General features: G+C 36.9%; 21 protein-coding genes across 25 annotated transcripts in view; 12 read left to right on the forward strand and 9 right to left on the reverse strand.

Moving 5' to 3' along the window:
- The first annotated feature begins 6,421 nt into the window (after nt 1–6,421).
- Nucleotides 6,422–6,925, forward strand: LOC117620811 (lachrymatory-factor synthase-like). The gene has a single exon (XM_034351051.1). The coding sequence runs from the start codon at nt 6,422–6,424 to the stop codon at nt 6,923–6,925; it is 504 nt and encodes a 167-aa protein (XP_034206942.1).
- Nucleotides 6,926–9,529: 2,604 nt separating this feature from the next.
- LOC117615173 (lachrymatory-factor synthase-like) lies at nt 9,530–10,150 on the forward strand. The gene has a single exon (XM_034344200.1). It carries the CDS (start codon nt 9,585–9,587, stop codon nt 10,089–10,091), a length of 507 nt encoding a protein of 168 aa, XP_034200091.1. The 5' UTR covers nt 9,530–9,584; the 3' UTR covers nt 10,092–10,150.
- Nucleotides 10,151–21,002: 10,852 nt separating this feature from the next.
- Nucleotides 21,003–21,726, forward strand: LOC117631526 (lachrymatory-factor synthase-like). Its single transcript, XM_034364747.1, has one exon. The coding sequence runs from the start codon at nt 21,110–21,112 to the stop codon at nt 21,614–21,616; it is 507 nt and encodes a 168-aa protein (XP_034220638.1). The 5' UTR covers nt 21,003–21,109; the 3' UTR covers nt 21,617–21,726.
- Nucleotides 21,727–21,822: 96 nt separating this feature from the next.
- Nucleotides 21,823–24,605, reverse strand: LOC117631520 (monoglyceride lipase). The gene is made up of 7 exons (XM_034364732.1): nt 24,108–24,605; nt 23,711–23,749; nt 23,533–23,603; nt 23,196–23,260; nt 22,866–22,955; nt 22,693–22,785; nt 21,823–22,471 (listed from the first exon to the last, which is right to left on the reverse strand). The coding sequence occupies exons 1-7, from the start codon at nt 24,470–24,472 to the stop codon at nt 22,040–22,042; spliced, it is 1,155 nt and encodes a 384-aa protein (XP_034220623.1). The 5' UTR covers nt 24,473–24,605; the 3' UTR covers nt 21,823–22,039.
- Nucleotides 24,606–30,787: 6,182 nt separating this feature from the next.
- LOC117618900 lies at nt 30,788–31,324 on the forward strand. The gene has a single exon (XM_034348667.1). The coding sequence runs from the start codon at nt 30,788–30,790 to the stop codon at nt 31,322–31,324; it is 537 nt and encodes a 178-aa protein (XP_034204558.1).
- A 6,245-nt stretch (nt 31,325–37,569) lies between these two features.
- On the forward strand, nt 37,570–41,160 carry LOC117621109 (probably inactive leucine-rich repeat receptor-like protein kinase At2g25790). Its single transcript, XM_034351410.1, has 4 exons — nt 37,570–37,627; nt 37,748–37,792; nt 37,884–40,510; nt 40,728–41,160. Exons 2-4 carry the CDS (start codon nt 37,788–37,790, stop codon nt 41,087–41,089), a joined length of 2,994 nt encoding a protein of 997 aa, XP_034207301.1. The 5' UTR covers nt 37,570–37,627; nt 37,748–37,787; the 3' UTR covers nt 41,090–41,160.
- Nucleotides 41,161–44,428: 3,268 nt separating this feature from the next.
- LOC117614898 (homeobox-leucine zipper protein ATHB-8) lies at nt 44,429–50,289 on the reverse strand. The gene is made up of 19 exons (XM_034343827.1): nt 49,850–50,289; nt 49,480–49,723; nt 49,156–49,315; nt 48,848–48,948; nt 48,587–48,677; nt 48,043–48,138; nt 47,832–47,945; nt 47,675–47,758; nt 47,423–47,578; nt 47,250–47,324; nt 47,019–47,125; nt 46,743–46,932; nt 46,373–46,558; nt 46,190–46,273; nt 45,883–46,017; nt 45,450–45,775; nt 45,247–45,346; nt 44,931–45,080; nt 44,429–44,781 (listed from the first exon to the last, which is right to left on the reverse strand). Exons 2-19 carry the CDS (start codon nt 49,698–49,700, stop codon nt 44,635–44,637), a joined length of 2,523 nt encoding a protein of 840 aa, XP_034199718.1. The 5' UTR covers nt 49,701–49,723; nt 49,850–50,289; the 3' UTR covers nt 44,429–44,634.
- A 5,596-nt stretch (nt 50,290–55,885) lies between these two features.
- On the reverse strand, nt 55,886–58,737 carry LOC117614493 (thioredoxin-related transmembrane protein 2). The gene is made up of 10 exons (XM_034343320.1): nt 58,500–58,737; nt 58,361–58,405; nt 58,178–58,234; nt 57,947–58,016; nt 57,785–57,826; nt 57,572–57,645; nt 57,354–57,424; nt 57,085–57,170; nt 56,819–56,928; nt 55,886–56,226 (listed from the first exon to the last, which is right to left on the reverse strand). The coding sequence occupies exons 1-10, from the start codon at nt 58,656–58,658 to the stop codon at nt 56,164–56,166; spliced, it is 777 nt and encodes a 258-aa protein (XP_034199211.1). The 5' UTR covers nt 58,659–58,737; the 3' UTR covers nt 55,886–56,163.
- A 3,585-nt stretch (nt 58,738–62,322) lies between these two features.
- LOC117614806 (GATA transcription factor 12-like) lies at nt 62,323–64,045 on the forward strand. Its single transcript, XM_034343712.1, has 2 exons — nt 62,323–62,856; nt 63,118–64,045. Exons 1-2 carry the CDS (start codon nt 62,512–62,514, stop codon nt 63,937–63,939), a joined length of 1,167 nt encoding a protein of 388 aa, XP_034199603.1. The 5' UTR covers nt 62,323–62,511; the 3' UTR covers nt 63,940–64,045.
- A 3,024-nt stretch (nt 64,046–67,069) lies between these two features.
- LOC117614980 (GATA transcription factor 12-like) lies at nt 67,070–68,826 on the forward strand. The gene is made up of 2 exons (XM_034343939.1): nt 67,070–67,634; nt 67,895–68,826. The coding sequence occupies exons 1-2, from the start codon at nt 67,290–67,292 to the stop codon at nt 68,687–68,689; spliced, it is 1,140 nt and encodes a 379-aa protein (XP_034199830.1). The 5' UTR covers nt 67,070–67,289; the 3' UTR covers nt 68,690–68,826.
- Nucleotides 68,827–72,134: 3,308 nt separating this feature from the next.
- On the reverse strand, nt 72,135–74,653 carry LOC117614228. 2 transcript variants are annotated; one of them, XM_034342963.1, is made up of 3 exons: nt 74,278–74,653; nt 74,016–74,134; nt 72,135–72,496 (listed from the first exon to the last, which is right to left on the reverse strand). In XM_034342963.1, the coding sequence occupies exons 1-3, from the start codon at nt 74,406–74,408 to the stop codon at nt 72,471–72,473; spliced, it is 276 nt and encodes a 91-aa protein (XP_034198854.1). In that variant the 5' UTR covers nt 74,409–74,653; the 3' UTR covers nt 72,135–72,470. The 2 variants fall into 2 exon arrangements, with proteins under 2 accessions (XP_034198854.1, XP_034198853.1); XM_034342962.1 differs by having other exon boundaries at nt 73,959–74,134; nt 74,278–74,541.
- Nucleotides 74,654–74,827: 174 nt separating this feature from the next.
- On the reverse strand, nt 74,828–77,507 carry LOC117613807 (peptidyl-tRNA hydrolase 2, mitochondrial). 3 transcript variants are annotated; one of them, XM_034342387.1, is made up of 8 exons: nt 77,324–77,507; nt 76,757–76,960; nt 76,354–76,414; nt 76,194–76,230; nt 76,013–76,090; nt 75,823–75,895; nt 75,468–75,507; nt 74,828–75,230 (listed from the first exon to the last, which is right to left on the reverse strand). In XM_034342387.1, exons 1-8 carry the CDS (start codon nt 77,363–77,365, stop codon nt 75,181–75,183), a joined length of 585 nt encoding a protein of 194 aa, XP_034198278.1. In that variant the 5' UTR covers nt 77,366–77,507; the 3' UTR covers nt 74,828–75,180. The 3 variants fall into 3 exon arrangements, with proteins under 3 accessions (XP_034198278.1, XP_034198277.1, XP_034198279.1); XM_034342386.1 differs by having other exon boundaries at nt 76,757–76,963; XM_034342388.1 differs by lacking the exon at nt 75,468–75,507 and having other exon boundaries at nt 76,757–76,963.
- A 762-nt stretch (nt 77,508–78,269) lies between these two features.
- Nucleotides 78,270–79,302, forward strand: LOC117614940. The gene has a single exon (XM_034343881.1). The coding sequence runs from the start codon at nt 78,441–78,443 to the stop codon at nt 79,182–79,184; it is 744 nt and encodes a 247-aa protein (XP_034199772.1). The 5' UTR covers nt 78,270–78,440; the 3' UTR covers nt 79,185–79,302.
- A 391-nt stretch (nt 79,303–79,693) lies between these two features.
- Nucleotides 79,694–83,089, forward strand: LOC117614823 (ultraviolet-B receptor UVR8). The gene is made up of 5 exons (XM_034343734.1): nt 79,694–80,010; nt 80,088–80,264; nt 81,019–81,054; nt 81,182–81,282; nt 81,384–83,089. The coding sequence occupies exons 1-5, from the start codon at nt 79,914–79,916 to the stop codon at nt 82,707–82,709; spliced, it is 1,737 nt and encodes a 578-aa protein (XP_034199625.1). The 5' UTR covers nt 79,694–79,913; the 3' UTR covers nt 82,710–83,089.
- Nucleotides 83,090–83,414: 325 nt separating this feature from the next.
- LOC117622944 (nuclear pore complex protein NUP85) lies at nt 83,415–90,326 on the forward strand. Of its 2 annotated transcripts, XM_034353766.1 has the most exons (18): nt 83,415–83,934; nt 84,048–84,150; nt 84,252–84,362; nt 84,477–84,560; nt 85,063–85,134; nt 85,237–85,293; nt 85,549–85,668; nt 85,760–85,960; nt 86,115–86,225; nt 86,325–86,362; nt 86,565–86,721; nt 87,061–87,162; nt 87,304–87,360; nt 88,838–88,984; nt 89,092–89,162; nt 89,268–89,355; nt 89,653–89,709; nt 89,937–90,326. In XM_034353766.1, the coding sequence occupies exons 1-18, from the start codon at nt 83,531–83,533 to the stop codon at nt 90,129–90,131; spliced, it is 2,175 nt and encodes a 724-aa protein (XP_034209657.1). In that variant the 5' UTR covers nt 83,415–83,530; the 3' UTR covers nt 90,132–90,326. The 2 variants fall into 2 exon arrangements, with proteins under 2 accessions (XP_034209657.1, XP_034209665.1); XM_034353774.1 differs by lacking the exon at nt 87,061–87,162 and having other exon boundaries at nt 83,419–83,934.
- Nucleotides 90,327–90,786: 460 nt separating this feature from the next.
- On the reverse strand, nt 90,787–95,381 carry LOC117622961 (protein unc-13 homolog). The gene is made up of 5 exons (XM_034353784.1): nt 94,763–95,381; nt 93,577–94,443; nt 92,815–93,270; nt 92,518–92,707; nt 90,787–92,429 (listed from the first exon to the last, which is right to left on the reverse strand). Exons 1-5 carry the CDS (start codon nt 95,309–95,311, stop codon nt 91,495–91,497), a joined length of 2,997 nt encoding a protein of 998 aa, XP_034209675.1. The 5' UTR covers nt 95,312–95,381; the 3' UTR covers nt 90,787–91,494.
- A 2,748-nt stretch (nt 95,382–98,129) lies between these two features.
- LOC117615211 (F-box/LRR-repeat protein 4-like) lies at nt 98,130–99,726 on the forward strand. The gene has a single exon (XM_034344253.1). The coding sequence runs from the start codon at nt 98,242–98,244 to the stop codon at nt 99,331–99,333; it is 1,092 nt and encodes a 363-aa protein (XP_034200144.1). The 5' UTR covers nt 98,130–98,241; the 3' UTR covers nt 99,334–99,726.
- Nucleotides 99,727–99,917: 191 nt separating this feature from the next.
- On the forward strand, nt 99,918–102,849 carry LOC117615213 (probable transcriptional regulatory protein At2g25830). The gene is made up of 7 exons (XM_034344254.1): nt 99,918–100,161; nt 100,261–100,424; nt 100,582–100,643; nt 100,922–101,078; nt 101,192–101,469; nt 102,154–102,274; nt 102,448–102,849. The coding sequence occupies exons 1-7, from the start codon at nt 100,068–100,070 to the stop codon at nt 102,538–102,540; spliced, it is 969 nt and encodes a 322-aa protein (XP_034200145.1). The 5' UTR covers nt 99,918–100,067; the 3' UTR covers nt 102,541–102,849.
- Nucleotides 102,850–103,834: 985 nt separating this feature from the next.
- Nucleotides 103,835–106,838, reverse strand: LOC117615262 (carotenoid cleavage dioxygenase 8 homolog B, chloroplastic). Its single transcript, XM_034344315.1, has 6 exons — nt 106,518–106,838; nt 104,933–105,676; nt 104,616–104,809; nt 104,282–104,471; nt 104,092–104,194; nt 103,835–103,980 (listed from the first exon to the last, which is right to left on the reverse strand). The coding sequence occupies exons 1-6, from the start codon at nt 106,836–106,838 to the stop codon at nt 103,835–103,837; spliced, it is 1,698 nt and encodes a 565-aa protein (XP_034200206.1).
- A 24,508-nt stretch (nt 106,839–131,346) lies between these two features.
- LOC117614586 (dehydration-responsive element-binding protein 3-like) lies at nt 131,347–132,701 on the reverse strand. Its single transcript, XM_034343448.1, has one exon. It carries the CDS (start codon nt 132,485–132,487, stop codon nt 131,717–131,719), a length of 771 nt encoding a protein of 256 aa, XP_034199339.1. The 5' UTR covers nt 132,488–132,701; the 3' UTR covers nt 131,347–131,716.
- Nucleotides 132,702–137,801: 5,100 nt separating this feature from the next.
- LOC117616349 (neurofilament medium polypeptide) overlaps nt 137,802–138,379 on the reverse strand; it is a 4,170-nt gene continuing 3,592 nt past the window's right edge. The window contains exon 4 of the mRNA XM_034345642.1: nt 137,802–138,379. This exon is cut by the window's right edge and continues 120 nt beyond it. Coding sequence (XP_034201533.1) covers nt 138,196–138,379 — 184 coding nt within the window. The 3' untranslated portion in view covers nt 137,802–138,195.

Here is a 138,379-nt window from a genome sequence, read left to right on the forward strand (position 1 = left end):
TACTAGGCATATATCGTTAGGCATAAAATTAAGAGATAAAAGAAATTGTAAAATAATAAAAGGATTTTCCGCTACCGGGAGTCGAACCCGGATGATAAACTCAATTCATTTTATTGGGCTACAACGGATTGGATGTTATTGATTGGGAATAAAATTTATATAAAATAAGGTTTTTAGGCTGCCGGGAGTCGAACCCAGATGATAAATTCAATCCATTTTACTGGGCTACCGTGGATTGGATGTTATTGATCGGGAATAAAATTTATATAAATGAAAATTACTTGGCCTATATCGTTAGGCATAAAATTAAGAGACAAAAGAAATTGAAAATAATAAAAATATTTTTCCGCTGCCAGGAGTCGAACCCGGATGATAAACTCAATCCATTTTATTGGGCTACTACGGATTGGTGTTCTTGATTGGGAATAAAAGTTCTGTAAATGAAAATTACTAGGCATATATCATTTAGGAATAAAATTAAGAGATAAAAGAAATTGTAACAAATAAAAGATTTTCCGCTGTTGGGAGTCGAACCCAGATGATAAACTCAGTCCATTTCATTGGGCTACAATGGATTGGATGTTATTCATTGGGAATAAAAGTTATATAAATGAAAATTACTAGGCACATACCATTATGCACAAAATTAAGAGATAAAAAAAATTCAAAATAATGAAAAGGTTTTTCCGCTGCCAGGAGTCAAACCCGGATAATAAACTCAATCCATTTTATTGTGCTACAGCGGATTGGATGTTATTGATTGGGCATAAAAGTTATATAAATGAAAATTAATAGGCATATGCCATTACACACAAAATTAAGAGATAAAAGAAATTCAAAATAACGAAAAGGTATTTCCGCTGCCGGGAGTTGAACCCGGATGAAAAACTCAATCCATTTTATTGGGCTACAACGGTTTAGATGTTATTGATTGGGAATAAAAGTTATATAAATGAAAATTACTATGCATATATCATTAGGCATAAATTAAGAGATAAAAGAAATTGAAAATAATAAAAAGTTTTTCCACTGCCAGGAGTCTAACCCTGATGCTAAACTCAATCCATTTTATTTGGCTACAGCGGATTGGATGTTATTGATTGGGAATAAAAGTTATATAATGAAAATTACTAGGCATATATCATTAGGCAGAAAATTAAGAGATAAAAGAAATTGAAAATAATAAAAAGTTTTTCCACTGTCGAGAGACGAACCCGGATGATAAACTCAATCCATTTTATTAGGCTACAGCGGATTGGATGTTATTGATTGGGAAGAAAAGTTATACAAATGAAAATTACTAGGCATATATCATTCGGCACAAAATTAAGAGATAAAAGAAATCGAAAAATAATAAAAGGTTTTTCCGCTGCCGAGAGTCGAACCCGGATGATAAACTCAGTCCATTTTATTTGGCTACAGCGGATTGGATGCTATTGATTGGGAATAAAAATTATATAAATGAAAATTACTAGGCATAAAATTAAGAGATAAAATAAATTGAAAATAATAAAAAGTTTTTCCTCTGCCGGGAGTCGAACCCGGATGATAAACTCAATCCATTTTATTGGGCTACAGCGGATTAGATTTTATTGATTGGGAATAAAAGTTATATAACTGAAAATTACTGGGCATATATCATTAGGCATAAAATTAAGAGATAAAAGAAATTGAAAATAATAAAAGGTTCTTCCACAGCCGGGAGTCGAACCAAGATGATAAACTCAATCCATTTTATTGGGTTACAACGGATTGGATGTTATTGATTGGGAATAAAAGTTATATAAATTCAAATTACTAGGCATATTTCATTAGGCATAAAATTAAGCGATAAAAGAAATTGAAAATAATAAAAAGGTTTTTCCGCTACCGGGAGTCAAACCCGGATGATAAACTCAGTCCATTTTATTGGGCTACAACAGATTGGATGCTATGGATTGGGAATAAAAGTTATATAAATGAAAATTACTAGGCATATATCATTAGGCAGAAAATTAAGAGATGAAAGAAATTGAAAATAATAAAAAGTTTTTCCATTGCCAGGAGTCGAACCCGGATGATAAACTCAATCCATTTTATTGGGCTACAGCAGATTGGATGTTATTGATTGGGAATAAGAGTTATATAAATGAAAATTACCAAGCATACATCATTAGGCATAAAATTTAGAGATAAAATAATTTGAAAATAATTGAAGATATTTCCGCCACCGGGAGTCGAACTCGGATGATAAACTCAATCCATTTTATTGGGCTACGGCATATTAGATGTTATTGATTGGGAATAAAAGTTATATAAATTCAAATTACTAGGCATATATCATTTGGCATAAAATTAAGATATAAAAGAAATTAAAAATAATAAAAAGTTTTTCCACTGTTGGGGGTCGAACCCAGATGATAAACTCAATGCTTTTTATTTGGCTACAGCGGATTGGATGTTATTGATTGGGAATTAAAGTTATATAAATGAAAATTACAAGGCATATATCATTAGGCATAAAATTAAGAGATAAAATAAGTTGAAAATAATAAAATATTTTTCGGATGCCGGGAGTTAAACCCGGATGATAAACTCAATCCATTTTATTGGGCTACAACGAATTGGATGTTATTGATTGGGAATAAAAGTTATATAAATTCAAATTACTAGGCATAAAATTAAGAGATAAAAGAAATTGAAAATAATAAAAGGTTTTTCCTATGCCAGGAGCCAGAAGTCAAACCCGGAAGATAAACTCAATCAATTTTATTGGGCTACAGCTGATTTGATGTTATTGATTGGGAATAAAAGTTATATAAATCAAAATTACATGGCATATATCATTAGGCATAAAATTACTAGATAAAATAAATTGAAAATAATAAAATATTTTTCCGCTGCAGTTAGTCGAATCCGGATGATAAACTCAATCCATTTTATTGGGTTACAGCAGATTGGATGTTATTGATTGGGAATAAAAATTATATAAATGAAAATTACTAGGCATATATCATTAGGCATAAAATTAAGAGATAAAAGAAATTGAAAATAATAAAAGGTTCTTCCACTGTCGGAAGTCGAACCCGGATGATAAACGCAATCCTTTTTATTTGGCTACAGAGGATTAGATGTTATTGATTGGGAATAAAAGTTATATAAATGAAAATTACTAGGCATATATAATTAGGCATAAAATTAAGAGATAAAAGAAATTGAAAATAATAAAAAGTTTTTCCACTACCAGGAGTCGATCCCGGATGATAAAGTCAATCCATTTTATTTGGCTACATCGGATTGGATGTTATTGAGTGGGAATAAAAGTTATATAAATGAAAATTACAAGGCATATATCATTAGGCATAAAATTAAGTGATAAAATAAATTGAAAATAATAAAAGATTTTTCCGCTGGCTGGAGTCGAACCCGGATGATAAACACAATCCATTTTATTGGGCTACAGTGGATTGGATGTTATTGACTGGTAATAAAGCTTATATAAATTAAAATTACTAGGCATATATCATTTGGCATAAAATTAAGGGATAAAAGAAATTGAAAAGAATAAAAGGTTCTTCCACTGCCGGGAGTCGAATCCGAATAATAAACTCAATCCATTTTGTTGGGCTACAACGGATTGGATGTTATTGATTGGGAATAAAAGTTATATAAATTCAAATTACTAGGCATATATCATTAGGCATAAAATTAAGTGATAAAATAAGTTTAAAATAAATAAAGATTTTTTCGCTGCCGGGAGTCGAACCTGGATGATAAACTCAATCCATTTTGTTAGGCTACAGCGGATTGGATGTTATTGATTGGTTATAAAAGTTATATAAATTCAAATTACTAGGCATATATCATTAGGCATAAAATTAAGAGATAAAAGAAATTGAAAATAATAAAGGTTCTTCCGCTGCCACGAGTCGAATCCGGATAATAAACTCAATCCATTTTATTGGGCTACAGCAGATTAAATGTTATTGATTGGAAATAAAAATTATATAAATGAAGGAGCAATCATGGCCCCACTTAACCCGTAAAGGCAATGTAATAATATTTATAAAATTATATATTGAACAACAGAAAAACTCATGCCTATTATTTGAAAAAAAATATATGCGTTAGCCTAGTTTAATCTTGATAATGAACTCGCCCACTTAAATTCAAGTTTAAATATCTGAGTGGATTATCACTTGTATAAAAATAAAAAATAAAAATAAAAAACATATATATTGCGAAAACTAATTTGAAAACCCCAACGCGGCCACCAATCGTCAAAAGTCCGCTGTAATTAATTGATATCTAGCAAAGCGAACTTTGATGTGGCCCAACATAACAATGAAGAATCTTTTGTCGTTGAACATGAAAAACCTTATAAAAACATATCACTAATAATTCATCTTCCTCGTAATTAATTGATCTTTCTTTTCTAATTTTCTCTTTCATGGCAGAATTAGATCAAACACAACCAAAATGGGACGCAAAACCTCTGGCGAGATAAAAGGCCAAACAGCAGAGCAGGTTTGGCCTCCCGTGGCTGATTTCTGCAACTTACACCAGTGGTTGCGGCCAACCCTAGACACGTGTTACCTAGTGGAGGGAGTGCCAGGGCAACCAGGAGTGATCCGGTAAAGCGCCGGTCCTCCTACTCTACTGATCATGCTGACAGAGAAGCTACTCATGATCGATCCGATCAAGCACCATTTGAGCTACAAGATCGGTGACAACGATCTCGGGTTCAAGTCTTATATGATGCTGTAATGCAGTTGGTCCCGATCAACGGCCAGGATGGTGGCAGCATTGGGTGCACCTTGGCAATTGGCTTTCATGGCATAAAAGTTATATAATCATCTGTACCTTTGCAAGTGGTTGCTAAATGTGTTTTCTGTGCCTTTTGAACAAGAAATACGGATAACAGTGGTGAGATGGCTTTCTGTTCAATAGTCACATATAATTTCTAGTTTATTTAAATATATATATATTCTAGTTTATATATCACTAGTAGTCAACTTGCACTTAAGTTAATAGACATTCTAAAACAAATTAAACATGATTGAATTAAAAATATTGAGCTATAATATGTAATTCTTGAATATTTATATTTTCTATTTCGACCCTCTCACAACTTTACAATTCTAACTTTGCCCCTGTTAATCATGATAATGAACTCGCCCACTTAAACTCAAGTTTACATATCCGTCTAGAGTAGATTATCACATATATAAAATAAATAAAAACAAAAGCATATATATTTCCTAGCTAATTGGCTACACTTTTTAAATATATATATATGAATATTTAAAGAGTATAGCCGCACGGCTATATATTATTTAAAATTTAATTTTTATTTTTTTATCTACAAAAAAAAATCAAAAAAATCAAAAGTGTACCATTTCCTAGCTAATTATCTTTGTTTTAAAAAGTATAGCCGCTATATTTTTTTATTTAAACAGTCTAGCCGCGCGGCTATACGTTTTAATTTTAATTATTTAAAGAGTATAGCCACGCGGCTATACTATTAAAAATTATTTTTAATTTCTTTTTGCCCAAATTAAACATGATTGAGTTAAAAATATTTAGCTATAACATGCAACTCTTGAATACATATATTTTCTGTTTCGGCCCCCTTAACCTTATGATTCTAGCTCTGCTCTTGTTAATCATTATAATGACCTAGCCCGCTTAAACTCAAGTTTACATATCCGTCTAGAGAGATTATCACTTATATATATATTTCTTAGTTAATTATCTTTGTTTTAAAAAGTATAGCCGCGTTTATACTTTTTAAATATATTATAATATTTTAATCGTATAGCTGCGCGACTACCCTCTTTAAAAAAATACTTATTGATCCAATTACCTGATGTTTGAATATCCACCATCAATGTGACTTCACATTCTAGAAGGAAAAAGCTCAATATAAGAAATTAAAATTGCCAGCAGATGAGAGTTGACTCAGTTATTTATGTATAGGCTTGTCATTCAAGGCATCGCTGGACACTGATAGTCCCTACAATAAGCACAAGGTCCCCCAAGAAGTCAGTCCAATTATTTAATCAACATTTGTATGTTTAAGGCTGGTTTTACATAAAATAATTGCTCAAGTCAAAGAAGAAGAAGAAGAGGAAGAGAGAGAGAGAGAGAGTAAATAATTGGTGACACTTGAGGATCAGAGACTCGATCATACTATAATAATTTTCCCACTTGCCATCAATCACTCAATCAAAGCATTTGAATATAAATGGCGAGATTGTTTTTGGTAAACCTAATCACCTTGTTCTTTAGTCAAGTCAACTTTCCATTTCATCACCTCACTCAGCTGTATAAATATATAATCTTTTGTGGTTGAATTAGAGAAACCTTGTTATAAATACATGCATGTTCTCTAGCTTATAATTATCAAAATCAATTGATGTGATCTTTTTTTCCCTCTCACATGCAAGAACAAACACAGCCAAAATGGGAAGGCAGAACCTCTGCTGACCTAAAAGGTCCAGCAGCTGAGCAAGTTTGGCCTCTCTTGGCTGATTTCTGCAACCTACACAAGTGGTTCCCCAAACTTGAGACATCTTACCAAGTTGGGGGAATTCTTGGCCAGCCGGGTCTGATCCGGTACTGCGCAACTCCCCCTGCTGATCCTGACGATCAGACGACCATCAAGTGGGTCAAGGAGAAGCTACTGATGATAGATCCAATCAAACGGTGTTTAAGCTATGAGATCCTTGAGAACAACATGGGATTTCACTCATATGTTGGCACAATGCAAGTAGTGCCCATACACGACATTCATCATGATGTCGTTCTTGGGTGCAAGATCGAGTGGTGGGTTGTTTGTGATCCGGTTGATGGATGGAGGTTGGAAAACCTTCTTGATTTTCTTGAATCTTCTCTCCCGTTGGTAGCAAAAACAATGGAGCATGCTCTTCTTTCTACTAGCTGATCAACGTTAATTCACTCGGCTTAATTAGTCTTTATTTGTTGGTATATTACTTTTATGTGTATTATTATTGACTTGTAGTATGTCTATGAATTTATTGATCAATAAATTATAGTATTAATAAATGTGGGTTAAGTCAATTGACTATAATAGTGTATTCATTTCTTTGGTAATTCTATATCAATTTGTTCTTTGGACAATCGATTTTCATTTGGCCCAACGGATATATATATATATAATAAAGAATAATCTTTTGGGATTGAATGAGAAAAACCTTATAAAGAAGTAGGGCCATTAATTCATGTACTTCATAATGAATTGATCTTCTTTTCTTTTTTTTTCTATTTTTCTTTTTTCATGGAGGAATTGGATAAAAAACAATCAAAATGGGAAGGCAAAGCGTCTTCTGAGCTCAAAGGCCTAACAGCAGAACAAGTTTGGCCACCCTGATTTCGGCGACTCCACAAGTGGCACACAAACCTTGACACCTGTTACCAAGTGGACAGCGTCCTTGGGCAGACGGGGTTGATCCGGTACTGCGCCGGTCCTCCTACTGATCCTGCTGATGAGACCAGCTTCAGGTGGTGGGTCAAATCAAAGAGAAGCTGCTCGTGTGATTGATCCAATCCAACGGTGTTTGAGCTATGAGATGCTGGGGAACAACATGTCGGCGTGACTTGTGGATATTGACTTACTTTCCTTACACACCAAGAATTTCTATTATAATTGTAATTGATTTACTTTAATTCCTGATTTCATACTGCAAATATATTTAGGAATTTATTATTTACTTGCCCATTCAGGTTTCGTTGTATTATAAATATGACCTCCTACAAGGAGAAGAATACACAGAAAATTCCCACAAACAAATATTCTCTCATAGTTTTCATATTTTAGCATGGTATCAGAGCCTAGTTCGATCTAGGGACCTGTGCTTGTGTTCTTCTTGAAATTTAAGTGCTCTTCTCCCCCCTTGAGAGGGGGGAGGGGGAGTGAAAGGGATATGTTTATTGCCCTATCCCAATTACCTTGACATATTTCCATGAAGATGTTGCTTATTTCTTGACTCCGACGACCCCTTCTCTTCAAATGGAGAGGAGGATTGAAGAGAAGTTGTGTCTGAGTGAATTAGCTAAAGTTTATATGGAAGAATTTATTGTTGCCATTGTCTCTGCTGCCGTGCTCATGGGGTTTCGGTGTTCTGCCTTACCTATTGCCGTGCTCACAGGGTTTTTGTGTTCTGCCTTACCTACTGCCGTGCTCACAGGGTTTCTGTGTTCTGCCTTATCTACAGCCGTGCTCACAGGGTTTCTGTGTTTTGCTATGTGCCCTATTTTTTAGGGTTTGCTCTTGTGTTTCCGCTGTGAACTTTGTTTTAGTTTGTCTCTTGTTTCACTCGTGGTTGACTAAAAGATCTTCTCTACAATTGGTGCTTCTCAAGTATGGTGTCCTGTGACTCGCTTGTCAAGTTGGGCCTGCGAAATATCTTTGCCCAACTTAAGGGGAAGTGTTGGCGAGTCTTTATTTCATTAGAATTTTGGTTACTTACCAATTATATTTTGTCCTATTGTAATAGAGATTATTTTATTTAGTGTTATGGGGGTTGATGATTTTTTCAACCCTCATGGAGGTAGCACCATCGACTCATTCTCTCATTTTCCACCAACCATCGTTGAGTTGAGTGCCTAGATGGCTCCGCTCCTACAGATGCAGACTTTGACCCCGAACCCGATCCAGAATCAGGATCCTCTTTTGACGACCCCGACCCCGACCTCGACTATGACGACGACGACCCCGACCCCGACTCCGAAGACGACCCCGACCCCCACTCCGATGATGACCCCAACCCTGAATTTGTCTCTGATTCAGACCCTGATCCCGATTTGGACTCCGACTCCAGCCTCGACTCAGGCTCAAATTCCGATCCCAATTCCTACTCAACTTGTATCCTATGCATCTTCCGCTGCACAGATTATGACTTCTCGACTAACGACCCCGACACATGGACCAGATTGCACATTTTGTGAAATCCGAGGATCCATTGGTGGATATTTTGACAAAGGCGATTTCCAGTAAAGCATTCCACAATTCACTAGATCAGTTGGGCATTGGCGACATCTATGCACCAACGTGAGGGGGAGTGTTGGCGTGACTTGTGAATATTGACTTACTTTCCTTACACACCAAGAATTCCTATTATAATTGTAATTGATTTACTTTAATTCCTGATTTCTTACTGTAAATAGATTTAGGAATTTATTATTTACTTGCCCATTCAGGTTTCGTTGTATTATAAATATGACCTCCTACAAAGAGAAGAATACACAGAAAATTCCCACAAACAAATATTCTCTCATAGTTTTCATATTTTAGCACAACATGGAATTCTAAGTCGTATATGTTGAAACAAGTAGTGCCCATAAACGGAGGTTGGAAGATTTTCTTTCGTATTTTTATCTATCACCTAGAACAAGCCAACGCACCGACACTTAACCGAAACAGGAGACACAATCATGAGATTCCCACTTGGGCGCCAATTAATATTGATGGGAATCCAAAAAAAAAAAAAAATCTTTTGACTTATGTGGTTGTAAGTTGTGATGAACTAGCACTCAACTTTCTCATTTTCACGCTCTGCATTCTTTCCATATGTTTCTTTCTCATGGCAGAAGATCAAATTCCAAAGTCGAAATGGGAAGGCAAAGCCTCTGCTGATCTTGAAGGCTCATCAGCTGAACAAGTTTGGCCTCTCCTGGCCGATTTCTGCAGCTTACACAAGTGGTTCCCCGATATTGCCACGTGTTACCAAGTGGATGGGGTCCCTGGCCAACCGGGTCTGATCCGGTACTGCGCCCGTGCTCCTATTGATAATGATGAGTCCACCATCAAGTGGGCCAAAGAGAAGCTACTGTCCCTTGATCCAATCCAACGGTGTTTGAGCTATGAGATTATTGAGAGCAATCTTGGGTTTAAGTCGTATGTTGCGATAATGCAAGTAGTCCCGATCAACGGCGGAGATGGCAGCATTGGGTGCAAGATCGAGTGGTCGTTTGTTTGCGATCCGATTGAAGGGTGGGGATTGAATGATTTTCGTTCATACCTTGACTCTTCTCTTCGGTTGATGGCAGAGAAGATGATGGAGCATACTCTTCTATCTACCGCTGGGTAACAATAATTGTTGTTTGCTAATATTGTTGTGTTGGTGTGTTTATATATTATGTAAATAATATATTGTTGTGTTGGTGTGTTTATATATCATGTACATAATTCCAAGACTACAACGTTGTAGTGTGTTTAATAATTGAATGTTTTATTTAAGTTATGTTTTACAATAATGTTTTATACAAGTGATATTAGAGAATGAGAATTAAACAAAAAGTATCATAGGTAAGAAAAAAAAAAAAGGGCTTCTTAGATTTAGGTCCAAAAAAATTAGCTGTAATTGGGTTTACTCCTTACGTTTTTTGTTTTAGATGTAGGTCATTTCACATTTATTACTTTTTTTGTTGTGTTGATTTTACCCTTTGAGGTAAATAAAGAAAACACATTGAAAATCTAAATTTAATGCATTATTTCCTTGTAATTGAATTCCTGAATTTGAAAATTGAAAATTTTCCTTGATAATATTCCTCATATATGGATAAAATACAATTTAATCAATAAAAAGTAAAGACCCACATATTATACCAATCGATCAGACAAGCACTCACATTAAATTATGTACCTGACATACAGGTAAATAATGTTATTATTAGCAACAAAAAATACTTAGTGATAAATCATGTTACCTATAAGTTATGAACATAAATTAGAAGACTACCTATAAGTCAGATACAAAAATAGGCAAAATAAAAATTGTATGTTACCTATAATATAAAAAATAAAAAAAGGTACATAAAATACTATTACACATTGTCAAAATATATGAAACAACATATATATACCTATGCAATAGGCAATAGGCAATATGACATAAATGATTATTACCCGACTCAAGTCATAAGGGGCAACATTGGACACAAAAAATAATTAATTTTAAAAATAAAATAATAAAATAATATTTAAAAATGAAAGTAATTCTATGTGGCACAAAAATCAAGGGACTTGGATCAAAATCACCAAATCTGAGGATTAAACCCAACTCCTCAATAGAAATTTGGATTTATATCAACTTTTCTATAAATTAAAAACGAAACAATAGCTTTTAGCCAAGATGAACATTGATCTATAATATATGACCAGAATGATCACAAAGCCATCGTGTAAATTGAATTCGTCTAGAGTAGATTACATTTGCTGGAAATTTACATTTGTCTAGAGTAGATTATCGCTTGTATAAAAAATATATATATAATCTTTAAAATAAAACTCAAATTTTCTAATGATAAAAAAAGAAAATAAAGCCCTAATTGAACTAACGTGCAACTTAACATCGTTAGTCTTTCTTCTTCTTTTTTTCTTTTTTTTTGGGTGAAGGAACGGGGCTAACGCCCAACAAAGAAATTAAACAATGGCACGAGCCCTACAGACTCCAAGTAAATCCTCACTAAGAAAGGACCTAATACTGTCATGAGGGTCATGAAAAATTGACAGACCCAACTCAAGACATGAACCCAATTCAGCTAGTTTATCTGCTACCATGTTGCGTTCACGATATACATGATGAATAGAACAAACCCAGTTTTTGTTTATATAGTCTTGGCATCCCCACAACATAGTAGCAAGAGGATGAAGGTCTTCCACATTTTTGTTAAGCAGGTGTACCGCGGTCGCTGAGTCAGACTCAAGCACAACTGCACTGCAACCTATATCCCAAGTAATTTTCAGTCCAAGATAGATGCCCCATAACTCAGCTTCCAAGACTTGTCCTACACCAAGATTGACAGCAAAGCCTCTCATCCACTGCCCATAACTATCTCTTAGTACACCCCCAGCAGCAATGCGTCCATCCTCACCTTTTTTGCACCTGTCGTTATTGATTTTAATCACTCCTTCATTCAAATATTGCCAAGAGAGCGGGTGGGTTTTCTAGTTTTTTCAATATTGGCCTGTGTCCAATCTGCAGCAGCTATAAGAATGATGTGTCTGGGGTTGTTGGGAGACACAAACCCATGATCAAAAATATTTTTGTTCCTCCATTTCCAAAGAAACTAGCAAGTGAAAGCAAACACGGTTGACCACTCCACTCCATAAATCAAAATTGTAGAGTTGTGTAAATTTTTTGCAACCCAAGTATGAAGATCAACAGCCTGCAGCAAACTCATATTCATAGGCATAAGGGACTGATGCCAAACTGAAATTGCCGCTGGGCAATTCCGTACAATATGAGCTGCATTCTCCATTGGGGCACCACAAATATCACAATTGGCAGTCATGGTCATCTTTCTTTTAACTCTTTGATAATTTGTTAAGAGTTTATCTTGGTGCAGCAACCAAAGGAAATATTTAATTTTGAGGGGGGCCTTAATGTTCCATATAAAAGCCCAGCTAACATCCATACTCGACGACTCCCGACAATTAGCCATATAGGCTGATTTAACACTGAAAGAGTCATTGGTAGTATACTTCCAAATAGGAATATCTGGTTTACAACTTAATCCAGTAGGTACACACGTAATATGACCTACCATCTCAAGTGGTAAATCTTCCTTTAGCTTTTCCAGGTCCCAAGTGCCATGAAACAAATAGTCATAAACTTTCAATTGTAATTTATCTTGAGGCACCCTCCCTAACCGACTTATCAATGGCCCATCACCAACCCAATTATCTATCCAAAAGGAAGTGTGCAGCCCCTCTCTCGCTCTAATTTTTATCCTTTTTTTCAAAATATCTGCACCATGTTCAATAGCATGCCATGTAGGAGAAAGATGCGAGTGATTTGCCCTTACATTGCAAATAATATTAGAAGCATTACCTTGTAGGTATTTCTGAATTAAAGCATTTGACCAGAGGCTTTTCCTTGTGTTGCAATAATCTCCATCCTACCTTGGCCAACATAGATTGGTTCATAAGATCAGATTGCTTAAGACCAAGACCGCTTTTCTTCTTGCTTTTACAAAATGTGTCTCACTTCACAAGGCTGGCCTTCGAAACATCATCACTACTCCCCCATTAAAAAAATTCTGTTTATTTTATCCAACTCCTCACAGGTACTAGCAGGGAGCCGAACAATTTGCATAGTGTACAAAGGAATGGAAGCAGTCACTGATTGAATTAAAGTTGCTCTGCTAGGAAAACTAAGCAACTTGCCTTTCCAAGTAGTAAGCTTTTGCTGTACTTTATCCACCACACTTCGATAAGTAGCCTTATTTAGTCTTGTATGAATTAATGGGACCCCCAGATATTTCCCAAGGTTCGAAGTCAAAGGAGATTCACAAATACTACTAATCTCTACAGCCAAACTATTTGGAACATTTGGGGAACATAATATTTGGGACTTCTCAAAACTCATGACCTGACCAGAAGCTCGGCAAAATTTATCAAGATATCTCTTCATCACTCTTGCATGTTGCGTGCTAACTTCAGCAAAAAGGAGTAAATCATCCGCAAAACAAGGTGGGAAATCTTAGGACCAGTTCTAGAGATACTGACTGCTCGCCACTCCTTTTTTACAACAGCCTCACTAATTAGATGGGATAATTTCTCAAGACACAACACAAACAAATAAGGGGAGAGGGGGTCCCCTTGTCTCAGTCCTCTTTCAGGAGCAAAGAAAGGAGTAGCTTCACCATTCAAATTTACTTGGAAGTGAACCGTGGTAACACATTGCATAATAATCTTGATTGTAGCCACTGGGAGTTTGATTTCTCTAAGCACAAATTCCAAAAAAACCCCAGTTGACTCTGTCATAAGCCTTAGAAAGATCAATTTTCCAAGCAACAAACCCTTTCTTTCCTTTGGAGTGTCTAAATTTATGAAGGAGATCTTACGCTAGAACGATGTTGTCAGAGATTAGTCTTCTAGCGATGAAACTAGCCTGATTAGGACTGATCAAAGTTTTAAGTAGAGGTCTTAGCCTATTTATTAAAATCTTTGAAATGGTCTTGTAGAGGGTGTTGTTGATTATTGCCTCAAACCAATAGTCAAAAGTGGTAGGCTATTGTTGAAGTTGCAATGTGAATGCATTAATTGGCTTTCACAAATGGTGGTAGGCTATTGTTGACTTTGCCTATGTGAATGCATGGTGGTAGGCTATTGTTGACTTTGCCTAACCTTTGGCTTCTTTGAGAAGCCACTTCCTTTGGCTATAAATTGGAAGCAAATGGTTTCATTTGTAGCATCCAACCAAGTGTTGAGTAGAAGAGAAAAATAGCAAGAAAGGCATTTTGCCAAAGAGTGAAACAAATTCTCTCTAGTTGTTCTTTGCTTTGTATCATTGTTTTCTCTTCCTTTGTGAGTGTGTGAGGTTGGGTGTATTTGGGTCTTTGGGAAATTGAGTGGTAAACACTATTGTATATCTCCATTGATTATAGTGGAATACTCCATCGTCTCCAAACTGGATGTAGGCAATTGCCGAACCAGTATAAATCTTGGTGTTCTTCTTGTTGTAATTCTCTGTTAAATATATTTTTTTCTCCTGCCAGTTGTTGTTTATTTTTCACTCACAGTTGGTTGACGCTTCCGCACAACAAGTGGTATCAGAGCTCCAGTTTTCGACTGGGGTCTCGTAGGAGTGAAAAATCTGCGGTGCTACAGTACTGTGAATAGTGCACGTGAATAGTGTCTGCTACAGTCCGTGAATAGTACCAGTGAGTGCCGGGCAGATTTGATGGCTGGAGAAAAAGACGAAGTTTTGAAGGAGAAGGAGTCGGCATCGTCGTCGTCGGCACCTACATCCAATAGACATCCAATTGCCACTACAAGGTTAGAGGTTGATAAATTCAATGGCTCTAATAATTTTGGTATGTGGCAATGTGAAGTTATGGATGTGTTGTATCAACAAGAGTTGGATATGGTTCTGGAGGATAAACCAGAAGATATTGATGACAAGCAGTGGACTCGAATTAATCTCCATGCTTGTGCCACTATTCGATCATTCCTTGATAAAGAGTTGAAATACCCGTATATGAAGGAAACTTCTGCTAAGAAGTTATGGATGAAATTGGAGGAGAAGTATATGACCAAGAGCGCAGAAAATCGGCTCTTCTTGAAGAAACGACTCTTCGATTTCAATATCGTTCAGGTATTTCTATGCATGAACACCTCAATGATTATAATAAAATACTTGCTGATTTAGCAAACCTTGATGTGATAATTCCTGACGAGGATAAGGCACTATGTTTGTTAAATTCATTGCCTGATGATTATGATCATTTGACAACTACTTTGTTGTATGGAAAATCCGAGGTGAAACTGGATGAGGTGTCTGCGGCATTGGTGAATCATGAGTGTCGTAAAAAGGAACAGAAGACTCAAAATTCACAAACCGAGGCACTCGTTGCAAGGGGTCGAACAGAGGAAAGAAAATCTGGGAAGCGGGGAAAATCTCGTTCAAAGTCACGAGGGAAGTTTCCTGCTAAAGATGAATGTGCCTTTTGTCGCCAAAAGGGTCATTGGAAGAAAGACTGCCCCAAATTGAAGAACAAGGAGAAGGAGAAAGCTGGGTTCTGAAGCAAATGTTGCAAAATCTGGAGATGTTGATTTCGAGTTTGCTTTGGCTAGTTCATCTGCTGATGGTCACTCAACTGAGTGGATTTTGGATTCAGGTTGCACCTATCATATGTGTCCCATTCGGGAATGGTTTTCTAGCTTCGAGGAGCTGGATGATGGAGTTGTTTTGATGGGCAATAATAATGCCTGCAAAACACAAGGGATAGGCAAAATCTGTTTGAAGATGCATGATGGAACAGTCAGAGAATTGAGTGATGTTCGGTATGTTTCGGATATGAAGAAGAATCTCATCTCATTGGGCGCTTTGGAATCCAAGGGTCTCAAGATCACCATGGAGGGTGGAGTTCTTAAAGCTGTGCATGGGGCACTGGTGGTGATGAAAGGTACAAGACGAAATAACTTGTATTTCTTACAGGGTAGTACAGTTATTGGTGGAGCAGCTGTCACCGAAGCTGCTGACGCAGATAGCACAGACACCACAAGGTTATGGCATATGCGTCTTGGGCATGCTGGTGAAAAAGCGTTGCAAGGATTGGTGAAGCAAGGCTTATTGAAAGGTGCAAAGGCATGCAAATTGGAATTCTGTGAACATTGTGTGCTGGGTAAGCAAACTAGAGTGAAATTTGGCACTGCTATTCACCACACTAAGGGCATTCTAGATTATGTTCACACTGATGTTTGGGGACCTTCCAAGAATGCATCTTGGGGAGGTAGCCATTATTTTGTCTCCTTTGTTGATGACTTCTCTAGAAGAATATGGGTGTACACCATGAAGCGTAAAGATGAAGTCTTGAAGATATTCCTGAAGTGGAAAAAGATGATTGAAAAGCAAAGCGGTCGAAAGATCAAGACTCTCAGATCAGACAATGGTGGTGAATATAAGTCTGATCCTTTCTTGAAAGTTTGTCAAGATGAGGGTATTGTGAGGCACTTCACGGTTAGGGAGACACCGCAACAGAATGGGGTGGCGAGCGCATGAACCGTACTTTGCTTGAGAAAGTTCGGTGTATGTTGTCTAATGCTGGTTTAGGCAAGGCGTTTTGGGCTGAGGCGATTACTTATGCAAGCCATCTCATTAATCGGTTGCCTGCTGCTGCGAATGAGGGCAAAACGCCCATGGAGGTATGGTCTGGTAAACCTTGTACTGATTACAAGTATTTACACATATTTGGTTGTCCTGCTTACTATCATGTCAGGGAAAGCAAGTTAGATCCAAGAGCAAAGAAGGCTCTATTTATGGGATTTAGCACTGGCGTGAAGGGATACCGACTTTGGTGTCCAGATGAGAAGAAAATTGTTGTAAGCAGAGATGTGACTTTTGATGAGGCTGCTATGGTAAATCAGAACAAGCATGAAGGTGAAATTGAAGCAACTAAGACCATGAGTAGTTCAAAGCAGATGGAGTTACTGAAAACTCCAGTTGTTCCAGTAAGGTCTGATACTACAGACACTAGTCCTACAGTTGATTATGATGATGAGGACAACGATGATGAAGAGGAGGCACCTACCCAAAAGCCTCCACAACAACAAGATTCTATTGCAACCAGAAGATCGAGAAGGAAAATTCGAAAGCCTGCTCGGTTTACTGATATTGTGGCATATGCACTTCCCGTTATTGAAGAGGGAGATATTCTTCTTCAGAAGATTGGGACTGCCGACAATCCGGCGGATATGTTGACAAAGCCAGTTTCGTTGCTCAAGTTTAAGCACTGCTTAGACTTAATTGGCATTTGTAAAATTTGTTGATTGGCATTTGTAAAATTGGGTTGATTGCCCCATAGGGGATTGGGAGACGACTATTGGGAGTTCTACTTCGAGGGTTTGAGCCAAGGTGGAGATTGTTGATTATTGCCTCAAACCAATAGTCAAAAGTGGTAGGCATGGTGGTGGCTATTGTTGACTTTGCCTATGTGAATGCATGGTGGTGGTAGGCTATTGTTGACTTTGCCTATGTGAATGCATGGTGGTAGGCTATTGTTGACTTTGCCTAACCTTTGGCTTCTTTGAGAAGCCACTTCCTTTGGCTATAAATTGGAAGCAAATGGTTTCATTTGTAGCATCCAACCAAGTGTTGAGTAGAAGAGAAAAATAGCAAAAGAAAGGCATTTTGCCAAAGAGTGAAACAAATTCTCTCTAGTTGTTCTTTGCTTTGTATCATTGTTTTCTCTTCCTTTGTGAGTGTGTGAGGTTGGGTGTATTTGGGTCTTTGGGAAATTGAGTGGTAAACACTATTGTATATCTCCATTGATTATAATGGAATACTCCATCGTCTCCAAACTGGATGTAGGCAATTGCCGAACCAGTATAAATCTTGGTGTTCTTCTTGTTGTAATTCTCTGTTAAATATATTTTTTTCTCCTGCCAGTAGTTGTTTATTTTTCACTCACAGTTGGTTGACGCTTCCGCACAACAGGTGTTACACAAACTAATTGGCCTCATTTGCACCATAGACCTAGTCACCTTTGGGACTAGAACAATTAAAGTCCTAATGAGATCATATGGGATTTCTCCAGTAGTAAAAACTTGCTTTACCAAATCACACACCTCAGCACCACATATTTCCCAGCACTGTTGGTAAAAGCATGTAGCAAAGCCATCTGGACCAGGTTTGGAAAATAATGGATAGCAATATTTTTCAGGCCCTCTTTATCAGTCACCCAGTTCCCATCGTCATCTTTGAGACCAAGAATTTTGTTTCTTTTGGGTCGAACCACCGTCGTCATGTGAAAAAATTTAGTATTTCTATCCCCATCTTGGTGCCAGTTGGCTCTTGATTTTTGCATCCACAACAACTCTTCTTGATCAAGAATATGTGAAAAAGTATAAAACGAACCAAATGAGACAAATGGTACCAATAACAAAGCCTGAACTCAAAAACCAATTGTGAAGAAGACAAATGGTGGGCATCTCAGCTGTTGCTATTCTTATGGAAATAGAACGGTCTTGCTATTCTAAAAAAAAGAAAGAATAAGGAAAAAAGAGAAGACTACACTGATCATTATTTTTTTTTTAAAAAAAAATTTTCGTTGCTGGGAGTTCAACCTAGATGATAAACTCAATCTATTTTATTGGGTTACAGCAGATTGGCTGTTATCAATTGGGAATAAAAGTTATATATATGAAAATTACTAGGCATATATCATTAGGCATAAAATTAAGAGATAAAAGAAATTGAAAATAATAAAAGGTTTTTCCGCTGCCGGGAGTTGAACCCGGATGATAAACTCAATCCATTTTGTTGAGCTACAGCGGATTGGATGTTATTTATTGGGAATAAAAGTTATATAAATGAAAATTACTAGGCATATATCATTAGGCATAAAATTAAGAGATAAAAGAAATTGAAAATAATAAAAGGTTTTTCCGCTGCCGGGAGTTGAACCCGGATGATAAATTCAATCCATTTTATTGGGCTACAGCGGATTGAATGTTATTTATTGGGAATAAAATTTATATAAATGAAAATTACTAGGCATATATCATTAGGCATAAAATTAAGAGATAAAAGAAATTGAAAATAATAAAAGGTTTTTCCGCTGCCAGGAGTTGAACCCGGATGATAAACTCCATCTATTTTATTGGGCTACAGCGGATTGGATGTTAATGATTGGGAATAAAAGTTATATCAATGAAAATTACTAGGCATAAAATTAAGAGATAAAAGAAATTGAAAATATAAAAGGTTTTTCCGCTGCCGGGAATCGAACCCGGATGATAAACTCAATCCATTTTATTGGGCTACAGCGAATTGGATGTTATTGATTGGGAATAAAAGTTATATGGGTTAATGACCTAAATAGTCCTCCAACTATTGCTCCATTATCATTTTGGTCAATCAACTAAAATTTTCAATTCAAACGTCCTTAAACTATTTATTTTGTACCAAGATGGTCCATCCGTGAAAGTCTGTGTATTATTCTATGAAATCAAGGGACAAAACCGTATTTTTAGGTGAGTATCCTCCTCTAAAAGGGTTATTAATCCTAATGGTCCTCCAACTATTGCTCCAGTATCATTTTAGTTTACCAATTAAAATTTTCATTTGAACCGTCCTTCAACTCTTTTTTTTTTTTTTTTGGTATCAAGGAAACTATTATAAAACTTAAAAAAATTTTAAAAATTGAATCTCACTAGCCACATGGCTTTTTTTTTTTTTTTTTTGTGAGACTGACCTAACAATTAATAATAAAAAATTATCTATTGTTTAAATTAATTAAAATCACATATATATATATATATATATAAAATAACAAATTTTTTAAAAGAGCAAACAATAATTAAAAATTAAAGGAAACTATTATAGGAACTTGTACCAAATTTTAAAATTAAAAAAATTGAATTTCACCACCAACATGGTTTTTTATTTTATTTTATGACATGGACTTAAAAAGTAATATTTTTTTTTCTCTATTGTTTAAATTAATTAAAAATTTTAAAATAAGATAAATACAAAAATAAATAACAATAAAATTGACAGACTTTGACGGTAGGACCATCTTGATACAAAAAAAAAAGAAAGTGGAAGGACGGTTCAAATGAAAATTTTAGTTGGTTGACCAAAATGATACTGGAGCAATAGTTGAGGGACCATTTTAGTCATACCCTTTGATAGAGCTTCTCAAAAATTCTCATATACCCTTCAAAACTCAGTCACGTGGCCATCGTGTGATCAAAAATAACGGAATCTGTCACGAATGGACCATTTTTGTACAAAATAAAAAGTTTAAGGACGTTTGAATTGAAAATTTTAGTTGGTGGACCAAAATGATAATTGAGCAATAGTTGGAGGACCATTTAGGCCATTAACCCAAAGTTATATAAATGAAAATTACTAGGCATATATCATTAGGCATAAAATTAAGAGATAAAAGAAATTGATAATAATAAAAGGTTTTTCCGCTGCCGGGAGTTGAACCCGGATGATAAATTCAATCCATTTTATTGGGCTACAGCGGATTGAATGTTATTTATTGGGAATAAAATTTATATAAATGAAAATTACTAGGCATATATCATTAGGCATAAAATTAAGAGATAACAGAAATTGAAAATAATAAAAGGTTTTTCCGCTGCCGGGAGTTGAACCCGGATGATAAATTCAATCCATTTTATTGGGCTACAGCGGATTGAATGTTATTTATTGGGAATAAAATTTATATAAATGAAAATTATTAGGCATATATCATTAGGCATAAAATTAAGAGATAAAAGAAATTGAAAATAATAAAAAGTTTTTCCACTGTCGGGAGTTGAACCTAGATGATAAAATCAATCCATTTTATTAAGCTACAGCGAATTGGATATTATTAAATGGGAATAAAAGTTATATAATCATCTGTACCTTTGTAAGTGGTAGCTAAAAGTTATTAATTGATGAGGTTGTTTTGGTAAATCTCTTATGACATATCCCAACTTCCATTCCACTCCACTCAAGACATATCGCATATGGGAATCCAGAAAAAAAGAATATTTTGACTTTTGTGGTTGAAAGTTGAGTTGAGTGAGTTGTGATGAGCTAGCACTCAACTCAACTTTCTCATTTTCACGCTCTCCATTCTTTCCATTTGTTTCTTTCTCATGGCAGAAGATCAAATTCCAAAGTCCAAATGGGAAGGCAAAACCTCTGCTGATCTTGAAGGCTCATCAGCTGAACAAGTTTGGCTTCTCCTGGCCGATTTCTGCAGCTTACACAAGTGGTTCCCCGATATTGCCACGTGTTACCGAGTGGATGGCGTCCCTGGCCAACCGGGTGTGATCCGGTACTGCGCCCGTGCTCCTATTGATAATGATGAGTCCACCATCAAGTGGGCCAAAGAGAAGCTACTGTCCCTTGATCCAGTCCAACGGTGTTTGAGCTATGAGATTATTGAGAGCAATCTCGGGTTTAAGTCGTATGTTGCGGTAATGCAAGTAGTCCCGATCAACGGCGGAGATGGCAGCATTGGGTGCAAGATCGAGTGGTCGTATGTTTGCGATCCGATTGAAGGGTGGGGATTGAATGATTTTCGTTCATACCTTGACTCTTCTCTTCAATTGATGGCAGAGAAGATGACGGAGCATACTCTTCTATGTACCACTGGGTAACAATAATATTTGGTTGCTAATATTGTTGTGTTGGTGTGTTTATATCTTATGTAAATAATTCCAAGACTACAACATTGTAGTATGTTTAATAATTGAATTTTTTATTTCAAGTTATGTTTTACAATAATATTTAATACAAGTGATATTAGAAAATGAAAATTAAACAAGGTTTCGACAAAAAGTACCATATAGGTAAGAAAAAAAAATACGAAACAATAGCTTTCCGCCAAGATGAACATTGATCTATAATATTAATATATAACCAGAATGAGAATGATCACAAGCCACCGTGTAAATTGAATTCGTCTATTAAATACAGATTTTGACGATGACAAGCAAACCACAAACACGTAAATAACTTTCGAAATCTAAATGTAATATATGGCCTAACTGCTTCTGATGGAATGGGGGGTGGGTGAAGAATTATGTGACGTTAACATCTTCCACGGCAACCCTCAATCTCTTCTCCATCCAATTTATTATATCCTGTGCAATCTCTTCACGTTCCGGCTCGAAGAGAAGGTCGTGTAAGAAACCATCATAGAGCTTTATATCTTTGAACTCTGATGATGCCTCATTATAGAGATCTTGGGAGGCTAGTGGATCAGTGACTCTATCAGCAGTTCCATGCAGAACAAAGAAGGGGACGCTCACAAACTTAAAGTTCCGTGTCAAATGAGTGGAGATTCGCAATATCTCATAGCCTGTTCGGACCCTTATCGGGCCAGTATAGACCAGGGGATCAGAATACTTGGCCACCAATGCTGCAGGATCCCTTGAGACTGGAATACCCCTCTTGTTTGCACCCTTAAACTGGAACTTGGGAGCAACCAAAGAGACAATTGGAGCCACAGCCTAGATTACAACATCAGAGAAAAGTTTGTAATATGTAACCATGAATCAAGGGTGGAAATGCAATCAGACATCAGATGACACTTATCAACAACCCTAACCAGAACATAAGTTGGTTAATCGTTACAAGTTTAACACATCTTAAAGGAGTTCTTGGGGAATATAAAATTGCCTAAAAGATGAAGCATCAATATACATAGCCTGTGAGGCAGTAAAGAACATACCCCAACAATTGGATGTGCTGGCTTAACACGCAAAGCTGGTGATGTCAGCACAATGCCCTCTACCATTCCTTCAATTTTAGGGGAATATGCCGCCTACACAAAGGTTCAACAATTTTAACGATGAATTCAAAATCAATGAGGCTGGATGCTCAGTACATTATTTTATGGCATACCTTCAAAACAACAGCTCCTCCCGTTGAGTGACCAAAGAGGAAGCATGGTACTCCAGGGTTCTCTAACCTAATCTTTTCCAAGAAAGCTACCTATTAAAAGAGGATCAAACTGTCAAGCTTCAGGGTCACCACCATAATGGGGTTCAAAAGAAAAAAGAGACACTTGGAACCAAAAGTACAAGAAATCAGAGAAAACTATGCTCCCACCATCGTCTATAGATACTATGTTCATACAGAAAATCCTAAATATTGCGATGAGGGGATAATCATGCTGAGTTGAATGAAATTCCATGATTTATAACAGAACGGAAAATTTGCTGCTAAACTTACAGTATCAGCAACAACATAGTCTAGTGCAGGGACGTATCCATGCAATCCATCGCTGCCACCATGACCTACCACAAACAGAACAATACATTAATTATAAATGTAACCTAACAACCTATGAAATCATTCAGAATTGAGTAGCCGTGTTCATGTTTTCTATCATAAGCATCTATTGCACACGTCTGGGAAACGTTTTTCCGTTGGACTCAGAAGGTAAATGAAGAAGGCGAGTTGGAACTCTCTGGTATAAATCTCTTCCTGACTTTGATAGTATTGATGTTCATTTTGAACTACAAAAGTGAAAGAGCCAAAATGACTACAATCTTAAAAATGTAGCTACCTATCCAGTCCATTGCATATACCCCAAAGTTGCAGGAGGTTAGTTGCCTTGCAAAATCAGCATATCTTCCACTGAAAACAAAGGTGAACAAAAAATACATATTTAAAAAAACTTCACTTGAAAAATGAAAAAAACAATCAAATGAAAAAGAAAGAAAAAAAGTTCCTGAACAATTTACCTATGCTCATTAAGCCCATGTATGATGATCAAAATGCCCCTGAAATTACAGAGCAAAAGTACTCAAGAGTTGGGACAACGAGAACAAATTTGTGAAGACCATACAGAATAGAAGCAACAAGGAACCCAAACTGTACATGCAAGAGAAGCGACGAAGGAAAAAACACACAAAATCAGCACCACAGCCCCTTATTCCTTTCCTCTACTGTAACTCCCTGGTGAGCCACAATTTTATCAGAAAAATAAAACCGACTATTATGTGCATATTTTCCCCAAAAAAAGGCTACTTATTTTAGTTTATTAACTCCCGCGCTCAGATTCAGAAAATTTAACCCCAAAAAAATTTAAATAAAACAAAACCAATAATAGATATAAAATAGAAACAATGACACTTGTACCTTGGTGTACCGGAGACCGGAACCCACGACCTGCAGAAGAGGGTGTTGTTTCTACCGCCGAAGAACAAGAAGGTCGCCGAACGGTAGGGGCAGTGCTCGTCTCCGGTGCCATAGCACTCGGCCAACGCTCTCCGCCTGAGCGTGTCCTCCTCCTCTCTCTTCCACGCCGACTTCCGCTTCTTCGACGACGGAGCGTCGAGGAGCGATTCCGATATTACGCGGCGGCGACGACGGGGGAGGATGAAGAGGAGCAGGGAGAGAAAGAAGGTGTGGACGAAGAGAAGAACCGTCCTTAGGGTTTTGAGGAGCGGGATGATGCGGTTGCTGGCTCCGGAGGTCAGCTGCTCCATCTCCGCCGTCGACATGGCTGACGAATCGACGGTGGAGAATGAGAGCGAGCGACGGAGAGAGAGAGAGGGCGTGGAATTGATCCGGGAATTCGATTCGCTCGAAGAAAAGCAGAGGGAGAGGAAAAGGAAATGAAATAGAAAGGGAGAGAAGCTTTAGCGCGATTCGTGGGAATTTATAACGTTATGTTCTGCGAAATCGCAGCGGTCAATCTGGGGCGTTGATTTCGGTGGGCCCCGGGGTGTTGACGGTTTCGATTTGGGGTTTGATAAGTATGTGGTCCCGGGAGGGAGCGGGAAGGACGAGGAGCCGATGATTGGTGTGCGTTTGGTGACGTGGCGGAATTTGGATGGTTGATGGAGTGATGATAGGGGTGAGACTTTGTTTGGGAGGTTTCGGCTGGGACGGTGGAGATTGAAGAAACTTATTCGTTGGTGTGATCGAACGTACCGGAGATGAGTTTGATGATATGGTCTACGTCAAGATAATTAATTTTTGGGAAGGCAGCTGTGGAAATTTATTGTGCAATAATATACTCTGGCTTGGCTAATCAGCTCGGCTCCTACTGAACTCGTTTGGTGCTTAAAATTGGATAAATCAAATATGTAGTGACATCTAATTGTTGGGAGACTTTGAAAAAACCCAAAAGAGAGAAAAAAAATTTAAAAGAAGCCAAAATGGACAAAATTGCCCTTATTTATTTTTGAATTTTCTAAGAAATCCTTTACATTTGCATTTCTTTGATTTGAAAGTTGAGAGGTTTTTATGTCTTTTTTGAAAAAACTTTAGCTTTTTTCAAAAGTAAAAGTTTTTTTGTGGCTAAAACCTAAATTTACTTTGATCATTTGGCAAAATTAACATTTATAAAAAAATTTAATTAATGAAATGACTTGATTTACAAACATCTACAAATACAGTGACTAAAATTAAAATTTCAGTGACCAAAATTGAAAAATTAAAATTTCGATGACCAAAATTAAATTTGACCCTAACTTCAGTGACGAAAAATATAATTAACCTTTTAAAGTATGCTTAAACTACTAATACAAGTGGATTTATTAAACTTGCAATAAATGAACAAGGATCTTTTTGGATTGAAAATTACCATAGGTATATAAGGAAACACACTTAAATCTCAAGGAGTCAGGCTGCCGTTACCATAAAGAAAACTAGTCATGCTGTAATTTTCCTAAAATATAAAGTTTAAAATACAGATAAATTAAATCTAATTGGTTATATTTATGAAATTAACCAAATAAGAAAATCCTTTAGCCGTTAAAGATTTAGCCGCCGTACTGGAGCCGAGCCCTTTAAGCAAATTGCCAGCGAGAAAAGAACAATTTAATTCATGAACGCCATCAAAACTGGAGACAAAGCTACTAACCCTCCAGTGTTCTCCACGTAATCATGCATGAACATATCATCGCAGATTCGCAGGGGAGATAAGCCTCTGGATTATCGTGCCAACGGATTTACCCAGTGAAATAGGATCTGGATTTACAGCAAATTACCCAATAACACATTGACAATACGTGTGAGAAAAAGTCGCTTCTCACAATATCGCTTGTACAGGAAGTAAAAAAAAATTCTCTAGATTATTGCCACTCATATCCCAACACGTGTCCCTTACCAGAAAAACAGGGAGAAGATTATCTGTTTTTATTTTATTTTATATATATATAACAAAATGTAAAGAATTGTGAAACATTCAAAACACCAGAATTGAACATTCAAAACACATTAGTTAATTCAAACATTAAGAATTGAAATTATTATTTAATGAGGATAATATGACAAATTCACTTTTTTTTTCATATTAAAAAAATTTAAAAATAAAAATATATAATAGGTCCTAGTTTTATGGAACATAACTATCCAAATTATTTTTTGATCTTTTCTTATTTTTTAAAATAAAATAATAAAAAGAAAAAGAAAACCAGCATTTGCCAAGGGCTAGTTTTCTTAATTTTCAAACCGAAATTTATGATATGTCAATTCAATCCCTTGACTTTGAGACTTTCCACTCTTTATTTATGGACACCATCTTCCCTCCCATACCATCACAACGATTTCGTGCAAGACAAGGACCAAGTCGGTCCAATCTTTTTCCTTCTTTTTTTTTTGGACTTTATCTTTGTAAAAATTAAATCATTTTATCCAAATTAGTATAGTTTAAACTACTATAAATTAATGTAATTTATGCGAATCATTTGAATTTGGGTGAATAGACTCACTCTCCTATGAATTAACCAAACCCACGTCTGCAACTATTTTCTCGTATAGAAACAAACAGATCAGCATACTGAAACTAGATGTAGGATCTTCTGCTTTTCTTTGTTTCGAAAGCAAATTTGAGAGGGTAGAAGGCCACATATAATTGTAAATGTTTTTTTAGTGGTGCATGTAACTTTCAAAACAGCGACACTTGAAAAGAGAGGAAGGAAAGGAGTGCAAGTATAAAACAGATAGCATTCAAGTCTTGAATAAGACTTGTGCTATAAAGCAACAAAATGGACATTCAAAATAAAGAAAAAAAAGCATATCGAATTATTGGTCTCCGTTTGGGTGGGTGGGGGGGAGGAAATAACATTTTTGTCTGAATTAGTGGGGGATTTAGCACACTATACTTCTTTTGCATTGCAAGTTGGAAAAGTTCGAAACCCAGGCTTTAAAAATAAGCACTTGTCAGTCCATTGGATTCCAAGAAAAGTTATAATAATCCGAACTCTTAATAAATTCATTTATTGTCTGTCGATTTTGATTAAGTTTTTAAGGTAGGAAATATTTCCGATATATTTGAGTGATATGCAAGAAATATAAATTATTACACAAATTTAACGATTCAAATAAAGGCTAAATATTTTATTTAGGATGGTTTAATTTGGAAATTTCGTTCTTCAAACTTGTAATGGTGCCAATCCCTGTGGATAAGGGATTGCATCGCCATCTTATCTGTAAAAATAATCTTATTAATTATTATTTCTTAAAATCTGTTAGTAGATTAAAATATTTCAAGTTTATGGTAAGATCAGATTATTATTATTATTATTATTATTTTTCTGTAGAGTTTTACTGGTTCATATTGAGCCAAACCATTCTGAACGATAACACACTTGAGCAACCCAGCGAAGTTTAGTCCCAGGTTCAAAAGATTTCGCTTTTGGTTCATATCCATTTTTATTTTTATTTTTTCAGAAGAGCCCATAATCCATCTTGACCCATTCATTGATCCACTGACCCACAAGGCATGTTTTACAGAACCATTGGGCTTCGGAAAGCTGGAATTAAGCCAATGTTTAACTTTCCAACCTAAACCCTGGATTGACTAGTGTCTTTCCAAAATTTGTTCTGTTCAATATTGCTTGTCATACTGGACTTGTTATGCAGTTATTCAAGGAGGGCAGATTTGGCAGCAGCAGTGTTCCGACTTTTTGATTTGTAAATTTCATTTCACACCTGGTTTTTTTCCTTGTCATTGACTGTTTGTAGGTTGGCAATGAGGAAGACATTGGGAAGTACATAATGGACAGTAAAGGTGGGTTTACTGATTGCCTATATCTTTTCATAACTTCCACAATAATGGAACACCCATGGCGTGACAGTGAGGATTGACTTCTCCTCTCTCTGTCACAACGGGCGTACAAAACGGAAAGCTTTATGGACAATCTATCCTCCTTTTTACAAGAAATTTTCATAGAGATTGTTGTGTTTAATTTAAAAGAAGATAAAGGTCGAGTGGGTGTGGCATTTTTTAAGTTCTCTAATTGCTTTTTCTCACAACAATTATTTATAATTAGTGATTATTATATATTTTACCGAACGAACTGGCCTTTTAAAAATTTCAAAATAATCACTTATGAACTTGAATTTTCTTGTTTCCCGATTGATATGGATTTCATGACTTTCTGGATTAATAGACTAAGCTATTAAATTTTATTCTCATTCCAATTGCCAGGCAATAGCCATTGTACCACATTCCAATGCGGTCAACGATTTGAGGTTACAGTGGGGAACGATGTTGAAGTGAAGTGTATGGTACTGATGTTTAGGGTTTAGGGATGTTGCAATAATCAATTATATTTCTTCTATTAATTTTCTCCAATATCTCAATTGATTCCCATCACCTTGATATGTTATATATAGAAAACAAACCAAATTTGGATGATGCCATTTTCACAATAAAAACATTTTATACATAAACTATTCATGCGTTTCAAAATTACCACAAAATTCTAATGATAAAAGAAGACACAAGAAAATTATTCAAAATAAAAACGGAAGCCAGGTGTGAAAACCCACAAAGAGTCCTCATGGAATTTGTTAGAATTTTAAGGACTTGTTCCTAAACAAAATTCTTTGAAAGCATAAGGATTGTGGATCAATTTTGACATGGAAAAAGTATATTTAACATAATCTTCAACAACTTTGGAATTCTAAAATAGGTGAGCCACATCAGAAAAATCCTCTCCAACAGCCTTGTCAAACTCAATCATCAAAGCTGCAATATTTTTCTCTCTCTTTAGTACTGGTAAGTTGACTTTGGCTCTTCAAAACATTTAATTTCACTTTGAAAAAATAAAATCTACCTTGAAAATGTTAAAAACATATATATTTTTTATTTTCAAACAATAAATACATAGACATTTTTCACATGTTTTCATATTTTTAATTATTTTCCATAACATTACATTAATTGAATTGAAGAGTCTAGCGGGGCACAAAATATTAAAGCAACCAAAGCTTGTCAAATTGCCACGTAGGTCAACAAACTTCAATTTGAAAAGTTTGGTTTACTACTACTGTTGGAGATGCTCTAACTATGGCTAAAATTATGTTGTTATTGTTGCAATGTTAGGTATACCACATTTGCATACCATCTTGTGTATCATCTCTCTAATCGAGGTGGAGTCCACCAATACAATTGGGCCACCTCTATTAAAAATGTGATACACAATGTGGTATGACTAGAATTTTTGTTTGGAAACAATGTAAATGACAAACCAAAATACAATGAGTAATGCTAAGTATATCACATTTGCATACCACCTTTCTAACAGGAGTGAAGCCCACATCTATTAGATATATAGTATATAAATATGATATGACCAGTATTTTTTAAATAGAATATCTTCTTGTGGCCATATATAAAGATATATTCAAAAAATACGAAGCCCAGTGGTGTGGGTTTGATTATGGTCCAAAGTTCAAATACTTGGGAATAAAAGCTCCCCTTTTTTCATTTTGGTGTAATTTTCAATATTAATGTAGAACTTACGTTGCCTTCAGAAAAAAAGTTAACAGCGATCATCTTCCTGCTTTTGCTTTTAAGTAAATCCCTGTCAAACTAAAAGCCTTTGTAAATTTAATTTTCCAACAAAAGAAACACTGACAGCTCAATCGATATATAAGTGCTTTTTTCTTAAGCTTTCCGAGATACCTGTGACCACAATAAGTCTTTTATCACCATTCTGATAATCTCTCTACTATGTCCCTACCTTTTTTTCACATGCATGGTTGGCTCTGTTTCTCGTGAAGTTAGAGCTCTCATTAATCTACTTTTTTAGGCACCAAAGGTGTTTATATCAGAGGAAATAATACAAGTCATTTTCTAACAATGTATCTTGTTCCCCCAGTACTGAAAACGAAATCATAACTAAGAATTGGCTTTCATGGTTGGAATTATTTTTTTTGAATTTATTATATTTGTTGGGTACCTAGCATCATTTTTCCTTATCATACATATGAATTGAAATAAAGGATTCATGATTTTCTAGCACTTTAAATAAGTTTTTATTGCGCCAACGAGTCCAGCTCAATGAAAAAAGGCTTTAACTTGTATATTAAAAGTTTTAGGTTCGAACCCTCATAACATCTTAATTGTGTGCGCGTATGTGAGAAACATTCATCTCCTTGATAGTTTAGAATATAACTTATACTGAAAAAAGAAAATTCAGTTGTTGCTGCAACAATAAGAGCCCACCACCCAAAAAAAAGGAAAAAAGAAAATAAAAATTCAAGTACAATTCTTAATGGAAAGTGAAAGCAGAAAGGGGCAATTAGCTTTTGATAAATATCTTGCTTTCACATACTCATTAATTACTGAAAATTACTTGTTCATAGAATCATAGTCCACATACATTTTCTCTCATCCCTAGAGAGATAACAGGGAGTAATATAAAATCACAACAGAGGCCTAAGAATTCTTCAAACCCAATTTCAAAACTTTCGTATCTCTCAGAACTCTAATTCACTTCAACTCTATTTCCACTAGTTCTTTGTCATTGCTCCCTTATTTCTCTCATCTCATGGCACCACCAAACAGAGAAAACCAAATGGGTTCATACTCTAACACCAGCATTGTCCAAAAGCCACCCAGGCTTTCCATGGGAAGCCTTCAAAGAACCATTTCTGACATTTCAGATGAACTAAGCAGCAGCTCCAAAGAAGCCATTCATGCCATGCAGCTTCCAACTATCTCTGAGGTTGAGGATGCCAAGTGTGAGTGCTGTGGCTTGTGTGAAGAGTGCACCAACGAGTACATCAATCGCGTGCGAAACCAGTATTCGGGGAAGCTGATTTGTGGGTTGTGTGCAGAAGCTGTGAAGGAAGAGATGGAGAAGAATGGAGGCAAAAGAGAAGAGGCTGTCAATGAGCATTTCAGTGATTGTGTCAAGTTCAATAGGCTTGGCAGGGCATACCCTGTTTTGTACCAGGCGGAGGCCATCAAAGAGATCTTGAAAAAGAGTTCAAAAATTAGGGCCAAGTCTACAGGTCCTAGAGATAAGAGTGTTAAAAAGAATAATGCCATCACAAGGAGCTCCAGCTGCATTCCTGCGATTAATCGAGAAGAACTGAGCCCTAAACCCTGAACTCTAAACCCGAAACTTTTATAACTAGATGGTTTGATTACTCAGCTTCCAACTCTAGGACCTAGCTAATAAGCTACCTTTAGCCAAATGTCTGGTTTCTTCTTTCTCCATATAAATTGAGCATGGTCATGTTTCTTATGGTGTCAATTAATCAAATAAGTAAGCCAATGTACGTGAAGTCCATTATACTATATTGCATGTCTCAATCACAAGGACAATTACACCTGCTAACAGTCATCAACAGATAATTCATAATTTGACATATAAATATAATAGCAGTTCTTAATTTAGTGGCACTTCTCTTTCCAATCTTAAAAGATTTTTCAAATTTCAATTCTCTCGCCGCAATGATAAAAAAAGAAAAATTGCAGTAACGTAGCATAAGATTTAGTATAGCCAATCAAAACAAGACGTTAACCCTCGAAATTAGTCTAAGTGGTGAGGAGAGAGGTAGGATGAATTCCCTCCCCAAAAATTGATCACAAGCAACATGGTGTTAAGTTTAATTCTTAAATAACAAAAACGCCCTCAACTAAGGATTTCCTATAAGCATTTGTTTTCCACGGATGGGTCATTCTCCACGTCTTTGTTAAATAGTTGAAAGTTTTGATCGACGTAGTTTCTTCTTCTTTTTAGGTTTATCGCTATCGGTGCAGTTGGTGGATTTGAAACACGAAAAAGCAAGGAACACTTCTTTCGTGGGTTTATAAGAGACGTAGAGCTAGATGGTTGGTGCAATAACATCCTTGCTCAAACGCTAATTACTTAGTAAATTAATATGATGCTAATTATTCGTTTGGACATACTCTATAATGTATCTCATAATTTGAATTGTTTATTTTATAAAATTAATAACCAAGACCTTGATTTATTTTTATAAAGCAGTCTATGGACTCATTGAAGCCTCACGGATTAAATTCTCAAATATATACATCTATTTATATATGCATGGATCTTGAAGTTCTCACGAGTGGGAAAATTGAATACAATTACATGCATGTCCATTATCAGCTAAGCTAACGGTTCTATTATCTATATCTCTCTGGCCGTAAAAAAAGTGCAACACGAGCCCGAGCTAGCAAGGCAGCTAACAAGTGGTGTGTGCAATTTGCATAAAAATTAATTTTTCTGGGTAACAAGGGGGTGCAATTTGCATAATAGTGGCACGAAAAAGCAACACCCGTCTATTAAAAAATTATATATTTCAGTCTATAAAGTGGTCTTTCAACATGCGACTGAGGAAAACTTCACGAAAACTTTATCTACATAAACTTCAGAGATTACAGAGTCTTGCCTTTGAAAGGACTCTCTTCATACCCCCCCAAAAACCAAATATATATATATATATATATATATATGCACGCCCTCATTTTGTATATAAATACCAACGCATGTCTTGTACAAATATATCAAATCATACTAGCAAACATGGTAATGTTATCTTCAATTGTATTGCTTGTTCCACTTTGAATTTTTATAAATCATTGAATTCAAGATGATGTCTATATATCTTTTTCGTGTGCGTGCATGCGTACAGAATGACCAAAGGCTTCGAAATGCAATCTCCGATGTGTCGAATGAAATAAACAAGTACAAGAAGGAATTGGAAAGTAGCAATGTTGTTGCCAAAATTGATGAAGTGAAGCAAGCAGAATGCGAATGCTGTGGGCTGAAGGAGGAGTGCACCGCAGGCTATATCAATGAGGTTGAGGACTCTTTTTCAGGCAAATGGGTTTGCGGGCTTTGTTCAGAAGCTGTCAAAGATAAAATGAAAGAGGTAGCTCCAAATGGTACGGCCACGCAAGAAGCTGTGAGCTCTCACAGGGATTTTTGCCAGAAGTACAACAGAACCAGGCTCAATCCTAAGCTCTCTTTAACTTCTACCATGAGGGAGATAGCCAGAAGAAGCTTTGAGAATAGAGATTCAAAGCACAACTTGCCAATGTCCAAGCTTGGCCGAAGCAGCAGCTGCGGCCCAAGAATTGATTTCAAGCAATATATGCAACAAAACGACTACTACCTGTCTCACCATATATACTTAGCATATATATATATATATATATATATTTGTTGTCAATCAATTTATTTGGTTCATTGTAGGGTTCTTATATTTAACTAAGATGCGTATTTATCTTGAAAGGATTTGGTTGCATGCAGGGTCCTTAATTTTACGAGAGCTAATTAAGCTTGTTTCAGGAAAATAGAAAGATCAATAGAAACGTTTACATGAAACTAAAAAATTGGCACAACTCAATTTGGCGAAGAAAAACCCTTTAGACATAAAAGAAGCAACTGAGTGTGTAGTTTTAATACCGCATGAAAAAAGATCGCCACAAACCTCAATGAATTTGCGAAATTTGTCGAATATCATAAACCATGCCCAGTAATGGTTGCACTCTAGCAAGCCAGCTGTTAAATACATGAGGCTTATCTATAACAAACCAGCCACACATCAGTAACTGAATCCACAACATTTACAAAACTTAAACTGAACTAACAACTAAACCTAACTCAACTATAATTAACTGCCATTTGAGCTGTGATCCAGTGTTACACACACTATCTTTGTCTAGGTCCCATCTTCTAAAGTAATGGGCTAGCTAAGATAGTTGTTTAGCCCAAAGTATGGGCTCAATCCTGACCTGTGTAAACCCCAAAAAAGAAAGTAAACCCAAAAAGGCTAAGACACTGGGGTGCCCCTGGTCCCAAGTTAATCAGGCTAAGACACTTTGAACCAAAATCTCATATAGCACGTGAGTTGCACACGTGCAATACAATCCACTTTAGGATTTTCAAAGTATTAATCATGGACCACTCATTATTAGAAAAACAAAACAAAAATAAATAAATTGCATGTGATTTTTTGGTACTTTTTAGCCTCATAACCCTTGGATCAATCGACCTCCCCATTTAAATCGGGCGGGTCCATAATGTGACAATGACATTATGCTAAAGCCCTTGGTGAGGTTTGTGTCCTTAATTTGCGATCAGTCGCTGTACATGGACCTAGCATTATGGTGGTGTCTATAGAGGACCGACAATCATTTTAATCAAGAATTTACTTATTTAAGTAATATGATAAAGATATTGAAAGAAGAAAATTCGAATACAAGATCTCAAATGCATTTCTAATTATTCTTATGCATTCAGCTACAATGTAGCTTTTCTTTTTCTTTCTTTCTCGTGGCTTGAATTTGGCTAAATGTGGCTCAATAACCCAGGTAAGTCAAAATCCCAGTGGACCTTTTCCGCCCGACATTTGCAGTCCATAATACATTGGAAATCTATTGTTTACAAAGAAAAAAGAAAGACAGAAAAGAAGTACTGCAAGCCAAAGTTGTCAATTATGTGATTAAACAAAACCAGCAAAGTGTAATTAAAGTTTGGTCTAAGTGAATGAACATGAAGCCCTACAAATTTCAAAAAGACATCGACACCCTTATATTAGGGAAATGGGTCGGCTCCTCGTCATGCATACCTCACAGATCAACTCATTAATTAATCAGTCAAAATTTTTAAAAAAAAAATTAGTGTATGTAATGGAAATTTATTAGTATAATACAATGTTCTCTTTACAGCATATGGGCATAAATGAACTTTTCAATATTATTAATATATTTTGAAAGAGGATTATGAACTTAATCAACAACTAAACATAAGCACATTGGATTAATATAATCTTAGCCACACGGTTGCATCCACGTAGTGGATGGGCAATTGTTGAGCTTGATGCCATGCGTTTTTTCCTTCTTCTTCTTTTTTTTTTTTTTTTGATTTGGTGCGAATAAACAAGTGTTAGAAGCAAGTATTATTCTCTGTGTGTCACTTTCTAGAAGACGATCGCACTTACCATTTTTGCCCACTAACATGGTGCTTGTGTCGTACAACCTAGAAGTAGAGGTTTAGGTTCCTAGTGGCCTTTTTTACATGAGAGATATTAACATAGTGGAAAGAGCACTCCCGCATATATTGTGTTTTAAAGATATGTTAATATTAATGGAAGAGTAACAAGTATTTTCAAGATGTGAGTAAAGAGGTTTCGAATTTAAATCTTATGAACGGAAGTTTGTTAAGATATTAAGAATAAAAAATGGAGATGTAGAGGAATACATCTTTATGTTTGGTTATGTAATATGTAAAATACTCGATTGAAAAAGATAGGTTTTGTGAGATTTGAACATTGATAGTGGGGAAAGGCCCGAAAGGGTGGGCGTGGAGATAAAAACATGAGAAAGATGGAGAGTGTAAAACCCTAGAAAATGGAGAGGAGGAAAGCATGCCGGGGTATGACAAAGACCACACACTGTATATTCCTTCGAGAAAGAGACTGTGGGTCCTCTTTCTCTCTCTCTCTCTCTCTCTCTCTCTCTCTCTCTCTCTCTCTCCCCTCACAGCCCAGAGAGAGAGAGAGATCGCGCACGAGCATTGCCACTAAGTGTATGTAACGTAAAGACCACCCACTTTACTACTTTAGTTTTCTTTCCAATTCATTCATTCATTCTTTCCTCTGCGCCTAGACTGCTTAGACTGCTTTGCCTCTCTCTCTCTGTGCTTTGCCTTTGAGTTTTAGCCCCACCCCACTGCTGTCTGTTCCTCCAATTTGCCTTCCTTTGTAACTCCTTTCTATAATTTTGTACTCTTTCATCTCAGAGGCTCTTTCTCTCTAAAAGTTTTCTTTTTTCCTCTCTCTCTCTCTCTCTCTCTCTCTCTCTCTCTCTCTCTCCCCTCTGTGCTGCTGATCATCACAAGGAGAATCCTAGATAATAATGAAAAGCTACACTAGTCCAAACAAAAGGGGTTGAAGAATATTGCTTTTACATGCAGGGGAAGTAGTTCATATTGTTGAATTCTGTACTTCTCTCTAGCTACCAAGTTACCCTCACTTGAGCGCTAGAATTACTTCCACTGCCAACTAAGTTCCATTTATTCCAGCATGTAAACACACTAAAAGTGAGTTTGAAGAATAATTTTGATTATTCATTTGCCATAATTTTGTCTGACAAGGTTTTTATTTAGAAACAAACCAATCAATGACATCACAAGTAGGTGTAGATATTGCAACAATGATTAGTGAAACTCCAACCAATGCAAGCCTTTGAATATTGGGTTTGAAGAAATCAATTATTGTTCTTAGGTTGCAAACAAGAGATCTAGCTACTTTCGTCATCAGATCTGAATGGATATAGCTGTCAAATTGTTGCAACTTATGTTATCAACAAATTGAAAATAGGGTTATATCAGTTGAGATTCAAAACTTTGACCCCTTTTTAGCTACCACGAATAAAACTAGGGCTGTTTTTTTTTTTTTTTTTTTTCTTCTTATTAAATATAAGTTATCATACTTATAGTTATTGGTAATTAGCAGCCTGGCTTCAATCCTTTTTTTTTTTTTTAACTTTTTCTATTGAGAAGGGCATAACATACTAAACTCACACTATACGTATGTTAGGACTTAAATGCAAGACATTTCCTGAGGAAAGTATTTACTCCAAACCATTACCCTAATGAGTCATTTGCAGCCTCGCTTCAATTTTAAGTTTTCCTAAGAAATTATTACCCTAGTACACCATGTTTCACTATAGGATTAATTTTGTTTGCTCCTTACTCATCTTGATGCTGATTTGATGTTAAGTGCAAATCTTCCTCCCTAAATATAATTTTTCTTTTGACCCAATATATATATATATATATATAAGAATTCCAATTCATCATTAATCTTGTTCTTGAAGCTATAATTTTGTTAACAGAATCCTTCTCTTCTTCATGAGCAACATATGAACAAATTTCTTGTTTCTTGTCCATGGCTATTACAGACGCATCCACAACAAAGCTACTATGTCATTTGCCTCTTCAAGTTTTATTTTTAATTTTTCTATAAAATAAAATTGAACAGTAAACGCATAAATGCATATAAAAGTTTTTTTTTTTTGGGGTCAAAAAAATGCACATGAAAGTTTTTCTTTTTTTTTTTGGTCGAAGCATATGAAAGTTTAGAAGCTCTTCAACAACGGTTACAAATTCTAGTCATCATGGCGCGAGTCAGTCAGTCAGTCAAAAGAGTAATTTGGTAAATAACCCGACAAATATCAGAGTCTTTTTTCCAACATCTGTCCCTGTTTTCCTTTCAACCGTTCGTGTTCAAACATCATGCCTTCTAAAGAAAGTCCAAGGTCCACTCTCGTAATTATCCCCAACTTCCTTGCCCACTTCCCAACCTTCAACCCTCCATCTATTTAAACACCCCTCTCCCACTCTCTCCCACTTACAAACTCTTTATCAATAGTTTCAAACTTCTCCAATTAGGTACGTTGCAGACATTTTCCCCAATTTTTTTGTTTAATTTCAGTCAAATTTGTTTCCCCTCAAATTGTAGTTTTTCTAATCTAATTTTGTTCATTCTAATTTGTGGTTTTAATCTTGTAGAAAATTGCTGCTGGGTTTGATTATAAATTCATGAAAATTAATGTGGTAAGTACGTTCTTTAAACTTGTTTAAGAAATTTCAGTAATTTTTTGTAGTTATGATTTCATGTTAATTACACGTTGTATAATTATTTCAGTGCTTTTTACGTGGATGCTATAAACTTTGAGCTGATGATGATGATGAAGATGGCCAGGAGACGACCTCATCAAACATGTCTCATTTCCTGCATGTTCATGTTCTTGTTCTTCTTCTCAAATCAAACATCTGCTTTGGACGATGGCGATGAGCATCAACTTCAGCTTCTCTTGTCCTTCAAAGCCTCCATCAACGACCCTCTAAACTTCCTCTCAGACTGGAACAAGACCACCTCGTCCAACAATCCATGCAATTGGCATGGCATCACCTGCGACAACAACACCACCATCAAAACCTTCGAGCTCTCCGGAAGAAACATCTCCGGCAAACTGTCGTCCTCGATCTTCCACTTGTCCCACATCGAAACCATCGACCTCTCGAACAACCAACTGGCAGGGCAGCTTCCTAAGGACATGTTCGTCGGTGTGTCTAATTCGCTTCGGCATCTCAACCTCAGCAACAACAACTTCACCGGGGTCGTGCCGCAAGGCTCGGTCTCATCTTTAGAGGTACTAGACTTGTCCAACAACATGATTTCAGGGCAAATCCCGGACGGCATCGGATCCTTTTCGAGCTTGAAGTTTCTTGATCTGGGAGGAAATGTTTTGCTGGGGAGCATCCCAAGTTCTATATCAAACATGTCTAGCTTGGAGGACTTAACCTTGGCCTCAAACCAACTGTCCGGAAAAATTCCAACCCAACTAGGCCAGCTAAAGAGCTTGAAGTGGATCTACTTGGGCTACAACAATCTCTCTGGACAAATCCCAGAACAGATTGGCAACCTTGTTCAACTGAATCATCTCGATCTTGTGTTCAACAAGCTCACAGGCCAAATCCCAGTGTCTCTTAGCAACCTCACTCAACTTCGGTACCTTTTTCTCTACGGAAACAAGCTCACAGGCCCTGTTCCACAGTCCTTGTTCGGGCTTGAGAAGCTCGTTTCTCTTGACCTAAGTGATAATTTTCTTTCGGGTGAGATTTCTGAAAATGTTGGTCAACTTCAAAACTTGGAAATTCTTCACCTTTTTTCCAACAACTTCAAGGGAATAATTCCCAGCGCTTTGGCTTCTCTGCCTCGGCTTCAAGTCCTTCAGTTATGGTCAAACAAGTTCTCTGGTGAAATCCCGAGACGTCTTGGATACCGAAACAACCTCACTGTCTTGGACCTTTCCACGAACAGTCTCACAGGGAAAATACCCGATAAGCTATGCGACTCGGGTCGGCTTTTCAAGCTCATCCTCTTCTCCAATTCGCTCGAAGGCGAAATCCCACGAAGCTTCTCTTCTTGCAAGAGCTTGGGCCGAGTCAGACTCCAGAACAACCGGCTTTCCGGGGAGATATCGGCCGAGTTCACCAAACTCCCGCTTGTCTACTTCTTGGATATTTCGGGAAACAATCTCTCCGGCAGAATCGGTGAAAGAAAGTGGGACATGCCCTCACTTCAAATGCTAAATATCGGGAGAAATGGATTTTTCGGGAACTTGCCGGATAATTTTGGAAGCGAAAAGCTGGAGAACTTGGACTTGTCAGAAAATCGGTTTTCGGGGCCTATCTCGCCGAGTTTTGGGTACTTATCGGAGCTAATGCAATTGAAACTTTCTCACAACGAGCTCTCCGGTCCCATCCCGCAACAGTTATCTTCATGCATGAAACTCGTGAGTCTCGACCTCAGCCACAATCGCCTCACCGGTACGATTCCAACCAGTCTTTCGGATATGCCGGTTCTCGGGGACCTTGACTTGTCCGAAAACGATATTTCCGGCGAGATTCCGCCCAATTTGGGCGTTATAGAATCACTCGTCCAAGTAAATATTTCTCACAACAAACTCCACGGGACGTTGCCGTACACTGCGGCGTTTCTGGCCATAAACGCGAGCGCGGTGGCCGGTAACGACCTCTGCGGCAGTGACACCACCACAAGTGGTCTACCGCCGTGCAAGAGAGTTAAGAGAAACCCAACTTGGTGGTTTGTGGTCACTTGTTCTCTTGTTGCTCTAATGGGTTTTGGTGTTGCCGCTTATGTGTTTGTTATAATGCGGAGGAGAAACGATTTGAAGGTAAAAACAGTGGAGGGCGAAGGTGGGATTTGGGAACTGCAGTTTTTTGATTCAAAGGTCTCGAGATCAGTCACAATTCATGATATTTTCTCGGCAGCCAAACAGGGTAATGTCATTGCAATGGGAAAGACTGGGATTTCGTACAGAGGAGAGTCGGTTTTGAATGGCATGCAATTTGTGGTTAAAGAAGATACCATGAATTCAATTCCACCTAGCTTTCGGTGTAAGATGGTTGAGTTTGGGAGGCTTCGGCACCCCAATGTGATCAAATTGATCGGAATATGCCACTCCCAAAAGGGTGCATATGTGCTTTATGAGTATTGTGAAGGCAAAGTACTGAGCCAAGTTCTGAGGGATTTGAGCTGGGAACAGCGCCGGAAAATTGCCCTTGGGATTGCAAGAGCTCTACGCTTCTTGCATTGTCGTAGCTCCCCAAGTGTTGTTGCGGGTCATGTGTCGCCGGAGAAGGTCATCGTAGATGCGAAAGATGAGCCTCGGATTCGATTGAGTCTACCCGGAATGGTTCAACCGGACTCCAAGGGGTTCATTGCTTCTTCATACATTGCTCCAGGTACGTACTTGAGTACCATTTTTTCATGCATGCATACATTATAATTAAACTATGTTTCTATATGTACATGTCATGTCAGTATCTTACTTATTAAACGAAAGAAAATTTGAAATAAATAAAATACCGTCACATCATTTCGAAAACAAAATTGATGAGTCCAGCCATGCTCTAAACTAAATTCTAAAGCTCCTTTTTTTTTTTTCTTCATATCTTGTAGAAGCTAAAGAAGGCAAAGGCATCACAGAGAAGAGTGACATCTATGGATTTGGGCTTGTCCTGATCGAACTGCTCACCGGAAAAGGACCCGCCGACACGGAATTTGGCGCGCACAAGAGCATTGTAGAGTGGGCTAGGTATTGCTACTCCGACTGTCATCTTGATGTGTGGACAGACCCCAAGATTAGAGGACACGTGTCGAGCAACCAGAACGAGATTGTAGAAACCATGAACCTAGCCCTTCACTGCACTGCTGGGGACCCCACCGCAAGACCATGCGCGGATGAACTGTATAAAACCCTAGACTCTATTATGAGGACAAGTTCTTGTGTTTCTAGCCTAAAAGTTTCTTCACCTTTTTGAGTTTTTTTCTCCCTCAAGGATTTTTGTTCGAGTTTTCAGCTTCTCTTTTGTTAACTTTCTTTTTTTCTTAATTTTTCTTGGTTTTATTATAACGTAATGTACGTGTTAATTAATTAATTACCACCTTTTGTTGTATTTTGTAACATAAAGGTGTTAATTAATTGTTAGTACTATAAATATATATAGCTCAAATGTTTTGTTTGATGGTATGTTTGACATACTACTACTGAGTGTAAAACTGTCGATATATATATATATATATATATTTATATATAAACTAAATGTTACTGCATTATCTTATATACTTTTTGGGTTCATTAATTCATGCATATGCATATTAATTATGAATTTACCCTCTCTTCTCTTTCTATATGTGCATGACGTATTCTTTTAAAATCCGATTGTTAAGCAAGCATGGATTTAGTCAAGTTGACTAGAGTGGATGTGTTAGAGCAGAGTTCGAATTCCGCTTCCCCGTAGTTCAGATTTAATTAAAGTAAAATATCGCTTGTATAAAATAAAAAAATCTAATTGTTAATTATAATATATTTGATCCAAAAAGTAATTTACAGTAGAGAAAAGATGGGTTGAGGCAATCATATCACATCCTCCTCTCCCTTTCTTTATGGGTTGCATGAGATAGGGAAATAAGGTCGGTCTTTTCTTTTTTCTTTTTTTAAAGAAAAAATATAAAAAGAAGAAGAAAGACCACCAAAAAGAAGAATTGAAATAAACCCTCTTTCTAATGGCATGCGTGAAAGCGTCAGTTTCATTCTTACGACCTACCAACATGTACAAAAGTGCTCACCCTGATCTGTCAGATTTGTTTGTTATCTTATAACAACTAAAACATTGAAGGAAAAGTTTATTACATTTATTCTCTCATCCAGATCATGCAGACGTCATTCTAAATAGGAGGACATGAGGGAGATGTAGTAGAAAATACATAGAGTCCGCACAATAATAACGTTCAGACGTTCACATATGAGAATTTCTGTATATATATTGTAGAATTTTTTATAATTTATATGCGTACTGCACAGTTATATAAAGGAAGAAGGGAGCTAGAAAAAGCAAAAACAAGAATAGAGGGTTGAATTGTTTGGCTATAGTATTACTCATGGAAGAAGGGAAAATGTGGAAACTGAATGGTCGTGATCAGTGAGTTAGGTCAAAGAACTAGCAAACATATGTAGGGCTCTTCTTTTGCAGGGAACAACTGTACTAAAATCTGATCCTTTGATGATTATTTTTTGTCCCATTGTCGGGCTCGGGCAGGCCTTTTCCAATTGAAAAACAAGCTAAAGAATATTATTAACTGGCTCTATACAATCACAAAGCCGCATTCATATCTACTATGTAAAAGCACACTTAGGTAGCCTTTTTGCTTTACTTCTTCCTCTACCTTTTTTCTCTTACTTCAAACCAACATTGGTCAAAGGGTTTTACAACCTCAAGACACAATTCGTTCTATGATTAACCTCTAATTTTACTTATATCTGTGACCATGTGTCTAGTTTAGCATCTTGTTGAATATTTTCGTTGGGGGGGTGAAAAGATCGATCAAAGAGTTTTCGTTTAGATACCAGGAAGAAAAATTTTCGTGTGACCTTAATTACTTGCCTTCTCTCTATAGTTGCAATCATGATTCTTAAATTAATTAACTAACTAACAATTTGATTAGTGATTTCCAGCTTCTAATTATCATCCTATTAGCAATGATGAAAAGTGATACAACTCCTTTTCTTTAATCTGTACAGCTGACCTATATCGGCAGCAGAAGCAGTAGTCATAATAGTTACAAGATTCCATGTCTAAAGAGTCAGTCTAAACACATAAGTTTAAAGTAGCTGACATTTTTAAGAACAAACCCAGCTCAGTTTTGCTGGCATTCACGGATATGATCCATATTTTTTTGAAGGCTATTTCATCTCAAAAGCCTCAAGATTTCAATGATGGTTTCTCGGAGACCATGCAAAAGCTTCTTTGCCCTTCTTCTTTCCATTCAAAAAGCTCCTTTTTCTCTCATTATATATTCTTTTTCTTTTCTTATTTTTCATTTCGGGGGAAGTGGGGAGCTATATGGTGTGTATGTATAAGAGAATTTTGATGTCCTGACGTGCGTTTTGCCTCTCCCTTTTGGTTTACTTTTGTAGATCAAAAATCAAACATTTTTGGGTGTGTTTCTTTGATTGAAGACAGGTGGGTTTTGTTTTCGAATTTTCATGCAGTAACAATAATTGGATACACGTGCATCCCATCGCATATATCACAGCAAGAACACTCATTGAACAAACCCTAACCATTACCTCACAGTCAAGTATACCCCCACAACATAGAGGGCAAACTTTTTAGTAACTGATGATGAGTCAACTGCATCCTCTCAACAAATCGATACCCTACCACACACGTTGACGTTCATAGAATTGAATCGAAATTCACATGGTACTGAAAGAGGTTTTAATTTCGAATTTCGGTTCTCCTCAATAATCAAATATAAAAAAAGCCTTGCATATATATAGTATCATTGGGTTTGTTTGTGTGAGTCAGTAGGTAACAAACTCATACTAGAAGATGCTTTACTAGAGATTCAAAGAACTCAAGTTAATAAAATAATTTGGTGCTACCACATAGTGAAACGTGTTACAAACAAAGCAAAAAAGAAGTGTTGTTTTCTTTGCTCGTAAACGTAAAGATTGGCCATAAGTTGAATCATGTAAATCTTTATGTTTTGTTAATTTCTTAATGTCGTTTCTGCTTTGTCGGGCTTTGATGCAAACACATATATATTCTGATTGAAGCAAACCATCAAGGATTTGACAACATCCAATATGGTGGGGTAAAGACTAATTAAGAGATTGCTTATCTGATTAGTGATTACCCTATAGAAGAAGCTTAATTAACGTGATGATAAAGACTTGATAGAAATGATTACTACTTAAACCATGTTATTCATTTATATTCCGATCTTAACTAAAGAAAATTAAAGAATGAGCAAATGTGAATGATTGGATTTGTACCTGCAATTGCGCATTACATATATTTTTATTATTATTATTATTATTATTTTGGATTAGTCTATTTAAACATGGAAAAGATACGGGAATTCCTTTTTTTTTTCTTTTTTTTTTTTTGGTCAAAGTTAAGAAGGAGAGGGAGAAACTACACACAAGTACCATGGGGAACTGGATTTATGAAAGAGTGGATGACTAGCATATTGGTTTGACAACTACATTTGAGCATACCTTTGAACAAGTAATGCTTGTCCCCCAGTGAGATCATAAAAAGCATTCAAAATACAGTGCTAATATGTGTTGATTTTTTAGAAGATTAAAAAAAAAGGTAGGAAAAGGTGGGAGCATTATGATTCATATATAAATAAAGCATAAAGCAAAACTCAAAGAATAGAGGATAACCCAAAACATTGGGCCCAATATACCTTTGGTACACATGCTCATGACAAAGAAGAGGTTTAATTTCTACTGTAGGTTTTAAAAAAGAAAAAGAAAAAAATCTAAATCCTATGTTCTGTTCTGTCCAAAGTTTCAGACAAATGACCAGTTGATGAACATGAAGCAGATGCAGTGAGCAGTTTCTTCTTCATTCAACACCTTCCATGCCACTGCCCTCTCATAGGAGATTGGCCTTCCCATGCTTGACATGCATATGCCACCTTGAAGACACATAAAACCCTGCAGCCCCCAACACAGGTAAAAAGAAAAAGAAAGGTAAGGTTAATTAATCACCTATTTCAACAGTAAAAAAGTGAAAGTCATCAACAGAGCATGTCAAGGCCTTCAATGTTTTGTCCAAATCTTAGCTGGACTTCAAAGCCACATACCTGCTGCATTATCTGTGGGAACTCAGAGAATAGGGTCTTCCTTCCATTGTCATCAAAAATCTTTTCCAGTGTAATATCCTGAAGTGCAACTAACGTCGTCTCGAGCATGTCAAGGCCTGCCTGGTTTGCGAATGTGAAAACTGGCAATGCCTGCATAAATTATGAAATTAAATTATGGAAGACTTTAACTGTTACAAAAAGGAACATGCCTCACAACTTCTAAGTGAAAGATAATATAGAATGGAAAACCTTGATGAATAGGCTGAAAACGGCATATTTCAGACATAGAAAGGAAAGAAAAATGGTACCCATATACCTTCAAAGAGCAGCATAAGATAGCATCCGAGTGATGCCAAAGAGATTTGAGAATGGACTCACTTCCTTCACTTTTTAGCAAGTCTCCTCCCAGATAGCACCTGAAACAAAAGCGAATTAAGATATAGCAATCGCATAAATAAAATAAATATGTTTGTAAGATTAGAATTTGTTCTATCCAACCAATTTTGTCTAGTTACTCACCTATAGCTCTGACAGATCCAACCAGCCAGTGTTTGTGCTTCAGGAGTGCCAGGTGGTGGCCGGAAACCAGAATTAGAACCAAAACGAGAAGGGGAGAGAGCCAGTGCTACCCTCTGTACTGATGCAATAATACTGCGGACATACTGGCGAGCCATGGAAGCTACATTGTCTTGAAGGTGAATTTCAAATGCAAATTGGAATGCTATGGTCATCACAGATTTTGTGTTTCCAGAGTGACCTGCATTATCACCAGATGCTCTGCTTCCTGCGGGTCCAACTTCAAGAGCAGAGGCAAGATCAAGTGTACGGTTTGGACTGGGGGCATCCTGGATAATAATTTAAGCATATAAGAAACCACCGCCACAAAAAAGGAGAAAATGAAATCCATAATAAGATAGAGTTTTGTAATATTTCATATAAGATGAATGCTTACCATCCGAGAATCAAGAGGAATGATCCGAAAACCAGAAGGTAGAATTGGACCATCATCAGAAAATGAAGCATCAATGGGAGCAAAGACAAGTTCAGCGCAGGTCCCGACCGAATTCTCATCCACTCCACTGCATAGCTGGGATTCCATGCCACCGGAAACAACAAAAAGCCAATGACTATTGTCAGTAAGGATTCAACAATAACTAAAAAGAATAAGAATTTAAGAACAAGGCCTAACTATAAGGATTCATCAAACACTGCAAGCACATTATATGATAAATCAAATGGATAAAAAATTATACACTTACTTGCAAGAGGAAAATGTCAGCTGCAGGCATAATCATGTCTTCTCGATAGTGGCCCATGTTCTCGATCTTAATGACCTCCATGAACTGTTTACAGAGAAGCCATAACGTATCAGAATTCAGATAGCATATTGTGTGAGCGATTATGTTTACATTTGAAGGAAAAATTCAATCCCCAGTACATACCTCTTCATGCTCAATTGTGTGAGCCAGTGGATGAATAACTTGATCTCCAAAACTTCCAGCTCGAGACCCTAGTAGGCCACAGGGACCAGGTTTAATAGCAGCAGCTGAATAAGCATCAATACTTCTGTCAGCCCACTCCGATCGGTGTTCTCGCAAGAATCTAAGAAGAATGGCTGGAGGCACGTTCTGAAGGAAAAGGAAACAGCACAGATTGGTAATAAGACGATGTTTATTTAATGAGAAAGAGATAAAAACAAAAAGAAACCATGTTTTCCCATGTTGAAAGTCACTTTGCTAAGTTGCTTCTTCTTAGTGATTAGTTCAACTTAATTCTGTTAGTTATTGGCTGTAACGCATTTAAAATCCTTACTTGGAGTAACATGGAAGCTTTGGCACATAACACAGCATTGCTCATTGATGGAACTCCATTGGCATAAAGATTTGCACCCATCATCTTTCCCGGGGACGAGTTCACAAGAAGGGTAACATCATCAACACCATCACTTTCTAAAATAGACCACCCCTCATCTGTAAACCCATTAACTGCTTCATTGAAGCCCCTGCATTACAAAAATTGTAAGGTTTCGATAGGTAGAAGTTGATCAACCATTCCAAGAAACAATTTGGAGATTGAATCATAGCATACTTGCTCAATCTCTGACTAAGAGCACGTAGAGCTGCAGGCCTTCTCCCCCAGCCAGCAGCATTAGGCTGAGAAACTTCTTGCGTAATCTGCCTCAAGTTGCGTAAGGCCTGAATCAAGAAAAGATGTCTACATTAGAATGTAAGAAACCCCACATTCATCTCCCCAGACACAAAATTCCAATTAAAAAAAAAACTATATGCCATCAGACAGGACAGGAGAAAACAGTCTTACCGCCATCGTTGTCTTCTGAGCAAGAAGTGTTGAAGACTCATAAAGTGGGCGCAAGACTTCAGGTACACTCCAAGGCTAGATTTAAGTAATCAAATTAACCAAGTCAAAATTTTAATCAATCAAGCCAGGAAATGACATTGCTTCAACATATAAAGCAAAGCTTGTCTGCATACCTCCAAATCCATATGATCAACAATGTGGATGATTGACCCACCACCTTCACAAGGTCTAATTAGATACCCACTTGGCAGCATTTCTGCTCTCACAAAATTCTGCACTGGTGGCATGCTTGGACCATTCTGAGTGTTGTTAAGTGACCTTTCACAAACCTACAATCAAAAAAGAGAAAATGACACCAAATTAAAAGGGCTTGCAGGCCAAAAATTATTGGCTCCTTTTATCAAAAAAATTCAAGAGCCGCATACCACAAGGCTACCATCTTCCAAAACAGACGTGTAGCGCAGCAACCAGAAGTCTCGAGCTGGTGCCAAAGTTGTGGGTGCATAGAGCTACAGAGACAAACATTTCCAAATTTAATTTTGATAAGTTGGAAAAACAGTGAGATTAGAGAGCAAAACCTACCTGCATGTAAAGCAGTTCAATGGTTCCACCATTGCCAGTGGACAACACATTTAGCACATCCACAGATCGGCAATTTCGAAACCACGAAGGCCGATCTTTAAGGATTTCAGCGACCTGTTTATATACACCAACATATTAATTAATTAATCTTTCTTACAAAACTGTACCAAGATTAGTACTTAATCACTAGACCAAGTGGAGAAGAACTTACTCTTGTTGGCTCTAAACCCACAAGGCCGCATGCACGTGCCGCCACACCAGTGCAACCGTGAGAAATAGCAACGATTCCAATGGAATCCGGACCAGGCTGTGCAGTTCAAAATCAACATAATAAGATATTGAATTTAGAACCCAAAAATTAAAATCAGAAAGTATCTTATCTTATTAACTTTATATATTTGATAAACAGAGTATTTTAAAAGCCTGCATTTTTATTTTATTTTTTCCAAATACAAGATAATTATGTGAAAATAAAATAATCCAAACAATATTCTATTGCCTTTGGGTAAAGGGAAAAATGAAATGAATGGGGGACCCAAAAGGGTTAAAGCAAAGATTAGTCTGTCCAAAAAATAGTGAGATGGTGATGTGGTTTGAGTGTTGCTTAGAAGGTTAGCAAAGCCATGTAGGCTTGATAAAATTTTCTTGATAATCACAAAAGATGTTGGAGGAGAGCATAAATGTTAACAAGACAATAGAAGATGATGATGATGACAGAAAAGAGATAAAAAGAGATAAAACAGAGAAAGAGTCACCTTCATCCCAGGCATTTGGACCCACTCCACAGCAGTTCCAGTAGCCTTTGATAAAAACTCTGCTAAAGTTTCCTCTGCAATGGACAAAAGTCTAGAAAACAAACAAAGCACAAACATCCCAAATAAGCCATTTTGATATATAAGTTATAACAACAACAAGAAGGACAAGGGACAAAGACAAGGCAATTGCATAAAGCTCGAAGAGTGAAAAAGACTCAACGAGAAGAAAGAATAAATCAGATTTCAAGTTTATTCACTGACCCTGCAGGGCTGGCATCCCTTGGTGGATGCTGAGGGGTCAAATGGTGTTGACCACTAGTCACCACCGACTCACAACTTGTGTCTGTGGTGGCAAGGTTCGTCTGCAATACAAGAAAGAAAGAAGAAAATCTCAAAAAACCATGTTGAAGAAACTTTACTAAATAAATTTAAAAATCAACAAAAAATTTCAGGTGAAAATTTGGATTTTTCTTATCATCTTCTCCATCTTTTATAAGAAAATTAACCAGGATTAAATTTTTTTTTTTTTGTTCTTCTGGATATTGTAAACCTTGTAGATGAATACTTACATTCTGTGTCTGCTGGCGGAAATAGCTGTTCTCATAGACGAGCTGAGACACCTGCTTTTGCAGCCTATCATTCTCCTCCATCAGAAGCTTGTTCATTGCGGTCAGCTTCCTATTCACAGTTTGCAATCTAGACGCCTCTTTCCTCTGTTTCTCTCTGCATCTGCAAAAACACAGCAAGCAAAGAAAATTCAAAACAAATAATACAAAAAAGTCGCAAACTTGATTTTACCCACCAACAAAAAAGACCAAAGAAAGCAACCCAACTGAGAAATTTGAAAACTTGATGAACAGAGAAGATGGAAATTAGAAAACTGGTGGCAGTACCTGCGGTTCTGGAACCAGACTTTGATCTGCTTAGGCTCGATGTTGGAGAGAATAGGGCACTCGCGAATGAGCTGCTGGCGACGCATAGAACTGGGCTTTGGGCACTCATGGTACAACCTCTCTAAAGCTTCAACTTGCTCTGGTGTGTACCTTACGTACTTGCCATTGTCCATTTGCATCTTCATCCCACCATCTTTGCAGGCTGACGTCACCGCCATCATCCCTACCTATATAGGCCTCCTCACTACATACATCAAAGTCACATAATAATTTACACACACAAAACAAAAACATGTACGGATCTGTAAGCTCGTGGATCCTAAAAACAAGAGGTTCGATTCGAGGATGATTCTAAACAAAACCCACTCACCGTTTTGGTTTGCTAAGAAGCTTTGCTTGATGCCGAGAAGCTAGAAAGAAGCTTAATGGGTTGCTGTTGTTTCATTAAATCATAACAATGGACTAGTTCTTCATCATGAATGATATGACAAACTTGGAGCTTGGAGATCTTCTATAATTTCTTTTGGGGCCTTTGCAATCAATTAAATCTCTGTCCTTCTCTCTGTTTGGAAGCCATGGGCAGTGTCACAGAGTCATGCTGAAACTTGATGACAATTGTGTATATGCTTTCTGTTTCTTTCTCTCCAAAGTATGCTATATATATCTAGAAATGATAATAAAGCAGAGATTTTTAATAGTGAGAGAATGGCTTATAAGAAGAGAAAGAAACCCCATAATACCAGACAGACGGAAGAGGAATAACAGACCATTTCTTGTTTTCACATCATTTTTCTCTCTCTCTCTCTCTCTCTTTCACTCTGTTTTGCTGTTGCTTTTGCTGCTGCTTCTGCTTTTCTTGCAGTGTGGTTTGTTTGGGCACTTTCCAACACTTAAACTCTGTCTCTCTGACTTTCTCTTTTTTTTTTTTTTCTTTTTTTTTTTAAAATTTTGTACTCTAGGACTTTTTACTTTTTTTTTATCTCTGAGTTTCTGTTCATCAATCCACAGTTTCATGTACATGATGCCACACAACAATGGTGAGTTGATCTGAACCCTCCAATTTTAATGTCAAAAAAATGAAGTGAAAGGTAAATAAGGTGAAAAAACCATGGTTGGCCTTGCATGTGTAAACGAGACAAAATTATGAGGGCTTTCGCATGCGGCCTCATTTTCTCATGCCTCACCCCTACTTTCCATCTCATCATAATCCAAACCCCATGCATAATATATACATGACATACACATATTATGTGCATATACATATATATATATATATATATAAACATACAATGAACTTTTATATATGTAGTTTGGCTGTCAAGCAATATTGCATGTTGATGTTGTCATGCACAAGTGTCCAACGAGTTGCTTTATAATTATAAAATAATTATACATTCAACATGAGATTTAGATTTAATCTCTTAGATTAAAATAAATAAATATATATATTTGTGTTCTTGAAAAATATTGGAGTGATGACTATATATTTGTGTTCTTGAAAAATATTGGAGTGATGACTAAGTTTGGACCCAATATATTCATCCTTACGTATTGATGATGTGTAATTCAACAAACAGATCTCTTCAATAAAATAAGCAAGTCAACACGTTTTCTTCCTACTATCTATTACTAATCCATAATCAAACATTAACCCTATGTTTAATTCTATACTCTTGCCCTAAACCATAGCAACTTTAATTGAAAAAAACACTTAACTAACCTGAAGACATTTTGATACTGCCGGTCCAATTAATTAATTAATCAATCGAAAATGATACCATATTCATTTCTATTTTCCAAATTACTTGTCAAGAACACTGTCTTCCTAATCTAACATCTTGGGTAATCTTGGTTTAGCGCGTTGATTAGTCGTATGACAAGTCACAGACGGATTGAAAAAATTTGCAGCTCGATATAATTGTCCTAGGTTAAAAAGTTGCTACCTAATTATATCACTTTCTTATTATATAATAAAAAATAAAATAAAAACCCTTCAGTCTTCAGAAAAAGAAATACAATTACTTTTTCCTTCCACCATATTTTTCTTGAGTGAAAAAGTCAATACAATTTTGCCAAGTCAATGATGTATGGTCTTCTCTCATCCGCCATCATCAATTTTTCAAATTATCACCCCTCAAAGTTGGCCGTCACTAAAAAGATTTTGAAAAAAAAAAAAAAAAAAAAAAGAGTAAACAAACCATATAATCCTTTGCTATGTGATTGGTTACAATTAGGAATTAATGGCAGACCAAACTAAGTGGTGTTTGATTACAAATTGCTCCACATCTTAAGATAGACTTTAAAATTCAATTGAAATCCAAAATTTCCCCTTAATGATATGGCACTTTTTTGCCCATTATACAAGTTACAAGACCCCAAAAAAAGTTAAAAGCTTTACCCCCCCCAAAAGTCCTAATCTAGCTTAAAAGATAAGGAGGCATGCCAACATCAATGGCCTAACACAAAAGAAAATTAAAGCAAGGGTCTTGATTTTATTTCAATTAAGGATGTCGCTTACTTTCTTCCCAATAACTATAAGGAGATATTCTGTCTTTTTGTGAATTACACTGTAAATTACAATTTGACACATTTACAAAAATAATTAATAAAAAACACACTCAAAAAACACTTATGCACACATGTCATATTATTACTGACAAGAATATATAAGCCCTTACTTACATAACAATTCCGATCTGTGTCAAATGAAGTTTTTTCCTTTAAATAATTAACTAAGTAATTAATTTTACATATGTCAACGGGCTGTGACATTAGCATGTGGGCTAGTAAAAGTGATGGCATACCCCGCCACTTCCGGTGGTAGGATAGAGAAGCGTGCCACCAAAGTTATGTGAATTTTTTTTTAAAGTAAAAAGTTTGGGCCTGTCGCTGGCCGACATGTGTCGATTGGTGTGTAGAGTGTGGTCGACGCCAGCAGACCATATCTGGGTGTGGTCCACACGTGTGGACCCAAAGTAGATGTGGCCCCCTCACGCATGAAGACTCCTCCTCAGCTTTACAACGTGCTCCTCGCCACCACCCCACCTCATCGCATGTTTTACCATTTTCTTTCGTTTTCGGCCTTCTTTCCCTTTCCGCCCTCCTAAAGAAGATCCGGCCGATTGTCTTGTTTCCCACGCGCCGGAAACTTCCACACAAATTGGGTATATATTACTTTTTTATGTACTTCTCTCGTCATGTGAAATGTCACGTAATGAGAAATATATAGAATCATAATATACACTCAAGAAGTTATATTTCTGATTTACATATTAGTATTATCTAATATTTCGTTATACTTATAAAATAATGTGGTGAAATTATTTATTATGTGTTGTAAATCATAATATGAGAAGAATAATTGAGAGAGAAAATAAAAGAATTAGGGTTTTTAGGCTTGATTTTCGGTTATGAACGAAAGAAATACAATATGAAATTTTGGGCGAGGAAGGGTATATTGTTGTTGGGGCCTCTTAGATTCCTTTGGAATCTCAATATCATACATATGCGAGTACAACCTATTAAGGACATAGAGGAAAATTACAAAATCAAATACATGAATTATTGTAAGAGCGTTCTTTTTTCGTCAATTGATCTGCCACCATTATTGCTTCTCTATAAACATGATGAATGGAAACTTGAGAAAACTGATCCAATAGTTTCCATATATCTTATGCGTGGTCTTCGGTGTTGGGACTCAATTTCTCACATTGAAAAAGTGGCATAGTTTAAAGAAAATTTTGCATGATATTGAAATAATGTCACATGATATAACACATCCATGTGTTCTAATAAAAGTGAATGGTATAGTTAATATTATTATACCACGTAACCATACTCTAATACCACATTATAATTACACAGATCTCGAGCCTATACATTTAGCTAGTGTATATTTACCCGCATTTCGCAAAATCTAAACCATTCTAATAATCTAATGACTCAAGATATGACAGGCCAATTTTTAACTTTTGACATGTATATATTTAATTAACTATAACTTAACACTGTTAAGTTTAAAAGAATTATTAAAACAAAACCATAAAGAAAAAATAAAAAACCTAGCAGCCAACCATACTTTCCTTCCCACCCATCCTTGTGATTGCCATCCTATCCTACCCATGGTTCTCCGTCGTAGCACGAAATTGTCCGCTTTGAGCCTCCGCCCTTACGATTTTGTTTCTGGGAACTCACGAGCAACTTTCTAGTGGGTCACCCATCATAGGATTGCTCTAGCCTAAACTCGTTTAACTTCGAAGTTCCCATGACTTCGAAGCCAGTAAGCTCCCAAAAGGCCTCATTCTAGATTGAAGCGGGCATGTCCATATAAGGCACATCACCCTCTCTTCTTTAATCTATGTGGGACGTTACAATCCCACCCCGACTGAAATCCTATCAAGGGTGAAGACGTCATTATAGTTGCTCAGTCAAGCAAATTCCTAATTGTTTTGAGAGAGAGAGAGAGAGAGAGAGAGAGAGAGAGAGAGGAAAGGAGGTCGGCTATAAGGAGGAAAGGGAGTTGTCGTGGGTGGGGTGGGGTGAGGTGTGTCATGGCTATGGTTTTTTGTTTTTTGTCTTAAATTTTAATTTATTTAGACTTAATGGTGTTAAATTGAAATTAATTATATGAATGGGTGTCAAAATTTTAAAATTAACGTATCGTATCTTTAACCGTTAAATTATTATAATAATTTAAATCTTGTGAGATACGGATAAATACAAAGTCTCTAAACATAAAGCTTTAGGATCTATAATTACACCATATCTCAAGTGCTACATTTTTGTAAGGATAAGTTCTAGTCGTAGGCTATAGTATCAAGGGGAATGAGGATGAGACATGGGAAGTGGGTGTTGGGGACCACTGAGAAGAGTACGCGTGTCGCTTTCTTTCGGTGGTGTCAGAGTGACATTCTCTTAGTAGTTGTTTATTTGTGACATTGGTAAGCGTGTGTTTTGGTTCGTCAACGTAACGGACTTTCTCTCATCGTCGTCGTCGTCGTCTCCTTTTACTGTGACACGACGCACCGCTGTCTCCTTGTCCTCCCTTTCATTTTAATTTTCCAAAATTATTAATTACTTAATTGTAGAGCTGCGGCTCCCCAATTTAATTATATCCTCCAGCTCCCGCTTTCATTACCCAAAATGCGATTCAACTTTTATTTATTGCCCTCTGCAAACATCTTTTACTTGCTCATATCAAATCAATTACTTCCTTGCTTCGCCATTTTAAGCACTCATTTTTCTTCTTGTAAACAGCATCATTCCCACTTTTGTACCAGTCTCTGTCGGCCCAGTTTTTTTAGCTAGATTTTTCTTTTCATTTTAAATTAAAATTAAGACCCAAAACATAGATATAATGAACAATCCAAAGATTATGATGAGATGAAATTGAAGCAGAGAGAAGAAGAGTTGGCATGACATGCAGGAAAATTTGTGTGAAACGGTAGTAGCACCAATCACGGTACGTCACATGATAATCTCTTTACTTGATATGCAATACAAAATAGAAATAACAAAATAATATTATTACGGTTCCACACAAGTTTTTCTCCATAGCATGGCCTTTTATTTTTCCAAGGTTTTGTAATTTAAAATAGAGTGTTACATGTAAAATTGGTGAAGCAGCTACATACTGTAGGTTTATAGTATAATATAAATTAGAGAAACGCACGCGAAGCAGAAGCATAAGATTTATGAAGAAGTTGATTTATTTTATTTTATTTTATTTTGGGAGGAGGAGGGAGGGCACATCGCGAAACACGAGTTAATGGGAGTGAGGGAAAGTGGCAGAGAGAGGGGACGGCCTCGGCGTGACATGACAGCGTGACCCGACAACAACCAAATACAAGATACATGAAGGAAATGGGATTGCCTGCCTTGGATATGCAAATTCAAAAGCCTGCCTAGTGAGGGGGGCCCACCTTGGATTGTGGGGTCACCCATTGATGATCCTGATTTGATTGATACTCTCATCTCTCATCTCATCCATCGGCGCCCCCTCACATCACAAATCACATTAAAATTTTGAAAAGGCCCAGAGAATATTCGGCGGCGGCGGCGGCACTTCCTTTAAATGAGCGACGCCAATCTCGGTTGTCTATTTAATTTTCCCCACCTCCCATCACCAGTACATTAAGCGGCTAGCTGGGCCCCCCCCCCCACTGCACCTCTGAGTCCCTCTGACGTGGCGTTTATATTGGGTTTGCTTTTACTTTACGCGCCACCACCACCACCCACCAATAGTTCCTTGCCTTGCTCCCAAATCCCAAATCCAAGGCCCACAACTTTTGCTTTTGTTTGTGGGCTCTCTCTATCTCTCTAAGCCTTTGCTTCCAATTCCAAACATAGGCCCCGCCCAGCTCTGTTAGTCCAACAGGGTCATCTATTTTGCAAATACAATCATGGATTCAATACAAAACAAGAGCTCTGAGAATTCCAAATTTCCAACTGATTCAGAGTTCAATTCATGCTACTTCTGACCTAAAAATACATCTTACTCTTACATACACTAAATCAAGCAAAAATGGGAACTTTTTCTCGTCTTCCATGTAAAATCAGAGGGAAATGGTTTAAACTTGAATATATGTTCTTTACACCCTCAAAACATATGTAGACATACAAAGAGGAATCAAAATTGGAAGCTCTGATGTTGGAGAGTATATAGTGTGGATCGATGTCGAATACCTATTTACCATTTATATACTCCAGAAGGTGCCGATCAAGCTTGAAGTACCTGGAAAGAAATCTCTGCAACACAAACAATCAAGCCCATAAATGAAATAATTCTCGGGGAATTCAGACCATATTAACATGAAATCATACAACAATACCAAAAAAAATTGCTGAATTATAATCTTCACTAGTTAGAAGTTTATCAAGTGTGATAGACTGAACTAGCAGATTTCATCATGTTACTCAAAAAGCTGGATGATTAGAATCTGGTGAACCCAACCCAAATCCTCCGTGTCATTTAGGTTAATGAAAAGTAAAAAACAATTTGAGACCAAAGACTGAAACTACAAATGACATTGGTTTAACAGCATCAACAATGCTTCCCAATTAACCCTAGAGATCAGAGATTCTCATGTCATGCCTATCTATGTTGAATATGAAAAGGTTCAGCAATGAAAGCAATAATAAATACAGAAGTTGCGGTCAATAAAGTAGGGATCATTAAAACACCAAACCAAACTAAACTGTATCAAAAAAAAAAAAAATTATAGATCGTTCGTCAAAGCTTTTTTTATTTTAAATTTCACTATTTCAGGTGGTTGCCATTAGAAATAACTGAACACAGGAAAATTGACTGCCATCTTCGCAATTTAATTTGTTGCAGTACCTTAGTTATGGGAGGACCAAAAGGTTTTGCTTGAAAATCTAGTTCTGGATAGCGCGCAACTTCAGCTCCATGCGAGAATAAGACATATGTAGGAAGTTGGCTCATGCTCCCTGCAAGTTCATGGTCTCAATAAGGTTGCTGAGCAGTAAGCCAGTTACTAAACGTAGATAAAGATATATTACATAACAGTGGATCTGAAAGTAATTAATGAATTTCAAGCAAAGATAAATAATTAAGTTTAGCATTTGTTATGAAATATCATTTACCAGAGACAGATATTCCAAAATACCCTGCAGCATTTGGGAAGAGTCCGAGGTCAACTATTCCAAAAGAGAAATTTTTGTTGGAATATCTGCCAATAAGTATTTGCAACCAACCACAAAAATTCAGTAATAACTAACAGAAACCATTACAAAAACAATTTAAAGGAGCAACAGTATAATGATCACAATAGCCGGAAATATTGATCCAAATCTCTCTCTCTCTCTCTCTCAAGTTAATGCGCATTACTAGGTGGGAATTATGGCATACATACGTAATTGAGAGCTCAGGAAAGCACCGACTTGAGCGTATGCAAGCAGGAGAATATGCGGCCCGAAATTCAACCTGCAGAAATTATGTCACATTAAGCATATCAAGAGAAAGAAATCTTACATTTAACTGTTTTTGTAAATCTATTATCATTGTGCCTATAGCTCAATACACTGGTTATTATGAGGAAAAAATCCTGAGAAAAAAGTCTCTGCAACCAACCAGCCAAAGTCTTGATGTGCTCCCTTCAGTCAGCAAGCTTTCCAACTGCAATGGTGTTAATTTACTAGAAGTGCCTGAGAGAACTCGCAAAATGAAAATAGATAAACAATTTTTAGTTTAGGACATTATATAGGAAGCCAAACTTGTAGTTTAGAATTTGCATTTAATCAACATAATGCACACAGGGGAAAAAGAAATGTCTTTCTTGGGTACCTAATTTTTGAAAGGCAGGTTGTTGTGTGAAAATGTATATTACTGCACGACAGAAAACCACAACAGATGTACATTTGGGTAAATTTATATGTGTGTTTGCATATATATATATATATATATATATATCACTGCAGAAAGAAAGAGAATTTGAAAGATACCCACCTGTAAAAACCACTATGTACCAGAGAGTCAAGTGGTAATCCACTATCAAAGTAAGACCAATAACAAAAATCTGAAAAAACAAAAACAAAAACAAATAAATTACCTTAAGTAAAAAATAGGAAATGACAAAATATGAAACTTCAATTTGAAAACAGACATTGTGAATTTGTTTGTTAGTAACAGATCCATATTCCATAATATAAGTGGTGGGAATGAGATTAGATTGTTCACCTTTGCAAAGAAGATCGTATCAGCAATATATCCTTCCCAAGTTTCTTCCCTCACTATCTATTGCAAATAAATCATTAAAAAAAAAAAAACAGCTAAATGCCCCAAAAAAAACAGAAAATAAACATGGATTTCACACACATTCAGAAATTTAACATGAAATGTTGAAGTTGAAACAGTCCAAACCTTGATGGCAGTCAAGAGCCCAAATGCCAAAGCCGCTTGAATTTCCTAGAAACAAATTAAAACAATAAAAATAAGGTGAAATTTACGAATCAAATTCGATGCATTGGCAACGATGTTTCAGAGAGAGAGAGGAAATTACTCGATGAAGGAGGCGATCGGTGATGTGGGTATTGAGGACTTGGACTACGGAGGTCCGGAAGACAAAGTAGGAGAAGAAAGCCAAGAAATGGAGCAGATAGTACGGCTCTGATACCATCGTATTCAAAAGCTCCATTGGCTTGCTCTGCTTCTTGTCCATTGCTTCTCTCTGTCTCTCGATCTGACTACGCTACCAGCTCTGAGCTGAGTTTTCACTGCTCCATCACAATTCACAAAGCTTCGTCCCAGTCCCACAATTAATTAAATTAAAATTGAAAATAATTATTTTTTATGGGCCTCTATTGGGCTATAATAGGTTTTATGTAGGCTAAGCCCTCAGCAAACTACAAACCCATTTTATTTTGTGCCTTTGTTGGACAGGAGAAGTGATGGGATTTGATTCAAATAACTCAATACTCGATTTTAACCCATTTGTTTGTCCAATACTCTTTTGGACTATCACGATAGTCGAACTTAACACCCTAGATTATTTTTTTCAGCTCAAACTCACGATGGTTATTAGTTTCCAAAAAATTTCATCCAAATCGCTGTCAATAAAGCACTTGAGTGCCACATGCTTTATATTAAGAGGGCAATTCGGTCCTTCATCTCTTCGGACCTCCTTCCGAAAAGAGGTTTAGGGTTTATGGTTTAGACGTCCAATCTAACTTATGCATTAAACGAGGCCTTAACCTACATGTTACATTGGGATAGAAAAGAAAATGGCATTTGCATATTTGTAAGTATCAAAAAGCTTAAGTTAAGACTTAAGAAAGAAACCAACTACAAAGGATTAGGGGTGGGCACAATTTCAGGTCAACCTGACTAAACCATCCAATCTGATCATAGTGCGTTGGGTTGGAGCAGGTCTTGAGTTCAAAAAAATTATAAACCGGTATGTACATGTTAGGTTTCAAGTTAGAACCAAAACTTAAAAATAAGCTTAATTTTAAGTAAACCTGACCGAACTGCACAACTCGATCACACAAAAAATTGAGTTTAGTTGACCTAATAATAAGCGAGTCTTGAGTCTAAAAAATTATAAACCTCTATATATCAAGTTGGGTTACGAGTTGGAACTAAAACCGATCCAACCCAACCCATACCCATACCCATACCCACCCTTACCAAGGACTATGGAGCTAGGTTGGCAAAGTGGTAAATTTGCCCCCACCTTGTCCCCTCTCCCTCCAATTAAGCCTCAAATCCTACAACTGGAATAGAAAAAATGTTACTTGGGCTTGCAACACAAGCCTGTCGGGCTGGTTCAGGATTTTCAAGCCTTGCCCGATTCATTTGACTAAGCAACTTTTGGTCCACGCACCCAAAATTTCAAAATATAGCTTAGCATTGCAGCTTGCAACTTTTGTTCCCTTTCTCAATACATTACACCCTTGCCACTTTAACTTTGACAGTAAGGAAAATTGAAATCAAATTCATTTTCAATTACTTATTGTTTCCATTTTTCGCTTTTGTACTACAAAGATAGTAACCCTAACGTGTTATGTTTTTCAGCTGTCTATATACGCGCATGTGAATGATTGATAACTGTTATTAAAATTATTCATTATACTATAATTTTAGTGAGTTATAATTTTGACAATTGTCTACATACTTGTGGCTGGCGGACCTAGAAATTTTGTAACGGAGGTGCAATATTGACTAAGTATGAAAAATAGTTTTTCCGAATAATCATTTTCTCAAGATGATTTTTGGCGGCTTTTATTCCTTACACATCAAATAAGAAAACTTGATTTTAGTATGAAGTATATTGACTTAATGAGCTATCATTTTTAGCCTAAATCGTATTTTGCACTAAAATTGAATTTTCATATTTTGATTTGGTGGGAATTTAATTTTCTAGTATTTTTATTTGAATCCAAATGGGGGTACTTCTTTATTTACATTGTAAACTTAAGTAAATGGAGTAATATAAAAATAAATAAAAGTAAAAGGACAAAGATATTTACTTAAATGTTGAAAATGAAAATAAGGTAATATGTACACCAGTTGAGCAAATGGGCAATTTAAAGCACCTACAATGATTTTTCCGACGATGGGAGACGCAGCTGCACCTCCTTGCGCCTTACTAGGTCCGCCAATGGTTGTAGGTGATTGTCAACAATTGATGTGCGCATACCTTTCTGATACCAACGGTTGATGCGTGCGTGCATCGGTGCATCAACGATTGTTCTTTTAATTTATCTTTATACCATAAAACCTATAATTTACTAGTCATTGTATCTATATTTGATACACAAATGACCGTACTATTAAATATAAATTATAAACAAAAATTGAACCTAAAATGACTCAAAAACCATGTCATTGTTCCATAAATTGGCTCGTGTTGTGACAAACTAACCACCGGGAAAAATAAAAGGGAACCACATGACTTGTTGCTCTCTCACCGGAATTGACTGGAAGAGTGGAAGAGGGGACGCACGTGGCAACGCGTGGCACGTGCTTGCACGTTATCTTAAACTATAAGATGACGAACCGCGCATTATAATATATATAAAATTCTAACATATCCGGTCGAAGCATCTTAGAAAAAGCAATGCGCTATATAGATCCTCGCCACGTGTCATTGACCACCGTCAGCTTGGGCTTTTGACACGAGCGAAGCACTCACATGGGCAGCTGACACTACACCCAACTCTATCACGTGCAAACTGGACCCCACAGATACTTACTTCATGAAATATCAACCATTTTTTTTTAAAAATAAAATAATAATAAAATAATTAGAAAATTGAAAAAACGACCCTCGAAGACAAGCGGCCCCACCTCACTCAGCCTGCACTTCTCGATGTCTGCCACGTGGTAACTTACCCAACATTCAACCGTGTTTGTTCGCCATCCTTTTTTTGGTTTGAACTCTGAGAAAATTAAAATAAAAAACAAAAAAACAAAGAAAAGCAGGTCTCCCCATAAAATTTAAAGCAGAGGAATCGGTCTGTATAAACTTGGACGCTAATGCACAAGGCCCAGCGATAAACCTGCTAGATCGGTTCCTAAGGGGTTGAATTTTAACTCTTAATCAGGTTTTTAATTATATTTTAGTGCCTAAATATACCAAATTAAAAATTAAGGTCATCTTTTACCATTTTACCCTTCCTGCGTTACCCCACTGTTATTTGTAGATTGCCAAATTTGTCCATGCCAAAACAAGCGTAACTTTACTTGAAGATAGTCGTGTATGCTCTACTAACTATAAGTACGTACAATCTTTTGACTGAATTGTTATGTTACTCATCACTTTCATTGAGACTGTTATTCCAACAACTGGGTCCCAATAGAGTTACCCGTATTGTACATGAAACACCAAAGAATCGATTTGGGCACTCCTCTAGTTTGAGAGTGATTGTGATTATTGGTATATTCATAACCATTCATAAACGAGCATCTACACTACAAACTGAATATTTTACAACGGACACTCATCATATTCTTTACAAACAAATCACAATTTCAGATATGCAAAAAGAATACTACAAAAAGAAAATTTTGCACGCATATCAAAATGTGATTTGTCTATAAAGAAGTAAATGAAGCTAAAAAGAAAGTGTTAAAATCACTTACAAACACAATGCCACATAAAAGCAAAGGGACAAAATGGGCAAAGCAAACATAAAAAAAAGGGCACGAAAGTAAGTTGGGGAGATTTCCCTTTAAAACGAAATTACAGCCTCTTTAAAATTTTGTTGTATTAAGTGAATTAATTATTTAACTTTTAATTAATTATTATAGAGGCCTTTTATTTTGCTCATCAAAATCCACCATTTTAGGTGTCCGTCTGTCCCCGTTGAACCGCAAAATAAACACTCTCAGCTCTCCCTCTTCCTACACTTTCTCTCACTATTTTCTCACTCACTTTCTTTCATTCCTCCTCTCATTCCTCATTGTCTGCCTTAACACCAAAACCAAAACTTCAAAACTTCAAAAACCCCAAAAAAAAAAAAAAGGATAAAGAAAAAAAAAAACAGAAGAAACTTCCAAAGCTCGTAGCAATGGAAGCTCCTGAGTATTTTCAGAACAGTTTCTGTCCACAATTCACATCGGAAAAGCGCCACTCTTTCGACAATAATAACAATAAGGCCACCAATGGTGGTGGCGGTGGCGGGGACCATTTCATGGTGGAGGACCTTCTCGACTTTTCCAATGACGACGCGGTGATAACTGACGGTGGTGCTACTTTTGATAATGTCACCGGAAACTCCACTGACTCTTCCACCATCACCGTCATCGATAGCTGCAATTCTTCTTCCTTATCGGGCTCCGAACCCAATGTCATCCCCGATATCGGGTCCAGAAATATCGTCGAAGGCCCATTCTCCAGTGACCTCTGCGTCCCGGTATATACAATAAGTTGCATTTTGCTGCTTCTCAATTGTCATTTTTCTTTTTTTGGGAAAATTCATTTGTGAATTTGTTTTTCAATCCTAAAACAAAACGACAAAATCCATGATTGAATGAAATTCTCGGCGTTACGTAATTCGCACGTGGCTAAAATTATGGGAAATTCGAAATTTGAATTAAAAAAACTTGAATGCAATTGGTTATTTTTTATTGGTTTTGATCATTTATTTATTTATTTTTTGGAATTTTTTTGGCAGTACGACGATTTAGCTGAGCTCGAATGGCTTTCGAATTTCGTGGAGGAGTCGTTTTCCAGCGAGGACCTGCAGAAGCTGCAGTTGATATCAGGAATGAAAGCTCGACCTGACGAGGCAGCTTCCGAGACCCGACAATTCCAACCTGAACCCAACCGAAACGACAACGCACACAACACCACCACCACCACCACCAACAACAACCCGATATTCAACCCGGACGTTTCGGTACCCGCCAAGGCCAGAAGCAAACGGTCCCGGGCCGCCCCATGCAACTGGACCTCTCGCCTCCTCCTCCTTTCCCAGCCGACCTCATCCTCGGAGCAATCCGAAGTCGTTTCAGGTGCGCCGGAGTCTCCGTTACCGCCACCTTCAACCGCCGGGAAGAAAACGGTGAAGTCAGTGCCGAAGAAGAAGGAAAGCCCAGAGGGTCCAGGAGGGGGGCCTGGGGACGGCCGGAAGTGCCTGCATTGTGCGACGGACAAGACGCCGCAGTGGCGAACGGGGCCTATGGGTCCGAAGACGCTGTGCAACGCGTGTGGGGTCCGATACAAGTCAGGTCGGCTCGTACCCGAGTACCGACCCGCCTCGAGCCCGACGTTCGTACTGACGAAGCACTCTAACTCGCACCGCAAGGTTTTGGAGCTTCGGCGCCAAAAGGAGATGGTGAGGGCACAACAGCAGTTTATTCACCAAGTACCGCCACAACAACATCACCACCACCATCACCATCATCACCATCAGAACATGGTTTTCGATGTATCCAATGGTGGAGATTACTTGATTCACCAACACATGGGGCCTGACTTCCGGCAGCTGATCTAGTGGGAAGCGTACTAGAGTAGCTAAAACTAGGCAACTTTTGGGGGTTAATTTAGCGTGGCCCAGTTGATCTTCTTCTTCTTTTTCCTTTTTTTCTTTTTTAATTAAATAGACAATTTCGTAATGTTTTTTTTTTTTCTTTTTCTAGGGTAATTTTCCCTAACCTAAAATTTGAACTTTCTAGTCTGTTTTAATTTTTTTTTTCTTCTTTATTATATATATTCTCATGTTTGATTTAGAGAGTTAAATTAAACTGAACTAATATCAATATTGTGCCTTACTTTAGTTAATAAGCTATAGTGCTTTTTAAATGCGTTAATGAGCTGAGTGTGTTAATAAAAATCAAAAAAATTAATAATTACAAAAAAGCCATAAGGCCCTTAATAATTTGCTGAAATTGGCTCTTTCTCAAATGTCTATGAGTATGTTAATATTCTTATGGTCCCATGCATAAGGCAATTGATCAAATTTTGTTCATAACGAAAAGGTTGATCACTTTTGTTTAGCAAACCATCATTTCACTTCCCCCTACCACGTTCTTAGATTGTAGATTGCTTCCAACGGGTACTTGATGATAAAGAGCAATTACTGGTATATATGAAGTCCTCTGCAGTTCCATATAAGATTTATATATGGGGATTTTGTTTCGTAAAATAGTTATGGTTGTCCAAATATGTACCCACTAAGTTGGTGTATGGTGAGAGAGAATCATGTTATCTTGTTGACACCCCAACATCACCAAGTGAAAGGTCTCCAACCTAATCATAATTTGCATGACAAGAAATAATGCTGGACACCACCTCTTTAAACTTTCATATTACTCATTATTCACACAGCTAAGAGAAATTAAAAGAGAGTTGGTTGTAATTACTGTCCTATTTAAACTATTACTGTTAATTTACAAAGAGTAGTTGTCTTGGTTCGATAAGGTTTCAAATTCAACGAACACGAACACAAAAACAGTACTTATTTATAGTGAGTTTGATACATAGTTGTGACTAATTAGTCGGATATTATATTTTCCGTGCATGAATTTCAGTGAAAAACTGCTAATGGCTGTGGGGATTAACCATTGCAGAGAATGTTAGAAAGAAAAAAGCACATTGGCTAGCATATTTTTCACATCGTTTTCTTCTGCACAAAAACCGGTTGGCGCAATTTGTTTACTTTATAAATATATATGTTTTTTTTCTTGCACAAATTTTCTCACTTTTTAAGACTTCGAGAAAATGAAAATATGAATTTCCCCATGTAAAGGAAAATGATTGAACATGCGTGTATTTCGCAAAACCCAGTCCCATATATTTAATTGCACGTGGTTTCACTTCTTAATTTCTTTGTTTTATTCTTCTCAGAAATTAGTATACGCAATTTTAGAGAGAGATTTTTGAGTCGCAATATTCTATTTTCTGGTAATGAAAATTAAGTTGTAAATTATTGTTGACAATGCTTATCATAATATGTGTATGCATGCAGGATCCTAGGCAGTGCTGATCCAAAGGTCTGTTAATTCAGTTAATAATACATTGTTCTATAATTAATAATATATATTTTCTAAAGCTGGCTATGTACGATTTTTCATTTGGTCTTATCGTGAGCCAAGAAAGTGAAAAAGAAAAAGAAATAGGGAACCTTCCCCAATGGCAGAGGGCTGGTGGGAATAATTATTTTTTTAATTAAATTAAAAATTACATCTTTAATTTAATTATTAAGCATTTGTACATTAGTATGAAGGTGTAGCAAAGTTTGCGGTGGTCACATGCCTCTTTCTCAGGCCCTCATGCACCTCACAGTGGTTTATGATGCCATCACTGACACACACACACAAGAACACTGCATTAATATTAATTGTTATAAAGCTGCAGTTATAAAATACTTTGGGGGAAAAAATTATTTAATTTCATATTTTAAGTAAATGGGTTAAGTGGGTTCAATTTTACTGTTTCAGACTCATTGATTTTACCTTTTAAGCAATAGCGGTGTGACATATATATAAGTTTTTTTAAATATATTTTTGATAAATTATTTTTATATGTGTCAAAATGTGATTCACAAAAAGAGTATCGCCTTATAAGAAATGAGGCAAGCATTATCCTTCTATCTTTGAGCGAAAAAGTAAATGGCTTCCATGCATGGAAGATTTTCCCATGTTGATAATAAAGGGTTTTGTCTCCTTTCCACCACCATCTATTCTGACAATGACTTGGCCATTTTTTAAAATTTTAAAAAAAAGAAGGGGAAAAAAAAAAAAAGGCAAGAGGTTTTCTCAATTTCCCTAACATGGAAACCCGTGACTCTACAAATGAAGAAATGAGAGCGTAAACGATAATAAACTTCCATCCAACAAGTTGTTGCATTGCAGGTACAGATCAGTGTCTTATATTTCAACATGATCAAAAGTACTATTACTTAAGAGAAGGTTTTTATAAAATTTCTACTGGGCCATTGCAGCATTTGCTTGTAGACATTACAAGGAGCTGCTAAAGACAGTTGTGCAACTGTTTAATTCTAGCCATGTAGTAGGGTTTGGATGTTCCCATGCTTCTATTCTCTCATATTTCTTCATGATCTTTTATAGCTAGAAGTACAAAATCACCTTCCCCCGAATCATAAGGTTCAATGAAGATTACTAAGGTCAATCGTTTATGCACGAATAAATAATTTCTAATAGTTGATACATGTAAGTATATTTAACGATCAAGACTCAATCACATACGTCTGAATAATTGACTGTAGCATTATCTCTTATGAATTACGTTCCAGTCATGCTTGGAAGTTACACATCGAGAATAAATTCGTACATGCATAGTTGAGTCTGAATGAAGTGTCTGCAGATACAAAGGACTTGGAGAGAGAGAGAGAGAGAGAGACCCACATGCAACATGCAAGTGTCCTGTGGTGGAGACATTGGCACTAGGGCCAAGGATCTTTTCAAACAAATGGAAGACATTTGGGACATTTATCACATCGATGGCCCCGCACCCTCGTTTGCACTTCACGTTTGCTTACAAAGTTTTTCATTCTATATATTATCATAATCGCTGATACGTGGCACAATCTCAGTTGTCCACACCTTTATTTTATTCTAAGGTATAAGAGAGAATGCATTCGCGAGAAGAACTTTAAACTGCAACTTCAAAATCCACCATTTTAGGTGTCCGTCTGTAACCTTGAACCGCAAAATAAACCCTCTCAGCTCTCCCTCTTCCTACACTTTCTCTCACTATTTTCTCACTTGCTTTCTCCTTCCTCCTCTCATTCCTCATTGCCTGCCTTAACACCAAAACCAGAACTTCAAAACTTCAAAAACCCCCAAAAAGAAAAAACAGTGGAAACTTCCAGAGCTCGTAGCAATGGAAGCTCCCAAGTATTTTCAGAACAGTTTCTGCCCACAATTCACACCGGAAAAGCGCCACTCTTTTGACAATAATAACAATAAGACCACCAATGGTGGCGGCGGTGGTGAGGACCATTTCATGGTGGAGGACCTTCTCGACTTTTCCAATGACGACGCGGTGATAACTGACGGTGGTGCTACTTTTGATAACGTCACCGGAAACTCCACTGACTCTTCCACCCTCACCGACATCGACAGCTGCAATTCTTCTTCCTTATCGGGCTCCAAACCCAATGTCATCCTCGATATCGGGTCCAGAAATATCGCTGAAGGCCCATTCTCCAGTGACCTCTGCGTCCCGGTATATACAATAAATTGCATTTTACTGCTTCTCAATTGTCATTTTTCCTTTCATGAGAAAAGTCATTTGTGAATTTTTTTTCAATCCCAAAACAAAACGACAAAATTCATGATTGAATGAAATTTTCGGTGTTACGTAATTGGCACTTGGCTACAGTTCTCTGAAATTTGAAATTTGAAATAAAAATTTTTGAATTCAATTGGGTATTTTTGATTGGTTTTGATCAATTAATTAATTAATTAATGGAATTTTTTTGGCAGTACGAAGATTTAGCTGAGCTCGAATGGCTTTCGAATTTCGTGGAGGAGTCGTTTTACAGCGAGAACCTGCAGCTGATATCAGGAATGAAAGCCCGACCCGACGAGGCAGTTTTCGAGACCCGACAATTCCAACCCGAACCTAACCAAAACGACAATGCTCACAACACCACCACAACCAACAACAACCTGATATTCAACTTGAAAGTTTCGGTACCCGCCAAGGCCAGAAGCAAACGGTCCCGGGCCGCCCCATGCAACTGGACCTCTCGGCTCCTCCTCCTCTCCCAGCCGACGTCGTCCTCAGAGCAATTCAACGTTGTTTCATGTGCGTCGACGTCTCCCTTACTGTCGCAATCAACCACCGGGAAGAAAATGATGAAGTCGGCGCCAAAGAAGAAGGAGAGCCCAAATGGTCTTGAAAGGGGCCCCAGGAACTGCCAGAAGTGCCTGCATTGCGCGACTGACAAGACACCACAGTGGCGAACAGGGCCCATGGGACCGAAGACGCTGTGCAATGCGTGTGGGGTCCGATACAAGTCAGGACGTCTCGTACCCGAGTACCGACCCGCCTCGAGCCCGACGTTTGTGCTAACGAAGCACTCCAACTCGCATCGCAAGGTGCTGGAGCTTCGACGTCAGAAGGAGATGGTGAGGACGCAGCAGCAGTTTATTCACCAAGTACAGCCGCAGCAGCATCATCACCACCCACATCATCACCATCAGAACATGGGTTTCAATGTATCCAACGGTGGAGATTACTTGATTCACCCACATGTGGGGCTCGACTTCCGGTAGCTGATCTAGTGGGAAGCGTACTAGAGTAGCTAAAACTAAGCAACTTTTCAGAGTTAATTTAACGGGGTCCAGTTGATCTTCTTCTTTTTTTAAGAAAAAAATAATTAATTAGACAATTTCGTAATGTTTTTTTTTTTTTCTTCTTCTTCTAGGGTAATTTTCCCTAACCTAAAGTTTGAACTTTCTAGTCTGTTTTAATGTTTTTTTTCTTCTTTTTTTTTCCCCCTTTTTTTTTTTTCTCCTCATATTTGATTTAGAGGGTTAAATTAAACTGAACTAATATCAATATGGTGCCTTACTTTAGTTAATAAGCTATAGTGCTTTTTAAATGCGTTAATGAGCCGAGTGTGTTAATAAAAATTAAATATATATATGTAATTACAAAAAGCCATAAGGCCCTTAATAATTTCCTTAAATTGGCTCTTTCTCAATGTCTATGAGTATGTTAATATTCTTATGGTCCTGTGCATAAGGCAATTGATCAAATTTTGTTTAGCAAACCATCATTTCACTTGCCCCTACCACGTTCTTAGACTGTAGATTGCTTCCAACGGGTACTTGATGGTTTTGTTTCGTAATTGAGGTGGTAACTAATGTTATATAACACAAAATAGTTATGGTTGTCCAAATATGTACCCCACTAAGTTGGTGCATGGTGAGAGAGAATCATGTTATCTTGTTGACACCCCAACATCACCAAGTGAAAGGTCTCCAACCTAATCATAATTTGCATGACAAGAAATAATGCTGGACACCACCTCTTTAAACTTTCATATTACTCATTATTCACACAGCTAAGAGAAATTAAAAGAGAGTTAGTTGTAATTACTGTCCTATTTAAACTATTACTATTAATTTACAAAGAGTAGTTGTCTAGGTTCGATAAGGTTTCAAATTCGACAAACACGAACACAAAAACAGTATGCATTTATAGTGAGTTTGATATGTAGTTGTGTCAGTTTGGCATTGCTGTGCTATGAAAATAATTGCTGTCAAATTTGTTGTGCGAGAAATTAACTGTGAGAGAAAGCAGTTTGGCGTTCGGTAAAATTTTTGTTAAAAGTATTGTTGGTATTGATTTCCGCATAATCAGAAAATTATTGCCGCATAATCATTAAACCCAGCGCCCCTTCGAAATTGATTCCAGGATAATCAGAAAATGAAAGCACCTCATTAGCTGATTTCCCTTATAGTTTTATCTGACAACAATTTTAACAATAAGTGATTTTCTCACAGTTTACTAAACGGATTGAGCTTTCTAAAAATTTAAAAAAAATCACTTATCACCCCAAATAAGCAATATCAAACATACACTAACTAATCGAATATTATATTTTTTGTGCATGAATTTAAGTGGAAAACTGCTAATGGCCAGTGGGGATTAACCACTGCAGAGAATGTTAGAAAGAAAAAAGCAGATTGGCTAGCATATTTTTCACATCGTTTTCTGCTCCACAAAATCCGGTTGGGGCAATTGGTTTACTTTATAAATATATATTTTTTTCTCGTACAAATTTTCTCACTTTTTAAGACTTCGAGAAAATGAAAACACGAATTTCCCCATGAAAAGGAAAATGATTGAACGTGCATGTATTTCGCAAAACCCAATCCCATATATTTAATTGCACGTGGTTTCACTTCTTAATTTCTTTGTTTTATTGTAAACGGATATATTGCATCACTCAGTAGACTACGCGTTATATCAACCCGGTGTATGTAAGTTATTCTTTTCAGAAATCAATGTACGCAATTTTAGAGAGAGATTTTTGAGTTGCAATATTCTATTTCCTGGTAATGAAAATTAAGTTGTTAATTATTGTTGACAATGCTTATGATAATATGTGTAGGCAGTGCTGATCCAAAGGTCTGTTAATTAAGGTAATAATACATTGTTCTATAATTAATAATATATATTTTCTAAAGCTGGCTATGTACGATTTTTCATTTGGTCTTAGCGTTGGCCAAGAAAGTGAAAAAGAAAAAGAAATAGGGAACCTTGCCCAATGGCAGAGGGCTGGTGGGAATAATGATTTTTCGAAACTATAAAATTAAATTAAAAAATTACATCTTTAATTTAATTATTCTGATAAGCTTTTGTACATTAGTATGAAGGTGTAGCCAAGTTTGCGGTGGTCACATGCCTCTTTTTCATGCCCTCATGCACCTCACAGTGGTTTATGATGCCATCACTGACACAGACACACAGAAACACCAGTTTTTGCATTAATATTAATTGTTATAAAGCTGCAGTCATAAAATACTTTGGGGGAAAAAATTATTTAATTTCATATTTTAAGTAGAATTTTTATTTTATGCATTTTTGATAAATTATTTTTGTATATGTTAAATTGTGATTCACAATAAAGAGAAATATCTCTATATAAAAAATAAGGCAAGCATTATCCTTTTATCTTTGAGCAAAGAAGTAAATGGCTTCCATGTATGGAAGATTTTCCCATGTTGATAATAAAGGGTTTTGTCTCCTTTCCACCACCATCTATATATTCTGACAATGACTTGGCCATTTTAAAAAAAAAAATTTAAAAACAAAAAAAAACAAAAAAAAACAAAAGCTTTTCTCAATTTCCCTAACATGGAAACCCGTGACTCTACAAATGAAGAATGAGAGCATAAACGATAATAACCTTGCATCCAACAAGTTGTTGCACTGCAGGAACAGATCAGTATCTTCTATTTCAACATGATCAAAAGTACTATTACTTAAGAGAAGGTTTTTATAAAATTTCTACTGGGCCATTGCAGCATTTGCTTGTAGACATTACAAGGAGCTGCTAAAGACAAGTTGTGCAACTGTTTAATTCTAGCCATGTAGTAGGGTTTGGATGTTCCCATGCTTCTATTCTCTCCTATTTCTTTATGATCTTTTATAGTTAGAAATACAAAATCACCTTCCCCCCAAATCATAAGGTTCAGTGAAGATTACCAAGTTCAATTATTTATGTACGAGTAAATAATTTCTAACCATTAATACATTTGAGCACATTTAACGATCAAAACTAGAACACATGCCTGTGAACAACTGACTGTAGCATTCTCTCTTATGCTTGGAAGTTACACATTGAGAATAAATTCGTACATGCATAGTTGAGTCTGAATGAAGTGTGTGCAGATACAAGGGACTTGGAGAGAGAGAGAGAGAGAGAGAGAGAGAGAGAGAGAGAGAGCCACATGCAACATGCAAGTGTCCTGTGATGAAGGAGACATTGGCACTAGGGCCAAGGATCTTTTCAAATAAATGGGAGACACTTTGGACATTTATCACAATGACCGCCCCGCGCCCTCATCTGCACTTCACGTTTGCTTACAAAGTTTTTCATTCTATATATTATCATATTCACTGATACGTGGCACAATCCCAGTTGCCCACACCTTTATTTTATTCCAATGTAAAAGAGAGAATGCATTCGCGAGAAGAACTTTAAACTGCGACTTAGAACACACGCCAACTATTATTACTCTTTGAAATCTAGCAAAAACAGAAAGATCATTATTCTTTTTTCTTTTTTCCACTAAAAGGAACAGCAATGTAGTACATTGATGCTATATATAGAGAGTAAAGGAAAAATCGAAGGGAAGGTAAAAGAAATTTGAAGGAGAATTTCAACAATTATAGCAACGAGTCAGAGAATTCAATTCTTGCAGCTGTATCCTCGGCATACAGAACTGTTAACATTAACTCCATTAGATGATGAAAAGGACATGCTGATAACAGCGGTGATGGGACTGATCCATTTAGCCTCTATCTTCCAACTTCAATCTCTTATCGAGGCACGCTGAGACCCAGCTCTGAATATATCAACAAAACAGAAAAATAAGCATAATATGTTAGGACGAACCGACACTATCAGTATCGCTAAAAACAAGTTTAACGAGTAAACTGAATCCTTAGCACACGGCAAAAACAAGCTAAATCAGATATGTAATCAGTACTACTACACGAAGTGCAAAAAGTTTAAGCAGTTCCCAATCATCATCAGAACTAAAAACTTGCATGTCAATCCTAGGACTTAATAAATAAATCTATTAGGTAAGTGAAATGTGTTATTAATAAATCTATACATTTGGAAATAAAACGTATAACATTCAAACAGAGAGCAAAATTCCATGCTTCTGAGAGTACTACTGCCCGTATACAAAGAAACCCTACATTTCACAAGGTCTTCCAGCATGGAATCATAATTTTCATTAACAATTTATCATAGCCATGCGAGCAATATGATACATTTTAAAATAAAAATGTTCAAGCATTCATCATATCCAAACAGACAATATTAAACAACATGAAAATGTAAGCATTAAACAAAAATGTCCGACTCATAACAACTTATAAACTTGTAAGGACTACCATGTTTGGAGACCGATTTGAAGTTCACACTCCACTCATGCAAGATCAAAGAGGGGAAAAACCTCCAAAACATTATGAAACTGAACCTCAATTATAGGAAATTAAAAAGGTAGACACAATGGTTTCAGTACAGTGAAAGGATTAACTGCATACCCCTCAGATATTCCCTTTCTGGTTTTTTCAAGACTTCAAAGATTATATACCGATTACTTTCTCAAAAAACATTAGAGGGATAACATTTATTTCTTCTTGGAAGCTTATCCTAATAAAGAGTATGTCAAGTGCTTTGTATGGGGCATGCAATTTGGCTCCAAACTTCTATCCATGAAACATTTAACAGCCACAAACTTTATCCAATAAAGTAGGGAAAAACATAAAACCAATTAATTTTCAACACTATTGGCAGCATGTTACAACCACCATCCACAATATCGGTGCCCATTGCTAAAAATTTGAATCATACTGTAAGCTAAAGTATTATCAAAGGCAACACACGATAATACCGAATTCACATTATGACATGTCTGTCAAACAGTGCACTAAAAATCAGTGTCAGCTGGTTTTAAAGAGCAGTACCATAGCTGTTTTAGATGTTATTTACCCTCTCAATTTTTCCAACAATGTAGCCCAAATTTGCTTCTGTAAACTTATCTCTCAGACCAAAGTTTTGGGGCAGATAATATAAATTGCATTAAAGATGAATTTGAAGTGTACAAAATCAGGCTAAGTAAATCATAAAGGCATAAGGAAACAGACTGATATACTAGAATAACAATTTTCTGCCTACAAGTTCCACCAATTTTAGTATAAACAAAAAAATTGAGCAAGTTAAGACGGAAAAAATGCATAACACAAATTCAAGATTCAAACATTAGCCAACTATGGAGTAAAAAAGTTGCTTACAGATAATAAATACAAAACATTGGAGATATCAAACTCCTGGGTTTGCACCGAGCATACCCTGAGACAACGACCTCGAGCTCCTCGAGTCAATGCCGAGGCACGACGTGAGCCGAGCTGAAGAGACCGCCGAGTGAAATGGAAGTAAAGATTGCAGAGAACCCAACTGAGGAGTTGGCCTGAAACACAAAAATTCGAAAAAAGTCAAGAGCTTTAATAATTTGAGAAAAAAAAACACTTGAAAAAAGGCCCTCAACTGCAATGCCCAATTGAAAATTTAACAAAAGATTGAGAATTTCAGAGGTTTGAAGGGCTTGCTTACCTTGAGAGTGTGAGGGAAGGGCGGGTTGTGGGGAGAGAAGACATAGATCTGGGTTTGACCGTTGGCTTGTTCACCGTGGATTTGAGAAAAGAGAAAGCCGGCTTTGAAAAAGATCTGCAGCGAAAGGCCATTGGAGCACACAGCAGAGAATTGGTAGAGTTAGGGTTTTGGGAACAACAGTCACAGTAGCTGGAGAGCCAAGGCTCTAGTGGGGTTTTGCATTTTGGGGAAATTACCAAAAGGTAATAGGGAATATCATAAATTTTTATTTTTATTTTTATTTTTAAATTAAGTGTTATGTAGTGGTGTAGCGCCTACAAGACTTTTTGAAGTTCTCGTGCACAAAGTAACAAAAAAGAAGAAGAATTCTTAGCATAAAAATAATATTTTTCCATTGCCAATTTATGTTGTGAACTTTTTGGTTTAGAAGCGATTTGGATCAATGCGTTTTTTGTTATAAAAAATGGTTTGATATAGTAAGAGGTTTTCTTCAACAATGGTTTAACATTTAGCATTTTTTTTAAAACAATGGTTTAACATTTGAAATTAGTTTAGGTTGTCACAAGAATGAATTCTATTTATTAATAATTAACCTAGCAATTTTACAATCTGTCTTAACATACATTCCAATCAGAGCTATGGAAAGTTGAAGATACATGTCAGCCCTTCTTCCTATCTTTATCTCCACCGCGGCAGTGGGGTTAGGTCTAGAGGACACTAGGAAAACAGATAAACAGCGCCCTTCTTCCTGCAGATGAACACTAGGAAAACAGGCATCTCATCTGGCCACTGCTTGCAAGATCGTGAAAATCACCTTCACCTTGACAGCATTTTACAGGCTTCAAGTAGAATATGGGAGAACAATGGCGTTGCAGGAAATAGGCCTCCGTTTCTACAACACTGTCAGAGGAGGGCTTGTTTCCCTGTCACTGAATCAACTGATTCTTTTGGTCCTGCATAAAAACTGAGTGATCAGAAGCCGCCTCATTTCATTTTCTGATTGTGTGTATTTAATGATGCATGAAACATGCAATGTAGAAGGCCAAAATAATCCCTAGACAGGCAGTAATTTCAAGTCGTTCTATAATCTAAAATCTTAAAAACATTTTTCCAATTGAACAAAAGGGTGCTAAATAGTTTACAAAGGAATGCAACAAAAACTATTTTCCAGCAAAGTGTGAGAGACATACCAGGTCCAACGGCAAGAACTGTCTTAGACCCGTTCACAACCTGAGCAAAATAAAGCGAATGTCAAGATCTCAACTACAATCTTATTTTCAGGCCCAAAGGAAAAGCTATAATCTTATATTTTCTCTTCAAGACAAAATTTTGAATCTACTTAGCAATAGACATATAATTTCAGCAACTCAATAGTACTTGCATTTCTCACTAAACATCTATACATGCACATATATGGAGCCTCTCTTGGTTTTTTGGCTAAGGATCAAATATTCCCTCACAAAAATGCTGATTTGGTACTAGTTTTTATATGCACTCAACAGACTTTGGAGTAATTTTATACATTCTGGGGTTACAACATCATACCTGTGTTCGCCCTGCATCAGCAACAACAAAAGTAGGAAGGCCAATGCCCTCAGCTGCTTCCTTCAGCTTATTCCTGATTTAGAAAAGAAAAAAAAAACAATAAAGAGCAGAATGTTATCCCCACATTTATCCAAACAAAAGTCCTATTTGTTTAGTGAATATGTTTTTTAGAACAAAATCACCTGCTTACATTTCTTGTTGATTCTTGCATGTAACCACTATTTTGGGTTGCCCATATTGCTCCCATTGTCTCAAAAGGGATCTGTGGCTGCAATGAATATTTGATGTTATTAACAAATATATAATTCATGAGGGGGAGGGAAATCAGAGTAACTTCAATACTCAAAACAGAGAAAGCCACTCCTAATCACCTTTGCATCAGTTCTGCATACACGCCGGTGGCAGCATCTGCAAGGTTGTGAAAGAAATATTTCATCAAATTATTCAGCAAAAGAAATCAACAACAAGGTGTTGAGGGAAGTTTATCAACAAACTAATACTAGATAACATTATAGAATCTGCGGTACTTACGAGCACATTGAGATGCAATTTTTCCAGTTGTCATCTTTAGGTCTCGTCGAACTACCAGAACCTGTCATGAGGAGTTCACCACTTGAATATTTTAACAACGAAAACAAGAAAACTATTAAACCAGTGAACTCGACTCAGATCACTACGGTATTTCCCTGGACAAATCAGAGCTCCAATTTAATCAATTAAACAGATTCCTTAATCAAGTTTTCTCAATGATATCTCAGAATCAACTTTATCTTTTATATGAAGGCCTATGTAGAGCGAGACATGGTAACAATTACTAAAGCATGCAAAAACACAGCAGCAACACTATTTTCAATCTATCATTAACCAAAAATCAACATATCAATAACACAAGAATTCAATAGTAATAAGAACTTTAAGGCACCAAAAGACAAACCATTTTAAGCTCTTCATCACCATTACTAGTGACCAAACTTCGCTGTTGCACCTTGCCTACTGAGATACTGTTCTTCTTCGACTGACCCTTACCGGGCTGTGATAAATCCAACAGCAACCCAAGAATGAAGCCAATGACAACTCCTGGAATAAAGTTCTCTGGCTTAAAACTCACAGATAACCATTCTCTTTCTTGCTTCTGCTGCTGCTTTCAGTGATGCCCATCGGAGTAAATTTGATATCAATTCCGTTTGTTAGCAGATGAGAATTAGAAAATGAACTATGATGGTTGAATTTAGACTAAGTTATAAGTTATAAATTATAATACAACTATATGGTCTCTTCCCCATTTTCTCCGCGGCCAAACGGAGGGTGCTGCTGATGGTTCCATATGAAAAAAGATGCAATTTTTTTCGTTTGGCTGCCGAGAACTCCGTGTGGACCGTGTGGTTTCCTTTTTCCGGGAGTTCTCAGAAACCCAACTCGGGGTCGACTAAGAAATTTGAAACCAAAAACGAGACAAGGACAACTAAGTGATGAAATTGAAATCAAATATAACAAATGGTACCTTGTTTGGATGCTGGGAAGCGTTTCGAAATGAAGCGAACATGGGTTTTGTTCAGTGGTTTTAGAGCAAGCAAGAGTAACCTCAGAGAACCAGAGAGATTTTGGTGGGTTGGGTTGGGTTGGGTTGTCTGCGGGAGGATGAGGTAAGAGGGAAAATCAAAGAGCTTTTACCATAATGACAAAAAGATAACTCCTTTACCCATTTGTTTTCCTTCTAATTTAACTCCTTTTACCAATTATTTAAACCAACACAAAAATATTGTTTTTTTTTTTTTTAGGGCCTATCAGTCAGTTAACGGGTCTAGGTTACTGAAAAATAATTTTGATTAGCAAACTAAGGGGACGTTCGGTAACGTTTTAAGGGGTTGTTTTCATTTTCAGAGAACAAAAATGAGACAAAAACACGGTCGGTGGCCCAAAAACAGAAAACACTGAGAATATTTTCATAAAATGAAAACAAGTTCATGTGTACTTGTAGAAAACAGAAAAAAGTTGTTTTCATTCTCATGGGAAACGTTTTCATAAACATAACTCACATATTATTATTTCAAATTATACTACTAGACACGTTTTCATTGTTTTTGTTTTTTGAAGATGTTTTCTAATTAATCTACCATGCGCATTTTCATTTCCTGAAAATGCAAATTCGTTTTCTTCTTTTCATTCTCTGAAAATATTCTAAAAAAAATTCTTCGAAAACGTTACCAAACGAACCCTTAATAGTTTTAGATTCTAACCCCATGACACGTGTATGAGACAACTCACACCATATGGCCCCAAAAAAAAGGTAGCAGTCGGAACCCACAATAAATTGTGCTAATGGCTAAAACAACCAAACATAGCCCGTCACAATGGCCTTAACGTATCTTGAGGATCTACCTCACAATCCAATACTCCAAGGCAAGTTTTGGTATTCTCCCCATTCACCCAACTTCCCTACCCACCCGCTATCCCTCACGTACTCCTCAAACTCACACAAAGAATCCCAACCACATTCCCCCCACATAAACATCAAACAGTTATCTTTCTCGTCCTATTTTGTTAAAAAAATAAATCACATTTCAAACCACCATCTTAACTACCATAACTGAATTGGGTTTCCTCCATAATTCTTCCCAATGGAGTCTGTTGCCTCCAGCTCCTCTCCACCACACCACCACCACCCCCAACGGCCACGGACACGGTTCAAGCCCACCCAGCCCTTCGCGGACCGGATAGTCCGCGCCCTCCACCACGACATCCGCCTCCTCCACCGCCGCGAATCCACTTTCTTCATCCTGGGCGCCACGGGGAACGTGTACACCGTGGCCTTATGCTTCACCCCTTCATGCACGTGCCCTGACCGCACAACCCCATGCAAGCACATACTCTTCGTGTTCCTCCGAGTGCTCGGCCTTCCCCTCGACGACACGTGTCTCAGGAGGAGGACGCTCCGGCCGTGCCAGGTTAGCCGCCTGTTGGGGCTGCCGACGCTGCCCGAATCACTGGCTGGTGTAAGTGTTCGACAGAGGTTTCATCAGCTGTTTTTCAACCAGGGCTCGTCAGCTTCATCGTCAAGAACAAGGCCAAAGGATGTGGAGATTGAAGAGGGCAGAAGCTGCCCTGTTTGCTTGGAGGAGATGGGAAGGGAAGAGAGAGTGGTGGCTTGCGGGACATGCAGAAACCCAATTCATGAGGAGTGTTTGATGAAGTGGAAGAGGAGCAGCGGGAGGAGGTCGGCTTATTGTGTGATTTGTAGGGCAAGGTGGAGGGATATCAATAGGACGATGGTACAAGACAAGTACTTGAATTTGACTGCTTATGCTACAAGTCATGATCAAAACGATGATTCTGATGAGGGTCTCTGTGGTGGTGGTGGGTAAATCCCATGTTTATAATGTAAATAATTATCGGCAGGACAGGTTAAAAAGGGTTAAACATAATTGTAAGTTGATACTGAAATTGTAAATTTGGAAAGGAAATGATAAAGTGCTTTTATTATCTGTCATAATCGCAGCATGGAAATCACATGGGAAATTCGAAAGCAAAAATGACAAAGTGCTTTTGCAGAAAGCTGATTGCTCATGCCACTATTTCTTGATGAAATGGATGGCTGCAGCTAACCAATTCCTGCACGCTCTTTCAATTGACACTTGTTCAATTGTTGTTTGACAAGAAATAACAGAAGCAGATAAGCTTTCTTAATGCAAGGTATGCGTCTATGCTTAGGCTTCTTGTGACAGCTGACAAACTAATCTAGTCCAACTTATCATCTGCCAATTGCAGCTTTACAGAACAAAAATTAACAAAGAGATTAGTATTGTCAAAGAGATTAGTGTTACCAAATTTAGATTAATGACAAAACTGTAAAAGAATATCAAATTTAAAATGTGCCCAGCTTTCAGATAGGTAAGATAATTTTCATTCAACCATTGACACTGACAGTGAGCAGAAAATTTTTTAGCATACAGGTGTACCTCTCATTGGCAATTTCTCAAACATTGAACAGCTGGGTCGTCAATACACAAAAAAATTCAGCATAAAAAGACCTCTGCGTCTCTGAGTGGCAATTTATCACACACCTTATCTTCTGGGTGACTCTAGCTGTAACAATGGACGAGGAAAGCGCCACTCTTCCTAATGGCGGCAGCTTGTCTCGCAAAGTGGTGACAGTGGCTGCCGGAGAAGCCCACACTCTGGCTCTCACAGGTACTAGACTTTGGCACAAGCGGAGGAGAATTGATGAATTTTGAGCTTTAATGGCTGTCTGTGGTGTTGATTTGCAGGGGATGGCTTCGTGTATTCATGGGGAAGAGGCATGTTTGGGCGTCTTGGGACTGGTGCCGAGGCCGACGAGCTCTTCCCAGTTCGAATCAAATTTAATGATCCACGTTCTGCAGAAGAAAGGAGGCTCAAGCTTGTGGGAGTTGCCGCTGGTTCTTACCACAGTCTTGCTCTTGCTGGTGAGTTTTAGCTTTTAGTCAGATTTTGATGTTTTTAGTAGTAATTGGGTTCTCAAAGGAGGTGAATTTCCAATATGAAATGGGCTTTTAGAACTGTTCAGATGATTGCTGTGAGTTTATTTAGTCTTTGATTCTAAGAAGTTTTGGCAGATTTCTGTGGCAGACTTTGAAACTAATAGATGGTATGTTGGTGTTGCACAAAGATAAGGCTTGTTTTGTGTGCGATTCTTTCTGCTGGTTGTATGCTTGCAGACTTCCTCAGTTTTCTTAGTATTTTTGTTTACACACTTTTTCCATCCTTTCTCAAGCAATTTAAACAAGTATCCTTGTTGGAGGACCCACTGGATGGTTAAAGTTCATAACTTTACCCCATTTACATCCAATTATCAGGCTAATTTGAAGTTTTTTCTGAGTTTAATGGTATTAGAAATTTATGCCAGGCAACTAAAGCCTATTGATGAGGTTAGGTTAGAATCAAGTTATCAGTAGTCTTGCAAGCTCTTGATGAGTTTAGTGGAAATGAAAATGTTTTTGTTACATTATGCTTATGTAAACTGGTAGTATGTGTGATTGGATTTGGTTACTCGACACACTTTATGATATATGAACTAACCGTAGAGGATAGTAGACATCAAAACTAAGAATTTACATATGGCAATAGGTTTTTGGTTATTTTTAAAACGAACAACACACAAAAATAGTTGAATGGTGGAAAAGATTATTCTCCGTTCTAACTCTACTTGTGTGATGGCAGATGATGGATCAGTTTGGTGCTGGGGTTACAACACCTGTATCCTTCACTATAGGGTTATATATGTGCTTTCATTAATTCTGTGCAATGAAATAATTTAGTTATGGAAAGTGCATCCCTAGTTCTTTTTGTTTGCTCCTTGTTTACATTCTTAACTGTTGAATGGATGGCCAACTTGGTGTAAATGGAGGAAATTTTCTGGTGCCCTGCTTGCTGGAACGGTTCCTTGAGGTGGGATCTGCGACGGAGAGTGAAGTGCCACTACAGGTATGGAAAGAATTGTTTTACCGCTGCAGTGCGCTAAATACCTGATGAAGATAAGAGCTTTATGTGCTGTGTTTTTTTGTTGCCAAATCCGTCTACATCAGGTTTGTTCTGTTAAAGCTGGAGGAATGATGTCTCTAGCCATTGATAATCTAGGTGGCCTTTGGATGTGGGGCAGTTGCCCACTAAAAAGCAGCAGCAATGAAGGTGGGTTCTCGCTTGTGACCACTTTCACTCCAACCCCAGTGTGGGATTTTTATGGCCATACTGTTGTGAAGGTGGCATGTGGAAATGAGCATGTTGTAGCCCTAGTTAGTGCTGGAGAAACATATAAAGGCGAAGATCTCGTTTGCTTCTCTTGGGGAGGTAACAACCATGGTCAGTTAGGCCTGGGGGATAAAGAGTACAGGAATCGTCCTGAAATTGTTGAAGCTTTTAACCAGGACTCTCCTTTCGCAGTTTATGAGGTAGCATGTGGGGCTTTTCACACCGCTTTGCTCACCCACAGAAAAAGGCCAAGTGACACATTAGAAAGCATGTGCTGGACGTTTGGCCTCGGAGAAAATGGGCAGCTTGGGCACGGAACCACCCAAAGTGTATTGTCTCCTGAACCTGTGAAAGAATTGCCACAATACATATATTTGGTGTCTGTCGACTGCGGCTTATTTCACACTAGTGTTGTTTCATCTGCTGGAGATGTGTGGTCATGGGGAATGGAGAAGGGTCTTGGTCTATACCCAGATGCTAGTTATGCTGGGAGAGATACAGGGGATGCTGTTTCTCCTCTACAGATTAATGGATTGAATGGGCCTAGGTTTCAGGATCCGGTCCAAGTTGTTTGTGGAGCTGCTCATACTGTTCTTGTTGCAAATGATGGATATAAGCTTTGGTCTTGGGGGAGAGGAAGGAGTGGGGTTCTTGGAAATGGTAAGACGATTGACTGTTATGCTCCCACTGTTGTCTTGTGGCCTCCAGTTACAGAGGATTTCAAGCAAGAAGAACTAAATACTGTTGATAAGGAAGCTACAGCTACTATTGACGATGGAGATAAAATCGGGGAAAAGAATTCTACAGGAGACGCCGAAACAGAGAAAAGGCTGTCTTCGGCAATGAAAGAGATGAAGCTTCTTCAGTCAAAACTTTCAGTGATGGAGAAGTATGCTGGCATACTTCATGGCTCAATATTTGGAAAACCCATGGAAGAGCAGGATATTCCAGTCTCATTGCAGAACTCAGGTAGTTATGACATTACAAGGGAATGGGAGAACATGTTAGAGTCAGCAGATCGCGCCAAGCTCGTCAGGCTGGAAAAGTTCTACCGGAATATGCTTGCCGGTGTGAAAGATAAGCAAATGAAGAAACGGATTCAAGAGATGATAAAGGAATGCCTGAATTCTTCTACAATAAACAGAGGTAAGGGAGATGTGTAATTCTGAAATGCGAATACAACGGGCAATATATATATATATATATATATATATATATATATATGAAAAGTTCAAATGAAGAGAAGGAATGTCTTCATTCTTCTGTCAGGGAAACTAGGGCTATAAACAAGACCCTTCTCATATTGTTTATGTTTGTGAAACAAATCTCTTTGTAGTTTGTACAGAGACTTTGTCAGTTGGTTTTGGCAGGTTGCTTACTGTGGTGTATAAGTGATGAGAGTTTGAGTACTCAAGAAAATAAAGATTATATGTACAATGTTCTCCAAATCATTTGTACCGTTGAATAAACAGCTTGTAGATCAAGTATTGTGAGCACACTAGTGAAGTGTATAAAGTTTTAGACTATGGTCTATATGGAACAAGATTCGATTTATAATTCTAGTGACAGGGTACTTATTTCCGTACTCATGATAAGAGTTCGACTCTCGTTCTTCTTTTTCTTTTTATATCAAAATGAATCTTTAAACCGAAGAGATTAGTAAGGAGGATTATTTCTCTGCATTTAAAAACATGAATTTTGTTGCATTTCAAGTTACTATTTGTGCTTAGTTAATTTCCAATGGAAAATATTAATAATAGCCGTTGAAGATTTGCAAAAGCTAAGGAAAAAAAAAAAAAACAGAGCAAAGCGCCTGGATAACATTTGACCGCTACCAAACACACCCAAATTGCCCATCCTCTCTTCAACTTTAGTCCCCAACTTTCACCGCGACGCGCGCTTCAACTTTCCCTCTCTTTTCTCCCTCACAAACCCTCCCAAAACCCTAACCCCACTCACTCTCCACTCAGATTTCCCGGTCGAAATGCCCGGCGTCGACTCAGGCTCCGGCGATACGCGCGGCGCCTCAGGCTCTAACGACAGTTCTCTGGTCCCATATTTGCCGGAGCTCCGGCAACCCGTCGTCTATTCACTTCACCACGGCCTCAAGCCTCCGATCGGTCGCCTTTCCATCTCGTGGTCCCGGGGCAACAATCTGCGCGTGTCGGTTCTCCGGCCACCGTCCGCAGAAGACTCTGACGACGTCGAAGTTGGCGGGAGAGTTGTGGAGGTGAGGCTCAGTAATGGAGACGGCGAAACTGGTGATGCGAAGTGGCGGAGGATCGCGTACGGTTCCGTTCCACCATTCGCGCTTCTCCAGAGCCGGAGGAGCTCTGTCGCGAGCTTATCGAAGATGTCAATGAGTCCGTCGCCGTATAACATCGATTGGTAAGTAATTTGTAGACACTTTGGATTAGTCTGTTTGGTTGCCGAGAAAGCTGAGGAAAAAGTGTAGAAAAGCTACAAATATCTAACTTTGTTTTTTATTTTTTAAAAATTAGGTGGGAGTATGTGATGGAGTACAGCAAGGACATAAATTCACTTCTCGGTGACTCCAAGGCGCCTCTTAATCCAGTGATTGACGACCCAAAGACGGTTTTAAGGGTGAATTTGCGTTATTTCATGTAGTTTTGATTGTTCAAATGTCTTTCCTTTTCCAAATTACAAATACAGTTGATATGTCTAATTTAAAAAGATTAATGTAGAACGTTGAGGAGCCTACCTCTTTAAAAGCGGCATGGGAGCTAATGGAGATGTTTTATGCTGACAAACAATGCCAATCATGGCTACCGGAAAGGCTTGTTGATTGGTTGGCTGTAATGATCTTATTTTCTTCCATTTGTTTGTTTCATATATCCAACTTTTCAGTTGTTGCTTTATGATGGTCACGGCTCATGACTCATGAGTACTATGCTTGTGTTTCCTGGCAGGATTATGATAGTCTACTTTCGAGTACACAGCCAACTGTCCATTCGAAGCTTGTGGATTTTCAAAATGAACTTGTCGGCTTACAGGTTTGACCTGTCTTGTTCCAGTTTCAATCTTGTTTTTCTGTTTTCATTAGGATTTCATTAAGGTTCATGTGTCATTAACTGGGTTTGAGAAAATCTCTTGGAATTCTATTGTGGTCTATAGCAGGACTGCAGCATAACTCAACCTGAATGAATTTGTTAACTAATACCTATTTGTAACTATTTTTCTGGAATTTGTTTTTTTTTGTTACCTTGCCTGTTCTCACCATCCGCAGGACCAGAAGTCGCTAGTAGTTAATTTATGGATTCTTTTTATCATTACACTGGCTTGTATTGTGAGGCTGTCAATTAAAATTATTTTGCGTGAGTGGGATTTCTGGTTGATATAACTAAGCATAGTAATCCTTACGGTAGCCGTCTTTTCATTTTAATCATTGAAATATTTGTTGGGGTTAATGTTGATTAAGTTTAGCCTCTGATAGCAAGTTTGTCACTTTTTGGTTCACAAAGATGGTGGAGAATTTTATTAGATTGTTTTCCACAGGTTATTGAGGACAATCCTAAATATTGGGAAGTGTTATCATCAGCACTGGCAGTTGGCTGGATTGAGATTGTGGTTTGTAGTTTTAAAGACCCTGTCCCTTTTCTTTCTGAATAGTTAAATAGTTATAGTTTCCAGTTATGAAAAGACTAATAGGTGCTGTTTGTTTTCATGCAGGTGAAAATGTTGCGGTTACATGGATCTTATCAATTCCATCAGCTTGGCAACCGTGAGGTTGGTGAGAAATAGATTGAACATGGAATAGATGGTTTGGAATATCTTATGATGACTGCTACCTCCTTTTACTTTTTCATATGCTCATGTTCTAAGAATCTTTTCCTTTGTGGCTGTTCACCAATTGCAACATACATATTTTAATATTCCATGTAACAATTCCAATTATATACCTTCTTGAAGTTAGTGCTGAAATAACTGATATATTGATCAATTGTATTTTATCTGATGCCTGTCCTGTGTGTAACTGGATAGATAGAGAATGGACTTGTAGAGACAGTTTCTTTTCTTATTTCAAAGATGCCACGCATGCGTCCTGAAGTAGAATATGGAAGGTTAGGTGAATGCTACAAAGCAAAGCCCGATTTTATCAAGGTATGTTTGAGCCTGTAAGGAAACGAGTGCTTCTTATATATTCTGGCTTTTTCTACTATAATTTGCAACTTCAAGTATTCTTGTTGCCTAGGCATGGGAGAAATGGAGAGGGAAAATTACTAAACTCGACTGCAGTGCATTCTGGCTTCAATGTGATCACCGTCAAACCCGGGAGGGATTGAAAAATATGCTACAAATTATGCTAGGAAACACTGACAATATCTGCAATGTAACTTGCCATTGGATAGAGCTGTTTATTTCTCACTTTCTCTATGTCAGGCCATTCACAGTGGTAATGCCTAATTAAATTATCCTAATATTAGTTATTTTGCAGCTTTGGGCATAGATACGATATGAACTTATGTACTTGTCATCTCTTTGTAATACATTATCATGTGTAGCAGCTGGACTCTGAAGTAGACAACTAATTTCTTTTCTTAAATCAGGGTCTTGAAAGCATGTATAGCCTAGCCCAGAAATGCATGCAGTTGAAACCAATGTCTAGCGCCCATGGGTTGATAGCAATTATTCTTGGAATCCTTGGGGAAAATACTGAGGTAAACAGTTTGGGTTGGACACTGATAGCATACAAATCTATTTATTTTGTCCATGTTTTTCTTCTATAAAAATCTTTTGGGTGCTTGCAAATGGTACAGGTTATCTTAGCGGAATGCTCAAGAGCATTTGGGCCTTGGTGAGCTTCTATGTTCTCTTGTAACTGCATGTATTTCAGCATTTGGTCTTTCAAAAAGCTGTATAATGTTTCCCCACCTTCCATCCCCCATTTTCCACAACCCGCCAATTGTTGTAGAAGTTTAAGTGGCTTTTGAGATTGAAAAGGCTTGAATGTGCGACTGCTTTTCTATTGAAATGTAACTCTTCATTGCTTGCAATAGGATGGTTGCCCATGCCATTGAGTTGTTGACCACTGGGAGTGACGAAGCAGAATTTCTTCTACAGGAAGAACGCCATAGCTTGGGGGGAATTAGTATAGCAGATTTACATCGACTTGTCTATGCTCAAGTTCTATCATCACATCCATTGACTTGGCAAGTGAGTGCAATTTAGATAGTTCTAGATTGTTTTTGTTATGATTGTTACAGTAGATTCACGATCTTGTGGCTTTCAGCTTTTCATGTTTGGTGTTATTGTACTCCTGAGTCTTCATAATCAAATATAAACTTGTAGGCATTTAAAATTTCAAGCCTTGCACATTGAGACACCAATTTTATATTCTATATTTTTAGTGTTGATGATTCTTGGTGGCTGTCAGCTGAAATGCCTGTCAATTTTCTGTTTCAAGTGTGCTTTGTTTCTTTTGACATTGAGCTGGTAAAACTCACAGTGCACGCACTAAAGATGCTGACAGTTTGATGCTCTCTGTGTTTGCAGATTGCTCCAATTTATTTGACGTCGTGCATGAAACAGGGAATGGGTTTGTTAGAGATTCTATTGTATAAGCTGCCTATTCAACATAATGAAACACTTCTTAAGGTTAGAGGTCCATATTTTAGTGCCAAAGTTTGTTGTTACTAACGCTTGCACAGGTTCTTTTTTCATGAATCTTAGTTTCTGCTCTTTATGTGTATATTTGTGGCTGATAGAAATTAACTTTGTTTTGAACTTTTTGTGCAGAATTTAGAGATATGCCGACTTTATGAACTTGATACCGTTAGTTCAAACATTATGAAGGTATGTGTAAATCAGAAAGGATCATTGTTTCTGTTCATACAAAATTATCATCATACAAAATTATCATCAATTTATGTACTAGACTTTTTATTTCATTTTGGGTTATTAGTTCTATTAGTCCCCGAATTTTGACCCGATTTGCATTTGGGTCCCTCAATTTCCAAAATCGTTCCCGTGGTCCTTCAACTTCAGTTTCGTTAGGACAAATGGTCATGCCGTCAATTTTGTTATCTGTTCCGTTAAATGCAGGGGCAAAATAGTCTTTTTATATTATTTTTAATTTCCACCATTTGAATATTCCTTCACCCCAAAAAAATTAAAAACTAATCCCCCTTTCCCCAAAATTTCTTCTCCCCTCCATGACCATCATGCGCCACCCACAAACCTATCCCCCCAAACCTCCCCAGTCACCCTCCACTCCCAAAACTCTCTCTCTCCCAGCACCCTCCGCCTCCCCAGCAATTATCGCCCAACCAGCACAAAAAATTTCTCAAGACACCCAAAAATATAGCCCCCCCCATCCCCCACCACCACCGGCAAGCTCCAACCTCCAAACCCATCCCACGACCACCCTTCACCCCAGCCCGCAACCACAAGCAATCAAACCCATCCCACAGCCACCCTTGGAGAGTGAATAAAGAGATTCATAAAAGTGGGATTTTTCCTTTAATTAATTCGAGCTTTCAACCAAATAATCTGTTTGGGTTTTGGGTCAGGTAGCACAAATCAAACAGAGAGTGTTGAGACAGAGAGGAATAAAGAGAGCAAATTGGGTTGTTCCTTTTTGTTTGTTTTTGTGCAAACTTTTGATTACCAATCTGTGTGGACGTGCAACCCTAAACCCTAAACCTGCAATGGTGCTGGGAGGAAAGGGGAAGAAAGCAGAGGTCGGGGAAGGGGGTCAGTGGTGGCTGGGCAGTGGGGAGAGGAAGAGTGGTTGTGGGATGGGTTTGGGGGTTGGAACTTGCAGGTGTTGGTCATGGGGAATGGGGGGAGAAGAAGTCGATTGGGGAGGGAGAGAGAGAGTGAGAGAGTTTTTTTTTTTTGGTTTTTAATATTTTTGAGTTTTTTTAATTAATTTAAAATTTAAACAGTTATTATTTTTTTTTTTAATCCACGTGGTATCCCCCTTGGCAAAAAAAATTACCGCAGCAAAATTTTATGAATATTTTATTACACCTAAATATAATTTACCCCAACAATTTCCAATTTTGACCCTCAATAGTACACCATGTGCCATGCACATGCTCAAATTTAACAGAAAAGATAACAAAATTGACGGCAGGACCATTTGTCCTAACGAAAATGAAGTTGAAGGACAACAGGAACGATTTTGGAAATTGAGGGACCCAAATGCAAATCGGGTCAAAGTTCGGGGACTAATAGACCTAATAACCCTTTCATTTTTCTCATAATTATTCGAGGTTGAGTTTGTAAATACATTTAGGATTTGTGTTAAAAGGTTTTCAGTTTTTAGATTACTGGCGTGTACCATTGGAAGCATGGTAGGAAAGGTTCTGGAGTTTTTTGGCTACAGCAAGCCCGAGATGAAATTCGTCTTAGCAGGATTGCTCAGCATTTGTTTGATTCAGTTGGAAAGTCAATCTCTGATGAAAGTTTTAAGGTAAAATGTTATTGATTTGTACACATGTTCAATCTTGATATTAGAAAGAAAAAAAAATTTCAGTTTCATTTTGGGAATGACACATTGTTTATCGTTTGTACATACAGCAATGGGAAGGCTTGATTGAATTGTTGGGTTCAGAATCCAAGACTACGGGGGGTCTTGAATTTTTGCACAAGTATGAGTTTGTGTGACCTTTTCTCTTTATATTTTCGTGAGCAATATCATTATCCTCATCAACTTTTATTGAGATCTTTTCTCTTAAACTTTTGATGTGTTCTAGGTATCGGGACTTCAAAAAGTCCCTTAAGCAGGTTTATGGTGGAAAAACTACTGACACTGCTCGGCAAGCTGTAGAATCTTTGATATCGGTTAGTGTATAACTTTTATGTGACTGGTGCAGCTATCATCCTACATAAACATACTGCTTTACATGACGATCTAAATAATACTGCACCTTGTTTATGAAAGAGTCTATTCCAACCATATGTTTGAGGGTTCACCTATTATGGTTGAAATTATAGTTATTACTAATAACAGACAAGATGCAATTCTATTTGGAGTGACTTACCATTTCCAAAGAAAAAAGTTTTTTGTCCCTCTGTTTGTCAGCATCTATACTTTCCAAGACTTCAAGTAATATAACTTTATTTATTATGATTCTGCAGCTTATGAAAAACCCATCTACACCTCAGCGCTTTTGGCTGCCTCTTCTGCATGACTCGGTAAGTAATTTATGGAAACGTTTTGGAGAAATTTGATAGAGAATCAAAGTTAAAGAATTCACTGAGTTGGAGTTGTGGTATTGCATTTGATACTATTGCTATTCCGGATTCTGACATGTACTTGATGTAATAGGTTTAGATTAACCAGATGCTTGATTGTGCGGATATATTTGATGTTATGTGTGTTACATTCTTGTTTCATTTGCATTTGGATTACCTTTGTGCAGTTAAAGCTGCTTAACTGGCAGGAGCGCCCTCTGCTAAATGTCTCTCAGACAAGCCTCTTGTTGAATAAACTGCAAGAGTTGTCCATGGCTAAGCTCCGCCCTGACTTCATCGAAGCAGACTTGCCACCACAGGCCCTCAGCTCTGTAAGATTAGCTCTTGCTACGAATCTCGGACGTGCTATCTTGGAGGAGTAAGCTTGTTCTCTCAGCAGCTCGAGATGTGGATGGTTTTTTGTCAGACATCACATATTCCGCTGCTTTAATAGAAATGTTGCAGAAATTTTCAAAATTGTTGTTTGTAAATTTGCTTATGTATGAGTAAAAAGTTCAGATTACAGAGAATTATCTCATCGCATCCAGCTCAAAAGAGAAAGGGCTTTTCTTGCTTTACTCCGTTTAGTTCGTATTCTGGGTTATACTTATTTTATCTTAAAAGTTAAATAATAATATGAAAAAAAAAAAATCTTATTGGCCAAAAAGATAATACATTTTTAAAAAAAAAATTGATATAGAGGGAATGCAATTTTATCTTGGCGCGTAGCCCGACTTTGTTTGGAGATGGATCATGGAGCCGTCTTATCTCGTCCTAAGAGGAAAGAATGCCACCCATTTTGTACTGGCATCCAGCTGCTGTATTAATAAAGAAAACTAATTTGAAAATTAATTAGTCAAAGAGTCGTTTTGTAGTGTTTTCTTTTTACCTCTTTTTTATTTTGGTGGAGAAGAAAAACTGAAATGAGAGATGCACGAGCTGAGGAAGCAAAGCGGAAAAACACAAGAAAAAAATAATATTTTATTTTATGTTGTGAGCAAAATTCTGACATTAACCAAACGGGAGATGAAGACTCCATTTACAATCAACAACAGCCTCACTTATTTTGCATTATAATAATTCTATAAAACTGGGAACAACAGCACGCTATACTTTTTTTAATACAAACGATAGTCTAAACTACAAAGAGGATGAGAATTTCTCACACTACTAAAGTGCCATAAGAGTTCAAAACTGAGACCACCAGTCAGCAAATCAAGATCCTTTTCCACTAGGCTAGACCCAACCACACTATACTTTTATACCAACAAGAAAACGAACAAATGATATTGAACTCAAACCTGGAAACTGACAAATATATAACATCGGTCGTTTAAACATAAAGCTAAAAAATACAAAAAATAATTGCTGTGCAGTAGAGCATTAAAAAAGAAAAAGAATACATCAATTGGATTTTATAGCCTCTAAACGACGAAAATGAATGAAGAAAAAAAGAATATTCGACCTGTAGAAGTCTGCCTCCTTTTAAACCCATCTGCTCCAAACTTCGTGTCTTTAGTCTTAGCAAACTGCTGGAATATACCAGACACTCAAGAATTTACTATACAAGAAGATCACTGCCACTGCCTAAGGCGGTGAACGCCTCTTCCCCCTCTGCTCACAAATGCATGAAATTGGAAGCATCTCGGCACAGTGATCATCGCTCCGTACACTAAATACAAGCACTGTCGAAGCCTCTAACAATGTTATGCAAGCCCTTGCCATGCACCATCCCCCAAGGTAATTTTAGAGTTTCTTAGGCAAATTGTAAGTCTTCTTAAGAAACTTGGTAGCTGCTTCATCATTCCTGTAGCACAACACGCGTAGGAGCGTGTTTGGTTCGGTTGGGTTCCACTGGCCGGAAGTGGGGGGCAATGGGAGTCTGGACCTGGCAGAAGAGCCATACGACTCCAAGGTCACGCGTCTAAACCGTTCAACAAGACTCTCAGTATCAGTTCTGAAAAGGGGAAGCACACCTCTCACTGTAGTTGAAAACTTATCTATCAGTTCTGAAGGCAAGCCATCTCCATTGGCCCAGAATAGGTCTTTAAGGGATTTGAAATCGTCCTCTATTATTTGCGAATCTTGCCGGCCAAATGCACGGGAGGGGCCTCCAGCAAGCAGAACCAACAAAAAACCATCAAAGGAAGCTCTCATTATATCAGTAATAATCCGAGTACGAACTCTTTCATGCACAGTGTTTGATATGATAAGTAAGTTCTTCTCCAGTTCGTCAAGAAAAGGCTCTATTCTAGAAGATGATGGTTCCCCAACATACAGGCCATCCCACAGGACATGACTTAGGTCATGGAAAATCATTTTATAAGCCACTGCCTCACAAAGCTGTTGGATTGCTTCCACACAAGCCGCTGGTGTGAGTTCGAACTTTTTCCCCAATCCATTCGAGAAGTCTTCTACATGAGCAGATTCAGAATTCCTTAGATGAGTAATAGTACGTTTCTCCAAAACCTCCAACTCACTCCGGATTCTTTGCAATGTGTTTATACGAACACACAGCTGTGGTATTCCAAAGGAGTTATCCCCGTTGAGTGTTGCAACCTGAGAGTTCCTCTTCTGAGGATTTGGCGATTTTTCTTTCTTTTTGCCAAAGCCTTGGAACTTTGATCCCATAGTACATCTGGTCAATGCTGGCATAGTGGGAACAAATGTATTACGTGATCCTGCATATCAGAATGGATAATATTAGTTATCACAAATAGAACATACCTTGATCCACGTACAAATAATTTGAGTTACAAGATTCTTTACCACATCCAGATTTTGCTTTGGTTACGTAGTATTGAAGACATCTGTCAAGGCCAACCATCAAGTCAGGAAGCAACGCAGGATGCATTGGTATTGGCAGCTGAAAGAACGCATCCAGAGTTTCATCTAAAATTCGCAAAACTTCAACAGCAGATGGAGCATAGCCTTCTTCATTTACTTGTGGGTTCCATACCTGTAACATTGCAATGGATGAGGATAGCTTCAGGAAAGATGTCAACACAATTCAAAAAACTGTATCAAATTTCAATTCAGGCTAACAGATGAATAGTTTGTGCACACCTCTTGTTGCAGATTCCTATCAACCCATTCTTTCATTCTGTCCACTCTAGTCTTGATCCACACTTTTACCAGATTTGCAATTGCAGCTTCAGCCTCATAAGGGGGCATTTCCCGAATTATTGCCTTGCCACCATCATCACTATCTACAGAATCTTCAACCGCTATCAGCACAAGATCTTTCTCCAGCTTATCTGCAGCTCTTAAAACTTGTACAGCATCTGGTGTCAACTCCGTTATACCCGATATGAATTGTTTAATCTCATTCGCATAGCAAGCATGAAGGGTTGCCACAGCCACTCCGGCCGCAAAAGGATGCCATCTCTTCAGTATGGGACTGAACACCTGCTTCTCCTTAACTGCCAGCTCACCAACGTCCTTTGCAAGGATGGCAAGAACGGGAAGGGGATTTGGCTGGTGTCTTGATGCTCTCCTGCTTGAGTCTGCCTTTTCCATTCTCTGCATAATAGTAACCAAACATATTTCAGGTCATGCATCTAACTTCTAAAGTTTAGAATCTGTTGCAAAACATTGTCACGAAAATCTTTAGAATTTCAAATAGAAAAATCACCTACACGCTGTGCACAGACTTTAGGTTTTATGGTAGATAACAATTTGGAATTCAACTGTCATGCATATTTTTTTAATTACTGTTCCTTATTTCTTTTAGGCCTTCCACAAAAACGGATTACCATTATGACATATTCATTGTACTTATCCCTATTACTGAAGGGGGGATGTCAGTGGCCAATATTGAGGGCTTACCTGAGCAAAAGCAGTGCGTAATGATGACCTAATGTAAGTGTCAATCCGGTTGCGAGCAACATCAACTTCACTTTTCCTCCTCCTACGATACTCATTCGATATATCTTCAATTAAAATCTTAGCTGCTACTACCCCGAGAGAAACAATGGCCTGCATGGTATCAATGTTACTGCTGTCAAAAGTGTCATGATATGCAAGGAGTCTCTTCTCTGCCCAACCCAATATTGAAGTCAATGTCGAACTCAAGATCTTGCAGTATTCGGGATCCTTTGTTGCCTTTGAATCTTTAGCAACCTCGGCTAGCTGACTATCAGCAGCATATAACAGGTCCAGTTCAACTTGGCCAGTTGCCACAAAGCGGTGAAATAACACCCAGGTAAAGCAAAGGTTGTGGAGCATCTGGTTCATTCCAAGGATTGTCCAGGTCTTCTTAATGTGCTCCATCAGCTCGTCAACTTCGTCTATTACAGATGTTTCATCGTGAAGATCAAAGCAGGCTTCTAGAAGCCTTTCATAAAGCCGGAGATTCAATGGTAACCCATCTGCCCAGTGAGATGAATCATAGAGACCATCAGATGACCTGGAAGCAAGAGTTGTAACAGCACTACGAAGAACCTGCATAGTCTCATTATTTATCCCAGTTTCAAAGGGCCTGTCCAATGCCCCATGAATAATTTGCCGCAGCCGCTGTGCAGTATTATTCGACTTGTCGAGTGGCAAGTGGGGATGCAAAAGGAGACCGGCCTCAAGAATTTTGAGGGTTCTTTTCTGCCATGCATCGTATTCTTGTTTATCAGTAAAATCAGAGGACTTGAGCTGCTGTAAGAGCTCCAGTGGGACTACCACTGACTCAATTCGCCTTCCTACCTGTAATGAGAACATCAAACAGAAGGCTTGATTAATTACAATTCCAATGCAGACGACCATTCACAAAAGTTTGAAATTACCGACTATGAAATTAAACATGTGTAAAACATTTTGCAATGCCATTTTTTGATTTATAAGTAAGAAAAACCAAAATCCAAAATTAACCAAACCAGTAGCAAAATTGAGCTCCATATCCATCCCATCATCATAATTATAAAAAATCAAGCATTACCCACCAAACAAAATACAAAACAAAATCAGACCCATCAAACGAGATCAACCAAGATCACAAATGAGAAAGCAGCGAAATTGAGCTCACCTGAGAAGCAGAAATCCTAAGCAGAGCTCTCCTGACTCTAGAGTCCATAGCGTCAGAAATCCCCATTTGGATCCTCATCAGCTCACCCACCGTCATAACCCGCTTGGGCTTTCCGGGTCCCGACCCGGACCCACCGGACCCAGGACTCTTCTTGGAGCCCGAACCCGGCGATTTGAGACCCAATGCCTTCTTCATCTTGCTGGCAGCTGCGGAAGTGAGCGATCTCTGCAACGCCGGCGAGCCGTTGGGCGAGTTGGCGTGCTGTGTCGGTGAGTCCAAGTGAGAAGAAGCGGAAGACGACGTGAAGGTCAGGGCCTTTCCGGTGGATGTGCGGCAGGCGGCTACGAAGATCTCGTAGGCGGTGAGTCGGAGGTCCGAGTCAGTGAGTTGGGCAGAGAGCTGGCCGAGTGGGGAGGGGAGATCGGTGGCCATTGCGGTGATGGGTTTGGTGGGTATGCTAAGTGTTTTGGGGGGTGTGGTGGTTGTGGCGGTGGCTGTGGTCCCTCTCTTAGAATGGCCCAGTGAGAGGTCTCTGAAGAGATGAGCCATTGTTGAAGAAGATACAGAGAAGGAGGAGAGAGATGAAGTCCAAGGATTGGACTTTAGTTTATAGTTATACACACTCACACACAACACCACAAAAACAACAGAGAGTGTCTTTTTTTTTTCGGACTTTTTGGCTCAGTTAAAAATATTATTATTATTTTTACTTTTTAAATGTGTTTTTTTAACTCTTGTTCTTGTGCCTACTTCTACTTACCTCAGGTTTTTGGGTGCAAGGTAAAAGTCATATAGTGTGAATTGATGTGTCAACAAACTCAAACACGTACAGAGAAAGAGATGGCTGGATATAAAAAAATTACCCAGAGGATTATGAGTGTGAAGTTTCAACAATCCAATTCACTAACCCCAAAAAAAAAAAAATTGATTGAAGACATAAAGATTATATTAACATTTATCGCTTGTATTAAAAAAAATAAGCATGTGACAAATATGTGTGCGTATGTATATAGAACCAGAAAATATAACTTGACATAAATTGAGTATTGAGGGGGAAAAATTTATCGTTTGTTCTCTATGTTAGTTGGACTCTGCAATTTTCTAAAGACAATAACATAACTTGTAAGGCTGGAATTCACCATTAAAAAAAAAAATAGAGAAAATAATATAAGCTATATTCTGATATAGGCTTCAAACAAATTCAACTATGAAACATTAAAGGGAAATAATATACTAAAATTCACACGACAAGAAAATAAGTACATATGATAGGAGAGAAAATTACCCAAATACATCTTCGCTTGAAAAGTTTTTTTGTTTTTTTGCTGCTTTCTTACTAGTTTAAGTATTTTTATTTTGTTTATTTCTCTTCGTATGCATCGACTCTCATCTTAAGATCATGACATTTTTTGGAACTTAAAAAAGTCTAACAACAGCAATTCTAATATTTTCGTATTTAATGCGAACACATAAATATATTTTATCTTGTAGACTAGACTGATCAAGAAATCCTAATATTTACGTGTCGGCCTTTAGCCCTCCTCTCTATAAAATAAAATATAAATAAATAAAAACCTTTGCTTGCTTCACAATTTAGAATCTACTGTGAGGGAGGATTCAAACAAGTTCAAGAAGCCGCGTGAGATGCCGACAGTCTCTCGTGGTTCTGGGACTGAAAAAAGGTGGAGATGAAAGCTGGAACATGGAGGCAAGAGGTTGGATATGGACTGTGTTTCCTTCTTTCGTGGGCTCCACCACCTGCTTTTTCTCTTTGTTTTGTTATTATTTATACTTACAGTACAATACAAGTATTAAGAAAGTAATCACAAGGCAGAAGTGATTATGCTTATAAGCACGGTTTTCATAAGCTTTTTTATTAAAAGTATGTATAATCTTTTATTCAAAATTCAAATGCTTCTTGAAAGGAATTTAGAAGTGCTTCCTAAATAATTACATTCATGGCATGGCATGCATTTGTAATCGAAATTAAAATAAGAAGTTGAATTTCGATTACAAATTACTCATGTGTTTATTTTATATAACAAAGTGAAACTACAAGTGGAATCCACATAAACCCTTTAATAGGAAGTTGTATTCTAATTTTTCAAGAATTAATTCATCAAAAATTTATCTTTTTTACTTATTACCATTCATACCCTAATTCCAAATAATTTAGTAAACAACTTGTAATTCGAATTCTAACTTCTCCTCAATCCAACTCATCCTTAATTTAATTTATCATCACCTGATTACGAATTGGTAAACAAGCCCTCAAAGTTTTCTATTAGCTGATCAATACGATCATACAGTAGATCCCGTAGGCATCACAACAATTATAATTATTTTAATTATAGCTTGTTGGTGAATTATTTTTTGTTATCCTGAAAAAAATGCTGGAATGTGATTGCATGCATTATAATATTAATAATAAATGTCATCATTTGTATAGTCAAAGCGAAGGTTACAAATTACAATGACAGTTGGTAGAATAATTATATCTGACTCACAATTTTAATACATTAATTAATAATATAAAAACATTGTTGACTGACTGGTTACTACACGACAACATGGCACACATGGTTTGAGAATTCTCATATGCTGCTGCTCCTAATCACTCATGACGATTACAAATAATTCAAGAATAATTGTCATTATCTTTTAGTCCTCCTAATCCTAACCCTCAAACCTTCTGTTTTGATTCATTCTTACTTCAATTGAAACGTTACTAAATAAAATATAAAATATAATGAGTGGTTTCATTACTAACATCACTAAGGCCTTTTGTAATAAAATTTCACATTTATAGGACTTTATAGGTGATTAAGTTGATAACCATATCGGTGTTGCTAATAGTGGACCGTTGGCCTGTTTATCTGAAATTTAACATGGTATCAGAGTGGGTTGATTGATTGGGCCTGCATTAGGCCTTTACCTTTATCCAATATGTGGTGTTCACATATTGACCTTGAATATTTACCCCTATCATTTACCCAATACGTGGTGTTCACGTGTTGGACTTAAATGATTAATTCTGATGTGAACTTGACTTCACGTGTGGCCCACTATGTAGTGGTCCCACGTGAGGGGGCATATTGAAGAATAAAAAAGTCCCACATTGAAAACTGTACTAAATAAAATACAAACATAATGAATAGTTTCACTATTAATATTACTGAGTCATTTTGTAATAAAACCTCACACTTACTGAATTTTATAGGTAATTAGGTGATTAAGTTAAAAAAAAAAAATCAATATTACTAGTAGTGGACCGATGACATGGGATTAACAAAAAACGAATAGCATGGGTAGCCTAGCTCTCCAACTCTCCATTAGTGAACCCACACATCTCAAGTCTAGAAGCTATGTTTGTAACAGATTAAGATGGGGTGGCGTGGTGGTGTTTATTCCTTTTAACATTGGGGTAGTCTATTCTCATCTCTCTCATCTCATGTCAGTCTAAACCAAAAACCAGAGACATGTCGAAGCTGGGCGATGACGAACTAGGCCTCATCCTTAACTGGATCACCGACCTAAATGACAGACGATCATTTTCTGAGGTCTGCAAGCAATGGCTGAGAGTGGAGGGGCTAAATAGATCATCACTTCGTCTTCTCGAACCCGATGCTCTCCTTCAAGTCTTACCCAGATTCCCAAATTTAGTCACATTCGAAACATCAAAGTTCATCACCGACGCCGACCTCTCATTCTTGGCCCAAACATGCCCCAAAATCGAGGTAATCAACCTCAGTCTGAAAACCCCACGTGAAATTTCATACCAGTTCGATGAAGTATTGATCTTTGATAATGTTGGGGACGAAGGTCTTTGCGCTTTGGCAAAGGGGTGTCCCAAATTGTCCAAGGTTTTGCTCAGAAGGAGAAAGAATATTGGGAATTTTGGAGCTGTTTCGCTATTGAATTTATCACATAATTTGACGTATTTGGATTTGGGATTTTGTAGCTTGGTCTCGGACCAAGCCCTAGAAGCAATTGGGTCTGCAAATTTGATTAGCGTTTTGAGTTTGCAAGGTTGTTCATTGATTACAGATCGTGGATTGGGGTTTTTGGCAAATGGGTCTTCCTCAAAAACCATGAAAAGGTTGAATCTTGCGGAGTGTGATAGAATCACAGACTTTGGGGTCTCGCTTTTGGAGCAAATGTGTTGCTTGGTGGAGCTGAATTTGGCTGAATGTGGCCCAAAAGTGACTGATATTGGAGGTCTTTCAATTGCTGCAATTCAGTCTCTTAAAAGATTGAACATGTCATGGCTGGTCAATGTGTCAGATCATACGCTTGTTGCTCTAGCTGAGAATTGCCTGAATTTGGAGATGGTTGATTTAACTGGTTGTGATTTGGTAACTGGAGCTGGTATTCGTGCATTTGCAGGTCACAAGTGCTTAGAAGCTCTTGTTCTGCGTTCTTGTTTCAATGTTAGTGACTCTGATGTGGTACACATTGTGCTTAGATGCCAGTTCTTGAAGTCTGTTGTGTTGGATAAAGGACTGAGAATATGGATGTTGCCTCAGACACAAGAGAGCATTAGCAGATTCGCGGAGTTAGTTTGGGCTTGAAAGATGGATGCAGCAAGCAGCTGAGTTGATGTGTTTTGGGTTGTGCTCTGCTGCTTCATGGGTTCAGCCAACTTGTATATATCAGTCTCTCTAATCTAACATCAGATGAAGAAGTTTATCCATGTTGGAGCTTTCAAAGACTTTGGAGTAAAACTTATATCATGTTTCATATTCCTCTCTCTATTCCGAGATAGAAGAGAAAGGTGTATGAAACATGGGATATGCAAGTTTTTTTTTGAAGAATTTGAGATGTAGTACTATAAATTCCCGGGACATTTTCACTTTCAGTGGATGAAGGGATTCTACCAACTTGTACTTTTAGGAGATGGGAGCTGTAATTGCCTATACAGATTCATATATGAAATCTTTTATTTGTAAACTTAAGAGATAAGATACCAGGTGCCTGTTAACTTTACCATTCCACTAAATAATGTGTAGGTTAAGCTACACTTAAAGTTTGTGCTCAATTTGTTAGGGACAAAAGTAAACAAGGATGGGTATGGCTGTACAGTTCCATTCCATTTCATACATGATAAGTTGTTTGGTTTTGCCATCAAACATCAATTGATATGTAGAAGAAAGCTCTGTTTCTTTTAGGGTTTGGGCCAGCCCATCTGAACTGGTCATGCCATGGCCCAATTAAGAGGGTATGATTATAAGGAGGCACCTGCAGCCTTCGATTATATTTGATACAACTTCAGAATAATAAAAGGGAGAAAATTAAAATAAAATAAATGGGGTCATCTTGTACATTGAGAGCCTTAGGTGCAATTCTTCACAGAATCACTTCCCTCTCCTCCAAATGCCCCAACTCCATGGCTCTTCAGTGTATACATATCTTCATCTTCTTCCCTCTCCTTCAATTCTGAATTGCACCATTCTATTTTCATTATGAAAGTTGAATTTGGAGCTCACTTTGTGGTTCAGGGAATGGCCTGCTGAGTAGAAAGTTATCATCTTCATCTTCAATTTCATCATTGCCTTCATGGATTTCGACCCACATACATGGCAGTGCTACTGTGACAAGAACCATATGGACCGTCTCTCCTCTCTCTATGGGCAGACGTTCCAGCAAAATCGCTGGCCGAAAGGTACTCTCTTTCTGCTTTGCCAGTTGAATGCCACCTGTTTGATGAAAGTCCAATGTCCTTGTGTCAGCGTTTTGTAATCTGTATAATGTCCTAATATAGTTCAAGGGTCATTTGATTTGTTGGGTTTATTTTGAAAGTTGTCAAATTGGTAATGCAGGGGGCTCAAGATGCAAAGAAGGCAAAGCTGTATGCGAGGATTGGGAAGGAAGTTGTGTCTGCGTAAGTTAGTTGCTCTCTCCGTCTTTTTCTTTTAGCGACCTTAGCACCGAAACACTGCTTATTTCTAGTTAGGATATTCAGTCTGTCAGGAGACGGTTTATCTAGTTGCTGATTTAGCATTGGTCAAGCTCGAATCTTGATCTGTATAAAGACCAAAGTAGTCTCCTAATTCATAATTAATGAGAATTAAATAAAGTTTCATAGTTTCAACAACGAGGGCTAAGGCTATCAGGTATTGTACTCTGCCATTCACTTTTGGTTATGCCAAAATGGTGCAGTGTAAAGAAAGGTGGTCCAAGTCCTGTATCAAATACGGCACTAGCTACTGTGCTGGAGAAAGCCAAGGAGCTTGATGTACCCAAGGAAATTTTGGAGCGCAACATTAAGAGAGCATCTGAGAAAGGACAAGAAGCTTACATTGAGAAAGTATACGAGGTTTGTTTCATGCTATTTACTAAATATTTTTTGGTCCTGCTTAAACGTTTCATGTTCATGATTTTATTGGTTGATATTATAAAGTTGACTACATATACTGCTTCTTGTGTCAGGTATATGGTTTTGGTGGAGCTAGTATGGTAATTGAGGTTTTGACCGACAAAATAAACCGATCTGTGGCAGCGGTTAGAGAGGTGGTGAAGGACTGTGGGGGAAAGATGGCAGATCCGGGATCTGTTTTGTTCAAATTCAGGCGTGCTCGGGTTGTAAACGTAAAAGTTTCAGATGCTGACAAAGATCAACTCCTTTCCATTGCTTTAGATGCTGGTGCTGAGGATGTTATTGAACCGCCAGTATATGAATATGATACTGAAGAAGATATGTCAGAAAGGTAATTCCACTAGAGAGCTAGATTGCTCATGTGTTGTAGTTGTGATCTTAACTCTAATTTATCTGGTTTCTCTTAACCAATATATGACTCTGCTAAATTGAAATGATCCAATAAATGAGTCTTGAAATGACCCACCAGAAAGACTAATCCAATCCATAATGATGTACCGGAAAATACAACATTTTTGTTACCCGACCAACCCTCAGGAGAAGCAAATACAACAGGTACACTAATCAATAAGATTAATGAAGTAGCAATTAATGCAAAAACAGCCAATTGGAAAGCAATAGTCATGTTTCTAATCCTCCAATCTACCAACAAAAGAATTATACCATTTGATCCATTTCACTCTGCCTGTAGACGCAAGATTTTCACTTCTGATAATAAATTTCATGCTCATTAAATGGGAGGCTCAGCCTAACCGGTATGTGTTATAAAGTTGATTATGTATCCAACCATTTGTGGGCACTTCGTTCAGTCAGTGAATGGAGAATCTATGCATATTCTCTTGAGAACTTAGATGCTTTTCTTAGAAAAAGAAGAGTTGTGGACAAGCAAGCATGCACGCACACATACACAAGAGTTGTGGACAAACAAGCATGCACGCACACATACACACAAATAATTGTGAAGCATTCTCCTTTCTTTGTACAAAATTCTGATTTTTATTTTGGATTCTGGTAGCTATTATAAAATTGTAAGTTCAGCAGAGAACTACTCTACGATACTTTCAAAGCTACGTGACGAAGGAGTAATTTTTGAGACGGATAATGGTTCTGAGCTACTTCCAATAAGCACTATTGAGGTGTGTCTCTGATGCACAGATGATTGTTATGAGTTTGATCTCTTACAAGGCTTACGTCTTGGGTTTCTTTCTTCTTCTCCTCCCCAACTCCCCCCCACGGATTGTTTCTCCTTTCTGTACAAATTTATAAGCCCCTTGCGAGCATTCCAGCTAAAGCTTCTGGTCTGATGCAGGTAGATGACGAGGCTTTGGACTTGAACAAGGAACTTATGTCCAAATTACTTGAGCTTGACGATGTTGATGCAGTGTATACTGACCAGAAGTGACCAAAATCTCTATCTTTAGTCATCATCTAAGCGATTGAAGAGCTATTGGCCTTATAATACATCTATCCGTTTCGTTTTCATTTGGCTTTTTTTTATCTCGAGGAAAGTTTATCTGTCAGATCATTTAAAGAGGAGAGAAGGATAGGGGTTATTACCTTTCTGTTCTCCCTCGGAAGAAATTTTGATCTGCTGTATTTTCATTACTAGTGAAATTATGAGGAAGAAGAGCAAAAATTGAAATATGATTTGTTTTGGAGAACCAAAATAAAAAATAAAAAAAATCATGAATAACAATATAAGATTTGAATCTCTCTCTCTCACGCACACACACAGGCTAAACTTGTCAAGAATCCACGCTTGCCACCTTCACAACGAGAAAATTTTAACTCTCACTCCAAGACATACCTTTTAATTTTCTTCTTCGTCTTGTTATTTTATTTTTTCATTTCTTCCTGCATGTATGGGTCGTCCGTCAACGTTAATTTATGAGAATATTGCTTCCACCAACTTATGACTGGTGGCTCTGCAAAATTGTTTTATGCGGCAATTGGTAAATAACAAGGCTTTACTAATTAGAGCATTTAGATTAACAGAGGATGTAGTTGGTAAAGATGCTTTGTTTTTTTTTTTAGTACATGCGATGGGCGAAGGGGTTTTAGATAATGTATAGGTTCATGTTTGCTCCTGCTGTAATTATGAAATAAGATGGTTTTAATAATTAATTAACTTGGTGAAGGCGTTGGCAAAGTTACAAGGCCGCTGAGAGGCCCCGCAAGCATAAATATATCCCTCTTCCATGGAAGAAGGCTTATGCTGCAATGTCCATCCCTCTTCCATGTCATAAACTGTTGTCGTACTTAGTTTGCTTTCTGCCTTAATCATATAGTTTAATCAACCTCATCAATGTACTTGCACACGATTTAACCAACAAATATACCGATTGAGCTTTCGATACTGGGACTTATTACATAACTTGCTTGCAACACTCGCTACAAATATATATATATATATATGAACATATTTATCACACTACTATACATAATATATGAGACTAACCAACATATTTATCACACTACTATACATATTTATCACAGGGAGGAAATTAGGGAGGGGTTGTAGAAAATACATGGTGTCTGCACATCCGCATAGGAGAAAATCTATTTCCATGTATACCTAAACCATGAGGTATACAATCAATGCAGTCCAAGTAGAAACATTTTCTTCTTCTCCTGGCTAGCCTCTGAAGTATAATTTGTATGAACTATATATCTAGCTCTCTGAATAAATAATCACTTTATTTGGAGGGAACCCAGCATCCATGCAGCCCATATGGAAGGCCATAGGGGAACTTAGCTCTTGCAATCTCCTGGAACGTGGATCCATCTAATAACAATGCATACCCATCTCCATTTTTCCCACTAACCATCGAGATTACAACTCCTGCAGCCACAAAAATTAAATCATTAATAAAACCCTTTTTCCTGATATATATATATATATATATATATATATATATATATATATAAAATTAAAGAAATAATTAATTCTCACCATCATCTTCTTCGGTTGCCCCGGGTCGAGCCACAAAGAATGGTTCGGAGGGTACTGCCCCCTCATCATGCCAATTCTTAGCTTTCTTGTTCACCAAATCAATCTGCAATTTATATTTAAATTAGTAAACTTATAATGTCTGTGTACCATTAATTATTTAATTAGTTTGATTATATATGATATACTATACTTTGGTGAGGGTGTTGGGGAAGTTGCATGGGCGCTGAGCCCCACAAGCATAAGCATATCTGTATTGTTTGCCCAAATAGGCAGGGTTTATGCTGCACATGTCCAACCCTCTTCCATGTTCGTTTGGGTCTAATGCTGCTTCCAATTTTCCATATGCACTTCCATCAAATGGTATTCTAAACCTTCCAACCCTGAGTTTTTAAAAAGCCAAACAAATTAATGACCTATCTCCACATTAATGTTAAGTAACATAAGATGTTACAAGAATGAACTTTTTTACGTAATTCAGATTCACAATCTAATAACATGAGCCGTAATCGAAAAAATATAAATACCTAGCATCTGGCAATACATCTTGGCCAATATATGAGCGTAGGTTATGTATCCTCAGTTTATCCAGAATCGTTGTATCAGCGTTGTGCTCACAACAATCTGCAATGACCGCCGTCACCCTCCCATCCTCATCTTTTTCTTCATAAGCATTTATGAAATGGAACGTTATGTATAATGGCACTTCCACACTCGCCACCTACAAAATTAAAATTAAATCAACATCAATTTTGTTTATAAAAATGTATAACTAATTACTTCCATATGATAAAAATACCTTCGCATATATAATTATCAAATAGAGCAAATCAGTGGGACTTACAATGTTGCCACTAGCTTTACACATGACATGCATAAATGCTTTAGATTCAGGGTGCCACTCAAACTTGTACAATGGTGTGGGCTCGGCCTTGAGCAAATTCCCAGCACAATATCTCAATGGCATTTCCGGTACAATTATATAGTGCTCGGTCACCGGAAATGAGTGCACCCAACCCGGTGCTGGTCCACGACTACAATCAACCCGCCCAATCACCTTCCTCTCGTTGGTACCCGGTTCCATCCTGACTGCCAAATAACCCGGGTTGATCAAATCGGGTAGTAAAGACAGAAACTCGGTCTCTGTCACAATAGGATGTGCGGAGTGTATCAAACCCCCCAATGTGTCACTGTACTCAAATTTTCCTAAAGTGTCCAAGGTGGTCGGGTCGATCACTATGGACCCTTTTTGGGTCTCCGTGAGGCACACGACCCGACCATCTGCTAGCATGACCACTCCGGTGTTCGCGTTGTCGGTCAGAGATGCACCAGAGAATAGGTTGGCTAACTCGCCTATGTAGGATAGGAAATTGTCGGCCTTAGGAACCTCCGAGAATTCACGGTAACATAACTTTTGGGTCTTCATGGCAGCCTTGTAGGCCTCGGATTCAATTTGGCGGTGGCCGGCAATGAGGCGGCCGTCTTCAAACTGGAGTTTGACTAGCATGGCGTAGCCGTCAAAGAGGTGGCGGAAGTTGTAGTCCCCAATGTGCCATAGCCCTGGACCATTTCTTAGGTACGTCCCTTTCTGCATGTGACATTAATTTAATTTTATGACCTAGCTATATTAAATAAAGCGCACTAGTATCAAAATGGTAGTTGATTAATTAGGATTATTCTTTGTGTATAATTGAAAATATTTTGTCCTATTGGTGTTCACAATTATTAATTATAGTTCCAAGGGATTAGAAAATAGATTTGGAACGTGACTCTGATACGTAAATTCAACCTCAAGTATAAAAATAGTGGTAATAAAATAATTGCCACGTCTTTCTGACACATTATATGTGTGGCGACAGTATGATGATCAATTCATTACTTCATTAATCAGACAAGTTTAGCTTATAATTACAAATTATGCCAGCAAGAAACACACAGGTCATTATGGACAAGCTTCTCTATCTGTGCGTGGTAGGCCTCTCACTCACGAAACAATAACGACTAGGAAGAAAAAGGATTAAAATTAGGTAATAAGAAAAGGGTTGCTTTCTACAATCTGATTCAGCCTTCTTCTATTCCTATTTCCTGCATAAAAATGTTGTAGACATACCCTATTTGGCTCTCCTTTATTTTGTACCCTATGTGTCTATTTGGATTAATTGTTCTCTTATTAGTGTATTTGGCATCCACAAAGTAAAATTTTGTCTTTACATAAAAGATGTTTATGTTGACGTACTGTCAACTTAAAATCATTTATCAGACGAGATGATTATTTTATTAAATATATGGTTCAAATTCACAATTTAGTTATATAAGTCTGACAAGAGGGCATTATAACCAAAAACTTGTGCATTTAACTATTTGACCAATATATGAAATGTTTGATATAGAATAAAGAAGTATAAGGTAATTAAGTTATGCTCACATACCAGCCACAAAGGTATTTCTCCTTGGACAAGCAGCTCTCCTTCCCATCTCTCCTGCCGCACGCTGGTCCACGCCACGTGGCTCAGGTCGCCACTATTGCTGCTCTCTCTTCTCGGCAGCAGAGGAGCAACAGCCGGTAATGGCGGACTTGCAACATTCGTGGACGCCAAGCCCCGACCATTGTGTTTCTTTCTAGTGTCACTCAAGTTCTTCTTCAATGGATTAAAGCCATCTCTTATATATTGATTGGAGTAATCGGAAACAGAAGCTGTTGGCAGAAAAAAGGAGTTTGCAGAAGTGGCGGAAAATGTTATGGAAGCCATGAAAGCAAAGACTAGCAGAGAGCCGAGCTAAGACTAAGCAGAAGTGTATTCAAAAGTGGGTTAAAGAGTGTGAGGTGTAATTGGTATTTATATATGCATAGGAGGAGGGCCTGCATATAGGGCAAGTTAAATAATTACGAAACTATATATGCCACATGTCCTATGCGATGCGTTTACATGTTGGAATCTTAATTGGTGGAATTCCCTTTCACTACCAGACACAATGCCATAATTTTTTTTTAACATTTCTGAGAAAATATCGAAATTTGGATCTAGTGCGACTATCTACAAATTAACTAATTAATAAATTATGTCGGTCTTTCCCAAACAGTCACATGATTAACAAGTAATACACATATGCTGAATAAGTTTTAGTTTTTACTTTTTTACATAGTTTTTATGAGGCCGAATAATATTCTCTTATCAAATATCTGATATGTTGCGTTAATTGGTGATTAGGGACCAGTATGCCAGTGAAAAATTACAATATATATATATATATATCTTTACTTGACTATTAATTTGGGTTGAGTTTTCATGCATTTGATCTCCACAATCGTACGTACATACAAGCTTGTTATTACATTATTTTTTTAATATTCTAATATTGATTGATAGTATTTCTCTCACATTAAAAAGTTAAGGATCTCGCATAGACTTGTAAGGAATTTAGCTATTTCTCATATTACTAATTAGGTTTTGACGTGAAACCTAAACTTTTTTCACATATAAGAGTAAGTTAGCTTACGAATGAAGTCAAATATGGACACACATACTCCATACTACCCAATTAAGTTGTCGACGCGTGGTTTGAAATTTTGCCACTATATATATTCTATTTTTTTCATCATGCATGTTGAAGCATCTTTATGGGCATATGTCTAGAAATCCTGCCTCGTAGGCATGTAGCTGCTTGGAGTGTCATACTTGCTGACTGTGACATTGCTTAATTACAACGAAACCATATGAAAATATGGCCAACGGAAAATCCAAAACTTAAAAAAAGGGGATCTTTTGTAACAAATTATGCGAATATATTTGCTAATTAATCACATCATCCCGACACCCGGAAGAGGAAATGGTGACAAAACAACTGATTTTTATTAGCTAGAGCTTGACTGTTAATGAATAGATTAATATATGTTCACCTTTGAATATTTTCCTCCACATTTTTACCATTTTAATTTCTATATATATATATATATATTCATGCTCAATAATTCCACCTCGCAAATCTCTTAGCAAAATCGAACATAATTAGATGGCATCGTGTAATGAGGCAGCTAGCTTGAACATGGCCTGATTTGTTTTATGATGAAATATATAATACTCTTAACCTGGTAATTTAATTATTAAAAAAAATTAGTTACATTGAAAGAAAGAAATTCTAATAGGGTTCGATAGTGGGTGCCATAGGAGTAGGGGGGATCCACCACCACTATGGTGGGAACCCAATGACGGTAATTAATTATTTCATTGCATATGATTTTTTGGTAAAACAAAGTGGATTACAACTTTCATTTCAAATCAAAGATCAATGCGATATCAGTTTTGTTAAGAATATGAATGCCACATATATATTTTGTGGTTCTGAAAGCTTCCACTGAAAATGTGGGATTGATCTTCCACCGAAATGCATCAATTCTGACGCATCCTTAAGCAAACAAGTCACCATTAACTAGGATTATAGATTATTCGAATATAAATAAAAAATCCATATTCGTGAGTTTAATTTTTTAAAAAATTGGGATTGATCACAATATAATTTGCGTGAAAATCCAGAATAGGAAAGAATGCCTAATTTGCAAAGAAATTATTTTTATTTTTATTTTTATTTTTTAAAAGAAGAAGAGAAAAATGACGAGGAAATTAGAAACTAACATTATGGGTGATGAAATATATGGCCGTCCAAAGTGGAGGTGAGAGACAAAGTAGCCTTGTTTTGAGGTCCAAAGCAAATCATGATGTTTACCAATTTCCATGAACAATCCTCCATTATGTTTCATGATTTGAGATTCATTTATATACCCCCCCACTCAAATACTTAGTCCATACCCATTTAGGAAAGTGGAAAACTCAACTTGTTCTTAATGTATTTCTACTATAAGGGCTCTGGCCCTCCCCACACTTAATTAGTTTCTACTTGATACCAAACTACTTTTCCAAATTCAACCTTTGCTTCCACATGGAAAACAAAACTAGCGTGCACCTCTTCCTAAAACTTATTATATGGCATTATACAGTTAATTATAAGGTTTAGTATAATTTGAGTGACAAGTTAGAACTAAACACTTGAGGGTTTGCAACGCGTTTGATTAAGAGCATTATTTACCGTACATCTTAGGTCCTAAGTTCGATTCTTTCCTCTTTAATTAATATCGCTTGTATAAAAAAAAAAAAATTTAAAAACACTTTGAGTGTTTAGAGACCAAATTTGGTGCAAGAATTTTCAAGGACGTACGTATAGTATGATGTAAACCCCAACTTAAATTATTTGAAAAATAATTAGTGGCCCACTTGAGCTCTGATTAATTAACTTAATAATTTCCTTCATTCAAAATCATGTGTGGTTTTGCTATTGGGCGACTACAACTTCCTGTTTCCTAGAGAAATCAAGACCCTTGTAATTGCTTCTTCTGTCCCTTCATGCCCACATTGATTCCCACAGATTGTACATCAAAGAATGACACAATGGCTCGAAGGTGGCGGACAAAATTAGGGTTTCCCCACAAAAGCAACACCTTGTTTAATTAAGCTTAATTAAACTTGTTAGTGGATGGTCCAAAACCATGATTTTGGATGTGGCCGGTGGCTGATGCGAAGTGACGTGTCAGCTTCTCATTTTTCTAGTCGTTAAGTCAGCCCTTTGTTTTTGAAGATAATTGAAGTCAATAAAGCAAACTGATTCCATTCATTGATTCGGAATTAGTGGGAAGAGAATCCATATTCTTATACACTTTGAAGCATTACAAAAAAGCGTTCATGACGAATCATTATTTCATAGAATTTCCAACGTGTACGTACCTAGGTGCTCTCTTAGAATGCCTTCTCAAGTAACACAAGTCCTGTATCAATGTTTTATAATGAGGAGTTGAAATATTCACCAAAATTCATTTGTGCCATTGGTTTTGGTACCTTGCTATATAGTGGGATGAGACTGAAAGGTTGGATGTTTGAGATAGATATTAATTTGTCCCTCAATTAACTTGCTCTTTAGCTTCATGAAACTAGGTGTAGGTCTGAGATTGTCATCAAGGACAAAGTTAGGATTATATATGTGGGGAGAGAGGGACACAGAAAGGACATTGATTTTGAGTATTATTGGAGTAGTAATCGGCTAATATGTAAAATAAGACTGTAAACATATAATGTCAAAGAAATTATTATGAAGTATAGACCCAAGAGTAATTGCATTGCGGGGCCACTACAATGGTTATATGATCTGTTATTCTTCAAAATATGAGATGCAGCTATATAATCCAATATGTATAGGAACAATTGTGGGGGGGCCAGGGCCATGGCAAGACCTAAGGTGGCTCCATCCCTGGTTGTCATGGAGCCTCCACCCATATATATTCTTCATCATTTAACATCTAATATGTAAATATTTCAACAAAATTGAAAAAATTATGCTTATTTACCGCCCCAAATGTACCAGTTTAGCTCCGTCACTGTACATATATATATATATATATATTGAAAATCCATGAGAGAAAAAGTAAACCCTATCATCAACACTCTTCATCATGCATTCTATATACTTGAAAAAATAAAAGGGTCTTCCAAAATGGACATTTTTTTGTTCTGTCATGCATGATGAAATAATACGGCAGCAAAAGAAAACTAGATATATATATATATATATATAGTTGGGTTGCTAGTTAACTTCTCCAACATGTTTACGCCTTAAAAATTATAATTAACAATAAGCAAAGATTAAATCATAATTAATGGCCTTGTCTTTTCTTTTTTTTCCCATGGCTGTCAAATTGTGTAGCTCGATCGTTAGATGATTTTGTTTGGTAATGAACAACATTATATTTATCGAACTGAGATGGGTCAGTTTTGTCTTTTGATGTATGGTTTTCTCCAGGTGTCTAATTTGCTGGGCAATGGAACACTGTATGGTGTTTGTATACATATGTATGTTTCTTTCGTAAAGCACATAATCGGTAAACTATGTCGTTTATGGATCCATGTGTATGTTTCTTTCGTAAAGTTAGTCGGTGAGCCATGTCTGGTCCAGAAGAAGAGGCGACGTGGAAATAGGTTTACAGGTCGAAGCTTATCCAACGTCAAGAGAATATGGGGTAAGCGGCCGCAGGTTAAAAAGTCACAGTATTGATGATTGTGACTTGAAAATTGACATGAGACAATAATAATACAAGTCTGCGTTGGGCTTCTTGTTTTTTCATGGACAAAGAAAATTGAACTGCCAAGACTCTGTCATGATATTTAAGAGGGAAATAAATACGGATCCATACTTCCTCCATCTTGACACTATTAGTATGTCACGACATGTTACAGTCATATCGAGTTTATATTAGTCTCTCTGAAGTTGAATTTATCCGGGATTAAATCTATTTTGAAAAATATATGGATTAACAATTTGGAAAGAAAACAATACAGATAAATAAGATCTCTCATATCCATAAACAAGGTCATGGTTATTATCAACAGATAAGCCTCCTTTAAGTATCTTATTCAAGAGCTTTAGGCAAGAAGAACTCTATAAATATATTCAAAAAAATCTTAAGCATTATTCATAACAAGAAAGAGTAAAGTGACCATCGGAAATAATAAACTACAGATTTTTCCGGATTAAAAGATCTCTCCATGGTCTAAAAGTTTTTATTTATTTTATCAGAAACAATAGGAGAGGGGGAAGATTCTAAAGTTGAAGTACTATATTTCTTTAACATGTCGTGGGATTAAGGTTTAATAACAGTAGTATTAGTAGCTAACAGGGTTTAGGCAAGTGAAAAATTGCTTTGACTTGTAGACCAGAGATTTCATGTTTGAATCCCCAAAATATCATAGTTGTGTGTGTGTAAAATTCCCCTCCCCTAAAGTTTAGACTATCATTTGTACTAAAAAAAAAAATATAGTAGTATTAGTATAGTAATAATAATAACACTAATTAATAGTTTTGACAAAGCAATTGGAGTTCTTTTCTTGTTTCAAAGCCCATTAGATTTGAATGTTTCATTATCATCCCACTGCTCACTCGACCCTCTTTGTTTGTTTTTTTCTCCTCCTCTGGTCCGTACAAATGAGACCCAATATAAAAGTCTACAGTGAAATAGAGTCTTATTGCATCTCATAAAGTTCCCAATTCGAGCAAGGCCTAAATTTCGTACAATATTGACCCAGCCCAGCTAGACTGCTGTCCACTGGTCACAACAAGTTAGCCTAAAACTTTGTTCAAACGTTTACATCAGTGGGCCAAACCCTAGCTATTGTCACAAATTTGGATGCCAAATTTCTGGTGTCTTTTCAAACCCTAAACAGTAAAAGGTGTGGAAGATCTGCCAACCAGAGGGCTTTATTTTTTTATCAACTGCTCCAGTAGTTTCACTGTTTCCATGAGTTACGAACGTTTGCATCAGTGGGCCAAACCCTAGTTTCACAAAATTGGGTGCTAAATTTCTTGTATCTTTTCAAAATCAAACCCTAAACAGTAAAAGGTGTACAAGATCTGCCAACCAAAGGGCTTTCTGTTCTTTCTTTTTTATCAATATCAACAGCTCCACTTTTTCACTGTTTCCATGAGTTGCGATGTTGCAACTTGCCATGCAAACCTTCAACCCTACTGTCACGAACATGTGGCCTCATCCACTTGTCACGTAAGGGAATTAATAGATAGTCCGTCGGCACTGTTAAAAAGTACCCCCGACACATACAAATTGATACGTACACTACCAAATAATTGTGCGAGAAGACTATACGTATCAATATCCACATGTCAAAAGAAACATCTTGGACGACGAGAAGCAGAAACATAATGAACTTTGTCCTTACATATCAATCATAATGTTTGACGGTGCTGGTTTTCTTTCCCCGGCTTTGGAGTTTTATGGTGAAATGATCGTCCAGTCGTGCTCAATGTCGCAAACTTAATTGCCGGTAAACAGACAGTCATGGCCTGCTAGCTGCAGAGTGGTGATAAGCTCTGCAGGATGCAGCTGGGGTTAGATAGGTAGCTAGGTATATAGTGGTCGTTACTGGCCAAATTCACATGGCTCCAATTTAATTTGTCTGCCTAGCTAGGGCTTATGCATCAAGCGGCATGGCAGGAAAGCGTAACGTATAACAGAGAAAACTACTGCGAACAATACCACATCAATCAAATCTATCTATATATTTACTATGTCCCAGCACATAGAAATTAAACTTTTGATGAGGCCCTTTCATAGCTCTCTCTCTCTCCCTCTCCATGGCTTTCATAAAATTGTTGCTATCTAGTCCACCACATTTATATCTATTGTCCGATTAACATAAAGGAATAAAACAATAAACAGAATTACAAGAACAAAAAGTATAATACATATGTCAGAATATTGTAATTTGTTTGCAAAGAGAGACGGCTCATTATCAGTGATGGAGTCAAGAATTTAAGTAAGAAATGACATTCTTAAAAATGATCAACCTACTTTTTAAGAAATTCCTAATTTTATCACTTTTCTCTATTATTTTTTTTCTCTACTCTTTTGTATGAATAACCTAACACTCTTTCATGGTAACAAAATTTATGGAACTCAAAATAAATTTACACCTGAAAACAAAGAGAAGAGGAGGCATTTAAGAATTTTAGAGGAATTTTATAATATTTGTACAAGATCACTAACATAAAATTTTAGTTACAACAACATTTGAGAGGGACCAGTGCCCATGCTGGGCACGCTCTGGCTCTGCCAATGCTCATTACATGGAAGGATGAATAACTCTTTTACATGTAAGGAGAAAATGGGTAAAGTATTTTCCAACAAATGGTACGCTTTTATAAATGACTTGTGTACATATACTTACTATAAGCTAAAAGTATAATTAAGAACATTGAGAATATAAACACCAAACCACGTAAACGTTTGAAGATTAATAAATGCTACTATATTGAAAGTTGGTTGTCGTGGATATATAATCTTCGAATTACAAAGATAGACCTTGGAAAGAAAAATATAAATGATAATTCAGATTAAAATCTCGTTTAACAACATAACATGTTAGATTGCTAGAAAGAAAAAAAAAAAAAAACATTAGGACGACATTGAGTTACTAGCATGTCCTACATGTTCAACTAGCCATACAAAGGCTCATTATAGGTTCTGGAGCTGTAACTGAAATGAATAATCTAGCTTAGCTATAGTCCATCATGTCCATGCATGGTTGTCCCAGGGCTTCTGGAGTCACGTGAGTTGCTTTGAGACGTCACGTGCTGGTGTCGTTGAAAAAAAGCTCCAGGGGAGGAAAATGGCCGGTGTGTCAAACGCCGCAAAGTCTTCGTGGTCCATTTTCTCCTTTCCACTTCGGTCTTTTCATGGATTTTGCATCCTCTACTTTTTTCTGCCTTTGAGCCACAATATACGGTAGTCCACTGATAATTGGACACGTCACATCATCAAAAGGTGTGGTAAGTGCATGATGTGGACTTCTACAATCGACGGCCAATAATTTCCACCCTCATATTGCACCTCTGATTAAGTCTCAAAACATGCACGGTTTGCTTGCCCGACATGGACCATCAAATATTATTTTTGTTTAGTACACTTCCGAATTGCAAGAGAGTTTATTTCTAGGTGACACCCACCAAAGTTTACCTAAGGCTAAAAGTTACTTTTGGTCTTCGTAATTTGGTATTTCAATCAGTTTTGATCTTATAGTTTTAATTCCGTCAATTTTAACCCTGTAGTTTCGTATTTGTAGTAACTCAATGATAAGTTAGTATTCCTGTCAATTTCTTTGACGATGCAAAGGGCAATTTCGTCAACCAAAAATTCTTTAGCATAAAAGCTCGTCTGCAACTCCCATAATTTCATATTAGAGCTTGAAATTGATCATTTGAGTTTAGGGTTCTTCAAAAATTGGGATGAATGGTTGAATTTCGAGCCATAATATGAAACGGGGAGAATTTCAAACAAGCTTTTACGCTCAAGGGTTTTGGGTTGACGAAATTGCCCCTTGAATCGTTAAAGAAATTGACAAGAATACTAACATATCCTTGAATTGCTACAAATACGAAACTACAATTGCAAAATTAACGGAATTGAAACTACATGGTCAAAAGTGATTAAAGTGCCAAATTATAGGGACCAAAAGTGACTTTTGGCCCAATTATTCTAAAAGATATCATATGGCAATTATATGTAACATATAATTAATAACTCCCGTACTAAATTATTTGAAGGGAAAATACTTGGATCCTTACCCGCAAGAAGCTATTATTCTTTGCATACAAATCATAGTCAAACATGTACTATGCATAAGCTTTCCTTCTAGTAATTTTAATGAGTAACTTTTACATATGCATTAGATTGTGATTCTGTAAGGAGTGTCGTTATTCGACACTTACTGACAACTCCATGAGGTAATTTGATATTTCCGCTACTTTTTTCCAACATTGAATGATTGGTCTCAATGAATTTTGGATATCTTCCATGCCGACGAAGAAAATTAAAAGCCTTTTGTCTTGAGGTTGAACATAAGCCAGTACACCCCAATATCTTGGCCAAGCCCTTTGGTTTTGCTTGCGCATGACGATGAATATTTCTTGTTCCCACTAGGGTTTCAAGACATCTCCGGTTAGTCACAATCCAGAGAAGATAAGGCAATAATTTTCTTTTGTCACTCATAGGCATCATCCATGCAATCATCAAAATAATATTCCGAGTATTGATTGATATCGGCAAGCTTAGATCAATCAAATGAATGATTAATTAACAAGTTATCGACGTCGAGTGGACTAAACATATATATCTTGTGGCCTTATTTTCAATGTGGGAGAGGTAAGGGGTCTCTTTCTTACCCTACATTCACCATTTATTTCAAACAAAATTATGTTTTCGGTCTCCGTTTATATGCTATAAATAGATATACATTTTTGTCCCATTAAAACACAGTGATTCATCCAGATTGGTCCATCCAAAAAAAATAAAAAATTAATGAGGCGCATGCATAATGAGAAGGTATCAAGATATTGATCAGGGTTAAGTAAAAGTAATGCATGCTAAACATGGATGAAAACAAATTAAAAACCCAATTACCCAATTAATTAAATTAAGCCACATCAGTCTACTGTCTATGAGGAAAATTAACCCAACGAGCATTGCTTGGTTGAGGTTGTGGGGGGGTCATAAATTCCAAAAGATTTGAATCAAGCACGGTACGGTAGGTAGGGAACTTATCATGATGCTAATATTTAAACGAGTAATAGTTAATGCTTTATTCTTCCTTCCTACTAGACTGGTTGCTCATTACTCAGGAAGGAACCAGTTAATACTATATATATATGTATGAATTCTATATAGAATTGCACTTAAAACCTTTGAAGGAAAACCATCCACCGAATAATTTCAAACTCATGCAACATATGCATTGTGAGGATGTGAAAAATTGTCTTACATTGAAAAGTTATGAAACTTATAACATCGACTTATAAGGAATTAGGCGACTTCTTCCATTACCAAATGGTTTGGGAGCTTCTATAATGACAGGATGTATTGAGGGGTTCGATTTCCTCATTAAATCGTCACATACAAACAAAATAGGAAAAGAATATATATATATATATATGTATATATACAGAGAGTTTTTATTGAGGGATTCCTCAAATAAGCTTATTTGAGGGATACCCTTTGTAGGCCCCACTCTGGATTGTATTTCACTAATCCAAACTGTATATTTTGTAGATACTCATTCAAATATCATCTCTACAAAAAATCACTTAAATCAGATATCATTTGACCACTCAATTGAGTTATTAAAATTTTAGTATTTTCTTGAAGTACCGTGTTCATTGATTTTGTAAGACACAATTGGATATCGAAACGGTTTTCAATTTGTCTATTTTTTTGTAAGGATGATCTATGAATGAAGACCTAAAAAATAGATGGTTTGGATCATTGGGAAAAAAATGATAGGATATTCTAAAGGGCATCCCTCAAATAAAATTATTTGAAGAATCCCTCAATAAAAAGGGACTACATATATATATAAAGAGAGAGTAATTAAATATGATTGAAAAAGGAGATACATACGTTGATATTGACTTATTACAATATAGAGATATTTATATGAAGAAAAAAAAACACATAAATGAACCTTTTATCCTTTTTGTAAAAGAAAAAAACTAATAGACAAAACAATTGTTTGCTTGGTTCAAAAATAAAAGCTAGCAATATGGCCATCTCATAATTTCAAGAACACCCCTGTATTTTCATTCATTCTGTTTTTCAACATCTAATTTGGGACGTAAGATTATAAACGAGTGGTGCTTATTACAACATCTGTCGCATAAGAATCATTGTCACAGCAGGCAGGCCCCGTAAAGTACGGCCACTCAAACTTACAATATCTCGTGGGACTCACATAATAATCTCGTAAAACCTTACGGTGAGTGAGTGAGTGACAGCCCGGACGTACGAATATATATCCCAAGTGTTGAAGATTGCGACACGTGGAGACCTATGCGAATGCCGACAGTCGTTGTTATCACGGTCTGCTCGCATTTCCTTTTCTGCCCAAACGCGACACCGATTGGGACCAAACCCCGGTTTAGTCGCTACGGGCTAATGCCCGGTGTTGGCTACTGCCAGTGGCCAGATGTATTGCCGCATATGCAATTACATCACTGCATCTCAGTCTTTTCCTTTTGGGAAAAGACTATGTCCACTCAAATTTTGCACTGGCGAGCAGCCAAGTTTGACATTCGCCTGGATTGCCATAAAAAAAAAAAATGCTTCTTTTCACATTAAATGATCACGTAACAAAATGAGTAAATGACCCTACATAAAACTTATTTTATCAACAGTACTAAAATTTTGATGAACTTTAGTTATCAAATGATAAGACAACTACATGTATATACAGTTCTTCCAAAAAATTATTGCGTCCATATTCTTGTGGAAATAATTTCTTCGTCCGCCATGAATATGACTATCTAATTTTTTTAGATCGGGATGTGGTACTAGGAATTCGTTGTTTTAAATTGTATTATGAAAGGGTTTCTCATTTTAAAGTGTGGGTCTATTGAGCTTTTCTACTTTGACCTTTGCTTCATATCATTGTAAGTTACTAGTTACTAGTATGCATGATGAAAATGGAATGGATGAGCTGCTGCTTACTTATGAGTCATGACTTAATAATTTTTTTAAAAATAAATTTGTTCACTTTTACATAACCTTTATTCCCTTCGTTTTCAGCCAAAAAAGAAATTGATAATTAGGGCAAAAGTTGGTTTTGTGTGGGGGGGGTACCAAATGGATGCATGGAAATCAATTTCTGGGTATCTAGATTCTTAGACACAAACAATAGCTAAATATAATTCTTAGTATTGGTGTAAACAACTATAAAAAGGCTCTTATGAAGCTGACATCCATTTCTACCTGTGATCAATCACAGTCAAGAATCTTACTGTCTCCACACCCATCCTCTCAAAAGAGATCCCCATTTCCCTAATCTCTTTTTTTCTGTTCTTTTTGTGCTTTCAAAAATTTATAAACGTGCATATGTATGTCCCTTCGAAAAGAAAGAAAAAGAAAAGGAGTGCGTGAGAAAGTGGGTGCCTTTGTTTTGGGCCAATTCCCGAGGTTGAGAGAAACAATCGAACAGAGACACCAAAAAGCAAGAAAAAGGTAATCTCCATATTGAAACGATGTCTTCCTTCATAATAATGCCAACAACATTATTCTAGTCTTTGTGACGATTATTAGTATTTCAGCATAATTCCCCAATAATCTCTCTGAGCATTACGGGCCTAAGATGCTCAACTATTTTCAAGCCCAAAGGTTTGTAAAGAACCTCATAATCCCATAAGGCCTTGTTTAGTGAAGAAGAACTTTTACCGCACATGTATCATTTCATGGGATGTGTAATTTTATTTATTTATATTTTGTCCGTTTGGCAGGTAGGATAAGTAGTACAATTAGATGAAATTAATCCAATTTCATGTTTTTACTAAAAACTGAACATGGATATGGATATAGGATCAAAGATCATCTCATTGGCCTCGTTTGGTAGGCAGAATAACTAGTAGGATCGAATTAGTTCAATCTAATCTTTTATTGTGTACTCAAATGTGCATTCAGGTTTTATATACTTTTCAAAATAGTAATTTATTTTATTTATCAACTCCTCATTTTAGGAGAAAAAAAAAATTTATCTTTTCTTTCTTTTGCCTTCCTCCATACTCCTCTACCATTTGCTTTCTCGAAAACCATAACTCTTATCTCTAGAAATCCAAAATGAGCCTCCTTTATTCTCCTCATTCAATTTTACCGATATCTCCTTTCTCCCCCATCTTTCTACATATATATATATATATATATATATATGTTGGTGTTGCTCTAAATTCTTATGGATGGTCGACTATGTTCTTTGTGAAATGAAAGAAAATGAAAAGTTTGTGTTTTGTAGGACAAGCCTAATAAGTTTGTAGTTGTTCACTATTCCAATTGTAAGACAAAACGATTTTTCTTTAATTGTATTGAAATATGGTAAGTAAGAATTAATATGTTGACAATTTTAATTTGATTGAGCTAATTGTGTATTTGCATAATTTTCATTTATACCCAATTCTTATATCTAATCCTGTATTCACTTGCGCGAGTTTGGTTGCAAATTTTAATTTTAGTGAGCTTATTGTGTTTGCATTACTTGAAAAAGAGAGAGAACGTGGAGGCAGTGGAGAAAGAGAAGGAGGAAGTGGTGGTGGTGGAGAAAGAGAGATAGGCGAAGTGGTGCTGATTTGGATGGTAGAAGAACGTAAGAGATGGTAGTGGTTGGCAACTCTTTTTATTTTTATTTTTTAAAAGTAAATACATTACGCACAGATGAATAGTTTGTGTGTATGCAGTGGTGGAGCCAGAAAATTTTCACAGAGGGAGCACCTTATATAATGAAATATATTTTTCTTTAGGGTGACAATGAAACTAATTTTTTACTTGATACAAAATCCCTAATTTTTGTACTATATTATTTTATATATTATATTAAAACTATCTATTGAACATCGATCCATGGAAAAAAATAAATGAAATATAATTTATTAAAAATACACACTAAGAAAATTTGAACGGTAGTTTATCACTGCAAATCGAAGTACGACAATAAGAGATGTGAAAGGATAGCAATGATAGTGAGAAAAGGAAAATTAGAAAAATACAAAGAAAGAAATACATGGGCACTTCACAATTTGGTTAGAAAAGTATGATTATATTAATAACACAATAGCCTAAACTAAAATTTGAGAGGGGGCACATGCCCACCCTGGGCCTTAGCTCCCTCCTCCACTGTATGTATGTACAAAAGTCAAATCAAAAGCAGCAATCGTTGTTGTCAGATATGTGTCATATACGTGGCCAAAAGTATTGAGTTTAAGACACCAAAAAGTAAAATCGTGCCCTATGAACATCAGAAACTCCTATAGAAGAAACCGACTAACAACCATTCCTAGATTGAATCAAAGATTGGGACCAATAGCATCTATGGTGTTATCGAAAGAGGACAAAGGACGGCCAAAGACCAAGAATGGTCTCTTTTCTGTGCTATCAAGAACGAAAAGAAGCACAGGAAGGAGCAAGAATTGCGAGATGTTATAGAGATAGATAGCTATGAGACGAGTCCAAAGAGTCACTTTTTAAAACTTCTTGGCCATCAATATAGAGCACAAATAATTGTGCCTTTTTGGATTAAAGAGCACAAATAACAATTGTGTTCGAAATCAGATATTTTAGTAGTGTTAGCCACCAAATATAGCTTAAGTGATGAGAAACAATAGCACTTTAATTTGGGTGGGAAAATTAATTATGATTTTGAGGGATTTAGGTGCACCCATCAAGATCAAGATATGATGACTCACATTAGAAAACAAGATATGCTAACGAATATGAAAGATAAGGTTGTATATATAAGTCACGGCTCTGGCCCCAAAGAGTGACACGTCCTAAAGATATATATGGAAAAAACAAGATATTCAAATCAACTAGTTGAGCATCTTTAACTCTAAACCTTCTCCTAAAACACCAAAAGAAGGATATTCTACTTTCTACTTTAGGAAATTGGTGGTCGAGATTAAAGCAGACAATGACGTTGTTTAATTTCCTAATCAAGTCATTTGTTCCCTTGCTAGACACTGACCTGTGCACTAATATACATAGGACTTTTACCTCCACCTAATTATGATTTTTTGTAACATGGTATACTCCAATCTTAATGCCTAGCTGCTAGATTAATTTCTCCAGCCACCAATCACCATTTTCACAATCACGATGAGCCTTGTGCACAGAAAATAATACAGAGGAGGTCCCTCTTTTCATTATGTACATTTTAAATATAAATAAATAATAAAATAGGAAGGCCAATCAAATTAGGGGAAACTTGCCTCCATACTTAATTGACGGGACATTCTTCAATGGTATTTAAGTTAAGGATTGATTATATATTTTTAATTTATGTCGTTGAATGATATCTAAAAAATTATCAACATATTTAATGAATGTAATATTTCAATGACTAAGATTACAAGTATATGTAACAAAGTCTTAACATAAAACACTTAAAGAAGAATCTCTTCTAATTGACTACCTTGATAATAGGATACAATAGATAATCACGTAGATGTTCTCAAGATCACAATAATTTTCTTTTTGTCTTTCTCATTTTGTTTGTTCTAATCTTACAGGTGTCAAAATCCATCCATTTTCGACCAAGAGATTAGCCTTGCTAATGGCTAATGACGTTGGGATTTTGCTAATAGGAAAAGTGGTGTAGATTGGACACTTGAAAGAAAAACGACAAATGGAATGATATCCGTGTTTTTTTTCTCTCCCCTCGAACTAAAGAAAGTAACGGTGTATGTACAATATTATCACCAATAGTCTTTCGTTTAGTGTCATTTAGTTAAAAGAGGTGTCAAGTTTTACTCATGTGAATGACAATGATAATATATATTTTTGTGATGAGTTCGATATGTAGTTGTGATTAGTCTTATTATAATGGTGTTTTGTCCAGTTGTAAAATATTTATAAATATTCTATTTTTATATAATAAAAAATGTGCATGTACAACATATGGTTTGAGATAAGAATTTTGAGTATTTTATTAGTAGCCTTTATTAAGATAGTGATGCGATTGCGACTTATACACACACATACATATATATATATATTAATAGTGTGGTAGGAGAAGATACAGGCTTTTTAAATATCAAATTGAGAAGAACCCAATTGAAAGATTGCATTATAAAAGGAACCAAAACCCACTGAAGGATATAATAGCACACGTCGGCAAATTAAGTCATGCATGATTGTAATTTTCTATTATTGTGTTAATGTATATTGCAATATGTAACCGGCCTATTCCAAATATAGATAGCAGCCAAAAGGAATCGATCGAAAAGGAAAATAACATTTAAAAAGAGTCACGAAAATAAATTTAAATTTGGTTCCTTTATGGCTATTGTAATCGAGTTTTTCGATTTTTATTAATGATATTTTTATCGTTTGATAAAATAAATCAAAAAAGTCAATGGCCACTAGAGTAGAGTTTATTTTATTTATTTTGGTATAAGGAAAAGACTTTATCCAAAGAAGGTGAAATAGTATCCAATTAAAATAGAATTCTGAATGTCCATAAATTTGGTTTAAACAAGAAGACAGGTTCATTTATTCTATGAGAGAGAGAGAGAGGGAGAGAGAGAGAGGGTGACGTTCGTTTTTGGTAAGTGCCTGCCTTTACATAAAGTCTTGTTTAATTGGATTACAGAAATAGTAAAATAGTAAAATGGTAAAATGACAAAATTGAAGAGGACGTCCAAAAGGGGATAGTACTAGGACGGTTATGGCTGACGATGATAAAAACTATATTAGTGGTCAAAACTAAAAATAAAAACTACACATTTAAATAAGAATCAAAATAACATATAAAAATATTGTCAAACAATCTGATAAGACAAATAGGAAAATATATATATAACAATCGTGAAATTAATGGGATGTGTTTGATTGATCAAGACAAGCATAAAAAGATTTTGTATGACCAATTATTATCACTCAAGATTTTTAGTGATCTTTAATCACTTTTTCACTTCGGATTATCGATAAAAATAAAGAAAAGTGCTTGTTTATCACACTTATTATAAAGCATAAGATAGGAGACGAAGTTGCTAGAACGAGCATGGAGAGATATTTAAGAGGATATTAAGTGGTTGTTTAGTGGACAATCAAAGCTAGCCCCAGTGTTTGGTGATGATGTAACCTCTTCCATAAGATACTTGTCGGAGAGAATAATTACACTAAATATTTGACTTTTTCTTTGGGATCCAGATTTGACTTTCGTGTTTTAGCCATCATGAGTGATCAATTTTTACTTAATTGGGATCAGTCTATTTTGTCCATTTCACACGTAATCTAATGAAGGATGAGAGATTATCCAATAAATTCCACGTGTTGAACGCCATTGTCTCCTATCAGGGAGGAGGCAGAGGAGACATTCGGCTTCAAAAGGAAAAACAAAAACCCAAATGATCTAATGTGGAACAATGTTTATAAAAAGATTAAAGTCAGTAAGATTGAAATCGGATTTATGATAGTGCGCTGTGATAGAATTTAATAATAATCATGTGAAATTTGTACAATAGTCGTGATTATCTATTGTACCTTATTGATAAGGGTTGAATCGTAATCGTAATTATCTTTTGTATTTTATTGGAATTTATATTGAGTCTTTATTTGGGTCTGAGTATTGGTTGCATGTGTGACTATTTTAATCGAGTCTTTCGACTTTTATCAATGATATTTTTATTGTTTGGCAAAAAGTAAAATAAAATCACCACTCAATAGTAAAAACTTTGTCTTACTTTTTATCAAATTAATATATATATATTTTAAATACAAGCGATAGTCTAAAATACAAGGGAATGAGGTTCACACACCCATACACATACCACCCAGTTATCATGAGGGTTCACACATAATAAGATCATTGGTATGCAAGTTAAAGTCCTTTTATATTGAACTAGATCTTCTTAATAGATGGATATAATATTTTTGGCTAAGGAATAATATCAAGGCTAAGTTAATGTTTCCCAAAATCAATATTGGTTATATTCATTAAGCAATCCATTATGTTAGAACTTAAAAGAGAGATACAAGAAGTCCAAGACTTGGTGGTTTTTTCTGCCAAAAGATAGGGGAAATGATGAACCACTGCATATATAGCAAGTTCTTGAATTTGTCCAAAGTTGCGAATGGTAAAGGAATGATGGCTTATCATTAAGTGAAGTGAAGAGTTGGATTATAATATATCTGATGTCAATGAGAAAACAAATGTGCATGACATGTATGTTGGCGAGTATTTACTTAGTTAGGATTTTGGTTCCTTATTTTATTAGAATTTTGGTTATTTACAAATTATTATTTAGTCCTATTGTAATAGAGATTTACTTCCTATTGTAATTTAGATATATTTCCTATTTTATTTAGGGTTAACACATTATTGCACTTGTATAAATACCTTCATATTAGAGAAGAATAATAATATGAGCGTATCTGAGCATATCTGAATATTTACCATACTTTGTTTGACATGGTATCAAAGTCAGGTTGCTAACCTGTGATATCCTCTGACAAATTGAGAGTTGTTGGCGTTCCTCATTCCTAACCCATCATGGGTCTTCACCTTGCTGTAAATCCCCGTTTCTCCTTTCCTTAATAATCAACATATATTTCTTTTGCCTTTGCCATAACTGCACTTTTTTGCAATTTTACCATTGTCTCTGTCCTTGCCGTGTTTATGTTGAGTCATTACCTTTATTTTTCTCTACATATGCCTGATGCTGCCTTTTTTCTCTTACTTTTCATCTATCTATGAGCTTGCTTTCTGTTAAAACCAGATTGAGCCCATGTTAGTTTCAGTCTCTTGCACTCACCGGCGAGCCTCTCTTTTAAATGTATACCATATGGGCAACACGCCCCTTGGCCATTGATGGCCTGATCTCTTTCCTTCGTGAGCCTCGTCACGGCTCGCCTAACCTTATCCTAGCTGGCCTTTGTCTCTATGTTTATTTGGGTGTTATTTTCTCCAAATCTCGACTCTCATACATCGTCGAATTTGAGGGGGAGTGACACTGCTGCTTATCTATTCCATTACAATTCACCTACCTATCTATCATGGCTGATTGTCCGTGCCTGTTTCTCAAGTACCACTGATCATATGGCTCTATCGACCTCTTCTCTTCAGGGGGAGAGGGGGAGTGAAGAGAAGTTGTCTCTGCGATAATGGAAGTATTTGTCATTGTTATTGCGGCTGACTACTATGTCATTTGCTGGTGCCAGTACCGTTGCTCATACATGTTGGGTCTCTTGCTGGGGACAATGTTATTGCTCCTGCCTATTATGACTCTTGCTGGGGATAGTGTTGATTACTGTTGATGATGTCTGTGATGTCCATGTCTTGTTGCTCCTGCCTATTATGGTGCTAATATTGTTGCTCATGCCTTTGCTGGTGTGTTTCTGTTGTGGTCGATGTTGCCATCGTTGATGTTGCCTTTGCTTGCTTCACTTTCCGTTGATGTGATCATTGTCGTCGTTGTTGCTGTGGCCTTGTCCTTTGCCTTTGTGTGCTGCCTTATCTAATGCCGCACTCACAGGGTTTTGGTTTCTGTGTTCTGCCTAATCTACTGTCGTGCTCACAGGGTTTCTGTGTTCTGCCTTATCCACTGCCGTGCTAACATGGTTTCTGTGTTCTACCTTACCTATTGTCATGCTCACAGGGTTTCTGTGTTCTGCCTTACCTACTGCCGTGCTCACAGAGTTTCTGTGTTATGCTTTATCCACTGCCGTGCTCATAGGATTTCTGTGTTCTGCCTTACATATTGCCGTGGTCACAGGGTTTCTGTGTTCTGCTGTGTGCCCTATTTTTTTATGGTTTGCTCTTGTGTTTTCCCTATGAACTTTGCTTTAGTTTGTCACTTGTTTCACTCGTGGTTGACGAAAAGATCACCTCTACAATTAGTGCTTTTCAAGTATGGTGTTCTGTGACTCGCTTGTCAAGTTGGGCGTGCAAAATATCTTTGGCCAACTTGAGGGGGAGTGTTGGCGAGTCTTTACTTAGTTAGGATTTTGGTTCCTTATTTTATTAGAATTTTGGTTACTTACCAATTATTATTTAGTCCTATTGTAATAGAGATTTACTTCATATTGTAATTTAGATATATTTCCTATTTTATTTAGGGTTAACACATCTTTGTACTTGTAAAAATACCTTCATATTGGAGAAGAATAATAATATGAGCGTATATGAGCATATCTGAATATTTACCTACTTTGTTTGACAATGTACACTAACAATCATGCATTTGTAGTCATTTTCCTGGCCATCAAATATAGACTTAAAAGAGCAAGGTTTGACTTCTTAAAATTAAAAAACAGCTTTTCCTTACGGCCAATATAATTTTAAAAATTGTGATCTTCTAATAAGATTGACAAAGTTTCGACCAAAAAGAAAAAAGACTCCTTAAAAAACCCTCCGGTCTCCTACCTTACACTTAAAGGCAAGTAAGGAAAGTAGGAAACCATCAATTATATTAGAAGATGATTAACAAAAAATATCCAAAATTTTGTTGTTGTGGGGTTGTTGGCTTTCGAGAAGGGCATATGCACCAATTAATATGACAACCGAGTGTGTGGTTTGTGTATTCACGTCAAATTAAAGCTAAAACAGAAAAATAAAGCAAAAACAAGACCTACCACTTTTCTATATCAAAATAAAAGGAAGAAAGACAGATAGAGAAAATCAAGTGTAAGATGGCAACAAAAAATGTGTAGCAGAGAGAGTACAAGAGCATTGGTGGGTCTTCACTAGGCAGCTTGGATTCGAAATGGCACCAAATTTGTGAAAAGGCTAATAGCTAGGAAATGGGGTCATGGAGATTGATTTTTCGTACAAATAGATATTATAAATACAGGTGTACAAAACGCGTCCAACAAAGAAAGATGGGAAATTTTGGCTTCAAATTTAAGATCCTGGTGTTTGATATGGGTGTTTGAGGGGTCCTTAGGGACATGACATCATGTCAAGTGAGAGTACCGTTTCTTGGATCCATTTACATGCAAAATCAGACAAGATTCTCTCTCTCCCTCTCTCTCTATATGTATATGGGTTGTCTTTGTCCCCAGTCGGAATGAAGAAAAACTCTTGGAAATGCTGGGTTTTCTACAAGTGTATATTTGAGAAATATAATGTCTACAAAACTTTTATTTGCTACATACTAGGAAATAGCATGGAAAGGCTATAAAGGGTGGGTTTCGGTACACATGTCTAATCCAAAATCAATATATTATTGAAATCGATATGTTTCTAACACAATAATGATAGCAGCACCAACTCATCTATCAGCTTTTTAAAATCCCTATTGATTGTAAACATTTGTCATAAAATGTGCCACATCCATCCATGCATTAGAGTCACTAGCTCATGTCTAAGGACTTTTTTGAGTTTTGAATGATTAGGATAGGCAATGACTTCAATAGTGCCCTTGAGGAGACAACTCTTCACACTATGCTCATTTTAAGAGGCTAATACAATACCACATGGTTATAAAGATTCATTGTCAAGTTTTTTTTTTTTTTGAAAATCTCCTGCGTTTTGCATTTGTCTCAGCTCGCCTCCTTAACTTTAAAACGATCACATGTTCCCTTTTGACTTTTGTTTCGTGAGACATGTTACCCCATTTCGTGAATTTGATTTTTAAAAAATTATTGAGTTGTTGACGTGACATGGGTGTTATAGTAATTTAATTATTAAAAATTATAAAATTATTAAAAATGTTTAAATATTATATAAAAAAATAAAATAACTTTGTTAAAAAATTAAAAACCTAGCAAACCCTCCCAATCCCTAGCATGCACCCTCCCCATTTCAATTCCTATGTCAAAGTCAAGGTACACGAAAAAACTCAGCAGCCACTTCCTAACCCCAGCGACCACCTTCCCACCCATTCCTCGGAGAAGCTCATTCCCGTCTGGATGCGCAACTCGTCTATCCTCCGAACTGCGCCGTTTCTCGCCTCCTTGGACTTCACCAATTCTCTATACTCCTCGATCCTTGACATGATTTTGTAGTTGTTTTGAATCTTCAAGATCCAATGAATTTCAAAGGTTTTTTGAGTATCGACCCAGTTAGGGCAGGACGCAGGAGACGATGAAATGGGGATGAGACATTGGAGCAGACGAAGAAGAAGAATAAAGCTAAAAGAGAGTAAAAGTGGGTGGAAGGCAACTTCATGGTATCTCTTTGTCTTGAGTGGGGCTGCTGATTTTTTTTTGGGTTACCCTCGTTTTGACAGAGGAATGAAGAGGGGGAGGTGTCTGCTGGAGTTGGGAGCTAGTATTGGCGCGATTTTCTATATTAAATGTAATTGATTTACTTTTATTCTTTATTTCTTGATGTAAATAGAATTAGGAGTTACTATTTTCCTTGACCTACTAGGTTTTATTGTACTATAAATATGGCCTCTTACAAAGAGGAGAATACATAGAAAATTCCCACAAACCATATTTTCTCATATTCTCATATTTTAGCAGCTAGGTTTTTAATTTTCTTAATAATGTAGGTTTTTAGCAGCTAGAAAATTCCCACCAACAATATTTTATAATATTCTCATATTTTAGCAGCTTCTAATGTAGGTTTCTTAATAATGTAGGGCTTTTTAAAAATTTTTTTTTTTTAAATTTTTAAATTTAAATTTTTTAAAAAATTTTAAAATTATAAAGTTTAGGGAGAGATTGGCTACTCTCACCATCAACGCCAAGGCATACCATACCCATAATCTCAAGCTGGAAGGACTTACACGTGGCACTCAACTACCAGCTTCCACCAATATGGATTTATATAGAAAATTACAAATTGTGCACTAATAAGGACTGGTGGCAGCGGAACTTGAATACTGGTGGGGATACACACGGTGCAGAGACCTTACAATGTAGATTTTTAATTTTATTAATTAATATAAATTTTAAATATTTTAATTAATTTCAATAGTTAAATTACCAAAATAGTCATGACAAATTAGCAAGGTAACAATTTTTATGATTAAATTAACGGAATGAGGGTAACAATTCAAGGCGAATTGAGACAAATTGCAAAGCATAAGGGCATTTCCCAAAAGTAAGCCTAAAAAGAATATATATAATCCACTCACCACCATAATATGCATGTTAGTGTCTGTGTGCTTCTGATAGGTCTCTAATAATATTCTATATATCCAGAGATTTGTTTTAGGTTATAGGATTTGTCTCTGAAATTTCCAAAGCTATGAAATACCAAATTTGAGTTTCAAAACGTCATATCGACACCACATAAAATAAAAAAAATAAAAAATAAAAACTATAAAACCCTCTTTTCCTTTTATAATTAAGAAGGTTTTGGACTGGTTAGCAAAAAATATCCCAAATTTATGCATAAACTATCATTAACTTCGCTGACTTGACTTGAGATAATTATTATGTGGTGCTCGAAAAGCTTCTTGGCCATGCAGATTATTGCAGACACGATCACAAGCTAACAAGAGAAATAAACCAGATTAGCGGTTATAACGTCACTATAATACTTTTAAATAATTCTGATTATACATTATTTAATTATTTAATTAGATTTTTATCCCAATCTGAGCACTGCCTGATTTTATATAGACAGCTTTATATCTTGGATTAGGATTCTGAAATAGGCAAAGCATGATGAAGTAATCATTCACAGATAGAAATTACTACAATCTTCAAATAATTAATTTTGTTAGGTATGTATTACAATTCACACATGCCATTGGCCTTTGGCGCCTAACCTATATATGAATGTATATATAATTAATTTTTTGGTGTTTTTATTCCTCAACTAGTAGAGAGTCTAGATTATCCTACCCCAACTTGACCTGCGGTTGTGATGCTGTGATGTATGTTGAAGATCCTACATTATTATTTTTTTATTACAACATTATTGTAACGTTTTATTTTTTTAATATAAAAGATAGTTTAAACTAAAAAAAGAGAGAGTTTCACACACACATTATTAAAGTGTTACGAGAGTTCGAACCTGAAACAAATAATCTGCAAGTTAATGTTTTATTGAGGTAGACTCCATTGTTCGTAATGTTTTACTTTAAAAAACTTGGAGTGCTTCATGTCATTAATTAATTAGAGGAATGATTAGCACAAAAGTGCTCTACTATTTTAGAAACAGGCACTGCAGTGCATGAGATTGGAGCACCAAAACTTTGGTCCAAAAGAAGCAAATTGAAAGTGGTCAATGTCTGCAATAATTGAAAATTACCTTTTTAGCCACTAACATTGTGCTCCTTTCTCCTTTACCTTCTCTTTGGCATGGAGAGTCCTATGGCAATGGTTACCTCCCATACCACAACCATGAAAACCAATTTCAAAAGGGGGGTGGGGCCAAAAACTGGCAGAAACTTGAAAGCATGCACTCTAAAAACAGAGGAGATAATAATGCCATCCAACCATGCAATCTTATACAAAATGCGTTGTGCAAAATATCTAGCCTTCTGGTTTTTTTTTGTTTTTTTTTGTTTTGTTTTGTAAATAGGTGAGAACGTAGCTTTCAAAAGAATAATTATTTGGGGATTGAAATTAAAATAGAGGGGTAGTGATTTTTTTTTTTTTGGTTTGAACACCTGAGGGTCATTCTGAAAGAAAGATGCATGGTTCTCTTATTTGTCTCATCCCCACCCAAAACAGAGCAAAACAGAGCAGAAGCCAAAAATCAACTGACTGACTGAGCTCAAGTTTAAAAGGAGGAAGGGAGCAAAAACTACCTCATATCAGACCTATTTGCTGTTGCATCTTTTAGGGGTAAAATTAAAGTTGTCCCTGTCATTGTCCCATTCACAGCTCATCATGCTTCACTATCTAGCATCTGCCAAAAATCATACCATCAACATTCATTCATCATAACTCAACTCAACCCAACCCTTACGAAGAAGAACTTCAACTCTCTACTTTTTTGGAAAGGACTTTTCCTTTTTCTCTTGTGTTGTGTCACTGTTGTTGTTCTTATTGTTGCATTATTTCATCTGGTTTTGGATGGACAAATGGAGGAGGACCCTCTTTTCTTTCTTCCTCTTTTGGACTGCTTCTTGCATTTTGCTGCTCATTTTTAATGAATTCCCGACAACATGACAGAATGCAATGTAAGTGAGCTGGTAATACTTCACTGTTTATGGTCAGAAACACAAATGGAATTTCCAATTAGGACAAGAATTTTAGAAGTTGAAATGGGAAAAGATAGGCATAGAAGAGAAGAGAGAAGAAAAAGAAGAAAGACACAGGCTTTATTATATTTGCACCAAAAGTTACCAACCAGAGGCAAATATATTTTATTCCTAAGCATTACTCCAACTGTACACTTACACAGAAAAAAGAAAAAAAGAAAACAGAGTAAAAAACAGAGGCAGATCATCAGAGTTTAAGCCCTTCAAAGAAAAAAGCCAAAAGAGCCAAAAACTGAAAGCCAAAAAAGAAAAAAAAAAAAAAAACCCAGCAAATTAAGAGAAAGCTCACACTTACATTTACACAAACTCCTTGACCCAGAAAAAAAAAAAAAAAAAACATTTACACAAACTCTTAATTAACAGCTAATTAGCAAACAAATTGCTAATTATATTCCCAACCCTCAAACCCACTTGAACTCGGCGTCCCCAACTCATCGCAAACATACCCGCCGCCACAATCCCCCAAGCGCTGCAGCCATGGAGGGGGGTAAACCCATTGGTCCTCCGAGTCTACAAACACGAACTCGCTTCTCAACTCGGTCGACTCGTAACCCAGACTCGGCAACTCAACGATCTCGCTCAGCTCCTCCGACTCGGTCGACAGGTTGTCTATGGCAGAGACGAGCGACGACAGCGAAGAAGACGAGGACGAGGACAGCATGGAACACGACATTGATGGGTTGGCGTCGAATTGGTGCATTTGCGCGGCTTTGGAGGCCGCGGCTTGGACGTCGCGTGGAGCGAGTGAAACCGGGCGAGGCAGCGAGTCGGAGAGTTCAGGGAAGTTGAGAATCGCTGAGTTGCCTTTGATGCTCAACGCGGCCACGTCATGGGCTCGGGCTGCCATTTCCGGCGTCGGGAAGGTGCCCAGCCAAATGCGCGATTTTTTCCGGGGCTCGCGGATTTCGGATACCCATTTGCCCCAATTTCTCATTCGGACCCCCCGATAAACCGGGTGCTTGCTGGAGTCTCTGCCCCGTTTGGTGTTTTTCTTGCCGGGCAATTCGATTTCTTGATGGATTGGGGAGTTGGGTTTTTGGAGATTTGCTGAGAGTGGGTTTTGGAGTGAGGAAGGCGAGGAAGGTGGTGTTGTGGAGGTGAAGGAATTAGAGCTGCTCTCAGTCTCTGAACCTTGGGTTTGATCGCTGCTCATTTTTAGTAGTGTTTTGCAAGTGTTTGTGAAAATGTCTGAGTGAAGGAAATAGTTGGTTTTGTGTAGTGGAAGGATGAGGAGCTTTGGCTTAGCAGAAGAAAGGAAGTGGGAGCATGCAAAGGTATTGAGAGATAGCTTAAATTTACTTCGTTAGTCTATCTTTTTGCTACATTCATTTCCCAATGAGTCATACAACACTTATAGAGAGTGAGAGTAAGAGAGAGAGAGAGAAGGGGAGGGCCAGGGACATAAGCGAAATGGCCACGCTGCTAGAGGCTATGGTACAATGGGGTCCCTTTCTATAGGAGCACCACGCAAGCCATTTATTTTCGTAGTCTAAGACTCTGATTTTTACCTGTTTTTCACCCATGTTTCACTGTTCATTTATCCCTTATCTCCTTGCCTCTCCTGTCGACCCCTTTATCGAAGTCTCGAATTACACTTTCTTGGATAATCTGATATGTTATGTCGCCAAATCATTAATCTGAACTGTAAGTATTTGTTTTTGACAAAATTCATGAAGAAACAGTTACTTAAACTAACAATCTTGTAATATAGGATATGAAACAAGGTGCATGTTTATGAAGCTTGTCCTTTCTTTGGGAGTCTGCTTTTACTTTGGTGGGTAATCTGAACCGAGCGTTTTTGTTTTTGACAAAATTCATGAAAAACCATTGACTTCAGCTAACAATCTTGTAATACAGTATGTGAAACAAGGTATATGTGTATGAAGCTTGTCTCTTTTCTTTGCGAGTTTGCTTCTGCTTGGTGGGCAGGAAGATTTTCTATCAGCTAAGCAGAAGGAGGAAAAGAAACAGAGAGAAACAAAAGAAGATGATAATGGGGTGGTTTTCATTTAGTACGTGTGCCATGATTAAGAGGTTCTGTGAGAGGTGGCAATCAATGAGTGTATAGCGCCATGACCATGGTCAGTGCTGCATGCAACTAAAATAATTGTCATATCTTACATCATATTGTAAGATAAATACAAATATCAGCAGAAGAAGACAAAAATCACAATTGTACTGAGTAGTGGGAGCATAGTGAAGTGAGATATGATGGTACAGATAAAATCACAATTTAATTCGTCATGTATTAGTAACTGCAGGGAAAATCAGGAATCAAGATATTTATGATACTAATGCATCAGTAATACAAAACAAGTCAAAAATCGTAATCATTTCAATACCCATTGCGAGGTTAATAAACATGCTTAATTCTAAGGGGTCCAAATTGAAAATGGAGTGTGGATGAGTGATTCTCCAAATTCATATATGATCTTTTTGCCGAAAAATTCATATATGATCAGGTGGTGGTTGCAATGTTGCATTGAAACACCAAACTAATATTTGGAGCCACACCTCATCATGGGTCCCAACCATTATATATGATCGATCTTCGGCCCATCCACGGTTCCTATTGTGGTTGGTCCACGGTTACATTGTGCCTTTGATATCCAATTAAATGGACTTTACCCCACCGTGACAATTCTATGTCAAATTAAAAAAAAGGGCCCCTACCTTAGGTTCCATAGAATGCTGCAAATTACTTCATTAAGAGTATGTTAGCTCTCTTTCTCCTGGGAAATCGTTTAGTAATTTAACCAAAACATTATCACAATTATATAATTAAATAATTTCCGATTTGATTGGTTTTTGACATAAATAATCTTTAGAAAGTGACCTAGAAGATAGACAGTTTCGATTATCAAATCAGTTACACGATAGGAGAAGATAAAGAGAAAGATACACGTAAGAAAGTACCTAACATTCCTCTCATTTTAATTGTATTAAGATTTACGTTACTCTCTCTATCTATAATTCTATATCCACATTAATCACCAAAAGTTCAATCTTCATCTATCATTCTATTATCTTAATTGTATTACTTCTGTTAATCAAAACTGGCATACACCATCATGGATCGATCGATATTCTCCTAGATATATAATCTTCATTATTCCCATAGGGTACTTGTACTTTTATAAGAAGTTAGAAATGTACCTCCCTAAGCGAGCTGTTAAATTCACATAAACCTGGACCCATCGTGAATTATCTCAGAGTCTGTTTCCTTAGAGTTTTCATCTCTTGTATATGGTTCCACATCAAGTACAAAATTAAATCCACAGCCACGCAAATTTGATTTTTGTTTGAAGCATTGTTTATGTGGCCGTAGTGCCACGACACATGACCTAGGTGACCATAACATCCAACGGTAGTTATTGTTCTATACCCTAAGGAGGAAGGTGAATCCATCAGATCCAACGGTTAGAAAGAGGAGTTGCATGCCCTACTTTGTTGTTGTACGGTATATATTTTTTTCTTCCCAAAAACCAGCCAAACCCCGTTGGATCAATCAATCGCCACCTCATCATAGTGTACAATTGGTACTACTACTCCTCCTCCACGTACAACCATTTTAATTTTTACCTCAATCCACCGGCGCAAGTCCAAGCTGGCATCTACCTTTTTTTTATAGCTAACAAACAAGCTCAACACCATTCATTTATCTAAATAATGAGAAATTTTAAATACAACAATTCATCCACCAATGAGGTTGTGATTTTGAGCTTCAAGCGTGTACATAGATTGATGTGTTCTTGATTGAGATAGAATGAGATGTAACATTTAACAACCTTCATCCTATACCACTTTCATATTAAAGTACATGAATTCATCTGATTCATGGTTTTAGATTGAAAACCCGAACAAGATAAGTCTGTTGATGACTTTTTCCAAATTAGTGAGGGCCGGAATGGAATATCATATGTAGTGTAGAATCGGATTCGAAGCTCTTTATTAAGATTGGAACAAACGAGGAACGAGCGACCACAAGTTTCTCTTAAGCGCTCAACATTGATAAAAGAACATTCTGATACATTAAATGTAACAGAATATATTATATTGTCACAATGTCTGACAATGTTGTGATTATGAATTCTTAATTGATCATATATAGATTTGTACATGTTGAATCCAAAATTTTGCATTATGACAATATAAGCAATTGCCAAACAAAGTAAATATGGTACTTACGGTACATTATTGTTATTTTATCTACAAAATATAGGGATCGTTTGATAATCATTTAGGGGAGTATGGAGGAATAAGTAATAAAAGTGAAAACAATTTCCAATAGTTTTTAGTTTTAGTTTTCACTTTTATTCCTCCTTCCTCCCATCCTTCCCTCTCAATCCCATCTTCACTCTCATTCTCACTTCCATTCTCCCTTTTTTCCTCTATGCTCTAGCACAAAAAATGAAAACTAAAAACTAAAATTGAAATGATTATCAAACGGACCCTTAGCTTTTAATTGACGATGGTGATTTAATTAGCACTTGACTAATCAAATCAGCTTTCGTGTGGATTTACAGTTTTTTTTATTATAAGGTTTTGATTTACAGTTGTAGAAGCAAAGATTTTGATTTGTTTCCAAATTTAGCATATTATATAGCATTAGGCATGGCATTTGGGAAACTAGGCTTTTGCGTGTATGCGCATTTGAAAAGTGATGGCTTAGTGGTATATAGACTCTACTAATGCGCTTTCCTCACAAAGTGGTTATAGATGTTTAATTGGATGGTGGCTGTCACATTGTGGTCGCTTTCTCCCATAATGTCTAATTTCACTTATGTTAATCGTTATGATTTTGCTACGTGACTTATCACCGTTAATTCATGTGAGTTTCATTGTGAAATCCACACACATCAACGATCAAAACACACGTACCGGCATGCCTGTCATTAAGCTAGGTTCTCATTTCTGGCTTGCCCGCTGTGAAGTTGTACCGTACTTAAAATAAAGTACATTTTATAAAACCCCTCCAGTCCACAGCCGACTTGTTTGTGGGTATTTTAATTAGAATCTCAGCAAAGTCCACAGCCGACTTGGTGATGGTGATCAAAGAATAACGGATTCAGATTTCAGACACAAATAATAAAAACCCTGTAAATCAAATCAAATCAAACTTAATGTTTTACTTAGATTACATCTGTCAGGTGCTCTCAAGGACTCAATGTACCTTGGCTAGAATTGACCAGTTTCTACATATGCAGGTTAGTAATGAATGCGTCTTTTAATTCTTTTGTTGGTGAGACTGTGAAACACAACTTTAGCTCAGAATTTATTCAAAGAGAAGAGGGGGAAAGAAAAACCCCTTAGTGGTTGCAACTTTATATCTGTTTTGTCCAACTCAACTCCACTGGCCTGTATGTTCTGTTGGATTTAAATGTGGATATGGGATGGGACTGGAGAGGGAGAGGGAGAGGGGGGTGGTCTGCTACATTCACATGGCTTTAATTTTCATGGAGGATAGGATATATAATTTGGTTTTATTTTATGTTTTTGTTATCTATCTCTGCACCAAATTGATATGCTATTGTCATGTTCCATTCACATGCAGTTCATGTGAAGCATGCTCATTAACGTAAACATATTAATCTAAAACATAGGATGTGGGGCCCCTGATGATCTAAATATACATATTTATTTGTAGATCATATTTATTATTGACAGATAAAAGAATATATGCTGCTTTCAGGTTCCATTCATGTGTACATAGTCTGTGTCTGTGGTACATGCAATGTATGAGTGAGTATGACCATGCTGCAGCCACTGGTGGTGCTCATATTTAGAAGCTCATGCTCTGTCTTTGCTACAAAATAGTAAAAAAATGCTGTCGAAATGAAAAAGTTATCACGCTTGATGGAATGTGATTGGTTGGATAGCAAAACAGTGTTATCTCCGTGATATAGAAGAAGATTTTCTTGCTTTGCTCTGAACACATATGCCACTCTACCAATGGATGTGTCTGAATTTAAAGGCATGCAGAGCTGATGGGTGACCTTCCCATGTCATGAACACCATAACATATGACAGATAACACATGCGTTTCAGACCTCTTCAAGTTTTAGTAATGCCATCTCAGTTGGTTGAGGCACTGGTTTTAGAAACCAAACCTCTTCAACCTTTACTCAGACATTAATTATATATGTGATTTGCAACTTACCCTCTGCATAGATTTGCGCAAATTGCATCGGTTTTAGAACCACCTATTTGATGGTAGCTTCTTTCTCCTTTGAGAAAAATAAATACATTGCCTTGCCTCTCTGGTTTTGACTTATAATCTTCACCCTGTGAACTGAGTTTGAGTTGCAAACTTGCAAAACATCATAGATAGGTTTATGAACAAGGGGAGCTAGTACTGTTGGAGACATGGAACAGAAACAATGAATGACTTCATATATATCAGAGTGAAAAGATTGCCAATCTGGTTACACATAAACAAATAATCAAACTGCCAAAACAGAAAGGGATAAAAATCAGAAACCTTAATGCTTTACTTCGTATGAAAAAGCTAGTTAACGGTTTTTGTGAATCTAATTCGATGAAATTCCATCCTGTAAAATAGAATGGGATAAATAGCACAAGAAGAGCTTAACAATAACATTATTTTTCGGCTCCTCAGAATTCATGTAGCTCAAATGACGTACTGAAAACCACTAAGTCGAACAAATGAAAACAGTAGTAAATTGAAAGTCTTTGCTTACTGTTTCTACAAGTTAGACAATATAAAGAATGTCTTTCTCTCTCACCTTTTGTGATGTCTTACAGCTCCCGGCTTCTTTCAGTTGAAAATAAAGAAATCTAAATTAAGCAATTTCTAAAAGTACACTGCTGCAGAGGATGAGGGATTCTTTAATTTTTCGCTTACGCTCTCCTTCTCTTGGGACTTAAAATGAAGTCATCATCGTCGTCGCTCTCCTTGATAACTCTCTTCTTGCCTTTTATATCACCATTCTTAGATGCCTGCTGTTGTTGCCTCTGTGAGCTCTCAGGTTTACTAGGTGGTTTTGTAGACTCAGGTTTACTTGGTGGTTTTGTAGACTCAGGT

Source organism: Prunus dulcis, chromosome 1 (assembly GCF_902201215.1).
Source record: "Prunus dulcis chromosome 1, ALMONDv2, whole genome shotgun sequence".
Lineage (NCBI taxonomy): Eukaryota > Viridiplantae > Streptophyta > Magnoliopsida > Rosales > Rosaceae > Prunus > Prunus dulcis.

Excerpts from the sequence above, each read along its gene's own strand:
- LOC117614228 (XM_034342962.1), bottom strand. The coding sequence starts at position 74,408 with ATGGCCTTTCGCTGCAGATCTTTTTCAAAGCCGGCTTTCTCTTTTCTC. Across the intron at positions 74,135-74,277 it reads CCTTCCCTCACACTCTCAAG|GCCAACTCCTCAGTTGGGTT; the intron begins GTAAGCAAGCCC and ends TTTGTGTTTCAG.
- LOC117615173 (XM_034344200.1), top strand. The coding sequence starts at position 9,585 with ATGGCAGAAGATCAAATTCCAAAGTCGAAATGGGAAGGCAAAGCCTCT.
- LOC117614898 (XM_034343827.1), bottom strand. The coding sequence starts at position 49,700 with ATGATGGCGGTGACGTCAGCCTGCAAAGATGGTGGGATGAAGATGCAA. Across the intron at positions 48,139-48,586 it reads TCCAAATGCCTGGGATGAAG|CCTGGTCCGGATTCCATTGG; the intron begins GTGACTCTTTCT and ends TGAACTGCACAG. Across the intron at positions 47,579-47,674 it reads TGGAAGATGGTAGCCTTGTG|GTTTGTGAAAGGTCACTTAA; the intron begins GTATGCGGCTCT and ends TTTTGATTGTAG.
- LOC117613807 (XM_034342386.1), bottom strand. The coding sequence starts at position 77,365 with ATGTTCGCTTCATTTCGAAACGCTTCCCAGCATCCAAACAAG. Across the intron at positions 76,964-77,323 it reads CTTCCCAGCATCCAAACAAG|CAGCAGCAGAAGCAAGAAAG; the intron begins GTACCATTTGTT and ends CATCACTGAAAG. Across the intron at positions 75,508-75,822 it reads CTGATGCAGGGCGAACACAG|GTTGTGAACGGGTCTAAGAC; the intron begins GTATGATGTTGT and ends TATTTTGCTCAG.
- LOC117615211 (XM_034344253.1), top strand. The coding sequence starts at position 98,242 with ATGTCGAAGCTGGGCGATGACGAACTAGGCCTCATCCTTAACTGGATC.
- LOC117614493 (XM_034343320.1), bottom strand. The coding sequence starts at position 58,658 with ATGGACAAGAAGCAGAGCAAGCCAATGGAGCTTTTGAATACGATGGTA. Across the intron at positions 57,646-57,784 it reads ACCTGCCTTTCAAAAATTAG|GCACTTCTAGTAAATTAACA; the intron begins GTACCCAAGAAA and ends GAGTTCTCTCAG. Across the intron at positions 57,425-57,571 it reads GCACATCAAGACTTTGGCTG|GTTGAATTTCGGGCCGCATA; the intron begins GTTGGTTGCAGA and ends TAATTTCTGCAG.
- LOC117615213 (XM_034344254.1), top strand. The coding sequence starts at position 100,068 with ATGGGGTCATCTTGTACATTGAGAGCCTTAGGTGCAATTCTTCACAGA. Across the intron at positions 100,162-100,260 it reads CAACTCCATGGCTCTTCAGT|GGAATGGCCTGCTGAGTAGA; the intron begins GTATACATATCT and ends TTTGTGGTTCAG. Across the intron at positions 100,644-100,921 it reads GGGAAGGAAGTTGTGTCTGC|TGTAAAGAAAGGTGGTCCAA; the intron begins GTAAGTTAGTTG and ends AAAATGGTGCAG.
- LOC117631526 (XM_034364747.1), top strand. The coding sequence starts at position 21,110 with ATGGCAGAAGATCAAATTCCAAAGTCCAAATGGGAAGGCAAAACCTCT.
- LOC117621109 (XM_034351410.1), top strand. Across the intron at positions 40,511-40,727 it reads TTCTTCATACATTGCTCCAG|AAGCTAAAGAAGGCAAAGGC; the intron begins GTACGTACTTGA and ends CATATCTTGTAG.
- LOC117631520 (XM_034364732.1), bottom strand. The coding sequence starts at position 24,472 with ATGTCGACGGCGGAGATGGAGCAGCTGACCTCCGGAGCCAGCAACCGC. Across the intron at positions 23,750-24,107 it reads CCGGTCTCCGGTACACCAAG|GGGCATTTTGATCATCATAC; the intron begins GTACAAGTGTCA and ends CTGTAATTTCAG. Across the intron at positions 23,604-23,710 it reads CATGGGCTTAATGAGCATAG|TGGAAGATATGCTGATTTTG; the intron begins GTAAATTGTTCA and ends CTTTGTTTTCAG.
- LOC117614823 (XM_034343734.1), top strand. The coding sequence starts at position 79,914 with ATGGACGAGGAAAGCGCCACTCTTCCTAATGGCGGCAGCTTGTCTCGC. Across the intron at positions 80,265-81,018 it reads CCACAGTCTTGCTCTTGCTG|ATGATGGATCAGTTTGGTGC; the intron begins GTGAGTTTTAGC and ends GTGTGATGGCAG. Across the intron at positions 81,055-81,181 it reads GTGCTGGGGTTACAACACCT|ATGGCCAACTTGGTGTAAAT; the intron begins GTATCCTTCACT and ends ACTGTTGAATGG.
- LOC117614940 (XM_034343881.1), top strand. The coding sequence starts at position 78,441 with ATGGAGTCTGTTGCCTCCAGCTCCTCTCCACCACACCACCACCACCCC.
- LOC117622961 (XM_034353784.1), bottom strand. The coding sequence starts at position 95,311 with ATGGCTCATCTCTTCAGAGACCTCTCACTGGGCCATTCTAAGAGAGGG. Across the intron at positions 92,708-92,814 it reads ATAGGAATCTGCAACAAGAG|GTATGGAACCCACAAGTAAA; the intron begins GTGTGCACAAAC and ends GCAATGTTACAG. Across the intron at positions 92,430-92,517 it reads CAAAGCAAAATCTGGATGTG|GATCACGTAATACATTTGTT; the intron begins GTAAAGAATCTT and ends TCTGATATGCAG.
- LOC117622944 (XM_034353766.1), top strand. The coding sequence starts at position 83,531 with ATGCCCGGCGTCGACTCAGGCTCCGGCGATACGCGCGGCGCCTCAGGC. Across the intron at positions 87,361-88,837 it reads TTAGTTCAAACATTATGAAG|ATTACTGGCGTGTACCATTG; the intron begins GTATGTGTAAAT and ends TTCAGTTTTTAG. Across the intron at positions 88,985-89,091 it reads TCTCTGATGAAAGTTTTAAG|CAATGGGAAGGCTTGATTGA; the intron begins GTAAAATGTTAT and ends TTGTACATACAG.
- LOC117614980 (XM_034343939.1), top strand. The coding sequence starts at position 67,290 with ATGGAAGCTCCCAAGTATTTTCAGAACAGTTTCTGCCCACAATTCACA. Across the intron at positions 67,635-67,894 it reads CCAGTGACCTCTGCGTCCCG|TACGAAGATTTAGCTGAGCT; the intron begins GTATATACAATA and ends TTTTTTTGGCAG.
- LOC117614806 (XM_034343712.1), top strand. The coding sequence starts at position 62,512 with ATGGAAGCTCCTGAGTATTTTCAGAACAGTTTCTGTCCACAATTCACA. Across the intron at positions 62,857-63,117 it reads CCAGTGACCTCTGCGTCCCG|TACGACGATTTAGCTGAGCT; the intron begins GTATATACAATA and ends TTTTTTTGGCAG.
- LOC117614586 (XM_034343448.1), bottom strand. The coding sequence starts at position 132,487 with ATGAGCAGCGATCAAACCCAAGGTTCAGAGACTGAGAGCAGCTCTAAT.
- LOC117620811 (XM_034351051.1), top strand. The coding sequence starts at position 6,422 with ATGCAAGAACAAACACAGCCAAAATGGGAAGGCAGAACCTCTGCTGAC.
- LOC117615262 (XM_034344315.1), bottom strand. The coding sequence starts at position 106,838 with ATGGCTTCCATAACATTTTCCGCCACTTCTGCAAACTCCTTTTTTCTG. Across the intron at positions 105,677-106,517 it reads GAGAAATACCTTTGTGGCTG|AAAGGGACGTACCTAAGAAA; the intron begins GTATGTGAGCAT and ends TGTCACATGCAG. Across the intron at positions 104,472-104,615 it reads GATGTATTGCCAGATGCTAG|GGTTGGAAGGTTTAGAATAC; the intron begins GTATTTATATTT and ends TTAAAAACTCAG.
- LOC117618900 (XM_034348667.1), top strand. The coding sequence starts at position 30,788 with ATGGGTTCATACTCTAACACCAGCATTGTCCAAAAGCCACCCAGGCTT.